At 40.6% G+C, this 141,787-nt stretch overlaps 5 protein-coding genes across 65 annotated transcripts in view; 2 read left to right on the plus strand and 3 right to left on the minus strand.

Annotated features, from left to right (window-relative positions):
• Positions 1–1,882: 1,882 nt before the first annotated feature.
• Positions 1,883–21,282, minus strand: PRKRA (protein activator of interferon induced protein kinase EIF2AK2). 4 transcript variants are annotated; one of them, XM_026492446.4, is made up of 8 exons: positions 21,025–21,282; positions 20,305–20,474; positions 17,102–17,183; positions 14,922–15,000; positions 13,777–13,894; positions 11,632–11,726; positions 5,487–5,661; positions 1,883–2,550 (listed from the first exon to the last, which is right to left on the minus strand). In XM_026492446.4, exons 1-8 carry the CDS (start codon positions 21,087–21,089, stop codon positions 2,393–2,395), a joined length of 942 nt encoding a protein of 313 aa, XP_026348231.1. In that variant the 5' UTR covers positions 21,090–21,282; the 3' UTR covers positions 1,883–2,392. The 4 variants fall into 4 exon arrangements, with proteins under 4 accessions (XP_026348231.1, XP_057174979.1, XP_057174969.1 ...); XM_057318996.1 differs by lacking the exon at positions 20,305–20,474 and adding an exon at positions 15,902–16,011 and having other exon boundaries at positions 21,025–21,240; XM_057318986.1 differs by lacking the exon at positions 20,305–20,474 and having other exon boundaries at positions 14,922–16,011; positions 21,025–21,240.
• Positions 21,283–21,378: 96 nt separating this feature from the next.
• Positions 21,379–30,880, plus strand: PJVK (pejvakin). Of its 4 annotated transcripts, none has more exons than XM_048214434.2 (8): positions 21,390–21,560; positions 23,396–23,463; positions 23,945–24,010; positions 24,713–24,908; positions 25,688–25,829; positions 26,941–27,058; positions 28,494–28,592; positions 28,807–30,880. In XM_048214434.2, exons 5-8 carry the CDS (start codon positions 25,758–25,760, stop codon positions 29,097–29,099), a joined length of 582 nt encoding a protein of 193 aa, XP_048070391.1. In that variant the 5' UTR covers positions 21,390–21,560; positions 23,396–23,463; positions 23,945–24,010; positions 24,713–24,908; positions 25,688–25,757; the 3' UTR covers positions 29,100–30,880. The 4 variants fall into 4 exon arrangements, with proteins under 4 accessions (XP_044237363.1, XP_048070391.1, XP_044237364.2 ...); XM_044381429.3 differs by having other exon boundaries at positions 21,469–21,981; XM_048214433.2 differs by having other exon boundaries at positions 21,469–21,556.
• Positions 30,881–31,829: 949 nt separating this feature from the next.
• Positions 31,830–42,597, minus strand: FKBP7 (FKBP prolyl isomerase 7). 3 transcript variants are annotated; one of them, XM_026492441.4, is made up of 4 exons: positions 42,276–42,596; positions 40,854–41,005; positions 35,842–35,972; positions 31,830–32,172 (listed from the first exon to the last, which is right to left on the minus strand). In XM_026492441.4, exons 1-4 carry the CDS (start codon positions 42,482–42,484, stop codon positions 32,011–32,013), a joined length of 654 nt encoding a protein of 217 aa, XP_026348226.1. In that variant the 5' UTR covers positions 42,485–42,596; the 3' UTR covers positions 31,830–32,010. The 3 variants fall into 3 exon arrangements, with proteins under 3 accessions (XP_026348226.1, XP_026348225.1, XP_057174996.1); XM_026492440.4 differs by having other exon boundaries at positions 35,842–35,975; positions 42,276–42,593; XM_057319013.1 differs by lacking the exon at positions 35,842–35,972 and having other exon boundaries at positions 32,030–32,172; positions 42,276–42,597.
• A 1,880-nt stretch (positions 42,598–44,477) lies between these two features.
• PLEKHA3 (pleckstrin homology domain containing A3) lies at positions 44,478–69,324 on the plus strand. Of its 4 annotated transcripts, none has more exons than XM_057319005.1 (8): positions 44,480–44,892; positions 48,745–48,861; positions 54,574–54,687; positions 56,872–57,008; positions 58,744–58,908; positions 62,127–62,170; positions 64,595–64,710; positions 67,287–69,324. In XM_057319005.1, exons 1-8 carry the CDS (start codon positions 44,853–44,855, stop codon positions 67,412–67,414), a joined length of 861 nt encoding a protein of 286 aa, XP_057174988.1. In that variant the 5' UTR covers positions 44,480–44,852; the 3' UTR covers positions 67,415–69,324. The 4 variants fall into 4 exon arrangements, with proteins under 4 accessions (XP_026348223.1, XP_057174988.1, XP_026348220.1 ...); XM_026492435.4 differs by having other exon boundaries at positions 44,482–44,892; positions 54,532–54,687; XM_057319008.1 differs by lacking the exon at positions 44,480–44,892 and adding an exon at positions 52,047–52,219 and having other exon boundaries at positions 48,798–48,861; positions 54,532–54,687.
• Positions 69,325–84,099: 14,775 nt separating this feature from the next.
• Positions 84,100–141,787, minus strand: part of TTN (titin) — a 270,562-nt gene continuing 212,874 nt past the window's right edge. For all 50 annotated transcript variants that reach the window (XM_057316425.1, XM_057316423.1, XM_057316417.1 and 47 more), the window contains 53 exons: positions 141,557–141,787; positions 141,091–141,390; positions 140,115–140,402; positions 139,454–139,750; positions 139,065–139,367; positions 138,657–138,962; positions 137,494–137,781; positions 137,115–137,405; positions 136,737–137,024; positions 135,978–136,565; positions 135,782–135,886; positions 135,149–135,346; positions 134,765–135,061; positions 134,087–134,674; positions 133,693–133,995; positions 116,475–133,580; positions 115,607–115,903; positions 114,917–115,504; positions 114,523–114,825; positions 114,109–114,405; positions 112,463–112,750; positions 112,067–112,366; positions 111,503–111,805; positions 111,101–111,406; positions 109,217–110,983; positions 108,614–108,907; positions 107,636–107,923; positions 107,219–107,518; positions 105,070–107,136; positions 104,671–104,973; positions 104,260–104,565; positions 103,869–104,159; positions 103,475–103,771; positions 103,042–103,347; positions 101,666–101,971; positions 101,303–101,584; positions 100,535–101,128; positions 100,128–100,415; positions 99,731–100,030; positions 98,982–99,284; positions 98,130–98,432; positions 97,434–98,018; positions 97,000–97,305; positions 96,585–96,884; positions 95,347–95,922; positions 94,935–95,240; positions 93,987–94,580; positions 88,202–93,852; positions 87,925–88,081; positions 86,655–87,427; positions 86,395–86,548; positions 85,560–85,862; positions 84,100–85,427 (listed from right to left, as the gene is read on the minus strand). The exon at positions 141,557–141,787 is cut by the window's right edge and continues 72 nt beyond it. In XM_057316425.1, coding sequence (XP_057172408.1) covers positions 85,129–85,427; positions 85,560–85,862; positions 86,395–86,548; positions 86,655–87,427; positions 87,925–88,081; positions 88,202–93,852; positions 93,987–94,580; positions 94,935–95,240; positions 95,347–95,922; positions 96,585–96,884; positions 97,000–97,305; positions 97,434–98,018; positions 98,130–98,432; positions 98,982–99,284; positions 99,731–100,030; positions 100,128–100,415; positions 100,535–101,128; positions 101,303–101,584; positions 101,666–101,971; positions 103,042–103,347; positions 103,475–103,771; positions 103,869–104,159; positions 104,260–104,565; positions 104,671–104,973; positions 105,070–107,136; positions 107,219–107,518; positions 107,636–107,923; positions 108,614–108,907; positions 109,217–110,983; positions 111,101–111,406; positions 111,503–111,805; positions 112,067–112,366; positions 112,463–112,750; positions 114,109–114,405; positions 114,523–114,825; positions 114,917–115,504; positions 115,607–115,903; positions 116,475–133,580; positions 133,693–133,995; positions 134,087–134,674; positions 134,765–135,061; positions 135,149–135,346; positions 135,782–135,886; positions 135,978–136,565; positions 136,737–137,024; positions 137,115–137,405; positions 137,494–137,781; positions 138,657–138,962; positions 139,065–139,367; positions 139,454–139,750; positions 140,115–140,402; positions 141,091–141,390; positions 141,557–141,787 — 43,058 coding nt within the window. In that variant the 3' untranslated portion in view covers positions 84,100–85,128. The remainder of the gene's footprint in view (positions 85,428–85,559; positions 85,863–86,394; positions 86,549–86,654; positions 87,428–87,924; positions 88,082–88,201; positions 93,853–93,986; positions 94,581–94,934; positions 95,241–95,346; positions 95,923–96,584; positions 96,885–96,999; positions 97,306–97,433; positions 98,019–98,129; positions 98,433–98,981; positions 99,285–99,730; positions 100,031–100,127; positions 100,416–100,534; positions 101,129–101,302; positions 101,585–101,665; positions 101,972–103,041; positions 103,348–103,474; positions 103,772–103,868; positions 104,160–104,259; positions 104,566–104,670; positions 104,974–105,069; positions 107,137–107,218; positions 107,519–107,635; positions 107,924–108,613; positions 108,908–109,216; positions 110,984–111,100; positions 111,407–111,502; positions 111,806–112,066; positions 112,367–112,462; positions 112,751–114,108; positions 114,406–114,522; positions 114,826–114,916; positions 115,505–115,606; positions 115,904–116,474; positions 133,581–133,692; positions 133,996–134,086; positions 134,675–134,764; positions 135,062–135,148; positions 135,347–135,781; positions 135,887–135,977; positions 136,566–136,736; positions 137,025–137,114; positions 137,406–137,493; positions 137,782–138,656; positions 138,963–139,064; positions 139,368–139,453; positions 139,751–140,114; positions 140,403–141,090; positions 141,391–141,556) is intronic.

Genomic DNA, 141,787 nt, shown 5'->3' on the forward strand with positions numbered 1-141,787 from the left:
GGGACCATTCTTTGAATGCAGGCTACTAGGAAGGGAGTGTGACACTGGGCGTGAGGGGATTCTCTGAATCAGAGATCTGACAGCTGCGGGTGGTCTGCCAGCAGCCCTCCCAGGGCAGGGGAAACAAGCCAAGTCCTGGAGGGGAACCTGCGTGGCAGATCACAGTACTCCCTGAGAGCAGGGAGGGGGGCTTTCTCACATCATGTAATGTCAGTCCACACTGTAACCCAGAAGCCTGTTATAGCGCTGGGCACACTCGTGTTCATCATTTATTGAACCCATAGTATCATCATATTGGACTATTGCTATCTTTATCATTTATTCATCACCTGGTGCCCGTCACGGGTTAGAACTGATGCCACGAGGATGTTTGTGGCAGAGCTGCTGTTCAAAGCCTATTTGGAAAATTCATCTAATGTGTTTAACGGGCAAGAATGATTTGATAGGTTGAGAGCCTTAACATAGGGGTGAGCGAGAAATGCTATTAAAGATCACCTGCTGGTGTAGCTAACACCCTAGAAGTTTCCAACAGAGGTGACATTTGAACAGTATCTTTAAAAATGCATATTTCCTCCAGAGCCAGAAGCAGGAAAAACCTAGGCAGCAGGAAGAGTAGGACTTCTGGGCGCCTTAGACTCAGAGACTCATTTCATCAGTACTGTTTAGAACTGAATTACATTGTCCTTTCCCCCACTTGGATCTCCTCTTCTTCCAATGCCTTATGAAAGCTTTCCTCAATATATCCTTTCCGAAGTCAGCATTTTACTGTGCAGAAGTCTGTCATCTCTAGAGTTCATTACGCCCTTTCTACATTCCAGAGCATTCATAAAAACCTAAGATCAATCCAATCTTAATGACCTACGAGCTTCTGTTGATGCCTAAACTTTGTTTCCAGTCTGTGTAATCCTTAACATCATCAAAAATAGCACCTAAAATTCCATGATTTAATACAGATGATAACGTGAAACTAAGTGCTCTTCAGAGTTTTAAATAAGTTACATGCATTGGTTTTCCTTTATGATGTTGTTTTATTCTTCTCAAAGGATTCCACTCAAGTATGACTTTTTTTCCAGACAGAAAAATACTTGTCATATACTTCTGCTGGATTAACACTTGAGATTGTCAAAACCTGCCTTTATCATTCAGAGCTCTCTGAAGTGTTCCGAGTTCTGAAAACAGGCCTGAGACTTCCATCTAATCTACAAAAGTAGCACTGTCGCCTGGTGCTGGCAGAGGGACCACTGGAGGGGTTCCAGGATGATAGAGGGAAACAGAAAAGCAAAAGTTAAAATTTGCTCCTGAGGCTGATCTCCTATCCTTCCAATCACCCATTGTTTTGCTTGAAACACTTGTAACTGAACTGAGTGCACTGGGAAGTTTTGTTTTTGTCATTTTACTAATGCTTTTTCACTGCTAACTCCTGTATGAGTGGTTATGTCAAAGAAAAAGACAACGTTGCATTTGCTTGGAGAAAATATGGAATGGACTCATCACATATATATTTGTACGTTTTTGCTTAGGCCATGGGTGTTTTTTTATTTTTTGAAGATTTTATTTATTTGACAGAGAGAGAGAGAGTCAGTGAGGCAGGGAACACAAGCAGGGGGAGTGGGAGAGGAAGAAGCAGGCTCCCAGCAGAGACCAGGGAGCCCGATGCAGGGCTCGATTCCAGGACTCTGGGATCATGCCCTGAACCGAAGGCAGATGCTTAAGGACTGAGCCACCCAGGCGCCCCCATGGGTGTTTTTTAAACTTTGACTTTCAGAAGTACCCTAGGGATAGGTGAGTACCAGAGCATCCATATCATGGCGCTCCCAAGAATGGCTACAAAGAAGGGGCCACGGTCAGGTCAGTAACACTTTAATAAAACGAGCAGAACCCGTTACAACAACAGCTCTTTATTACATGGATTCAAATGCACACCAGACCAATCCTGTTCCCTGAAATTCAGTAATCACATTCAATAAACGCCTGTGAGCGCGTTCTTCCAAACTCTAAGGGGCTTCCTCCGAATTCCCTGTACAAAGCCTTGCGCGAAGAAGAGGTTAAAGCACCAGTAAGAACGCCTGTTGCTAGCAGTAGTTTCGTTTTTTCGCCGTCTTCATCATCAACATACATGCAGTTTCTTCCCTGTGTGTACGTGGCGTTGTAACATGGGCGCTACACTCTGCCTATGGTACAAAGTTTATAAATTCAATATACCAGTACAAAGTTGAAGCCGTTAAAAAGAGCTTGATAGCTACCAGGAGATGATGAAATCTGGAGTGTTGATGGAATCCATGAACGGATGCAGAAACAACACACAAACGCAGACGTCGTCAACATATTCCTTGGGAAGGGACGGAAGGGGTGCTGCTTCTGTGCTCCCGAGGGCTTCCGGAGCTGCGCCCGGTCACTTCCTCTCCGCTATTATCTTTAAATACTGCAGAGCGTTGTGCGCCGCGTCGCTCTGCGCGTTGCCGCAGGAGATCCCGGAGCCGTGGCAGACCGTGATGGGGCTGGTGGAGAGCTCGGCGAGACACTGATACTGTCCGTTGGCGCTCAGTTCTTCTGTAATCATGGGTTCAAACGTGACAGTTAATGCCAAGTGTATGGAAAGCGGACCCTTTACGGCAACAAGTTTCTACGACAGTCCTCCTGGACTACAGACGAAATCTATGGTATGCTACTGCACTCCCTCACCATCTTTATCGTTCTTCTCCAATCTAAAACCAAAACACAACTGCTCAGCGCTGTGGTTCTGAAACACAGCTGCGCTTCAGAATCACCTGAGGGAACGTGAAAGAAATGCAGGTGCCTTGGCCTCACTCCAGCTCGCTCACTCAGAAACCCAGGGATGGGGTGGGAGTAGCCGGATTCTTGCCTTTTCTTTTTAAAGCTCCCAAGACCATTCTAATGAGGCTAGCTGAGCAGGCAGTGTTTGCAAATTGAACCATAGCCAACTTTTTTTTTTTTTTTTTTTTTTTTTTTTTTTAGAGGGGAAGAGACCATTTGGCTAGAGAACTGGAGAGACTGTTTTTCACTGTGAAGTCTAGGGTCACTGTCGGGAGACATCTGAACCAGGAAATACATAGCTCAGGGCAAGACCTCTCTTCTGCGTTCATGTTCTTGCGTTCTACATCTGCGCAGATAGCCTAGTTCCATACTGTATACCCAATACCTAAGCTCAGGAAACAAACGTTCTTCTCATCAACGGATGAGTCCCTGTCACTAAAGATGGCTGGATGACGTAGGGGAAAGAGGCAGAAACGGATGAGTTACAATACGTTAAAAGTGGCCATGATTCAATGTTATTTCTACCAAAGTCAATATAATAGGAAATATCCAGATACAGTGGAGGTGCTTTAATGTGTGAAGAGGCTTTCTAGTTCTATCACCGAGATTTTTTTTTCCTTTTAAATTGAGGTAAAATTCACATAACCTTAACCATATTAAAGTAATATTTAGTCCATTCACACTGTTGGGCAACTGCCACCTCTATCTACTACAAAACATTCTTATCATTTCATTTTCCCAAGAAGAAACACCATGCACGTCGAGAAGTTGCTTCTTCTCTCCCCTCCCCTGCAGCCCCCTGGCAAATACCAATCTATGGATTAAACTATTCTGGATATTCATTTAAGTGGTATCATATAATATAACCCTTTTGTGTCTCGCTTTTCACTTAGTATGTTTTTGAGGTTAATCCACGTTGTAGCGTGTATCAGAATTTCATTTTCATTTCTTTTCATGGCTGAATATTTAATTGCATGTATATATGACAACTGACTTATCCATTCATCCACTGATGGACCTCTGGGCTGTTTCCACCTTTTAGCTATTGTGAACAGTACTACTATGAACATGTGTGTATTTGTCTGAATACCAGTTTACAATTCTTTTGAGTATACATCTGGCAGGAGAGTTGCTAGGTCATACAGTAACCCATTTGAAGAGCTGCAAAACTCCTGTTTCCCACAGCAGCTGAACCATTTTACATCCCCACCAGCAGTGTGGGAGGGCTACAATTTCTCTACATCTTTGCCAACATTCGTTATCTTCTATTTTCTTCATCACAGTCATCCCAGTGGTATGAACTGGTACCTCACTGTGGTTTTGATTTGCATTTCCCTGATGACTAAGAATAGTGAGCATCTGTTTGTGTGCTTGTTGGCCATTTGTGCATCTTTTTTGGAGGATGCCTAGGTTCTTTTGAAGGTAACTGCATAGAAGTTAGCTAAATTAGCTGATTGTGGTTTTTAGACTGCTGTTCTATATTGAGAAGAACTACTTAAAATTGGTAAGATGCATTTCAAAGGCCCATCTCAAGTTTCTTTCTTTTCCCAGATTCACCCATCCATAGTCCTGTTCATGACATGGCTTATTCATCTCTCTGTCTTAAAAGCCTTAAAAAATGTGGGTACTTAATAAATATTTACTGAATGGTCTCCCCTCAGCCGCCTCTTCTGACCACGTGTCTGTATTAAATTCCCAGGTTCTACATCATTCTCAGTATATTAAGACATTGCACCTGACCCATCATTCAATCCCAAAGTAGCAGAGAAAACCAGAAATTCTTTAAGCACCTAAACACCGGAGCTGGCAGCTCCTTCAAGCTGGTCCCCACAGCCCACCGAGGATGGAACAAGGGATATCAAATTCTTCACAAATTACACTGATGTAATCAGTTAAAATCAAGACACCACACATGCGTGTGCACGTGCCAGCTTTATAAAGCAAATTAAAATCCAAAGTGACTTGCTTTCTAATCTATCCACATTTGTCTACCTAAACAATTAAGGGCTAGAGGAAATATAGAAGAGGACAGCTGGGGTGGAATAAAGCTATAAAGTACTTGTCCCACTGATCTCCTTAAATTGGCAAACAGTGACAAAGTGGAGAGAAGTGGTCTGGCCCCACAAACTTAGTGCTTGTTCCAGAAATGAGGCTCCTTTTTATTTGTCAAACTCTCCATGAGGGCTAGTTTAATAGACACTGTATCTGTAGGGACTCTTCCCCTGATCGGATTCTACCGCTAACCAGCTGCGTCCTCGCAGGCAAGTTTCTGAACCTCTCTGTGCCTTCCTTTCTTTCCTTACATGTAAGGATAATAAACCTACTTCACAAGATTACTTTGAAAATTCAGTGAGCTGAAATATGTAATATCCTTAAAACAGGGCCTGGCCTATAGTAAAACTATAACTATTAGCTACTGTTTTTTATTATTATAACTGTTTAGATGTTAACTATTAATATGTATAAGAATGGGACAGATCAGTGATATTACTGCTCTAATTTCATATATATAAATATATAAAAATATTATATATGTACATATATAATATGTGTGTGGGAGAGGGGTGTGTGTGTGTGTGTGTGTATTTATCTATCTATCTATCTATCTATCTATCCTTGGTCAATGAAATAAATTGTAATACAGGCTTTGTTTCTGAAATACATTTTAAAAAGAAACCAGTTTTGAGATAAGCCAAAGGAAAAAATCATACCTATATCCAAATACGTTATATTAAAACCTTGTTCCTTGGCGATTTCACTAAGTAGCTGGATATAATCTGTATTTGGAATACTGAGAAGGCTCCTTTTCAGTAAGTTGATCTTTTCACCAGGAGAATTCCTCAAGGAATGCCAAGTACATCCTAAAGAATGTCCTACTACATTTGTCTGAAAAACAGAGATGAAGATTAAGACTCGTAACTCAGCCTGAGTTCTAATGCTATGACATAAGTAAAAGTATTTATTAGACACTCACATTTAATCCTCTATAATGCCTCTTTAAATGGATACCATTTGGTTAACTTTCCCATTTTAAATGAGATCACGCTAATAAGCACACATTTAACAAACACCGAGACGTCAGAGAAAAAAGAAGCCCATGCAATAATATACCAGAAGTACTTAAAAATACTTCCATATAGGACAAAGGTCTCTCAGTCAAATTTTCTGATGACCACATTCAGATGTAGAAGATATTTTAAAAAAGATATAGAGGATATTTAAGAGCAGGATAAACCAACCTATAAATACGAGACGTCAGAGAAAAAAGAAGCCCATGCAATAATATACCAGAAGTACTTAAAAATACTTCCATATAGGACAAAGGTCTCTCAGTCAAATTTTCTGATGACCACATTCAGATGTAGAAGATATTTTAAAAAAGATATAGAGGATATTTAAGAGCAGGATAAACCAACCTATAAATAACTGAATCTGCCTAATGGAGCAATTTACAAATTAAAATATAAAACAATTTTATCTTTATGACTTCTTGTATTAAGTACCAATCACTCTGACAGCTCTGATGCAGAAGACAAAGAAACCATAGAAAAGGTGCAATGTACAAGTTAGGTGTGAGAAGAACAAGTCGTTCAAATGAATGGCAGGACGTCATAAAGTTCTTACCAGACTTTTCCCGGAACCCAATAGAACTTTCTCCTTTTTCTCTTTTCTTTATTCTCCCCTATACCCTTCCCTTTCTACCTCTGTTCTTAGAATGCTTTACATTCCATGTCAGTTTATTTTTCTCAAATTGCCTTCATATATTATGCCAAGAAACCCCACAAACAACAACAACAACAACAACAAAACTATGGCCCTCTGAAGTAGGGCAACCTATCCACAGTCTTATTTATTAATGAGACGGACAGAGGTTAAGGGATTTTCCAAAAAAGATCACAAGGATGGCCAATATACAGAATAATCTGCAAAATTTGCAAACCAGAATGTTGTATTCCTTGGTTGGAACTTTAAAACATTTTGTTTTTTAAAAATTGTAATTCACTGGGGCGCCTGGGTGGTGCAGTCGTTAAGCATCTGCCTTCAGCTCAGGGCGTGATCCTGGGGTTCTGGGATCGAGCCCCACATCAGGCTCCTCTGCTGGGAGCCTGCTTCTTCCCCTCCCACTCCCCCTGCTTGTGTTCCCTCTCTCGCTGGCTGTCTCTCTCTGTCAAATAAATAAATAAAATCTTTAAAAAAAAATGTAATTCATTGATAGAGTAATTGCAATAAGAACAAATAAATAATGAAGAATAGTCTCTTTTCCTTACCACTCCTTCCCAGAAGACATGTTTCACTCCCAAAAGGTACTTACTGTGAAAACTAGTTCTTCAATATCCTTCTATAATTCTAAATTCAAGCACACACACATAATCTTTTTATTTATTTTACTTCTTAACTTCCCTTTTCCTCCCTCACCCCCACCTTCTTTCTTTGTAGCTCCACACCCAACCTGGGGCTTGAACTCAGGACCCTGAGATCAAGAGTCATATGCTCTACTGACGGAGCCAGCCAGGCGCCCCCAGTCTTTTTAAACAAAAATGACAGCTTCCTCTTCTATATCTTATTTTGCTCATGTCAATGCATGTATAGGCACTATATTTATCTTAACCAGTTTTCAGTTATGGCTTTTGGGTTATTTCTGACTTCTTGCTTTTACTAACAATGTTACAATAAAAATCTTTTGCACTTGGATGACTTTATCTGTAGAATAATTTCTAAAAGTAGAACTGAGTCAAAGAACACGTATGCTTTTGATTTTGATAAATATTTCCGGACTGATTTCTAAACCAATTTATACTACCATCAACAGTCTAGGTGGGTGCTTGTTCTCTGATACCCTCACCAACACCTGGGACTATCAAACTTTGTAGGTTTTATCAGTCTAAAAGGTAAAAATAATATCTCTTTAATTTCCATGACTGAAGCTGATCGTTTTTTTTTTTTTTTAACTACTTGTATCTCTTCTACAGGGTTATCATTTTTTATTGATGTGTAAGAGCTTTTTATGGGGTACTGAAAACAGTCCATTTACAGACCTGTGTTAAAAATAATTTCTTCTTTGTTTTGATTCTTCATTTTATTTACAGATTTTTTTTTTTTTTTTGCTGTGTAATGGGTTTTATGGAGTTAAATTTATCAGTCTTTTATTACTTTACATCTTCTAGGTTTTAAGTTATACTAAAAAGGTTTCCCCTATGCTAAGAATTTTAAAAAAGAAAGTTCTTCCGCATTTTCTCATACTTGGTTTTAATTCTTATGTTCAAATTTTTGATCCATCTGAAATTTATTTTGATATAAGGAGTAAGGAAGCAACGTAAATACGTCACACACATACAGATATATACATCCTCCCCTCCCCTCCACGCCACTGCAAATGTGGCTGTAAGTTGTTTCTACATTATTTATTGAATAATCCATCCGTTTGCCCACTGATCTGAAGTCTCACTGTTGTCATATACTCTGCTTCTATGTGGATTATTGTCTATACCTGGATTCTTTGGTGTGTCTTCTATCCCTGTACCCGTACATGTTTCAAAACACTGTAGTTTTAGAATATGTTTTATTCTCTGGTAGGTATAATCAGTTTTCTTGGCTATTCTTGAGAGTTTATTTTTCCAGATAAACTTGGTAAAGCTGTATCAAGATCCAAGATGAATTCCGGTAGGTTTTGAGTGAGACTACATTACAATACATTTTCATATATTTTACAATATTGAGTCTTCCTACTGAAAATAGGTAGCTTTACATTAATTCAATTTCTGTTAAATCCCTCAGGAGAGTTCTGAAGTTTTTTTCACATGGGTCTGCACATTTTCAGTTTATTCTCCAGCACATCATCCTCTTTTCTATTATTGAAAATGAGATCTTTTTCATTCCACCTCTTAATATTTGTAAATAGAAAAACTATTGATTTTTTTCTAGTATACTTTTTTAGGACAGATTTTTATTTTGCTATAAAATGATCAGTGTTACCTAGTTTCATAAATTTTGTTAACACAACATATACCACAAAAAGTCAGAGAGTACAGAATTATAAAAGCAACAATCTTGAGCCTCCTTCCATCCCTACCTTCAGTCCCCTTTCCAGAAGCAATTTTTAACTCTCTTCTTTAATTATTCTAGTGGTTACCTTCATAATCCTAAATACAAAAAAGCTATTGATTTTATATATTAATTTTATGATCAGTTACCTTGATGAATTCTCTTATTCTAGCAGTTTTTCTTTTACAGGGACACAATCATATTATTTGTAGTTAACGATCATTTTTATCTCTTCTTTTTAAATTTTCAACCTCTTATTGTTTTCTCTTGTCTAATTATATTGATTGGTACTTCTAGAACAAGATTTAAAAAATGGTCTCAATGAATACCCTTGTCTTTCTTCTGAAATTAATGGGAAGGGATGTAATATGTAAACATGTAACTATGATTCTGATTTTTTTTTCTGAGGTATATATTTTGAATCACAGTAGGGAGATTTAAATTTAAAATTTTTTATTTAAATTCAATTTAGTTAACATATAGTGTATTATTAGTTTCAAGGGTAGAATTTAGTGATTCATCAGTTGTATATAACACGCAGTGCTATGACATCATGTGCCTTCCTTAATGCCCATCGCCCAGTTATCGCATCCTCCCCCCCACCTCCCCTCCAGCAACCCTCAGTTTGTTAACTACAGTTAAGAGTCTCTTATGGTTTTCCTCCCTATTTTTTTTTTTTTAATATTTTATTTACTCATTTATTTGTCAGAGGAAAGAGCGCACAAGCAGGGGCGGCAGCAGGCATAGGGAGAAGCAGGCTCCCTGCTGAGCAAGGAGACTGCCTTGGGACTCGATCCCAGGACCCTGGGATCATGACATGAGCTGAAAGCAGATGCTTAATTGACTGAGCCACCCAGGCATCCCCCTCTCTATTTTCATCTGATTTTACTTTTCCTTCCCTTCCCTTCCCCTATGTTCATCTGTTCTACTTCTCAAAACAACAGCGATATTTTAAAAGTGTTTACCAATGATTGCCAAATATCTTTTTGGCATCCATTGACTCTTTTTCTCCTTTGACCCATTAAGGTGATTAATTATAGTAAGAGATTTAGAGAACCTATCCTTGCATTCCTGAAATGCAACAGAAATATCCTTGCATTCCTGAAATAAGCCCAACTTGTCTATGGTGTATTATTCTTTTACTGTTCTACTAGATATTTTATTAAGGTGTTTCACTGTAAGGGAGATCCATAATTTTTTCCACTGGGATTTGCTATTGTCAGGTTTTGGTGTTAGTGTTATGTTGGTTTTGAAAAATAAATTTAGAAGCTTCCCCTATGTTATATATGCATTGCCCAGAAGAGTTTAAATAGCATTGGAAATGATTTCTTCCTTGAGGATTTAACAGAATTGACCTATAAAATCACTTATAAATCTATCTGTGCTCTGTGATTTTGGTGTCATCTCTGACCCAATGTTTTATCTTTTTCTACTAAGAAGGTAAAACCAAAATTATATTATTGTGTACAGTCTTTGACTTTTTTTCCTACAGGATGAGTCCTTATTTTATTATCATAAACCAGGACACCGCTATAGCCCTCACTTCTCATTCCCCACCTAATAAATCCTCAGATAATGTACGAGATGTACCTATCTATGAGCATCATAATCTCAAGTAATAGGTCATGTGGAGCTCAAGCTTTAAGCTCTATATTTGTTTGCCCAGCTGCCTACTCAGTATCTTAACATATTCCACAAACACTTCAGATTCAATATACCCTACTCAGTGTAGGTATTAACTCATTGTAGATATTAACTCATTATCTTCTCCCCCTCAAATCCCACTCACCTTCTGCGTTCCCCACATTATTGAATGGTACCACCATCTACTCAGGTGCCAATCTAAAAATGTTTATTTTCTCCTTTTTCCTTACTCCCCACATCCAATCAATTACCTTGCCCTATTCACTCCAGTTTTCTAAATAATTTTTAAACTAACCATGTCAACTGCCACTAGCTTAGTATAGGCCACCATCATTTCTCATCCATTTTCTGTAACCACATTCTATAGGTCTCTGAGTCTAAGACTCATTCACTCACAGTAGTCCAACCCCTTCTAATCCTGTCCTTCCCAGATTAAAATTCTTTAATGACTTTGCTCTACTCTCAGGATAAAGTTCAATCTCTTGACTATAGGAGTCCTGTCCAGATTTAATCCCTCTTTGCCTTTCTGGCCTCATTGTTTGAGACCCCCCTCCTCCAACCCTATGCTCTAGCCACCGCAAAACCATTTAGGATTTCTAGATGGCATATAATGTTTTACTCCTGGTCTTTGTAGGTGTTCTTTTTTCTCTTTGGAATTCTTTTCCTCTGTTGTCATCAAGCAGGTCTTGGCTTAGATATTACCTCATCTAAGAAGTCTTCCTGAAATTCCCAGTCTTGGTTGGATCCTTCTATGTTCCCAAGCCCTCTCTGTAAGGACCAGTCTCTCGGGTTCTTTTCTCTTTCAGTAGGCTACGAACTCTCTAGTGGCAGAGACTGTCTTACTCACAGTGTGCACAGAACCTGGCACAAGTCTGGCACACAGTGTGAGCTCACTAAATGTTTGCTTTACTGTCAAAGTGAAGGCAAAAATGGCACTACTGGCTTATCATCTTTAGATCCCATTATGTGATTCTGAATTTGTGTCTCCCAAGGCCTCTTACCTGGTCACCTTGTGATAGCTAAAATTGGGGTCATGTACATCTGAACAGCGAAGAGAGTTTTTAAAATTACAACTCTAGAGTGTCTATACGACAAGGAATCTAGGGAAGTTTCCTACAGCAAGAGATGCTTAATCACGTTGACATCATAGGTGTCTTGATCATTACTCACTAAAGAAATGTGGTTCTCTGGAGAAATATTACTGAATTTGGCAAGAAATTTCTCAGCAGCGTTTCTCTTGGCTTGTTTTTTTGATGCCCCCTTTCCTAAATAAAAAAAAAAAGAAATGGTAGGTTTAGAGAAGAGATTAGATGCATAAAGTTTTTTTTTTTTTTAAAGATTTTATTTATTTATTTGACAGAGAGCCAGCCAGCAAGAGAGGGAACACAAGCAGGGGGAGTGGGAGAGGAAGAAGCAGGCTCATAGCAGAGGAGCCTGATGTGGGGCTCGATCCCATAACGCCGGGATCACGCCCTGAGCCGAAGGCAGACGCTTAACGACTATGCCACCCAGGCGCCCCCATAAAGTATTATTTTTGATCAGAGAACAATTTCATGATTTTTATATACTATACTTTCGCTGATCTGACATCTTTGCTTATTGTGTTTCATACAACTATTAATTTTTTCTAAAGATTTATTTAGAGAGAGCGCATACATGAGTGCGGGGGGAGGGGCAGAGAGAGAGAGAGAGGGGGAGGGAGGGTCCCAAGCAGACTCCATGCTGAGTGCAGAGACTGATGCAGGGCTCGATCTTACAACCCTGAGATCACGACCCAAGCTGAAACCAAGAGTCGGGTGCTTAACCAACTGTGCTGCCCAGGTGCCCCCATACAACTATTAATTCTCACATTTTTGAAGGCATTTCTTTGACAGTTTATCTTTAATAGTTACACTTTTTGTTTTTAACAGGTATATTTCCCTGTCTAGCTTTAATGAATCATATTTGGTTTAATTCTGACCAAGTATTCAAATTTATCAAGGTACATTTGAATTACAGCTCTTATCTCTTAAAGTCTACTTCTTGCTTACAAACTTCTATAAACTGATAGCTATGAGGAATTTTTCTTTAACGTGAGTAAGACACGCAAAGGAGGTACTGCAGTTGAAAGACACTATAAGTATCATCTGCGTCCATGCTTTTTGTTTTACAGATTTAAAAACTGAGGCCTGGAGAGACTAAGTAATTTGCCTACCCCCACAAACCAAGGGTGCATCAAGAATGGATGCCAGGTGGGGTGCCTGGGTGGCTCGGTCGCTTAAGCGTCTGCCTTTGGCTCAGGTCATGATATCAGGGTCCTGGGATCGAGCTCCATGTCGGGCTCCTTGATCAGTAGGGAGCCTGCTTTTCCCTCTCCCTCTGCCCAACTGCCCCCCCAACACACACACATGCTCTCTCTCAAATAAATAAATAAAATCTTTAAAAAAAGAATGGAAGCTGGGGTTCCCACTTCCGGTCCAGTGCTTTCTGCATTGGCCCGCACTGCCTCTCAGGGCAAATGGATGCTGATTACTTGAAACAGATATCTAGCCTATTCCATTTCATGTCATTTTAAGAAAGCTAGAGAAGTTACAATAGGGACCCTCAGTTAGTACTCTATTAAGTGACTTTTTTTGCATAGTTTCTGGCCCTTACAACATGGAAGTTGCTATCATTCAAAGGGATAATTTCTACTTTATTTTTATCTCATGCTATTTTTTGCCATCTAGCCTCTTACTAATCATCTTGTTTTCAAATGTGATCTTCTAGTCCTCCAATCTTCTAGAACAGCTGTTGAAACTTCCAAGAAGAGATTTACTATTGTTTTTTAAGTCACTAACACATCAATGCAGGCTATGTAAAGTCAATTATTTACTTCTTTCTGTTAACAAGCTTTTCCATGATTTTTAAAAATATCAAATTAAGAAGCATAAGTATTCTTTTTTTTTTTTTTTCAAGATTTTATTTATTTATTTGACAGAGAGAGAGACAGCCAGCGAGAGAGGGAACACAAGCAGGGGGAGTGGGAGAGGAAGAAGCAGGCTCCCAGCAGAGGAGCCTGATGTGGGGCTCGATCCCATAACGCCAGGATCACGCCCTGAGCCGAAGGCAGACTCTTAACCGCTGTGCCACCCAGGCGCCCCAAGAAGCATAAGTATTCTTAAGCCAAATATTTATACTTATTCAACTGTAGAAAGAGACAGTAGAATAGGAGTATATCAATTTTTCCCCCCAGAAATATTTGAAAGGATATCACAACAGAACTTTCTATGTTCATTCATCATCTGAAAATATTTCAAATGTCTTCAGGTTATGAGAGTAAAAAGAAGTAATTACCAGTTTCCATAAATGACTCTAGCCTGCAAATTGTGGTATATTCTCTCTTATGTGCAGGTCCTCCCTCTTGGGAAAGGGTATATTCAGGAAGTCTCCAGCCATGATGAATAGCCAACTCCTAGAAAATTGAGATGAGGCTTTAGTAGTAACTTTTATTATGCAATGGCTTAGTCACATAAATGATACTCTTTCATGATGTTGATCCCATTTCTATTTCTATGTTTGAAAAGAATAATGATATTCTGCAATGGAAAAATGGGGGAAGACCTTATATTCCCCATAAATATTCCTGCATCTTATATCTTGCAAGCTCACAATACCAAAACTGAAGCAGTTTACTGCTAGGATGGGAATGGTGTTCTTCCATTAAGACATAGTGAGCAAATATCAAAGAGTCAAAGAGAAAGAGGAGCTACTATCGCCCTCTTGGGGAACATCTACAGGTCTCACTGTCATCAGTTCCTAATGCCTCTCCCTCCTAGTTGCAGACTTCCTGCCCACAGCCGGCTAACTACTGCACTGGAACAAGAGCAGAGAGCAAAGGCAGCAAACAAACAGACTCGGACAAAGCGAGGACAGATCAGGGGAAGAAAACTAAACAAAAAGACAGCAAGAAAGGGACCAAAGGACGGGCTGGATAATGGGGAGGGGAGTTGTTCAACAGAGCACATGGATAATCTGCAAGAAGGATACTCTGCATGCAAGATTCAAAGCCGATTTTTTTTTTCCTGTAGAATAAGCAAATAGACTACTACTTTCTTGAGGCAGGTTACCCAATTTGGGTTCTTCATAAAATCTTCTGTCTTAACAGAAGTAGAAAGAGGTTTGTCACAAGAGTGGCAAGAAATATTCTTAAAGTATAAAACACTCTACCCATGTGCACTGGGGTCCTGTTGATCTCAAATGAGAATTCCACAAACCAAAGGCAGATACTGTATATGGAAGAAAATCCAAAACGTAAATAAATAGGAAAATAATTTCAAGTTAGTGCTGTAACATCTAATGATCATAACCAGGAAAACAAAATATTATACCATCTTATCTTTAAAAAATTCAGTCCTTGTTTCAGCCTTATCATATTATCAATTTATGACCTCTTTCTTCAACAGACAAAATGTTATGTAAGGAAAAACCGTGTGACTTACCTGTAATGAACCAATAGGGTTAAGCTGGTTCTTTGGTTGCTTAGAAGGGTCAGGCATTAAGGGGTCAGGAACTGCAAAGCTAAACATTTTTTAAAATATTATGAAACAAAATAATTTCCCCAAAACCATTCAATAATGACAAGCATTTCTTATTTAATCCTCGATGCCTCTGCTGTTCTCCATGGAATGCCCTTCTCTCCCACTTCTATGAGAATATGACCTACCCACTATCCAAGGTACATCTCATATGCCACTTCCTCTAAGAAACCTATCCTGTTACGTGAATGGAACATAACTTCTCCCTCCTTTGAACCATTATTAATATTTAGGTTGACCCTTTCTTAGGCAAATTATTTTACTGTAAGTTATACACTCTTACAAATACCTGTAACTTGTCCATCCCTCACCACACCTCTCCTGTGTTCACACTGTAAAACCCTGCATCACTTACCTTCATAAGCCTTTCAGGACTGTGCATATACAATAGGTGCTTCATCAAAACGTATTTAAATAAAGCATACTACTGTTACAACTACACAAAAAGGGAAGACTAATAATTGGGAAATTTAGCCTGGTAATGTGAATGATACAGATTATAAAGTTGTTTTTTCACTCAAATAATTATGGAAGAAAAATCTGTTTGAGCTATCATCTGTTCTATGCTAGAATAATCCTCCTAAGATTTGTATGTATCCTGCATCAAATAGATGGCCTGCACGAATCTGGTTCCAGCATGTGGGGACTATGATTAGGGAAAAAGAGAACTATGTCTTCTAACTAGTCTGAAATTACTAATTAGTGAGGTGATGACTGGTTAACACTGAGTAAAGCTACATTCAAGGTCACTACCACTAGGCGACTGAAGAGTCATTTCTTCCATGACCAAAGAGGCTCAGTTATTGCCGTTTCTTCAGGTTGTTTTTCCACCTGCCAGGATTTCAAGCTTTACGTAGGCTGATGAGATATGAATATTCACTTACAATGCTGCACGCCGAAGCTACCCAAATAATTGTGATGGAGATGTGAGAAAGTCTCTGTATTAAATCAGGCCACTTTAGGCCTGATTACAGCTTAGTAATTCCCATCTTATCTGTCAAGAAGCACAAATATATAGTAAAGTTTGTTAGCCTTTTTTGCTGACAAAGTGAAGTGCTCATGTGCAGAAAGGACACTCTGTACGCTCATTTCTACAAATATACTCAACACTTCGGGTTGACCTTTGGGCTGCACAGAAATAGCATGGTCATCACCAGCAAGGGGGGAATCCAATACCTGCCAGGCCATTTGGCATGTCTACAAAGCCAGCATAAATCAACTATAATGTATGACCCCAGAGAATCAAGCATCATTTTGTGAGATCCAAAACGTGTCAACGCTTCATTCTAAACTACTCAAATGGTTTGGAAGGGCTTAGAAAGGGGGAGGAACACTGCATGAGAACCTAAGTACATGCTAGACCGAAAGTGTTGAAGCTGGAGAAAAACCCTCCTAAATTCCCACGGGCCTCTGCTGTCAGCTCTGAGCAGGTACACCAGACTGTACTCCAGGAATAACTGAGTGCATGTAAAGAGAGGAATTTAAAGGCTCAGCATGCTCCAGAATGTGTCCATTAGAAACCAAAGACGGCATTCTATGATACATGAGATGCTCCAGGACCAACATTCTCCAAAAGCACCTGAAGTGACAACAAATTTATTTTGGAAAAATACCATCAAGCGTTAACATCCCACTAAACACCACTTAACATCTTCTTGTATTTTGTATACATTCTATAATAAAAGGAAATCTCTTTGTCTCCTTCCAAATTAGAATCTTCCCAAGAATATTTTCCACTGATCTTTTTCCACTTCATAACTTATTTTATGTAGTGCAGAAATTATTACAGTCTTAACACAGTAAGCTATCTGCCAGAAAAACTGGGGTTTTCTACTGTTGCATCCCATTGAGGGGGAAAAAAAGCCTAGTTCCTGAGAGCTTTCATTTAACAGTTAATTGCCGGATTGAATTTCTTAAGGATAAAGTTGTCTTTAACAGATGACAGGTTTTCACAAGGAAATGGAATTTTAGAGCTAGATACTAACAACTATTCACTTTGTTGCTTTTGTGAGCATGTTCAAACTTTTAATCTTACCTCAGCCATGATATTTTTGAGCTGCAGAATATAAAGAAATTTAGCTCACCAAATACTTGCATTGGCTTTCAAAATGTTTATGGCAGCCTCTGCAGCTCTGTGTTTCGCCAGCTTCTTACTTGTACCTTCACCTGAATTAAGGTTAAGAAAAAAATGTCTTTATGTGCTGTGAAAATGTGAGGCTTGCAGAGACATTTGGATAATGCAAAGCAGTCACTACAGTTCTTCTATACATACACACACAAAGGTAACAAAAATATATACTATGTACTGTAACAAAATATTCACCACAGGAAATTCATACCTTAAAAACCCACAATTTTAAGTTTTATGTATCGAATTCTACATACACCTATATTAAAAAATCCTTGTGTATATTTGTTTATTACATACAATGGTAATAAAGTAGACCATGTCATACTTCCTGAAAAAACTGCAACTTAGTATTTTACTCCTCCTTATTCCTAGACAGAGAGGAACTTCTTCCGCGACAAGAAGTCTCCTTTAAGGGAGCCACTTATAGCAACACTGTTTGACAGCAAAATGTGCACAATTTTATTCTAATCGTCTATCGTATACTGCATTAAACCCCTCTGTTTGGCTGAGCAGTCCTGGCTACATGTTGGTACAGTGGCAGAAGGTCTATATACGGAACGTGAGCCATTACGTTATGTGTCTTCCATACAATCTATATCCCTTACCTAAGTAGCTAACAGGGAGGCAGGGGATAGGCCTGACTCATCACCGAAACCGCAGCCTAATTTCAGTAAGCCATCACACGTGTTAAATGGTAAATTTAATCTTTTTCCTTCTGAGTTCAAGCTAGGTGCTGAGCACCTTTCAAAAGTGGTACCAGAGTGCTGATGTCCATTTCTCTGGTGTGGAGGAAAGAAACAGGATATGGGATAAATTTCAGCCGTGACTCTCAAATGTCAGAGGACATACAAACTATACGTGTTTATCCACTAACCTAGGGACTTAGGGCTACAGAGCAGTATGAAACAGAATCCCTGCCCTTCAAGAGCACACAGCCTAGTGCGGGATTTTGTAAAGAGGCATCTGAAATACAGTCGTATGTGTTACAATCGGCCTAAGTACAGGCTGGAGGGGAAGGACACCAAAGGGGCAGCTCCCCTCCTCTTGGCAAGGATTCAGAAAGGTTTCAGGAAGGAAGAGATAACGGAACGAAGACATAAAAGAGCAGTAAAAGCTAGTAAGGTGAAGAGAGTTGGGGGTTAGGAAGAGCATTCTAGGCAGAGAAAAGAGCACCTGCTAGGGCTCAGAGGCAACACCAAGCTTGGTGTTCTCAATACCTCCAAGCAGCTGGGGAGGTAAGAGCTTAAGGAAACGAGTTTCAAGGTAAAAGGCTACAGGGTTAGCAGGGTAGGAAGAGAGGTCAAACAACAGTCTTCTAAATTTGTGCTTCTCAAACTTTACTATGCATAGGAATCGCCCGTGACTTTTGTTAAAATGCATCCTCTGATCCCACAGGTCCAGTGTGGGGCCTGCTATTCCGGAGCGTTTGCATCAAGTGCCCAGGTGACAGTGATGCTGTCGATCACATCTCAAGAAGCAAGGTCATTAAGTCATATTAAGAAATCTGTATTAATCAGAGGGTGATGGGCAAACCACCAAACGGATTTTAAGAGCAAAAAGCACATGAACAGATCTGAATGTCAGTGTCATACGGAGAATGGACAGCTGGAGACTAGAAGCTGAGAGAGCAGCAGCAACACAGCAGCTGTGGTCCAAGTGCGAGACGACGGCGGCCCAGACAGCAGCAGTGGGAAGACAAGCAGAGCAGGCAGATGCCAGAGCTGCTTAAGAAGTAAGACTTGGTGGAAGAGTGGGCAAGAGGCAGAGGAAGGAGTTACGAAAATGAAATCCAACTTTCTGTGAGCAAATGGGTGATGGTGGTGCCTTTAGTGAGCTAGGGAATGCCAGGGAATTGACTTGCGGGAAACGAGAGGGATTCAGTCTGGGACAGTGAGAAGCTGAGGTGCTTTTGGGTCATCCAAGTGAAGATAACCAGCAAGCACGGGTGGATGGACTGTTCCATAACCGGACCTGGGCTGAATGAAGACAGATTTCAGGATATTCGGCCTTTAGATAGCATGTGAAGCTGCTATCTAACCTCACGTAGGAAGTCAGGGCAGTGCAAGGACAACAGGGGACCGAAGCTGAACGCTGGTTGCCATAGGTTGTTAATCCCTGGCCTAAAACACTTTGAAGGGAAAAAGACTACTTCGTTTCCTAAATTTTCACTGAATATTTAAAACTAGACCTGCTAAAGGTGTAATGCAACGAGTCCATGGTTCATTAAACTTCCAGCTAGCACCTACAATCCACCTGCCTCCTATAGATAAAAAAGAGCCTCAAAATTTTCTTAAAGTCGTTTCAAAGAAAATAGTGGAATCCAGATTTTCAGGGACCTAAACAAACGATGCCTTTAGATTACCAGATGGTGCAACTCCAGCGTTCCTGTTGAATTGTTTTCTCCGCATTCTTCCGAATTAAATTTAGTATTCATCATTTTTTGTGTTTGCAGTTAAATAGGTACATAAGAAACAAAATGCCTACATTTACAAATGGCAACTTTAGTTATCATTTGTTCAAGCTCACAGACCATAAGGGGAGTCTGAACTCTGAAACTTCATTGCTATGTGACTTTGGACGTGTTAACTGATAATCTCTCTGAACCTGTTTCCTCATGTTAATAAAAAAGGAGATGACTTCTTACTAAAACCCGTACAGTGTTAGGAACTAGATGGTGCTATGAAATATGGTACTTGAGCCGTTGTCCTCATTTTGCCTGGATACAGAATCAAGTGTGGTACAATGGGCCCAAAGTGCCAGATGAGTCCATACAAAGAGGGGAGAGATTCAGAAAATTCTGGGCTCATGTCTCCTGGCATCTTCTATAATCTATGAAACTATGAAACTTGTCAGCACCTACTCATCCAGCTATGGTTGCTCCAAGAACCTTTCCTGATTCTCCCTAATTCTTGAAAGAACCCTAGGAGGATCCTAGGTTATGTTTCTGAGCTTCTCTTGGTATCTGGAGAAGAGAAAATTAGGGAGAGAAGCAGATGAAGTTGGAAAGTCTCCATGACCTGAGATGAGAGGTCTCAGTTTCAAGAGCCTGCTCCTCACAGCTGTCCCTGGTAAAAAGGGCACTTTTCCGAACTGAAAAGCAATACCAAGTCTTGCCGGCCAACCCACATGATCATGGGGTTAATTGTGCATACACACCTGTGCAGGTTATGTCACCAACGGTTACTCTGAAGGTGAAAGTGGGTACGTGTATTTGCACATTCGATCTTTCACATTCATAAACCGGGATGTTCTTGGTCTTCATGCCGTATTCGTGTAATACCTGAATTGGTGTTTTCCCTGGCTTAGCTGTAATCATCTTCCCCAAACTGCAAAAACCAGAAAAGTGTGCTCTGCATGCCAAAGCGGGGAGGAAAGCAGAAGCATACAGAGGCTAGTTTTGACTGTCACCAACACTGATGCGGGAGGCGCCGAATCTCCTCTGCGGCCAGCGCCTGAGATGGCAAAGCGCACCAGTCTCCCGGCCCCGCTGCGGCGGGCAACCGGCAGGGTGAAAGAGGGCTTTAGGGAGATAACTTGAAGGCGGGTAGGAGGGATACCCCGGGGTTTCGGGTGCTGCAACCTCTCAGGACCAGGTCCACATAACCCCCTTTCCGGGTGGCGGCGGCGCGCCACCTTCGCCCACCCCGCGCGCAGCCCGAGGCCGCAAGAGGGGCGGGGCCAGGCCACAGACCCCAGACCGCGCGCGGCCGAGAGGGCGGAGCCGAGTGCCCCCGGGTCCGCCCGCAGCCGCGGGGACAAGAGCTACGGGAAGGGGCGTTACCCAGAATGCCGCTGGAGAGCGGGCTCCCCCGCCCCGCCTCTCGGCCCACCACTCCCGGCCCTGCCCGGCTCTGCCCCGACTATTCGGGTGCTGACCTGAAGGTCCCGCTGTCCTCGCGCTCCAGCGGCGAGGCCGCGGCGCGATGCCTGCTCTGGGACATAGCGAGAAGGGACAGCTTGGCGGCAGGTGGAAGAGCGGTGCGGAGAGATGTCCTCACTCCCCGGGTCGGCCGGTGCCCAGGAGGAGCGCTCCAGCGCCGCCGCCGCCTCCTCGACTCCCTCTTTCCTCCCGGCTTGCGTCCCTCTTGCGAAGGGGCCGGACGGAGGCGGAGTCTCGGTGCAGTAGCGCCGTCCACGCCCCCTCGCTGCCGGGCAGCTGGCCATACTCCAAGCCGGGCCCCGCCTACCGGCCCTCGGGTCTTCTGGGCGCCGGGCCCCGCCTCTCCCTTCGAGACTCCGCCCCTTTCCCAGTTCCGGCTCTTCTCGCTCTTTCCGGTTCCCAGCCTTCGCCCCGCGGATTCCCAGCGCTTACCCCCCACCACTGCCTCGGCGTGGCCGCACTTCTGCGTCCTTAAAAGGAGGCGGTTTCCGGCCCCGAGAGGCGGCTTGTTGGGAGTCCAGCTTCACAGTGTGTGAGGCCTGAGGCTCAGTTTCTTTTTCCGTAGTGGGGCTGAGGGAGGTTAGGGATGGGGCTGCGTCACTTTAAGAAAAAGATTTCAGAATTCTAAATGCAAAATTGCTGCGGAACGTCCCTGAACCTGGCCCCGAAGCTTGGGACTCGCGGTATATCCGCTTTGGGGGCTGCAGTGGGCTCTTCTGGTCTGAGCCCTACCTTGAGCTCGCAGGAATGTCCGGGGACCCCACTCCCCCAACCCCCACTTCTCTCCCGCCGGGTGGTTTTCCATTGTCTCTAGGCTTTCGTCGCGTTCGCGAGCGGATCTGAGCAAGGCTTCGGTGTAAACGAAGGCTTTTCTGTGGGCTCCAGTTAAATGCTGTTTCTGTACACCTGTGTTGTTAGTCGTAATTGCGTTTGCCTGGGACGCACCACCTTAGGTGGGGATCAGACAGCGACGGTAGATCTGTTGCTTAGGGGTTTGCTAGCCACTTGCAGAAATGACTCCCTGTGCTTTCTCTGCGTCGTGGAAGATTGCACAGTGCTGTTCACACAAAGGGGCGTTATTAAAAACTTTTTTTGGTTTTTGGGGTTTTTTGGTTACACGAGAGCCTTGGATACTTGCAAGCAAATGAAAACAGCTGAATCTTGAATCTAGTCAAATTGATTTATGGTATTAGAGGCTTGAATTAGGCCTATTCTGTCTTCTTCCCACTATCCCTTCTGTACATGTATTGCGATTACTACCATTATGTTTTAATGAGTATGTTACTGTAAGTGCACATAACCACTTTTTCAAAATAGAACATCCACATAACTATGGCAATACAATATTTCAAGCATTCAGATTTGTTTCTAAAATTTATTTTTTGCCCTGATATCTTAAAAACAAGCCCAAACTTGATATAGCTCTCTTGAAAAGTTGAGTAACTGAGGTAATAACGATGAAACAAAATAAATGCAGCACTATTTCAAAGAGTTGTCTATGTGCCAGCTACAGAGTAAGAAACCCCTAAGTAATAGTTTATAGTTATTTATATATGTTAGTATTATATAGTTATTTCTTCATTTATATATGCAATCTGGCTTTCATTTGTTATCTCATAAAAATCTGCATACAGTTGCTTCTCTATATTCTGTGAATTTATGTTTTATATTAATCACTTGGTTTTGTAGCATATAAGAAGGAAAATGAATGAACTGTATACTACAAGGATTCAAAAGAGCACTTTACTGTTGCCACAATTGGCATGGTGAAGTTGTGAAGGAATTCCCTTTGGACTAGGTCCACTGTAGGTGGTATCCAGGGCTAATTTTAGTGTCTAAATTGCATTGTTCCCGTAGAGCTATAGGTTTCCTCAAAACTGGCAAACTACTATCAACAGTAACCCTCATCAAGGACACTGGTAGTATTTTAAAATTAGTAGTTTTCTGCATATGTTTTAGTGCTTATAGACCGCAATTCCAAATTGACTTTCTCTTAGTATATCATTTAACACCGTTGATCTATAATTCATTGCCTGAGCACCCCAGGAGAGGCAGTGTTGTGAATTGTACACTGGTAAGCTACTTGGTGAAACCATGCTTTGTATTTTTAATGTGTTCAATTATATTTAAAATCGAGCAAGTCTTAGGTTTGTGCCTGGTTTCTTTGAAAGTATGGATTGTTATCTGAGGGTTGCAGTAGATGACATTTTCATATCATATTAATATGTTTGCTGCTGCTACCAAGAGCTTTGTCAAGCAAGTTGGAGATGGAGGGAGATTAGTTCCTGTTCCAAGCCTCAGTGAGGCTGACAAATACCAACCTCTAAGTCTGGTGGTAAAAAAGAAGCGATGTTTTCTCTTTCCTAGATATAAATTTACCTCAACACCTTTTACACTGAAAGATATTCTTCTAGGAGACAGAGAAATTTCAGCTGGTAAGTTTAAATACCTGTTTGGGAGTAACTACTCATTCAGCTATATTATTGACAATCCAAACTTCGGTTGTATATACTAATATTTGTAATATTTGCACATTGATAAAAGCAACTTATGATAGTAGTAATAAGATTAATAATACCTAAATTTGTATAGTATCAAATCTCTTATTTGTTGAATGATTTTCCAACCTAGTTTGTGAAATTACTTATTGTATAATTTTATTTCAATTATGTTATAGACTGTTTTAACTGAGCCAAGTTAGAATATGACAAAATAATATATTTCTTCATCTATAAAATGGGATACTACTTAATCTTACCCATCTTACAGAGCTAAATGAGATGAAAGTAATTTACATTTATTTCTTATGACTCAGTTATTGCAATTGATAAACTGAAATGTATTTTACAGGCTAGATTAGAAAACAAATTGACATTTTGACAAATTATTTGTTATAAACACTTGTTTTTCTTTCAGCTACTCAGTGGATCTTACAGTGTACAGAGCTCTTTTGGTGGAACAAAGAGCTTGAGTTTTTTTTAGGTACTCTATTTTTTTGTTGTTAAATTAATTGAGTTGCTATTTAATTAAAATTTTTTTTAGTTAATGTTTTAGTAGTATTATATGGTGACAGATGGTAACTACATTTGTGGTAAGTATGGCATAGCACATAAATTCGTCCAATCACTATGTCGTATATCTGAAACTCATATAACATTGTATACTTCCTACACTCAAATAAAAAAATTAATTTTTAAAGAAAGAGTTCATTTTCTAGCAAGAGGGATATTTTACGTGTTTTAAGATGTTTACATGTTTTGGGGAGCCTGGGTGGCTTTGTCGGTTAAGCGTCTGCCTTTGGCTCAGGTCATGATCCCAGGGTCCTGGGATAGAGTCCCGCATGGGGCTCTCTGCTCAATGGGGAGCCTGCTTCTCCCTCTCCCTCTGCCTGCTGCTCCCTCTGCCTGCCACTCCCCCTTCTTGTGCTCTCTCTCTCTCTGTCAAATAAAATCTTAAAAAAAAAAAAAGATGTTTACATGTTTTAACAATAAAGTCATAATTCATGCAGATATATTTATTTTTTTTTAATTTAAATGAGTTGCTATTTTAAATCTTGGCTTGAAATGTCACCTTTCTCAACTTTGGTGTAATGGAGTCTTAAATAGTAAATTAATGCATTACTATATGTAATCTATACTAGATGAATTTAAGACATTTAAAAATATTGATTTCCTTTTCATAAAGGTATTTCATCTTATCAGTTACTGAATTATGAAGATAAATCAGATGTTTCACTCTATGGAAGGCGGGGCAACCATATTGTGAATGATGTTGGGATTAACGTCACTGGATCAGATTCTGTTGCAGTAAAAGCCTCATTTGGTGTGGTAACCAAACATGAAGTGGAAGTATCAACATTACTCAAGGAAATTACTACCCGGTCAGTAGAATAATACTTAATCTACTTCAGTGTTTTCATTAAATATTTTAATTGTATAAATTTCATTACAAAGAATGCTGAAAACATTCAGGTTATATATATTGTCTAACATAATTTATTTTTTTTATTTGTTTGAACTACTACAAATTAGCAATATATGCAGACTTTAGGTAAGGGTAGATATCCAAAATCAGTTGGTTTAAACAGAAATTTTAATTGTACCACAAAATTGCTTTGGCCCTGTACACATTTACTAAGTTATTAGATTAAAAGAATACACGGGGGTGCCTGGGTGGCTCAGTCAGTTAAGCGGGCAACTCTTGATTTCAGCTCAGGTCATGGTCTTAGGGTCCTGGGACTGAGCGCTGTGTCTGGCTCTGTGCTAGGTAGGGAGTCTGCTTGAGGGTTCTCTCTCTCTCTCTCTCTCTTCCTCCTTCCCTCTCCCTCTGGCCCTCCCCTTGCTTGTGCACTCGCTTTCTTTCAAATAAAAATAAATAAATCCTTAAAAAAAAAAGAATACACTAATCTGCTTGCAACAAATATACTAAGGGAGTATCTTCCAACAGACTCCTATAATAAGCATGTTTTAAGAAAAGAGAAAGGAGAGGCAGATTATTAGTGGCTATCGAGCATACTTTCTGATTCGTATTAGACCTGCCTTGATTTACTTTTTGTTAAGGTGGACCATGAATGAGTAACACATGACAGCAAAAAATGTACCCTATTATATGTAATCAGATGTGACAGATTCTTGTGAATATCTCTGTTCTTTATTCTAGAAAAATTAATTTTGACCACAGCTTGATACGTCAGACAAGGAGCAGCAGAAAGGCAGTATTGTGTGTGGTCATGGAAAGCATTCGAACCACACGACAGTGCTCACTGTCTGTGCATGCTGGAATTCGCGGGGAAGCCATGCGGGTAAACCACGCTCATTAGGTTTCTCTTACTAAAAATGTGCAATGGGAGTTTTTAACAAGTACTAAATTTCTAATGAGATGTGTGTATTTTGTCAAATGTTAAGATTAAAGTGGTACAAGTGTATATAGGATTTTGCACAGTAATGGTTTTGTTTTAGAATTTTTAAAAAATCCAAGAAAACTGTGATTCTCAATGTGTAATATGATGCAAAAAAACCCCACTAATCTTTATGAAATAATGCATCCTAGAGTCCCTCCTATGACTATTTAAATGATGTTTTATGAATAAATTTGAATGCTTATATTGAATTCTTGATTTCATTTTTCAGTGATGTACTTAATACTCGAATTTTTGAAAGTTGATTTTATAATATTTTAATTTTTACAATAATATTGTGCATAGCCAAACATGCTTCATTCAACGTTAAATTCCTTCAAAAAACAAAAAAAACAAAAAAACCCCACAAAAACCTCTTGGAAGTTATTTGTGTTTCGTTCTTAGCTTAGTATTATTTGTCTTTGTCATTCACATAGTTAATGACCCATAATCATAACTTGACTGGTTTTATTAAAATGAATTGTTAGAAAGATAGAGTTCAATGAAAAACTTTTGGAATCTTTGCAAATAAAAGTTCTGTTTAGTGGCTACCCTTAGCTGTCCACCAAGTTGTTTAACACTGGATCATTCTGGGGGCACAAAGTGAAACATTTATTTAATTGTTGGAGATTATTTTGGTAAATAAGTTGATGATTGCTTTGGAAAGCTGCTGAAAACTCTGGGGGCTTTGGAACAATAGAGTAGGCTAAAAACGACTGTAGCACTTAAACAGTTGGTTTGTGGTTGAAAGAAAAAGTTGTCCTAGAGCCTTACTGTTGTGGTAGCACTAATCTTTGGCCCCAGTACCAATGTTAGTGAGAAAGTGGTAAGTGGTATTCCCTAGATCGTGAGACCCAGTGGACCACGTGGACTTCTGGTATGAACAGTTAAATTCAATGGGATAATTCATTTGTTTTTGACTTAATAGTAAGGTTGTACGAAATGTTTTGTTTCTCCAAAAAGCTATCCTTACATGGTATGCTCCTTAATAATGTTATTTACTTATTTACTATAGTTTCATTTTATGGATGAACAGAATCCCAAGGGAAGGGACAAAGCTATTGTTTTTCCAGCACACACAACCATCGCTTTCAGTGTTTTTGAACTCTTCATTTACTTGGATGGTGCCTTTGGTAAGTGAATGATTTGCATGAAACACTGAAATAATTATACTTTTAAGAAGAATTTAATGGGAAACAAACACGTACACACTCTCTCTGTGTAATTGTGGAAGAATGATACTCTCAGTACTGTCAATCTTACACTTGGGTAAAGTAGCTGGGAAAGACCCTCTGGTTGCTACTCGTACCCACTACCTCTTCTCTGCTTCTTGGTGAAAGCTGCAGACTCCCCTCCACTGCACTTTTGATTATAGATAAGAGCTTAAGTGCAATCTACTGACAAGGTATTCCTTGACGTACGTGGGGAGATAATAAATGATCTTCTAATAGGTCATTTTTGATGATGGCAAATAGAGGAATGGGTAGATAGTTAAGACGCCTGTCGGTGTCAGGGCGTCCAAACTAAGATAAGACAAGTTTTTTTCAGTTTTACCTCTCACAGACTCAGCTTCCCCCCAACTCTCCCTAAAAAATAACTTTGACAGTATAAACGCTTGCCCTAAAATTGTCTTTATATACCTTACAGAATACCTTATATACCTTATATCTCAGTGCAGCTCACTTTAGACTTTGACATTTCACAGGTCTTTAAGATTAGGAGATCAGCCACCTCAAAGGACTAGGCAAGGGAGCCCCCTAGCCATGGTAATTTATAAACATTTTTAGACCTGTTTTTGTTTCTGTAATTCTGTGGGAGGAGAGAATAGGAAATCCAGAAACATGACAAAACATGCTAATTACAGGCCATTTGGGACACTTCAGATATAGGTTTTTACGATTATATTGATTCTTAGGAGGGGTATAAACTGATAGAACTGATATATCCATCAAAATTTAAAATGTGCATACGCTTTTGGGAATTTATCCTAGAGATATACTTACACGTATGGGAAGTGATACGGGTATAAGGATATTCGGTTTGTAATAGCGAAAGGTTGGAAATAACCTTAAGATCTATTATCAGTAACTAATTGAATAGTGGTGCATCCATAGCTACGGAATGTTATGAAGCCATTAAGAAAATGAGGTATGGACCCTGACATGGAATAATGTCTAAGAGATATTTTAAAGAAATGTGTGTAGCATATAACTATTTGAGCCTAAATAATTTTATGTACATACATACATACATATCTATTCCTTCATGCTTAAAAAATAATATGGAGTATTTCTGGAAGTACACTCAAGAAACTTGACAGTGGTTATTCCGGGGTGGAAAACTGAGGCTGGGGTGCAGGGTAGACCGGAGACTTATTACTGTGTCCCCCTTCTGTAGTCTGGATTTTGTACCATGTAAATGTTAGCTTTTCGAAAAATATATAAAATTTAACTTAAAAAATACAGTGAATGGCATGTACCAGAATTCATCAGCCACAACTAAAACTCCCAATAAAATATGAGTTGTTCAAGTTATAACATCTTCTAAAAATTATTTTTTTTTTTATAGACCTTTGTGTCACTTCAGTGTCAAAAGGAGGATTTGAGAGGGAAGAAACCGCGACGTTTGCGCTGCTGTACAGATTGAGGAATATACTATTTGAGAGAAGTATGTCCGTTGAGGAGTATTTCAAATGTTTTTTTCTTCTTGGATTAACGCTTGCGTTTATCCAGTCAGGACTCCTGTCTGTTAAGGAGGAATTTAAATCCAAAAGCCAAATCATTTCATGACTCAGGGTTTAGATTCATGTATGTCTGAATGCGGTGTGGTTATGTATTTCTTATGGGACTTCTAACACATTTCTCTGTTTTTGTGCTTTCAGATAGAAGAGTAATGGATGCCATTTCTCGTTCACAGCTTTACTTAGATGATCTTTTTTCTGACTACTATGACAAACCTCTCAGCATGACTGATATTTCTCTCAAAGAAGGGACTCATATCCGAGTTAACTTGCTTAATCACAACATTCCAAAAGGACCTTGCATACTCTGTGGGATGGGGAACTTTAAAAGGGAGACAGTTTATGGGTGTTTTCAGTGCTCTGTCGATGGGCAGAAGTATGTGCGACTTCATGCAGTTCCTTGTTTTGATGTCTGGCACAAGAGGATGAAATAAAACGGAAAGTGAACATAGTGTTTTAGGTGCAACTGTGCCACACACCTTTCCAAAATCATCTAGGTATGCTTTGCTGAATTGTGGCGAATTAAAGAGGGAGAGGCAAGAGAAATTAACCCATCAGGGCATCGATTTCTTCATCTATAAATGTGGAGATGATAATAGTATCTGCCCTATAAATTGTCATAAAGATTAATATTGTTTATGTGAAAAAAGGTTTAAATATAAAATTCAAAATATAGACGTTCCTTCATGATATCTACCAGTTACTTTAGAATTATATTTGGGATTTGGCTATAATTTTAGATAACTTTACGTAGTGATTTTTCTAAATATCAATTTTATCTTTAATTGACTTTTAATTCAACATTTAAGAATGACAAGAGGTTAAAAGTGGTGACTTTATGGTGCTTTAACCATTGCCTTAGGTCTGGTAAAATGAGAAAAATGTGTTAATAATTCAATGTAATCCTAAATGTTTAATTGTGGTATCAAATGAAAAGCACACGGAGCTCAGTGTGGGGTTTTATGGACACAGTTCACAAGGTGACTGATAGCAGTTTCCCTTTGTGTGACGTACACATGCTCACTAGTTTTGTCTTTATAAAAACTCACTACTGTCATTTGAAAGTTAAGGCAGCTAGGACACCTTTATCTTTCTCCTTTGAAAATGTTTAAAATATTTAACATATTCAGTTTGAGAGATCTTTTTCATCTACTCTATAAGACGTCTGAGATTTTTCATAAACAACCTAAATTATTAATTTATTATATACCCTTATTAAAATAATTGCAAATATAATGCAAATTCTAGAACCCAAAATGTAGGAACAGCACTCTCTACTAGGTATATGCCTGTGAAAGCATAAAGCAATCGTGTAACTACGAAATACCTGATTATGTATGTAGGATGATTAAAATTTTATTTATTTGTGATCAGAGTTTTAGAATCAATCTCCATTTTACATCATCTATAATTTTTAAAAACATAAGTTTAAAAGCACTTGGAAAACAATGGGACAGAAAGGATAGAATTATGAACAGTTCGTACTTGGAATGAGTTCCACGTGTATCTTCTTCCACTATATTTGTGTTTTGAGCAGAATATATGAGTCAAATGCAAATATGAGTATACTGATTACAAAATGCTCTAGCGACTTTTTTTAATGTAGAGAACAGGGGCAGTTTCCAAACCAAAACATAATATTGAGTCACCAATGGAGCAGGTTTTCCTGAGGGAAGTCAAGGAACGAGAATTGGCGATTGAGCAAGGGAGGAGTTACAAAATTGGGTACAGCCACGAAGCCCTCTTGGGAGGAAAGGATAGACAGCAAAGGCTTTGGTTTTATGAAGTGTCAAACTCTGTGCTATGCATACGTGATATCCGTTAATCTGGTGGTTTTTTTTTTTGTGTTACCCCTGAACTTTGAGATAATAGAATTTCTGGCAGTGTATCTAAAGAGCGTATAACAGATGAACACTGAACAATGGTTTGGAAAGAGCTTTGGTTTGAACTCACTTGTTTGGAGCAGAGCTATTTAGTGCCTGACCATACTTTTCTACATACGCAGTGGGCAAAACCTTACAGGGTCCAATAAATAACGTGCATTTTCTTTGACACCAGTGTGAGATATCTTCTACAGCACCTCTTACCTCCTATTCTCAACAAGTCGGATGTTATGATTTGACCATGACACAAAACTGCCATGGCAGTGTATTCCCTGCTTGTATCCTCATGAAATGTCCTCACCTATAAAATAAATTCTACAAATTTTCAAAAATTTGATGGGGTGCCAGTTTGCAATGCTCATTCATGATCAACAACAAGAACACTGTAAAATGAAGTGACCTAGGATAGAGGTACATAGAGAAAGGGAACCGGAAACTAAGAAATACCATGGCATTAATTTAAAACTATCAAGACAAAAAGTTAGGGATGGTAGATCCAAAGGCCTGCAAAAGGGAAGAGGAGGTAGCACGTTGGTAATGATATCTGAAGGAGTATGGACTCAGAGCAGTGTAGATTTTATTATGTCTGTTAGGTAAGAGGCACGAAGTCTTTTGTCAATTATCTTTAAACATTTCCCATTAGAATAATGACCAAAGGCCAGAGCTTGCATCAAAAAGTACAGAGACTGTGGGGCGCCTGGGTGGCACAGCGGTTAAGCGTCTGCCTTCGACTCAGGGCGTGATCCCGGCGTTGTGGGATCGAGCCCCACGTCAGGCTCTTCTGCTATGAGCCTGCTTCTTCCTCTCCCACTCCCCCTGCTTGTGTTCCCTCTCTCGCTGGCTGTCTCTATCTCTGTCAAATAAATAAATAAAATCTTTTTTTAAAAAAAAAAAAGTACAGAGACCGTGTTAAGGTGCTCTGTGGGACAGAACTGTACAACGAATATTTTCCAGTGTGCATACAAAAGGAAGATTTGTTTAGTCCTGTGATTTTATATCCTTCTACTTGTAATGCTGGGAAATGTATAAACAAATGAAATGTTAATTCTTGGGTCCTATTGAATATTTTCACTACATGGGACATTTTTACAATTAAAATGTTAAAAATTCGATATTTAAATATTTATACATGTTGTTAAGGTTAGACCTGGGAAGAACTTGTAGATTTTGACCTAGGTGTCCTATTTCCTGATGGGGGAGAACTACCCACTGGGACATGGAGGTCTATTTCGTGGTGCTGCAATTTGTGTTCACAGAATAAAGCAATAGGAAACACAATTATAGCTTTCCTGAAGGTTAAATTTGCAAAATAACACATTTATTTTGTCAAAATTACATGTATCGAGGGGATCAAAATATGTCCTCGTGGGAGGAAAACAGAAAATATAAGTTCTAGAAAAGTGACCTTGTTTTATATATAAAGTACAGTAAGTAGCTAAGAAAATTTAGAAATAAAAATATACTATAGTTCATCATGTTGATACACGTTGTATTCCTTGGAAGAAATGAAGCCATCACCATCATGGTCATTCTTCTTAAAAATATCTTCTAAAACTGCATTCTGATAGGACTTGTCATGTGGCTTCTCATCTTTTTCAAATTCCCTTTTCAGGTAGTGATTTATCTAGAAGGCCAAAATAATGTCTTTAATAAAAAGGTACCACAGTAAATTTCAGTAACTTGAAAGAAATGTTTACATAAGGAAACTCAACTCTAAGGCTACTTATCGTAAGTGATATAAAATTTTTAAAAACTGTTTGAGGTTTTATCCTTTTAACATTTGAAGCAATTTTTCTGAAAAGGAACATCTTCAAATTAGGTTCCCCTGAGGTTATAGGTGGTTAGTGGTACATACTCAAAGATTAACATCTGAATTAAATTTTGTGGAAACTAAGTGTTTTCCAATAATCTATACTGTCTATGTTATGAAAGGAAAATCAGGAAAATCATTCTTGAGGATTTCTATTAGTGAATAAAACCCAAATTGGCATTTTTATAATCTCTAAAATTACTGCATATATTGTATTATCAATAAAACTCAACCATAGGTTTTGAAATAAAATTTAATTTTCTTAATTTTCCTATGCTTCTATAACTCTCCTTCAAATCTACATAACTATGTCAATCTCTATGATAATAAGGTCAAATAAAAAACAGGTATTAAGTATTCTTTCTCTGTGTAATATGACATTTCTCCTAGCCACATGGGACTACTAAGCACTTGACATGCAGCTAGATCAAATGGAGATACGCTACTCTAAGGGTTAAATACACAACAAATTTTTAAGACAATAAAAAATACTGATAATTTTTTACATTGATTTCATGTTGAAAGGGAAATATTTTAGATATATTGAGTTAGACAAAATAGTATTAAAATCATTTCACCTGTTTCTTTTTGCTTTGTAAGATGTGGCTACTAAAAGTTTTAAATTATATCTGTGATTCAATTATATTTCCATTGGAAAGTGCTGATATATATATATAATAACTAAACAAAGCAATGTGCAATAATCTGGAGATACTGTTCAGCAAGGCTAGGTATTTTAAAGGCAAGAGTATTTTTGAAAGCTAAAGTTGAACTCTCAGAGGTTTTTAGCAGTATGTATCCAAACTCAGTCCATCATGAGTAGACTTTATTTTAGAATGATCGATGGATCTTTTTTTTTTTTAAGATTTTATTTATTTATTTAACACAGAGAGAGACAGCCAATGAGAGAGGGAACACAAGCAGGGGGAGTGGGAGAGGAAGCAGCAGGCTCCCAGCGGAGGAGCCCAATGCAGGGCTCGATCCCAGAACTCCGGGATCACGCCCTGAGCGGAAGGCAGACGCTTAATGACTGAGCCACCCAGGTGCCCCTGATCAATGGATCTTAATGAAGGATAGACCAACTGTTCTCAAGTGAGACTTCAGTCCTATTGAGGGAGATTCATTTTTTTTCTTCCAGTTGAGCCTTAGTAATCTGGTGTAGGTGAAAAGAATTTTAAAGAACCTCAAATATTCCTCAGTTTCTAAGTAAATATATTTTCATAACCAATATTACTGACTCTTCTAGTACAGCGTAGTGGAGAGGTACAAAGAGGCAGCAGGTAAGAACATAAGCTTAATTTTGCTAGCAATGAGTTCCACACTATTTCTACTTCATAATTTAATAAAAATACTGTGTTCCTCTTCTTTCCTACCTTGTACTAAAGAAATAATTGACTCAGTCTTTCTGATGATGAAGGGAGGTAGTTTCTTTTAGTTCATGTTTCAAATCTAGTCTTTGTCACGTACTCGCTGTGTGGTCTTGGACAAATAATTTAACCTCTCTGGACCTCAATTTTGTCATCTGTAAAAGGAGGGAAACAGTATCTCTATGGTAGTATTGATGTGAGGATTAGAGTAACATTTATAGATGTCAATGAAAGATAGCTATTCTTTTCAAGCATGTGAAAGTCACTCTTACCATTTAGTGATAATGCAGCTGATACCTGAGAGACATCTGGACAGACTGTTGCTAAGCAGGTCACTGTTTTGGACTTTCTCTACTTTTATTTTCCAGAAAGAACTAAAGATCCCATAAGGGCTACTGAAGAGTATTCACACTGCAGAATGTGCCTCTTCGTGTGCATTTGATAGCGAATGGTCTGTGTGCACAGGCTGAGCTCTTTGGTGCTACGTGAATTCCTCTGCTGTTGTTCACTCTGAAACTCGTAAGGAGTCAATGCAAAGTACGTACTGGGATGGATTTGCCACCCCTCTAATTGTCCTTCTTAAGGAACGGGGGATATTTTCATTCACATATCTGTCTTTCTCTGCTGAGCAACCAAGGAGCTTCAGGGGAAAGTCCTTACTAATATCCTGGAGGAGGAAGTAGAATCAGGGTGGGGGAAGGACTGGAAAGGGAGAGGAAAAAGAAACAGAGAAAGGGGGCTTACTTGTCTCTTGAAATCAATGACTCAGGTACCTTTTGTTACTTAGGTGGTAGAGTCGTATGTTAAACTGTCTCCAAGCAAGAGGGTGGCAGACAAATGGGTTACTCGATTTAAGCAAAAAGGGTCGAGTCAGTGGGACTCAGCCAGGCACCAGCCTTCAGCAGTACAAACATTAGCCCTGAAACATCCATGCTGGAAATTCCCTGAAACAGGCAGGGCAGGCCATGGTTAAGAGCAAAGTTGCAGGAGCAACTGGGTAGCACAGTTGGCTAAACAGCCAACCCTTGGTTTCAGCTCAGGTCATGAGATTGAGCCCTGGGTCAGGTTCCATACTCTGCACAGTCTGTTTGAGTTCCTCTCTCTCTTTCTCTGCCCCTTCCCTCCCTAAAATAAATAAGTAAATCTTAAAAAAAAAAAAAAAAAAAAAAGCAGCAAAGTAGTGGAACCAGACTGCTAGGTTGTAGTCTGATTTTGCCACTTGGAGTGGTATGACCTTAGGCCAGTTACTTAACCTTTCTGGGCATCATTTCCCTCTTCTATGGCATAGAGATAATGACAAACTGTCATAAAGATTAAGTGAGTTCACATGCTAATGTGCCTACAGTAGTACTTGGTACTGAGAAAGTACAAAAAAAAATTACTATTATTGTTCCGACATCTTTATTAATCCCTCAATTCATATATAAGACTAACTGGAGGGATGCCTGGGTGGTTCACAGTCAGTTAAGCATCTGCCTTCGGCTCAGGTCATGATCCCAGGGTCCTGGGATCGAGTCCCACATTGGGCTCCCTGCTCCGCTGGAGCCTGCTTCTCCCTGTGCCTCTGCCTGCCGCTCCCCAGCTTGTGCTCTTTCTCTCTCTGACAAATAAATAAATACAATCTTAAAACAACAATAACAACAACACAAAAACCTAACGAACACAGAAGCTAGTTAGTGACCTCCTGGCTCCTGCTTACAATTTTCTAATGCACACAACTCAAATTCTTGCTATCTCTTTTCATAATCTCATGTAATCCCCACAACCTTGTGAGGTAGAAATAATTTGCACTGTTACAAATTCCTACGGTGCTGCTCGAACAAGCTCTGTTCTTGTAGTCTAGAAGCTGTAGTCTAGAATGCCCTATAAGATTAGCTTGGTATTTTAATGACCCTCTGGCAGGGAGAAAGGCAACTGAACGGGATGACTCAGTTACAAGTTTTATATTGAAAAAGCACATTTTCTTCTTGGAGTTTAGAGTTTTTAGTAACCAGCTCTATAAAAGCAAAGTAATCAGCCCATGCTTGGTAGAACTAAAAAATAACAGATGTAACAGAGATGTATTTAAATTGTGATGAAAAAATTAGACTGCACATATGGAATTTGTTTGAATTACCTCAGCTTTAGAGAGTTGCCTGTCATTGTCCGTGTCTATCTGTTTAAATGTTTCAATGCTTCGTGGTCCTTTGGTCACAGCATAAAGTTCAATCTCAAAAATCAATGTTGCATCAGGTGGAATCTTGCCTTCTGCTAAAGGTATAATTTTTAACAGTTTAACTTACATGAAGATAGTGTTCAAATATTTATTCACAAATAGCCATTATAGCATTATGATTAGATTATTTCATATTTGTAAAAACCACTTACTAAACACTTTTAAGAAAATTTTTTCCACATTTTTAAACCAAATCAGTTTTAAGGACCTAGTGCGCCATTATTTCCTGATTGAATTAAAATAACGACAACTGGTGTAATTTTTATTAATATACCCCATCATTATATAGGAGAGAGCTACTGCAGAGAAGAAATGCATGGGCAGAAAAATGTCAAAGTGTTAATGTGTAATCTTTTAAAAAATGATATTCTATAGTTATTTGGAAGTATAAATAAAACATACGCTTCAATATAATCATCTTTCCAATCCTTTATAGACATTACAAAATAAGTACAATGAGAAAATAACACCGTAACAATTTTATGAAATCTCTAATAACAATAAAAAAGTTAAGTATTAAGTTGAATAGTCCTCTTGAATAAAGTTAACCTATTCACTCACTTGTGATGTCACAGATGATCTTAGCAAGCTATGGGCTATTTCAGATGACCATTTCATAAAAATAACCTACAGAAATGACGTGCTAAGAGGCAGGGGTTGGCTTGTGTCACCAGTATTGCCTAGATACTCATGATAGGCACTCAAATATTTGTTGAATGAATGCCCCTATGGTTTATTTTTAAAAAGCCTGTTTGTTCTCTGAAGGAAATAGTAATTTCTTTAATGAAACAGTGGAGAATTCTTGCTGAAGTATTTATATAACCCAAAGAGAAAAGAGCTTGAAAGTTATAGCCAAAAGGAGAACTGGATCAGTTATCTCCAAAGCCAGGACATAGAAAAATCTACTCATGCATTCTATGACTAATGAAGTTGTAAGCAATGTAACCATCTATCACCTGACTTCAGAGTAAAAAGTGGTAGAGATTAATTCAATGATAATTTTTATAAAATCCATTCTTATTCTGTCCAGTTACAATCTCCTTACAACATGGAAACAACTAATGATAATAAAGACAACCTCAAAACACAAATTCAAATTTCTTAAGAAAAAATATTACAATTACCTATGAACTTTCTGAATAATTCTGTAAATACAGAAAATATTGCCAATTAGGTTTTGTCTTACAAAGATATTAGAGCATAAAAAGGAGAAAAAAGTGAATTTGCATAGAATTACTTGTATTTAGAGAAGCAGATCAAAGACGTAGGAGTTAATGTAAGGAATCTGTACGTACCACGTGTACTGTTAATTAAAGCACTGAAAAGTCATGCATTTCAAGACATGCAGGGTGCTCTGTCACACGAAGCAAGGATATTGCACAGAGAAAGCCTTCTTCAAGTGCTACCTAAAATAAAGTTATAGCTGATGTTAGGGCTCGATAACAACTCATTTAAAAGAGCTTATTTGACAGGACTCCTAGGTGGCTCAGTCAGTTGAGTGTCTGCCTTCAGCTCAGGTCATGATCCCAGGGTCTTGGGATCGAGTCCTGCATCGGACTCCCCGCTCAGCTGCTCCCCCTGCTTGTGCTCTCTCTCTCTGACAAATAAATAAATAAAACACTTTTAAAAAAAGAGCTTATTTGACAAGAAGTGGTTTGTTAGGCAGTTACAAAAGGTCTCCACTGCAATTTTTATGTAATCTAATCTTACCTATTGTAATGCAGGTAAGCCAGCAATTAAGTATGTTCCAAAGAACATACTTTTGCTGGGCCACAGTTTCCTTAAAACAAAAGTGCTGGTGGTGTTACTAATGAGATTCATCGTTTTTAGGTTTATTGGGGACACCTCAAATTGAATGTGAACTAACTTCTTCAAAGTTAAACTTGTACCTCTCTGCAGCAAGGGTCTGGATTCTTAATAGCTTAGGCAGCCTGGGTAGTCATTCATAGCTAAGCATAACCTAGTTTACAAAAAGGAAACTAAGTGGTCATTTGCTATAGGGGAAGGGGGCCCAATAGGATGGATGAGTGCCTCTTGGTGCGGGATATGGTTACAATGAGATTGAAGAGTCTAAAAGGCAAACTTTGCCTGTCTCATCTTGGCTAGAATCGGCCTCAACATATGACAATATTTTTGGGCAAGTACTACATTCAATTAAATTTATCTTCAATTTTTTTTCTCTCCCAGATTCCTCTACAACTAAAAATAGGATATACAAATTACGTACGGTTCCATGGGAGCTATTTTGATGGGACCAAATGATTGGCCAAGAGCATTGAGAATGAAGCTGTAGTTACCTGAAACTGTCTCTTTAGGAGTTTTCAGTCTGATTGGGTTTGCCTTGTGCCACTAACCTCCCTGCAATCCAATTTGGGGCAGTGATCCTCTGCTCTTGCTGGAAAGAAAAGGTGAGGGAATCGCTACTATTAATGAGTTAATAACACAGCCTCAAAGAGATAGGTATGCCATTCAACGAAATATTTGGGAGTAATGACAAGATTTAGAAAAATAATCTTTAGTGACTTTAATTACATACTAAATATTTCAAACAGGTGGAGTTAGCAAGGATTCTAAATAGTATGAGGAGGGAATGATTATAGTCTTTACACAGCAAAAGAGAGCAAGGATCTAATTGAGAATGCAAAGTAAAAACCATCCCTCTGCCAGGCTGACCATTTTCCCCCTTTTAAAAACTTTCCCTCTTTATTCAGCTCCACTTTTAACTTTGGCAATTTAAAAAATTTTTGATTTTAGAAAAATTGATACATGCCCATGGCAAAAAAATTAAACAGTACAAAATATTAGAGAGTAAGAAGAAATCTCCTTACACTTGACCCTCAGGTTTCCTTCTCGGAGCACATAATGTCATCAGATGACTGTGTATCCTTCCACGTATAATCTGTGTAGATTCATGATGCATGAACCCCTCATAGGTAAGATCTCTGAGGAGAGGAAATTGTTTCTTCTTTGTACATTGGCTTTATGCTCGATGCCTGGAACAGGGCCTGGCATTGATGCTCAATAAATCTTCCTTGCATGAATATTCTATCCCACTTTCTTTATTTTATTTTAATTTTTTAAAAGACTTTATTTATTTATTTGAGAGAGAGAGAGCAGGAGCAGGAGCCGGGGAGGAGGGGGTGGGGAAGAGGGAGAGGCAGAAGCAGACTCCCTGATGAGCAGAGAGCCCGATGAGGGGCTTGATCTCAGGACCCCAGGATTATGACCTGAGCCGAAGGCCGAGGTTTAATCAACTGAGCCACCCAGGCACCCCATCTCACTTTATTTTTAGCATATTAATACATATGGCTCTATGGCATTCTTTTTATTGGTTGCACCATAATCCATTGTATAGATATACCATATTTAACTAATTCCCTATCGATGGATACTCAGGTGGTTTCCATTTTTTTCTACAAAATAAAAATCTGTAATGAATATTCTTTTATATATACCTCTGTGTACATTCCTGTAAATGGAACTATGGGGTCAGAGGGTATGTGCTTTTAAATCTTGATAGAAATTGCTAGAAAGGTCGAGTGACTTACATTCCCAACAATAATGCATGAGAATGCTGGTTTTCTATACCTGTGCCAACTTTCATGCCTTTGATAATCTGATGAGTGAAAATGGTGTCTCATTTTGTTTTAATATCCCTTTCTTTAAATTAATGAAACTAAGTATTCCCATAGATTTAAAGGCCATTTGTATTTTCTTTGTTAGTGGGCTGCTTGCCTATTTCTAGGGCTAGGTTCATTTTTATTATTGATTAGTAAGAGTCTTCATGGTAGCTGCAAAAATTTTCCCCATTTATCTGGTTTACCTGGGTTCTCAGATCTCACAGTAGGATTTTAAAAATAGGTAAGATATTGAAAGAAGCAGTTCATTTCTTCCACATTTCAAGGCTGCTCCTGAATTTGGGTAATAGTGACTGACAGCTTTTTATATTCAGATGCTCTTTTTACTACGTTCCAGTGCTATCCTTTTACTTTAAGATCATGTTGCAGTTTCCCGAGTTTTATGAATTTGACTTTGGTACTGCTTACCGAGGGTATTTGCTATAGACATTTATGTCATAATTAATAAAATAACATGTACTAAAGTAAAAATGACTAAGGTAGAGCTTATAGAATATACAGGATCTTTATGAGTACTGCCAATACGTGAGGGAAAGAACCTCTGGCCAGAGAGATGTCTTCCAATGATGTCTTATTTTCTTTATATGTAAAAAGTGGGGACACAAAGCTGGATTGGACTAGATACAACTAATTTATTGGACCTTATGATTCTGTAACTATTTCCTCTGTGTTTTTTTATTTTACTTGGTTTTTTTTAGTGATTCAAAAATTTTTAATTGTGGGAAATACATGTAACATAAAATTTACCACTCTAACCATTTTAACTGTATAGTTCAATACAATTAAATATATTCACATTGCTGTGCAACCAGTCTCCAGAACTATTTCATCCTGGGAGAGTTGAAATTCTATACCCATTAAACCAATTCTACCTATTCCACCCTCTCCCCAGCACCTTGGCAACCAGTTTTCTTTGAATTTGACTGTTCCACATACCTCATACAAGTGAAATCATACAGCGTTTTTGTGTGATTGGCTTATTTCACTTAGTGTAATGTACTCAAGGTTCATCCATGTTGCAGCATGTAGAATAATTTCTTTCCTTTTTAAGGCTGAACAATATTCTATTGTATGTGTACACATGTTGTTTATCCACTCATCTGTCAATGGACACTTGGGTTATTTCCACTTTTTGGCCATTATGAATGGTGCTGCTATGAACATGAGTATACAAATATCTCGTTGAGATCCTGCTCTCAATTCTTATGGATATACACCCAAAGCTGTGATTTATTTTTCAATATAACTTAGAGATATAATACTAAAACACCTTACCATAGCCTTCCTTTCCATATGCAAATGAAGGAGGTATAATCACTTTCCGCTTCTCTCCAGGGCACATATCCATCATCGCAATGTCTAGGCCTTTTATAACTTGTCCAACACCAAGAACAAACCACTTGGGGTGGCCTTCATTTTGTGTCCGGCTACAATATAAAACAACACTTAGGTAAGCTGATTTTAAGAAAAATGAAATCAAACTTTAAAATACACCTGGACACGATGCCTGGATGGCTCAGTCAGTTAAGCATTTGCCTTCGGCTCAGGTCATGATCCCACGTTACAGGAATTGAGTCTGGCATTGGACTCCTTGCTCAGCTGGGAGCCTGCTTCTTCCTCTGCCTGCTGCTCCTCCTGCTTGTGCTCTCTATCTCTCTCTATGACAAATAAATAAAAAATCTTAAAAAAAATAAAATACACCTGGACATGAGGTTATAATTTAAAATTGGAGTCCTCTCTCTTTTCCCATATTAGTATTCATTCTGAACCCCCTGGTGGGTTGTTTGGCTCAAACTTCTTTCATAATAGCCAGAAAGAAGTCTGATTTGCCTAAAGCTAGTCATTAGGAGTCATGTCATTATCTTTTTTTATTGCCATCTTGCAAAAACTATTCAATAGTTACCTTTTTAATGGGTCTCCGGCCTCTAAGTAGCTTCATGGTCTATCCAAAAACTCATTTAACCTTTCTGAGTTTGTTCTAAAAAATGATGGTGCAGGTTTAGCCTCAAAAAGTCATTTGAACAATAATTAAAATTTGTATCTTTTCTTATTAAATTTATGTATTTTCTTCCAAATGGAAAGAACTAATTTTACCCAATCCTACCTTTATAGGGTAATAGCACAGATTAAGAAAAGCCATTCTTCCTCTGAGTAATAAACGATCAATTAAATCAGAGCAGACAGTGGTGAGATGAGGGGGCAGATGGGAGAACATAGGGCCCAGAAGACGCCAGGGAAAGATACTGTTGTGGTTTTTGGATACAGTTGAAAAGTGGCCCTCAGTCTGTAAATATCATGCTTCTGGAGGCCAGATAAAATCTCTTAAACTACCCTAGCTAATCCTCTGTAAAGAGACTCCAACAAACAGAAAAAAAAAAAAAAAATGGTGAGAACATCCTTACAGACAGTACCATCACTTACCCTTGTATAGATCCCAAGAGTGGTGGCAGTGGTCCGGGTGCCTGTGTATGTAGTGTATTTCTGATAATCTCTTGTTTAATAATTTAAAAAGTAATAGTTCACCAGGGAACTACTGAATTTCAGTAGGAATTTCCCCCCCTAGGAATAAAAGGCTCAGCTCTTACTGTTAAATAACAAGAACAAACCAATCAACCAACCACTTAGTTTCTGGTTGATAGAGGGAGCCTAGATTTCATGCATCAACTGGATGCCGGAGCAGTTCATAGCATTTCCTACCTGCAGTAGAATTTCGAACCATCTTTAGCCAAGTAGCCGTCGTAATGGGCATTTAGCAGGTCTCCCTTCTTGCTCGTCTTAGAACAGTTTTCTGGACGATGCAAAACTTCGATTTTCACTTCTTCTATGCTCTCCTCTTCCTTTTGTCCCAGAGCAGTAAAAATGCCCGATACATAAAAGAAAACGATTAATCTTAATAAGAACTGCATGGTTCCTGAAGTTGGCCTCAGATGACCACGGCGTTCCTTCACGCGTGTCACTTGTGCCCCCGCGCTGCGAAAGCTGCTGAGTTCCGACGCGTGGCAGGCATTGTTCTACGTCACAAAAGGCCCGGGGCGGGGCGGCCCATGGCCCCGCCCTCTTGGGTTTCGCGCTCAGCCACAGAATTTTCGTCTCTCGTCTTGGGTTCTGCCCCTCTGGTACCCGGCGCTTTGGATGGCTGTCATCAGTGGTTAAGGCAGTACTGAACACAGCACCGCTTCTCGTTAAATCCGTACATTTTACAGAAGGTTTCCTCAGGGTTCGCTGGAAATGATCGCGTTTCCTAAAATGAAACCCGCAAAAGAAATCTCCTGGGAGTGGGATGTTGTAGTCAGAGAATACGGCTGTCATTTCTGGGCGTAAAAGGTTTCTCCTCAGACCTCTAGGGCACTGGCGGGCATCGAGGGAGGCATTCTGCTTCTGGCGTGTCCTTGAAACACCGTCTCGGGGTAGAGTCCCGCATTAAGAGGTTCCAGGCTAAGCCACACACAATCTGACGGCCACCTGGTTGCGAGTAAACAGAAGGGCTGCTGCTCCTCACCCCCTTAAAGGCGATTCCCACCAGCCAACTCGAGCGATTTGGGACCTGCTGCTGGTGTGTGTTGCTCTCTCCTCGCCCCTCGGGGCCGCTCTCGATCTGAGGGCCCATGGGAGTTGGGGGAAAACCTGACGGTGTCCCTTCTCTTACCAACTCTGCGAGACGGGGAGATTGGTAACCATCCGCTGTGCACAGATGGGAAAATGAATTTATTTGAGTATTGGGGCCTTTTGTTCCAGTCTCCCAGCCAATACGCAGCAGGGATTTGACCAAGTGTCACACAAAACCAGCCTTTGCCCCATCCAACATTTTGGGTTGAAGTTGAAAAACTTTCAAACATACAGAAAAATTGAATTTTATTTACCCCATCACCGCGGCCTTCAACCATCACTTGGATTCTATCATTAACACGTAACTATATTTGACTTATTACTCAACCACCTACCCATCTCTCTACCCATTCACCAGTTCGCCTGATTTCCAAGTGAATATCCAAAGACTTTTTACCCAAATCAGAAAAGCTTCAGCGCAGGCCTGGATTTGATTCTGGAAACAGTTCGTTCTTCCTAGTCTACCTCGGCTATGCTAAGCAAAACCGCAGCACTGAGCCTGCTTTGCTTAAAGCCTGCAGCATTTCATAAATCTGAATTATTGTCATTATGTAAGATGACCATTTCCAAACAGGATTTCTTAAAATCATAAAAGCTAGGGGAAAGCCCTTATTTCTAGAATAAAATAAATCTCAAAGTTTGGTTCCATGTTTTATATTGTAAATGAAGTAGTGGCTATCTAAGGTTGATTGTCAGCGTGGTGACTGTTCTTGGGGTCCCTCGCGGTTCCCTGCTGGAGGACTCTCAGAGGCACACTGAGAGATACCTTCCTCAGAGATAATTTCTTGCGCCCCTTGAATGTGGGGAGGGTACGAGGGAAACAGAAATGGGTAGTCTTTTACGTTCTTGAAACAACCACCGGGAGGACCTGAGGCTTAGCAATAGGAAAACCTGAGCGGCCCACGTCTCCCGCGGGACGAGTGCGCGAGCAGCTAGTCCTCGGGGCTGCGGGGGGCTGAGGGCGCCGCTGGGTCCGAGTCCGCAGGCCCGGGCTCGGAGGCTTAAACCCCACGGCGTGGTAGGTCCGGGCCTCTCCGGGGCTGGGGGAGAAGTGTGGGGAGCCCCGGGACCGCCGGCCGAGGGCCTGAAGGAGGGTGAGGAGGAGTCTGGTAGCCTGGCTGGGAGGCCAAGGGTGCGCGGCGCCCGCCAGCCCCCTCCCGCAGCCTCTAGCACCGCGGCTGGGCGGCAGGCCGCGCCCGCTCCTTCAGCCCCGCCGCCGGGGAGGGGTTTCCCGGGACGAGCCGGCCCCTTTCATCCAGGAAGTGAAAGCGACGTCGGGGTCAATGAAAACAAACGGGGAGCCCGGGGGAAAGGAAGGCGGGCGAGGAGGAGGGAGCGCCGGGACGCGGGAGGGAACAGCTGTGTGGGTGAAAGCGCGAGCCGAAGGCCGGTTGCGGTCGTGATTTTGTCGCCGCCGCCGCCGAGGCTCGCCCGGGGATGTCTGAGACCACGCCTGACGGCCCCCGAGCTCCACGCGGCGGCCGCCGCCCCGGCCTCTAAGGGCCGCCACGTCCCGGCGGCGCGCGCGCGGGCTGAGGGCGGCTAGGTGCCGGCGGGGTTGCCCGGGGAGTGCCCGGGCGGGCCGGGAGGGGCTGCCCAGGCTCCGCGCCTACCCAGCACCGCGGCCGGCGCCCGGCCAGGAGGATGCGCGACGCCGGGCTCTGAAGCATGGAGGGGGTTCTGTACAAGTGGACCAACTATCTCACAGGTCAGAGGGCTCGGGTACCCCGGGGGGCGGCGGGAAGAGGCCGGGGGCCTTGGGCGGGTTTATGTGGGGGCCTGCGGAAAAGGAGGGTCAGGGGCCCCTCCCTTTGCCTGGCTTGTAGTGACCCTCACAGAGAACGGGTTCCATTTGCTTCCCGGGCTTAATCCCTCGCTCTGTCCCCTGTTAGAACTGGCCTCTGCAGGGGACGGTTCGAGACTGCGCACCTTCCTAAGGGTGGGCAGTGCGCCTGATCACTTCTTTCCCGGTGTAATAATACTTAACTTCCTCCTGTGGCTTCCGTAACAATTTCCAGTCACTCTGCGTGTGTTGTTGCAATCTCCATCCTTACTCACACTTGATTCGGCATTTTGTTAATAACTGAGTTCTCAGGGTATAGGACTAGAATGGATCCTGTAGGATCAAGATTCAGTTTTAAGAAATCTTGTCTATATTTTTCACATTTATAGGAAATTTTAGCTCGGTTTATTTTAAAAGTTCTCTTGTTTAAGTGGTTAAATTGTCCCCAGATAACGTTCTCTTAAGAGTTGGTTGTCAGTGAGCTATCTTTATGTTTTGGAATTAAGGTAAGGGTGAGAAATAGCGGCAATACACAGAAGTGGAACAGTCAGTGTCATGTCACCCATGAAGTGGGTTGGAAGGAAAAACTCCGAAGAATTTGTGTTTCTTTAGAAATGAGAGGCCAGCCAGGAAGGGTCTTTTTCCATGAACCCAACAGCCTGGTTCATTAAAAGATCCTTAATTCAGAGTTGTAGGCCCATCTCTGCCATCAACCAACAGTAAGGACAAGTCACTTAACCCTCTTAAGATCTCAGTTTGTGAAATATAGGATGATCAGTTAGCGTATCTTGAAAGGTGTCTTCCAACTCCAGAATTCTATGATCTCACCACATTAGAGGAAAGGAAATAGGTTTAAAGTAAGATTAAGTAGCAAATAAATTTCTTGTTTCAGTATAATAGGCATCTTGACTTGCTATCCACTTACTTACTCTGCTCAAAGTATTGAACCTCTTGGTAACTGAACTGCATGGTACACTCCATTTGTGTCCACCCTGACCTTGTGCAAAATCTGCACATAAACACTTTAAGGCATAATCATTGAGCTATGGTTGCCCCTTCCTCCCTTCCTTCCTTCCTTCCTCCCTCCCTCCCTCCCTTCCTTCCTCTCCTTCCTCTCCTTTTCTTTTTCCCTCTTTCTTTCTTTCCGATTAATTGGAATGCTAAAGCCTGATTTTATAGCAGCAAATGATTTAACATTTTTGATACATGCATGTTTTATTTTGCTCACACTAAAATGTCAAACATTTTGTTTCTATAAATAACATGTTTTAGCAGGAAACTTTTAAAAAACGAGGTAAATATTTTTTCCTAAGCATTCTCGTTTGGGCCGTTGTGAGAACAGTTAAGCTGTTTAGTTGAGATACGGTATTAACTTTAAAGACAGTGGTTTCTGTGCTTTGAAATGCAAATGATCATCTCATTGCAAACTCTCATAAGCAATGGTGTCAACAGTGTCTTGGGAGGAACCACTTATGCCTAGCCTAGAGCAATGGGTAATTACTGAGATGACTCATAATTTATTCCTGTAGTGGAATGTGGTCTTGGTGGCCATCTTTCTCATCTAGGGCACTGAGCCCCAGCTGGTTGAGCTTTTAACCACATGTGCTTAAGCTTTTAGTCTTTGCAGAGCATTTAAGCAACTTGCTAGTATGCATTGTAGAAGCTTGCTGAAATGAAATCTTTTGTTTGGAAGAATTCCACTTTAAAAATATAAATTTGACTCAGTGGCATACTGATTATTAATTTTAGTTCATCTTAGGTCAGAAGAATGAGCAGCTGTTCGTACTGAATGATTTTGAAGGAATCTTTCAGTTTCATGACAGTGTTCTTTGAGACTCCTTTGTAGAGATTAAGGATTTCAGTAACATTTGGTAGTTGAAATAAAAAGGAAGTTTTGTGTTTTTTTTTTTTTTTAAACAACGCCTATGAATCTTTTTCACAAAGATCTAGTCCTCTGTTGTATAAATGTGTGAATCAATTAGATTGTTTTAAATATTTCTTCAAAAAGGTGTGTAGAGATAACAGTCTTAATTATTTTAATATATTTAACTTTGGTCACCTTTCAAATTACTACAAATTCTACATGAGTCATTTTGCTTATTATTTGTTTTAAAGAGATATTGAATCACAATAATGCAGGCTTACAAAGTCACAATTTGTCTTATAGGCACACCGGACCTGAAGTGGAGTGTACTTTTACCACCTTGCTTATAATTTGTTTGCCTCGGTGAATTAGTGTTTGGAAAGATAATGGTTTCCTCATTTCTGTGCATGCTCAATATACAATATACTCTCATGGAATATACTGCATATCTTTACTCGCATGGATAACGTGCAATATCCCACTTTTTTGGCGTTTAATCACTCATTTAATCACTTGAGAAATACATTTTTTTTTTATCACCTGTTATGTGCCAGGCACCATTCTAGATGCTGGGAATGCAGTGACAAGCAAGATAAAGTTCATGTACCAGAAGAACTTACCTTTTGATTTGTTAGGATAGGCCTCATTAAAGGTTATAGTGTTTCATAATAAGAATTTTCCAAGTGTTTGAAAAGTTTTTAATTATTTTGGATATCCATCTTTCTGAACTGTATTATGACATTCCCTCTTGTGAAATTTAACCTCTTTATGATGTCATTTCAAAAGTGTTACAGGAAAAGCTATTTGGGGGGATAAGTCCTGGGTCTTTATCAGGAGGTAAGAATGAATCTCCCTGAAAACTATTTGATACTATTCGGCCCTGGAAAAACTGAATTGATTAAGCATATAGCAGGCTATGTCTAATGTAACCAGGCTGAATTGTGATTTAATAGTTACAGAAAGAACAAGGATAGTCACACTGCCTTCAGTGAGGCACTGTGCTCATGGTCACTGTGTTATTAATCAGTGAACTGTTGTAAATTAGTAGCATGCTTGATAAGATTTTAGGGAACACTGAGTTTGGCTTGCAAGAGTGGCAGTTGAACTCTGAGGAAAGCCATCAACCTCATCCTCAGCTTTGCTGTAGAGCCAAGTCTAGGACGGTTGTGTGATCTAGTCACTGAGTAAACGCAAATGAAATGAATGATTGCAGTTTCTAGCTTTTCTGCCTGAGCTGTGCAGTAGCCGGGCAAGGAGAGAGGGAGTGTGGGGAATCCATGCTCCCACCACAGACTATGCAGCTTCTGTGGAAGAGATTAGAATTCATTTAGCACTCACTTGTGCAAGGGAGTTTGCTTAGGCAAAATGTGAAAGAGGGGAAGGTCACATTGCAGAATTAAAGGTCTGGGTGGCACCTGAGAGGTCCTCTTGTTCAATCCAATCATTATGGAGACTGAGAATTTTTTTATATATATCGAAATGAAAAGATTTGTTTCAGTTTATCTAACTAAAGAGTGAGAATAGAGCTGGGGCTAGAATCTGTGTTTCTGTTGCTTTTTCAATTGCATTGAAACCCAACTCTCTTCCCTTCAGGAAAGGGGGAAGCCATGTTTTACCTTGTGTAGGGTTATTATTGAGGATGGGTCTCATGGGTTGTTAATGAGAAGGTTGTGAGCCAGAATAAAGGTATTACTCCCTATATCTATGCTGATCGACAGATTTCTGCAGAAGGCTCTCCCAACAAGGTGGGACTGAGGCAAGAGCATTTTGGGTAAGCCTTGGCCATTAAAAATTGTATTGTCAGAATGTTACTTCAGACCCAGAAAACATGGATGGCAAATTTTGAAATCATAGTTTTCTATGTGAATTAAAGTAATTTCTTATTAATCTTTTGTTATTTATAATCTTTGTAGGTTGGCAGCCTCGTTGGTTTGTTCTAGATAATGGAATCCTGTCCTACTATGATTCACAAGATGATGTTTGCAAAGGGAGCAAAGGAAGTATAAAGATGGCAGTTTGTGAAATTAAAGGTAAGTGAATATGTGAAATTAGAGAAATTTGAAGTTAGGCAAGTAAAGCGTTCTTCACTGCAATCTAAAAAGAGGGGAAAAAAGTATTTCTAGTCCGATAGGGCTCTTCTAATATATTTCCTTAGCAATTACGAGTGGCACTTAGCATTGTTAAGCACAGTTTTTTGCATTTCTCCTTTTATACGTGTACTTTGAGTTGAAATTCAAAAATCTTATAGTGTTAGTCTTCCAATTTGGACCTGAAAAATAATCTCTTGAGGATGCTACTTCAGTGTCCACATTGAGTCCACAGGTGTTCTCTTTCATTCTCATGGTAAAGGTATTGTGAGATGAGAAGCTGAGCTTTACAAATGATGAGGCAGGGGTGCCTGGCTGGCTTAGTCAGTAGAGCGTGCAACTCTTGGTCTTGGGTTCATGAGTTCAAGCCTCACGTTGGGCATAGAGCTTATTAAAAAAAAAAAAAAGCTGAAGATAATGAGGCAAGCTCTGTAAGGTTTTTGATAAAACATGAAGTCAGAGTCATAAACTCTAGTTCTTTGCTGAATCAGAGATAAGCTCTTCTGGGTGATAGAGATATTTTCCTTTTCTCCCAAAAGAGAAGAAATAAAGCAATAGGTCATGCTGTAATTTTCATGGTGGAAAGTTTCATGGACCATTGATTCATTTGTATGTGAGGTTGGGTTGTGTGGGGTGGAGGTAGGTAGGAGAGATCAGATAAAATGATAACAAAAAGTACTGAATTCTTCAAGGTATTGAAGGAAAAACTAAAGTACTGGAGGAGTGAATATCAAACACCTACAGGCTTTTTTAATTTTTCTTCTGTAGCTTGAATACTTGTCTTTCCTGAAGGGTACTTTCTTTGACACAGTGAGCTCTTGGTCATAGCTATCAAACGCTTCAGAGTAATCTTACTGCTCTGTGCATTTTCTTATTCAGATTAAACCAAAGCACCAGCTAATGTGTTATGTTACATTTTCCAGGGCTGGATTGCTAAATTTGTGTGGTTTCATGGTGGTTCTTAGTATGATTTAGCCATGGAGACAAAGTAGAAGTTTTGCTTGCTACACATCTGATTCTTCACATTCATTTAAGACTTCTTACCACTAGGGCTCTTTCCACAGCAGTGATTCATAACTTGGGGTAGATCAGTGTCATCCAGAGAGCTTTCTCCATAATGCACGTCTGCCAAGTGATTGTAACACGCTCCCGTTAGTTGAGAATTACTACTATTCTAATGGAAGGAAGTCATAGCTATCTAAGTTACAGAAACACTTCAGTCTAGTGTATTGTTACTGCGTCTTCTCTGAAATATTTGCAGTATGATTTTGTTGTTTATTTTTAACAAACATACTGAAATGGATACCAGTAAGTGTTGGCCTTCCAGCTACTCATTTTTGATGTACTTATTTTTAATTGCACCATCATCACCTGTAACACTTTAGAACTCCTCTTTTAGAATTGCCATCTGGGGGCCCCTGGGTGGCTCAGTCGGTTAAGCTGCTGCCTTTGGCTCGGGTCGTGATCTCAGGGTCCTGGTATCGAGCCCTGCGTCAGTCTCCTGCTTGGCATGGAGTCTGCTTCCTCCTCCACTGTGCATGTGTACTCTCTCTTTCTCTCTTTCTCAGGTGAATAAATAAAATCTTCAAAAATAAAAAAGAATTGCCTTATGAACCAGTTTATAAATCGCACAAGAAAAATACATTCAAAGCATGAGTTTTTTTTTTTAAAGGATGGTTTAATCTCATTTTATTCCCCAGATTTGATTCCAAATGATACTTGGTAAAAGTCAGAAATCAAACTACCAAGTTCAAAGATTCTCCACCCTTGAGGATATTTAAAAGACTCAGTGGCAGAATCCTAAGGCAATTCTAAAATGTTTCAAGCTATAGCAGCGTTTTTACTGTTGTTGTTTGTTTGAAGGAATCATTCTGTTCAAGAATAACATACAGAAGAGGAAACAAATCTTAAATATTCAGCTTGAAAAATATTTACAAAATGCATACATTCATGTAACCACCAATCAGATTAAGAATTCGAATATTATCAGCATCCCAGATGCTGGGATATTATCCTGTCTCCTCAGCCACTAATTCCTCTAAAAAGTAAACATTAATCTTTTATTGCCATAGATAAATATTACCTACTTTTGAACATTTTATACATGGAATAAATCAGTATTTTGTGTGTGTGTTGGCTTCTTTCACTCAACATTGTGAAGTTCATCCATGTTGTTCTGTGTAATAGTTCAGTCATTCTTATTGATTTGTAGTATTTCTGCTGTATGATTATCCCACAATTTGGCTATCCATTTTAGTATTGTTGTATATATATATTTTTTCCATTTGGGATTATAATGAGTAAAGGTGCCATAAAGATCCTTATATATTTCTTTTTTTGAACATATGTGTGCATTTCTCTTCAGTATGTATCTGAAAGTAGCATTGCTGAGGCATTGGACATATTAATACATTTAGCTTTAGCAGTATTAAAGAGAAAATTGCTCTTGATACTTGCTAGTAAGACCAACTTTATTCCAGTCTCTCTTGATAAGTATAGGGAGTACGGCAGTGGGGTTTTGTAGTAGGGGAAAGAGATTGGGCTCAACTCAGAATATGATAAGGAAAAGTGGGAATTTGTAGCCAAGGGGTCGGGGGGGGGGGGTCGGTGGATGGAAAATTACTAAGATAAAACATCAGGGAGTAGGGGGCATTCTTGCTAAACTGACCTTTAGGATTCTTGCTGAAGGCAGGCTGGGTGATCAGATATTACCTGGGGGATGTTGGCGGTAGAGGAATTTTTTCAGAGATTGGGAGTAATCAGATATTGATGGTGGAGGATTCTGGCTAAACTGACTTCGCAGAATTCCTGCTAAAATTGGACCGTGTAAGGACAGAGATGGAAGCCCAAGGCAGGCCTAGTCAAGCAGAGGGCTCAGAGGAGCTTGACTGAAGTTTGACCAAGGAGAGAATCTTTGTCGTAGATTATGCCAAACTGTTTACCAAAGTGGTTGTGCCAATTTATTCTTGAACGAGCAGAGCATGAGAGTTCCAGGTGCTTTGCATTCTTGCCAAAACTTGCATTATCAGTTTTAAGATTTTGAATATTTCTAGGGTATATACTGGTATGGTAGTTTTAACTTGTATTTCTTTAATAACTAATGATGAGTTTTTTTTTTTTTCTTTCAGATATTAATTAGCCAATTGAACATCCTCTTCTTTTGGAGTCCCTTTTCAAGTCTTTGGCCTAATTTCCACGTTGGGCTATCTTTCATGTTGATTTGTAGGAGTTCTTTATATAGTCTGAATGAGTATATTGTGTCTTCTTCCACTTCGTGGGTTGCATTTTCTTTCTGTTAAAGGTATCTTTTGATAAACAGAAGTTCTTAATTTCAATAAAGTCCAATTTTTCAGTTTTTTAAATTAGAACTTTTTATGTCCTGCTTAGTAAATCTTTTTTCTTCTTGAAGTCTTACTGTTTTACCTCGTCTAGTTAAGTCCATATTAGGTCTGTGATTGACTTAAAATTTATTTTTATATATGGTATCAACAGGGGTTAAGATTCATTTTTTCTTGTAGGGATATTCAGTTGACTGAGTATCAATTATGGAAAACAGCAGCCTTTCACCTAGTGCACCATAGGAACATCTTTGTCACGAAGTGAGTGACCGTGTACATTGGGTCTTTTTCTAGACTGTCTTTTGTTCCAAGGGCCTGCTTTTCTATCCTTGTGCCAATATCACACTGTCTTAATTTCTTTAGCTTTATACTTCTTAGTATCTGATAGTCTAAGTTTTCTGACTTTGTTCTTTTTCAGGATTGTCTTGGCTATTATTGGCCCTTTGCATTTCCTTAAGACAACTTAGAATCTGCTTGTAAATTTCCACAAGAGTCTGCTGGAATTTTGACTGGAATTATATTGAATCTATGCATCAATTTAGGGAGAATTATGTTCTCCACAATATTGAGTCTTATGACCTATTAACATGGTATATTCCTGTATTTAATTAGGTTTTTAATTTCAGTAATGTTTTACAGTTTTGCATATAGAGGTCTTGTCCATTTTATGCTAAGAACTTGATGTTTTGGGAGCCTTGTTCTTAAGTTTGTTGTCTTCTCAGGTGACTGCTCTGGAGGGGACATCTTTGATTAACACACCAATTTTGGTATGCTTAAAAAGGAGTCATCCTCGAGTGCCTGGCTGGCTAAATTGGTGGAGTGCTCGACTCTTGATCTCAGGGTTGTGAGTTCAAGACTCACATTGGACATGGATCCTACTTAAAAAAAAAAAAAAAAAAAAAAAGGAGTCCTTTTATTTTCATTTGTAGCAACAATTATTAGAAATTAGAGCTTTATTTTCTTTTGAGGTAGCTATTGGTGCTTTCACTAGTATTAACAAGTAGCCAAAAAAAAGTTACTCTTGGAGCCTGGGGATTTCAGTAGTTTTATCCGAGATTGGAAATCTTTTGCACCCATCATTGATTATTGCATGTTTATATATCTCACTATGTACATCCGAGGATGGTCTTTATAAGTAGAATAATAAGCTAGCAAAGCTTTTGTGGCACTATTTGCCATAGTACATCTGGTCAATATTTTCACTAATTGATCATATAAATTAGGGCTTCTGTCAGACTTTCAGGGCCCCTGAAAATTTGGCTCAACTCAGCTTGTCCATTCATGAATATCATTACCATGTAATACAACACGAGGCTGTATTTACGCTTATCTACTCAGGATTATGTTTATTATGTTTATTTCCTCATCTAGGCCTCTTTAGTGGAGTTTTTCCCTTAACTAAATCCTACTATTGTCAAATCCTTCTTCCTGAGGCCTTATTTCCTACCTCTTCTTACTTTCTCTCATTTTAATTACACCGGATGTCTCTGTACCAAAGAGTTTATCATTTACTTGTTTCAGTTATTTTTGGTGTGTCAGTTTTTTTCCCTGGTTAAATTGTCAGCTCTGTTAGAGCAAAGACTCCTTTCTTTCTCCTCTCCTATCTTCCCCCTTTACCAGCTCTTCTGAGCTGAGTAAATGCTTGTTGATTAAGGACAGTGTACCACAAATTTAATCTTAAAGCAAAGATTGAGGATTGGCTTGGTATAATCCTTGATTAGTTCTCTTTTGTCATAGTATCAAGGCAGGGGTGGTGTAGGAGAGGAGGAGCAGGATGTGGGGGGGAGAGGAGAAGATCTCAAATACTCATGCTTTTGGTGTGCCCTTAGTTCTGGACTGCTGTGCTAATGGAAGGTGGCCATAGGTACCCTTTATTGTGCTTCTTCTGAATGTCAGGCACTGTCCTAGGCTTGGGGGATACTAAAAAACAGACTTTGCTTTCAAAGAAATCGATAAAACATGTCTGATAAGTGGGACAGTGCCTGTGTATTTAAAGTAGTACAGGCAGCCCCCAGAGAGGGAGTTTTTAGTTTTTAGTGCTGTTTTCTCTTTCTCTTGCCACCGCCACTTCGGCCCCCCAGCCAGCGTGAGTATATGTGAGCGTGCGGTTTTGAGGGGTCGCCAGGTAGCCCTTTAGGGAGAGGCAGTGCCTGCATCCTGAAGCGCGACTTCTTGTCTTCAGTGTGTCTGAAACATCTAATACTGTGTGAGAGTGATGGATTCTCCCCAAATTGCTGAAGTTCGTGACTGTATCCCCCCGTGTTTATCATCATAGTCCATTCAGCAGACAACACAAGAATGGAATTAATCATTCCAGGCGAGCAGCATTTCTACATGAAGGCGGTGAACGCGGCGGAAAGACAGAGGTGGCTGGTTGCTCTGGGGAGCTCCAAAGCCTGTTTGACTGATACGAGGACGAAAAAAGAAAAAGGTAACTATAAATTTTTCTTTTGTGATGAGAATATTTTGTTAAACATAAATGTAAAGTGTCCTTTGCACTTTTAGTAATCTATCCTAAAGACATAATCAGAAATGTAGATAATTTACATGCATAGATACTCATCATAGTAAAAAAACTGTAAACGATGCAAAGGTTGAAATTTAGGGGAATGGTTCAGTAAACTAAAGGCTGACAATAAGTTGATACGTAGCCAGTAAAATGTTTACAAGGAATTTTAATAATGTGAGAAAATGCCCAACGTTAAATGATAATTGCAAAAAAGCGGGATTCAGAATTACATATCTAGGAGTGCCTGGGTGGCTCAGTCCGGTAAGTGTCTACCTTCGGCTCAGGTTATGATCCCAGGGTCCTGGGATCGAGCCCTGTGTTGGGCTCCCTGCTCAGCCTGGGAGCCTGCTTCTCCCTCTCCCTCTGCCTGCCACTCCCCCTGCTTGTGCTCTCTCTCTGTCTCTCTCTCTCTGTCCAATAAATAAGTAAAATTAAAACAAAACAAAACAAAATTACAAATCCATTCATTGATTAGCTCAGGAAAGATATGTAAAATTGGTCAAGTTGTTCCCTTTGGAAAGGTAATTTGTGGGAAGGAGACTCACTTTTCAAGCATCAGGCTCCCTGCTCAGCGGGAAGTCTGCTTCTGCCTCTCTCTCTGTCCCTCCTCCTGCTCATGCTCTCTCTCTCAAATAAATAAATAAAATCTTTAAAAAATATATATATTTTGGTAGTGAGTTTGCAGTTGTTTGATTTTTCTTTTCTATATTTTTTGGTTTTCCAAAATTTTTCATTGAGAATATATTTCTTTTATAATTAAAAAATAGTAGAAGTTAGTTAGATTACTGAAAACACTAAATTATGGGTATTGAAAAATGAAGGCCCAGAATTGAATTTATAATAATTTAAAAATATATGAAAGAACATCATGGGTAGAGTATGGCTAAAGGTAGGATAAGAAGGAATGGAAATTCACAATAGCCGAAAGGTGGAAATAACCCAAATGTCCATAGACAAAGAGATAAACAAAATGTGTATACATACAATGGAATATTATTCAACCTTTAAAAGGAAGGAAATCCAGACACATGCTACAACATGGGTGAATCTAGAAAGGTAAGTGAAATAAGCCAGTCACAAAAGGACAAATATTCTATGTTTGCACATACTGGGGTACCTAGAGTAGTCACATTTATAGAGACAGAAGGTAGAATAATGGTTGACAGGGGCTAGGCGGCAGGGGAGATGGGGCTATATTGTTGAATTTCAGTTGGGGAAGATGAAGAAATTCTGGAGACTAATGGTTGTAGGACATTGTGAATGTACTTAATGTCACTGCGCTATATACTTAAAATGGCTAAAACGGTAAATTTCATTATATGTATTGTACTACAATTAAAAAAAAAAAAGAAGGAATGGACTTACATTTGAGTAGAAACTAATTTAGGGTAGGTCAAATGGGCAGATAGAGCTGGTTTGGCCCACTGTGGCCAGAGTGGCTTCGTGGCTAGTATCACAAAAGCTGTGCCACTGATTCAGGGAACATGGAGAAATACCAGGATTTACTACGTGTATTTTCCCCTGCTTCCTCTGCTGTTTACACTGCTAGTTGAGAAGGTGTTGGTAAGTGAATGGCTGAGATTATGGCTGGTTATTTACTGTGTCTGGACATATTAAAGAAAAGAAAGTAAGCTCTTAATTCTGAAAACAATATAATGTGAAGGCAAAATGATGAAAGGAACAGAAGAAAATAAGATGTTTATGTAGTAGTTTTAACTACATAAAAATTAAAAACTTCTATAGGTCAAAATGCACAATAAAGAAAACTGAAAGAGAACAGATAAATCTGGAAAAGTGCTTTCAGTATCTAAGACAGGGGAAAGATTGCTCTCTTTAATGTGTAAGAACTTTTATAAATTATTAATTTGTATATTATTAAGAGAAAAACCGAACATCAGAACTGGAGAAATATGTAAAGGTTAGAAAAGACAATTTACGAAAGAAAAAATATAAGTACTTTTTAAATGAAAGATGAGTAATGGAATGGGAATATCCTGTATAAAACATCCAGTGGTTGGGGCTCCTGGGTGGCTCAGTGAGTTCAGTGACCAGTTCTCAAAGGATATAAAAACAATCTAACTGAATGTTTATATATGTTCTTTTCAGAAATAAGTGAAACCAGTGAATCTCTGAAAACCAAAATGTCCGAACTTCGCCTCTACTGTGATCTCCTAATGCAGCAAGTACATACTATCCAAGAATTTGTTCACCATGATGAGAATCCTTCATCTCCCAGCATAGAGGTATATACAAAGATGATGCCTTCATGTCTGGTTATGCTTTTTTTTTTTTTTGAAAGATTTTATTTACTTATTTGACAGAGAGAGACAGCCAGGGAGAGAGGGAACACAAGCAGGGGGAGGAGAGGAAGAAGCAGGCTCCCAGCGGAGGAGCCTGATGCGGGCTCAATCCCGGAACGCTGGGATCACGCCCTGAGCCGAAGGCAGACGCTTAATGACTGAGCCACCCAGGCGCCCCTGGTTATGCTTTGTAATACCCTGGTGGGTGAGCTTCTTCCCATAGGATGGCAGAGAAGCGTTTTCAAAATGAGCTATTTTTAGCTATCCTGGGCTGTCCCTACTACAGACTCTGGATATCTGTAAGATCTTCTAGATTATATCTATGCAACCAGCGAAAGTCAAGAAGCAGCACGTTTCTCTGGGGAATCAAGGCTTATCTTTGCAGCCAATGATTTGGAGTTTGGGGTGGGGAAGAGGCATTCCAGGCTTTGTTCTCTGGGCTGGAATCACTGGGCAAAGGCTGTTCTCTTTCTTTTGGTAATAAGGTTTCAGTGACTGAGAGTTGATAATTTAGCTTTATCAAAGAACTTTTTAAAAATGTCCTAGAACAGTAATGTAGGAATCAATTTTCAGATTTGTGGGGCCTGGCTATGAAATAGGTTCACACTTTCTGATAAAGGAGAATCGGTGGGCCCTACTGTTCTCTGGGTGAAAGGCCGGTATGGTTCCCAGTCTCCTTTTACCTAACTTGGGAGAAATGGGACAAGAAATCTTCCTGCCCCTCCTGTGGCCTTCTCCTGGTAGGGAGCAGTCTTCTGTGAGGTCACCTTTAGTTGCAGGCACGTTAAACCCTAGGGGTATTTACCATTCCACCACAAGCGCTCTGGAGGTCGGTGCCCTCAAATTTGCTCCAGCAGCTCAGTGACAGTGTCAAGGACCTGGGCTTGTTCTGTCCTTCCACTCTGCCATTCTTGGTGTATTTGGTTTTTCCCCTTATGCCCAAGGCTTCAGGGTGACTGCCAAGGTCACAAAGATGCAGGAGGCAGTTGGGGTAACCAGGGTGGAGAAAGAGACCTTCTCAACTTGCTGCCCCGGGCTTTTATCTGGGAACAAAGGTCTCAGCACCTCCTCAGCGGACTTCTCTCTCTCTCTCTCTCTCTCTCTCTTTTTTTTTTTGGTCTGGGTCAAAGGAAACTAAGAAATATCAGTATTTGACAGAGGGTCATGGACTAGCCAGGACTGGTTCAGACCAGTCTGTATTCATCCCCCAGGGTCAGGCCACACTGCTGTCTTAAAAAAATATCAGGGGTTGTATTCTAGCAAGGAAGAAGTGGGAGAAGGGGTTTCAGGGCAGATATGAATTGTTTCTGCCACTAAGTAATTCTCAGGGTGTTCCACTGCTGTCACCTCCTTCGGAATTCGGATACTTAGAAAATTATTGTTTAGGTTAGGTTTATCTAAGATACATTTTTGTACATAGTTTTCAATATGGTTGGTATTTGGTTTAAAGGCAAAACTCATTTTTTCTTAGACTCTAATTTCATACATTGTTTGCTTGAACAGACATTTCTTATTCATGTATTGCTTTAATTTTCTAAGGTAGTATATTTTAAGTAGATTTGCATGTAAGCTAGTAAGGTGTCTGTTGGAGATAATGTTTAGTCACTTGATTAGAATGTGGTGCATGATTCCATATAGTTGTGTGTGAGTCTGTTCAACTCAGTGTGTAATTTTTCAGAACATGAATGAAGCCTCTTCTCTGCTTAGTGCCACATGTAATACATTCATCACAACACTTGAGGAATGTGTGAAGATAGCGAATGCCAAGTTTAAACCTGAGATGTTTCAGCTGTCCCATCCGGATCCCTTGGTTTCTCCTGTGTCACCTTCTCCTGTTCAAATGGTTGGGAATTGTTTTTCTTCCAGTGATGTTGCATGTTTGTTTTTGTTTTTGTTTTTATTTTTAAGGGAGGAAACTGGCAGTGGGAGGGAAATAGTCAACAGATTGAATTTTTTTTTTTTTAGATTGTATTCATCTTTGGTGTTGGAGGCTTTCAGCTCTTTGGGCTCAGCGTGTGCCAAGGTCCTGATTGCCTCCCCTTGGAGGGCTGTGCCATTTACCCCAGTGTGCTGGGAAAATATTATAATGCTCTGTGGGTGTTGTAACACGGAAGAGGTTGGGGGCACTGCTCTCCTTGGGATAAAATTAGGGATAAGATTAAGCAAAGGGATAAAATTAAGGAAATCTTATAGGAGTTTTATGGGGTTTGAAGCAACACAATATAGGGGAAACAGTATTTTGTAGTCCGTATTTGGAATTGAGCCCTTTGAGTAGGCAAGTTACTTAATCTTTCTGGACCTCATTTTCTTCATCTGTAAAATAAAGAGTCTCCTCCACCAGCAGGTCGTTGCAAAGGGGCTGACCTCTTTAACACGGGTACTTTGTGTTAGCTTCTTTCCTCCTGATTGCCCTGGACAACAAGTACTCTTTGCTGGGGGCGATGGACTCGTTGTCCTTCCTAAGCTAATAAACTTGCTCGGGCAAGCTGTGCAGAACTAGTAGGTGAGACAGGGTTTGATGAGACTTTACATTTCTTTCATCTAAGTGTTTTCAGGGGCCCTTTTATAGAAGGAAAAATGCCACCTGGCTACTATTTTAGCAATTACTTGAAGGCTCATTTGTTAGAAGAAAGAATAGTGTACAACTTATTTCTACAACTTATTTCTTTAATCCACCCCAGCCAAATTAGCTATATGAGGTTAAGTAAAGATGACTACCTAGATTTATTTAGATCATTGTTTTCTAATCAATGTATGATGGGCTAATAATGTCCTCTGGGATAGGTGTACTATGAAAATGCGTTTTATGGGCAAATTATTTTGGGAAGTGCTAAGTTAAATGAATTGGGTTTCTCTGTCATAGGACTTCTTAGAACCTCTTTTATGCTGACATATTATGAATCTCTTAGAAGGAGAGGTGGTGTGCATTGTTTCTGAAATTTATTTGACACCCATCTTGTCTATTTTTGAATAACATCTCATAGGACAGTAGTGTTCAGTAGAACAGTTTGACAATATTGCTTTATAAAACAATTATAGATGTATTATGAACTGTGAAATAACCTATATGGTTGAACAAGAAAAGATCTTTTGAGATGGATGTATACAGAGTGTTCTATTCCGAGATCGGGCACGTTCGGGATGGTATGGCCATAGATGTCGGTTCTAGTGCTCTGTTCCTGACATTGATATATAAGGGCTACACGTTTTTTAAGGTGTCAAGTACAGACTTCACTACAAATATGACTGTATTTGACTTTATAGAATCAAATGCAATGAAACCACCTCAAAGCTGCCTTGTTTTTGTATTGAATTTCTGAGGAGAATCCTGTTACAAATGCTCTGTAGTCCAGAAAGGTCATACGTGTATTTTCTGTCTATGAAACTATAATAACTGTCTGTTTTTAAATCAGAACCTTTTATCAGTAGTGCCATTACAGAAAGTCCAATAAGCTAATCTAAAAAATATTGGTTAGAGGCTGCTTATTTTTACTTGCTTTGCCATTTTACTTCATACATCAAGCAGAACTTGTGGCTTATGATAATTAGTTCTGGAGGCACAGTGTGGAAAAAAGTTCAGACAGTCTTTGTGGGAAAATCTTTTTTTTTTTTTTAATAGTATGAGTAAATGGAAAATAAAACTGAAGGATTTGGGAATTCTAAAACTATTTAAACTGATTTTTAAGCTACTTTATGTAGTCAATCTCATTGTGTCCCTCCTAGAATAAATTTGCTTTCAATTTTATTTCAAATCATAATCAGAAATTCAAACAATCGTCATTTTGACCCACAGATTGAGTGATAATTGTAGTGGGGATGTCCTTGGGTGAGGAATCCCAAAGGACTTGATTTCTATTAAAGGAGGTGTTAATGTCCATTTGCATCTTGATGTCCATCATATTAGTGTTCCTGGACTATAAATTGGGTTGGTCATATCTGTTGTCATTTCAGCTGGGACTTCTCAGAGCAGCTGGTGGCTCCTGTTACAAATACAGTAGGCATTTACATAACACAGATGTTAGACTTGGACTTGTAAGACCCTTGAGCCCCTGCATATAAAAGCAACTGTCCTTAGTTTGTAGCATAAACTTTGCTTTTCTAGTACTTTGCTAAACGTTGAAATAATCTGTTTTAATTGGGGACCTTCTTCTATTTTTTGGGGGGAGTAGTTGGATCTTTTAAATTAAGTTTATAGTATTTGTTGTATTTATTAATGCTTTTATTTTTTTTTTTTTTATTTTTTTTTAAAGATTTTATTTATTTATTTGACAGAGATAGAGACACCCAGTGAGAGAGGGAACACAAGCAGGGGGAGGGGGAGAGGAAGAAGCAGGCTCATAGTGGAGGAGCCTGATGTGGGGCTCGGTCCCAGAACGCCGGGATCACGCCCTGAGCCGAAGACAGACGCTTAACCGCTGTGCCACCCAGGCGCCCCTATTAATGCTTTTAATCAGGTTTTTAAAGTTTTTAAAAAATATATGTTTTAGAGACCTATTTGAGACTTAAGGTTCTTCTTCTGAGTTCTTTAAAGACTTGAATTACTAATGCCATCTTCCATGAAAACCATACTTTAGAACATCTGTGTAACAGCTACCTGAATAATGAATTATAAAGAGAAGCTTTGCTACCAGACTCTTTTTGTGGCATTTAAGAAAAGAGAGGGAGAGGTAGTTACTAGAATATTTTCTGGCTTGCTAGATATTACTTTAAATAGTATGGTTTTTTGGATTGGTTATATACGTTTTAAATATTTTATATATATGCACATATATACACACACACATATATATGATACATATAAAATATAAAATTTTTTTATTATTGAGGAAAGGATCTAGCATGTTTTTGATATGTGTTCAGAAGGATTCCAATTAATGGTTATTAGGGACAAAGCTTGACATTGTGCTGCTAGTGTTGCTCGAGTCTGTAAAAGATAAATTTCTTGGCCAGTCTTCTTTTCCTCTGAGCAGATTTGTGTTAATTATGATAATGATAATACGTTAGAGTTGTATTATTCTACTTAATGTATGGATTATGCTCATTTTCTTTTTAAATTTCTAGATGAAACGTTCTGTCAGCCATCCTGGTTCTTGCAGCTCAGAGAGGTAAAATAACCTTTTCTTTTAATCAAGTTCTTTCAGAATTATACCTACTTAGAGAAATTCTTTGGGCCTTTAACATGAAGTAGTGTGGGATGGAAACTCTTTAGAGCAGAGCCTGGTTCTGATTTGCTTAGCAAATCTAAGTATGTCTAAGTATAGGGCCTAGCCCCAGTAGGTAGTTAGTGAAGATAAAATGAATGAATAAATTAAAATTAACCAGCAAGGTAAGCACCTTGTCTGCTCTTGTACCTTTTTAAAACGTTTGAAATTGTGTCAAATGATGGTTAGTAGAAATCCATTTTTGAGGTATCAAGGGTCCAAAGTTTAGGTTCATTTTACTACATCTTTTAATAGTCATATATTCATGCTGATCTGCTGTTTCGTTAAGAATTAAAGATCTTACTGAAAAAGAGAAAAACCAATTGATATTTTAAAGTATATATTCATATCAACACATTTAAGACATTTGTCTTCTAGATAGATCTTGCCAGTATCCCAGGCTACTAAAGTGTTCTTCATCTTGGTGGGTCAGTCTTTTAAGTTGCTCTGATTGTCTTATTTAGTTCTTTGGAAAGTGACGAAATTATAATGACAGTAGCTTTTATTTCTCTACATTAAGAAAAAGTGCTAACTGAGCCCTTAATATTGTCACTCTTCCCCATCCCCTTTCATGATTATGTAACCTCTGAACTATCATGTGCTCAGACGAGCCCTGTGATGTATATATATCCAATCCTGTCAGGGAATGAAGAGTTTCACCAGCTGAGTTTCCTAGAAAAATAGAAGCTTGATCCCTTTTACAAATTTTTATTTTTATGACAGAAATTTTTCTGAACTGTATTTTATCCTTTCTTCCTTATTAGATAAAATATAATTAGAATTCTTTTAAAAAGTTATTTATTTTAGAGAGAGGGAGAGAGAAAGAACATGGGAATGTGCAGGAGAGAGGGACAGAGGGAAAGGGAGAGGGGGCAGAGGGAAAGGGAGAGAGGGACAGAGGGAAAGGGAGAGGGGGCAGAGGGAAAGGGAGAGGGGGCAGAGGGAAAGGGAGAGAGGGACAGAGGGAAAGGGAGAGAGGGACAGAGGGAAAGGGAGAGGGGGCAGAGGGAAAGGGAGAGAGGGACAGAGGGAAAGGGAGAGAGGGGCAGAGGGGAGGGGAGAGATGGTTTTAGGCAGATGTGCTGAGCGAGGAGCCTGGTGTGAGGATTGATATCACAACCCTGAGATCAGGACCCTGAGATCAGGACCTGAGGCGAAACCAGGAGTCAGACATTTAACCAACTGTGCCACCAGGTGCCCCAAATATAATTATAATTTTAAAATTATTTTTTTCTTGATAAATCAAGATTGTCATCACAAACAGTAATGCTGGGCTTTCCACACGTGGTAGCTGAAGTGCTGTTGAGTGGTGATGATTTGCTTCTGTGTTGGATATTTTAGATTGATTTTTCTAGTTTTCTGATTTTCTAGACTATTTTTTATTTATTTGTTTTTTAATACTTATTAATTTATTTGAGAGAGAGAGTGTGTGCACACGTGCATGCAAGCGGGGCGGGGTGGGGCGTGGCAGTGAGGAGCAGAGGGAGAAGGCCAAGCTGACTCAGCGCTAAGTGTGGAGCCGGACATAGGGGCTCAATCTCACCACCCTGAGATCATGACCTGAGCTGAAATCAAGAGTTGACGCTTACCTGACTGAGCCACCCAGGAGCCCCACAGACTGCTTTTTAAAATAGTTTTTGTAGCCTCCATTTGCCATGTCTGTTTTTGCTGCTGTCAGTGAGTTGACCTCTAGCATGTTCCTTACCTACTTGCCTGTCCCCTTCACTCTGCTTTTTTTGATCAGATATGGATTGACACTCGGTACATGCACTTGTGAAGTCATAACTTGTAGTTCTCAGACATTTGTTAACCCTCTGATATATCTATGGTCTCACTGGACCCTTCTCTATAAAAGAGATTGCTTTATTTTACCCTCTTTCCATTTAGTTTGGCTCAGAGGTCATATTCAGGTTACCAGCTGGATTCTACATGTTCTGACTTGCCTGTGGCCTGACCTCTGAAGGAGTCGAATGTTGCTAAAATAGAAATTTGGAAATAAAAATAGTTCCTCTTTCTTTTGAAGAAGTCATTTAAAACTCCAGTTAAGGGGCGCCTGGGTAGCTCAGTCCATTAAGCGTCCGACTCAATTTCAGCTCGGGTCATGATCTCAGGGTCATGAGATTAAGGCCCATGTCTGGTTCGTGCTGACTGTAGAGCTTGCCTAAGATTCTCTCTCCCTCTGTCCCTCCCGGCCTACCTGTACCCTCCTCACATGCATGCTCGCTCTTTCTAAAAACAAACAAAAATAAAAAAACCATGCCAGTTAAGTTGAGGGTGTTGTCATTTGTTTAAGGCCTTACAGAATAATGAGTTTTATTGAATTTGTAGGAGTAGCCACTCTGTAAAAGAACCAGTGTCTACACTTCACCGACTCTCCCAGCGACGCCGAAGAACCTACTCAGATACAGACTCTTGTAATGATATTCCTCTCGAAGACCCAGATAGTAAGTTACATGGGGCTCTGCCTCTCTCTTTGGCTTATTCTCCAGAATCGTTGTGGCACTCTTCAGGGTTGAAATAAATGAAGGATACTGATAGTTGGCACTGTGCTTTGCTCTTGGACTCATTCCTTACTTCAGAGCCAGGCGAACAGCACACAATGAACAGAAGCTCGTATTTCCTCTTACAGACATTGTTATTACGTTGTTATTACCTGAGAAGTGCTGAATACCTCTATGTAAGTGCCATATCTTTGATTTATATATATAACATCAAAATTTCTTCCCTCTACATTTTAGTAATCTCTTAGTAATGTTCTACTCCCACTATATTTACATTTCAAAAACATTTTAGAAGAAAGTGTGAATTGTGGGTAGGATTCTAGGGGAAAATAAAGGCAAGTTCTAAGATCAGAGGAAAAAAATCAGCATTGTTACTTAAATAATTTGAAATGGACAAGGAAAGTAAATTTTTCTGGTGGTGGTGCTAAATTGTAGTAGCATTTATTCCTGTACCTTTTTCTCCCTTTCTCTTTAAAGAGGCAGCATACTATGATTGAATACTTTAGGAAAGTATTTATTGTATTTTTCTCTTCATAGAGAAAGCTTTGAAAATATGTCAGAATATCTAGTTAGACAGTAGTGACCATGATTTCCAGTGAACACAAACAGGTCTTACTATTACAACTCCGTTAGTAGACTTTGGCTTTTCAGAGTCTTTACTCCTGCCCATGAAGCATGTGTGATGGAAATTATATACAGTTCCTAGTTTGGGCATAGGTCGTGTTCCAAGAATTGGTAAGTCTGTTGTTTGGAACACAGATTTTATTTCTCTTGTGGAAATGACATGATAAATGATGTTTAGATTTCTTTAGGTTGCCCGGAAAAGTCCAGCAAATCCTTGATTAAGGTAGAGCTGTTTTACTGAAACAGAAGGTTAAACAGTTTAATGAGAGGGCAAGATAAAGTTCATGAAGATTGGTGGAGTTTGGAGAGGGACTGCTGGTCATTTTCAGATTTTTAGAAGGTGATGGCCTCTTTTTTTTGTTGTTGTCCATTTTTCTTCCAGAACTGTATATTGATAGAGCACAACTCTATGCTCATTGCCATTTTTGAACTTAAGTTGGGACAGTGGGTAAAAGAAGGAAGGAAAAGGGGTGAGGGTGGAAAGGGGAAGGGAGAAAGAAACTTTCCCAGGCCAATTTAGTACAACTTAGAAGAGATAAGAGAAAGAGGGTTAGAGGTTAGGCGTGGGAAGAAAAAGCCAGAGGCAGGTAACGTAGATTCTGATTTACCTTGTTCTTTTTGCCTGGTTTACATGACCCTTTGAATCTAGAGCCCATGAAAGAATTCTGTATGCTGCCTTGTACTTCTGTCTAGATGCTGTTCCTTTTTACTTTAAGGGGATCATTTTCATTTGTGATGGCGAAAATAGTTTTTTTTTTAAAAAATCCAGCCATTTTTCTTAGCTCTCTTAAGCACCCTGGTTTTGAATTTTTGAAAACAATTTTCATAAGCTCTCAGTGTGCATGTCTGTCTCCATTTAGCATTCCCATGGTTAGCTGTTAAGGAGTATAACAAAACTAGTCACATATACCTGCACACACATGTACACACATACACACGTGTGTCCGTATTTATATACATACATATATCTCAGTTCTCTAGGACGTTTTTTAAGTTGGGAAGTGTGGCTAGGTCAGAAGTTTTATCCTTAGATTTCCTTCTGTTTATCCTAAAGTTTAGTGTCTTAGTTAGTTGACAAAGTGGAGACTGAATTAGTGCTCTTCTTTAGAAAGTACGTGTCTTCGTGGCTGCCCCACTAGGAATATTTATCTTTTCCTTGAGAGAGAGAACGCCTTCTATTTTCTGTTAACTAGATCTTAAAAAATTACAAAAGTAGTAAACATTCATGGTAAATTCAAATAATATATACATATAAAAGTGCAGTTGTTTTGAAATGGGGCCCTGCCAGTGTGTTTAGCTGTGTTCAGTTGGAGCTGCGGTGATAGTTCTGTGAGTCATATTCCAAGTGGAAATATGGGAACTTTCCGTGTGAGGTACCTTGTCAGCTTTGCTCAGAAAGTCTTAGATGAAAAGAACAAGACCTGAATTAGTCCTAGTTCTGTTACCAATTGTGGGATCTTGGGTTAGGCATGTAACCTTTTTTGGGTCTTGTTTTTCTGTTGTTGGGTCCCCCCCCCCCCTCCGAAAACAAGGAGGATACTAACAGCATTACAACAATCAGGCTGAAAAATCATTAGTTAACTAAGACGATATTCACTTCAGCATGCATTTACTGACTGCCGTTATATGCCGGCCATGGTTCTAGCAGTGAACAAAACAAATAGCTCTCCTTCTGGTAGCTTCATCATCTATTTCATTAACTGTGAAGTTTCTCCTTATGACTGCCAGTAGTGGGAAAGTGAGATTTTTCTCTGTTAAGCAAACAATCAAAAAATTAATAGGAAACTGAAGGAATTTCACGTTCCTAAATAGGAAATTAAAAAAAATTTTTTTTCCACGGAGAACTGGAGTTAATATTGATAGGATGTTTAACCTTTTAATTAATTTCTTAATAGGACCTGTTCACTGTTCAAGAAATACGCTTAATGGAGATTTGGCATCAGCAACCATTCCTGAAGAAAGCAGACTTATGGCCAAAAAAAAATCTGAATTGGAAGATCCTCTTCCATCCTTCTCCTCCTGAGGAAATGGAAGTGTCCAACTTCCTCTAAGTATTGCTATGCAAAAGCTGCTGTAATTAAACTATGTTATAGGGAGTAGTTTTTCCCTTAGGATTTCTCTGCACTTTATAGAATACTGTAAAACAAACAAACAAACAAAAAAACAACCCACATACCTTTGAAGTGTATTTTATCTTTATATAGTTTATTTGCAAGAGTATTTTCCTAATAACTTCACAGTATGAATGTGCATCTTTTTTTTTTTTTTAAACAAATGATGGTGTAACATTTTGACCTCCATAAGGACAAATGTAGATATTTTTCTAAAAAACTGTGAGGGACTGACAGATTAGTCAGTGTGTATTGTAGCTTATAAACATGAAATCTTATAAACATAAGGTTTCTGTTTGACAGAAGTGTGATATATGTAACTTGTGCCATGGACCAGATGGTCACTTTACCCCAGCTAAAAATGAGTTACGATAGCAGCTTGATGGTGACTCTATTGTATTCCTTTAAGCAAAAGGAAACATTTAATATTCTAAATATTTTTAGCCCAAATACCGTGACATATTGAGGATTTTTTAAAAACCAGACTGTGCTGTCCTTCATATGTGAAGTTGACACTACTGATTTGTCAATACCAAATGTTGGGTTAAAGTATTTAACTTTTATTTATTTATTTTTCAGTTGCATCAAAAAATGATTGCATCCTAACTTTTATGACCTACCAAATTTAAGAGGTGTATACATTGTTATTTACATTGTTCTAGAAGAGAGGTTAATGTTGTAGTGACCTTGCTCACTTACACCAGAGAAATAAACGCCTTTCAATGGAAGAGGATTTTAGTGCTTTTTTCCTAAAATAGACATTAAGCTGCTGTTGTAAGGTATTATGTTTGCAGCTCTTTAGACTATCTAGAGACATTTTTTTAATTTATGACTATTTATACAAAAAAGGAATTCTGTCAAGGTGACTGCCCTACATCATTTGAGAATGGCATTATTTAAAGAACAAATAGCGTTTTTTGGTAGTGCCTGTCCATACCTATTGTCAGTGTTTGCCTTGTAAACTGTTTTTTTTTTTTTTAAATTCACTTTGGAGTGATGGTTTTGTCCAAGGTCTTGGATGAGGAGCACTTTAAAACAAACTGGTTTGGTGTTTTTAAGTTAATCACATGTTTAATAAATACATGGTTTTTGCATTCAAATGCATCATATAATACATTGTATTTTTTACATTGTTGATACTCTGTCTAATCTTTATCAAGTGCTATTAGTGTTCTTTATTGCTTTGATTTTGTTTATATATTTGGACCTCCCAGTGAATGCACAAATGGGGCATATTTTTAGGTTTGTTGCCTATGAGCTTAGAATAGTGTGGCCTATTTCACTTTAAATTTCTCTCGTAGGTTTATGTGGGACATTTTTTTAAAGAGTTAATATTTGGTATTTACTTCACTAAAATAAATCTGTAATTGTAAGTTTAAAGTGGACGTAAACAATCTAAATACATTAATACGCATTTAGATAAACTGTATGCTCCTTAAAAGTATTTGTGGTTTTAAATAGCATACAGGTCATTAGACTATATTAAGTGGAATTTTTCTTCTGCTCCTATGTTGTATTTCATATGTTTAATTTGAGAAAAGTTTAATAATGTAATAAGTTTCATGTTGAGTAATCAGAGTTTTTGCTTTTTTTTGTGGTAGTAAGAATTTGCATAGTGCTGAGATCATGAAAGTCAAGGTGCTACTGATAGGGAGTTTTTCAGGTCGGTATTTTTTTTTGAACCAATAGGTTTATAATGAAAACACTATAACAGGCTTTTGAACTCATAGGAAATAAATCCATTTTTTATTGCTTTATCCAAAAAGATGAGTTCCTGAACCGTTTTCTGTAAATATTTTTTAAAATAAAATACTATCATTTCTGGGTCGTATCATTTTTTCCCCCTTGAAACAGGTGCTTTGAATAGGTGTTGCCATATTCCTCAGTATGGCTTTTATTGTTACTGGGACCTGCTTTTTCACCTTAGGAACCAACACATTTGTGAAATCCTCTTTTGGGGGGAGTCTAAATATACCCTGAATGACATCTAGGTTTGGATTAGTGGATTGATAACATGAAGCAACCTATAAAGCTTCAGTGAACCTTGTGTTTTGAGGAGCCCTGTGTTCAAGTATGGCCTGACTTTTCTGAATTTTAAGAAAAAGGTAAACCAAGTAAGAACAATTCTGTAAGAATTTTAGCTTGTCAGAATTTTCTATAACGTATAGATATTGGTTATTCCCTTGTTGCTTTGTCTAGGCCTTCGGGTTATGGAGGAGTTTGGAGACTTTTGGTAAATCATTGATCTTCTAAGCAAAGTCTGTGCTTGCTTTTCTAAGTGCCTGGTTTCTGTTGTGTGGGAACCCAGGCCTCCGTGGTTAAAGTGACTTTGATGCGAATTCTTTTCTAACTGGACTAAATTTGAATTCTGTTATGTTACATTGAATTATCGTGTTATCTTCAATCAGGACAAGTTGAGAAATGGATGCTGTCGCTTGAATTTAAGTTCTAAAGCGGGGGATGAAGTATCTTCATTTCCACAGTCACCAGGGAACCTTTGACCCTGAAGTGTAGGATTGCAGTGTGCATTATTACACTTAGTATTTAGAAATCATCACGACAATCTCAGGAAATATATCTTTGTATTATATTACTATTAAACTGCTGTTAATACTAATTCCACATACATTACTATATCATTAATTTGGACTCTACCAGTTTTTCCCTTTTTTTATTAAATGAAGTGCCTCCAGGTCTGTCCTTTGGCCACTCGGTGTAGAGGGTGTGTGCTGGCCTGAAAGAAAGCCCAGTGAGGCTGCTGGAGCTCCTTCCAGGAGGTCTCTCTTTCAGTAGCCCAGGTGGGGTAAGCAGGTTGTAGCTGGTAGAGAGGGTTTCCTTTTCTTGACTTCCCAGTTCCCCCGTTCTCCTTTCTTTGAATTCATACCAAATTTGTTGATGAAAAACATTTAAAAAAATTGAGCTTTCTTTTTATTAAAAATAACTCATGCACATAGTTTATAATGAAAAAAAAAAAGTTCCTCCTGGCCCCAGCTTAGTGCCCCAGAGGTAAGCACTTTCAACTCTTAGTGGTTTGTTCCTATTTGAAGATATATTGTGTTCCTTTTTCTTGATTTATCAATTGCAGAAATCGTTTCTTGAGTTCCTTTCAGGGCAGGCAGAATTTGCTTTTCTTACATCTCTACCTCCGCCCTATTTCTTCCCCATCTCTCCCAGTCTCCCAATACAGGTTAGCTGCAGATTTTCATAAAATTATTAGCTATACAGTTGTTCCCCCTTAACTACTGTTTTGCCTTCTGTGGCTTCACTTACTTTGGCTTCAGTTACCCGCAGTCAGTGCCGGTCTGGAAGCAGGCGATCTCAGGTCAGTAGTAGCCTAACGCATCGTCGTCACAGCACCTGCGTCATTCACCTCCCTTCGTCTCATCACGCAGGCATGTTATCATCTCATGTCATCACGAGGAGAAGGGTGAGTACAGTACAATATTAGAGAGACCACATTCGCTGAACTTTTATTGCAGTATATTGTCATAATTGTTCTATTTTATTGTTAATCTGTTACTGTGCCTAATTTATAAGTTAAACTTTATCAGAGGTGTATATGCATAGGGAAAAACATAGTATATATTGGGTTCAGTGCTCTGCAGTTTTGGACATCCACTGGGGGTCTTGGAATGGGTCCCCCAGGGTTAAGCGGAGGGGGGGGTACTACTGTAACTGTTGGTCACTCATGAACCCCATGGTGATCTATCATTGTTTCTTCTCTACTAGAACCTTATTTTCCCCAGAATTAATAACTGCCTGATTTTAAAATTTTGCTTGGTCTTTTATGTACCTATCACAAAGATTATCCGAAGGCTTTAGTGTTCAAAAACATATAATCTATCAGTTCTTTTTTTTTTTTTTTTTTGGACCTTTGGAGACCTTTCTTCCACAATCCTTTGTCTTCTGCCATCTGGACTGTTGCTTTCCAGGCTGGTGCATGGCTCAGCAGTCATTCTGGGACCTCTTTCGTTTTTTAGGCTTAGGTTGGATTTTCTGTTTATTGGATCCTATGACTTCCTCTTTCTTGATTCACTGCCCCCTTTTGTTTTTTTTTTTTAAAGATTATTTATTTATTCGACAGAGATAGAGACAGCCAGCGAGAGAAGGAACACAAGCAGGGGGAGTGGGAGAGGAAGAAGCAGGCTCATAGCGGAGGAGCCTGATGTGGGGCTCGATCCCACAACGCCGGGATCACACCCTGAGCTGAAGGCAGACGCTCAACCACTGTGCCACCCAGGTGCCTCCACTGCCCCTTTTTTGCTAAAGTGTATCCACCCCTGAAAACTTCCTAGGAGAAGGTGTGTGAGAGGTAAAGATTTTGAGCCTTTACAGGTCTGAAAATATCTCTACTCTTAATTTATTGGTAGTTTGGAGTATATGTTGAAAATAATTTTTTCTCAGAATTTTAAAGGCAGTGAGGCATTGTCTTATTGTATGCGTTATTTTTATGAGGATTCTGATACTAATTTTTACATAGACCAGCTTTTATACTCTAGAAGCTTTTAGGAGCTTCTCCTTACCCCTGACATTTCATGACGTGTGGGTCTTTATTGATTCATGTTGATGAGTACTCTACTTGGTGGAGTCTTTCAATTTGTAGACTTGTCTACCTCAATTCTGGGAATATTTTTGTCTTATCTTCTGATAATTTTCTCTCCTCCATTTTCTCCATCCTATCTTTCTAGAATTTCTGTTTTTTTGAATGTTGGATCTTTCAGATTGATCCTCTAATTTTAAAAATCTTTCTGGTTGCTCGTTGAGTTGTATTTTCTGGTTGCTCGTTGAGTTGTATTATATATTATCTTCCAGCTCTCTTGAATTTTTTTTAGCTATGTGTTTTAATTTCTTTTTTTTTTTTTAAGATTTATTTACTTTAGAGAGAGAGAGAGAATAAGAGGGGGTGGTGAGGGGCCAGAGGGAGAGGGAAAGATAGAATCTCAAGCAGACTCCCTGCTGAGTCCGACATGGGCTTAATCTCATACCCTTGAGATCATGACCTGAGCCCAAATCAAGAGCCAGATGCTTAACTGACTGAGCCACCCAGGCGCCCCTGTATTTTAATTTCTAAGATTTTTTTTTCCCTCTTCCTTCCTTTTTTTTTTTTTTTTTTAAATATATAATATCCTGTTGCATTTCAGTGGAGATCTTTTCTTTGGATCCATTCGGTTTCTCTAGAAACCTGGGTTTTGGTAGCAGGGTAGAAAAAGAGGGCTGAGGACCCCACATTTTATGTGGTGACTTTTACTTAATCTCCTACTTTCAGCCTCTCCATGCACTATCTCCCCCCCCTCCCCCGGGTTCTTCTATGAATGGTGACCCTTAGGTCACCTGTGGATGGAGGTTGGGCGTAGATGGGTTGTCTGGCTAGGGAGAGGACCTGGGGTCCTGTTACTTTTTATGCAGACTTCTAGTCCTATGTTGAGCCCTATACTTCCAAGTCCTGAATTTGTTAGGTGTTTGGTAGAATGTATATGTGGCTTCTCTCTTCTGAGTGGTAAGGCTTTAACTTCCTCCCTTCTGCTAGGTTAGTTACCACGCCTCCTTCTGGTTTTTATTTTTACAAACTCTGTTAAAATCTCATGGCTCTGTAGTCTGTTCTCTTTGTCTTTATGGATTAATACCATTTATATTCCTTTAATGTCTTTTTGATGGGGTTTGGAGGTAGAGAAAATAAATACAAGTGGTCATTCTACCATATTTAACTAGAAGTCTAGATTTGAATTCAAATAGTAGAAGATAAAATTTCCTGAGTACTCTATAATTTATTGTTTCCCACTCTCTAATGATTTTTGATTAATACGATTGATTCTACTGCACTACCAACCTCATAGGGTATTGTGAGGATTAGAAGAGTCAATGCATATGAAGTGTTCAGAACAGTGCCTGCCTGGTACACGGTATGTGTTAAGTCAGTGTTAGCTATTGTTAATATTGTTGGTACCATTATTATTTTTACAACTATCATGCTTAATTCAGTAATCCATTTAGACTTGGATTAAGATGTTTTCATCATAGGAAGAATTATTGACATATGGGAAAATCTAGTGTTTAATAATATTGACCCTATGTTTAACTAGACTTTATATGAAATGTTCAGGTATTAAGGGTTATCTTTCTAAGACACATTAAAGCCTTAAAAGTCCAATCTGTAATTATTACTGTGTAAGTTTTTTAAGTCTATAATAACAATTTTGATGTGTTTTTAAGCTTTATTGGTATTGCATTTGGTCATCTAAATATGAGGCATAGAAAATAAACTTATGGAGATAATTGTTTATTATGCCTTATCTACAGCCAGTAGATGTAATACTCTTTGAATATATAGGGTATAGAAATAGCGAAATGGTGGACTCCAATCCCAGGATTTATGACCTTGTGAATGGTTGTAAGTTTTCAGAAAATGTTGTGAATTTATACATCAGAATGTCTGCATTTGCTCAATTTTAAGTATCTCCTTTGTATCTACATTGACTGTGTGCTATTACTGAATTCTAATTCTTAGAGGTGAAATGGGATTAGGTGCTCACAATCCTGTTTTTATGGATAGTGAGCTGCATACTTTGGAGAAGGGTTTTTCTTTTTTTGAAGGATTTTTATTTATAAGGAGATTTGAATTCTCTCTCACTAAAATAGAGTTCCATGGTTGTGACAAATGGCTGTAAATATTAATACCACTAGAGATGAGGAATTTTTCTACAAAAGGAATGGCTAGTTTCTTAGTGTGAATAAACCTCTTTGCAAATTATCAGGTTAACTCTGGTAGTACAGATGAAACAGGGAGACATGGCCAGGGTGAAGACCGTGCCTGCTCTTAGCTTGACGCAGGCATTTCCCCCTTCCCTAGATGTGAATGTAATTGTGCCCCCTGACTATTTGCTTTGATATTTCCTCTCTAAAGCTTTGATGTCTACGGCTTTGGAGCCCTTATGCTGCCTTTTCTCCAAATGCAGTAACTAATCTAGTATATTTTTATAGGATAGAATTTTTCCTTTCTGTCCCAGAATGTGCTTTCCCCAAAAAAGTCTTTTGTTGGTCTCTCTGATAATAAAACATTTGTAATACTTAACTACAGGCCGGTTGCTTACCTCTTATACCCTTTTAACAAAGAGAGTAAAGTACGGCATACAGAACACCGAAAATATGCAGAACCAGGATTAACTCGTACAGGACTGATCAGCATGATGAACATTTTGTTACTAGATCCTGACATTCTAAGTGTTTATATTATCCGTTTATTTTATTTAGTATTTTTAGTTCCTATGCTTCTGGACTAGTGTTATTTGCTGAATAAATAACCCACAAAAGCCAGAATTTATAGATAGCAGGGTGGATTAGATTTTTATTAATTGTGATGGACAAAACAAATGAATTAATGTACAGGGATATTAACAAATTAAGCAATTCCTTTGACATCAGTGAAGGACTCGTTTTGTATGGGTGATGTATTCAGAATATCAGTGATGATTAAAATGTATGACTATAACGAATTCTTTCTTAGTTTTAGTCTGTCACAGTGAGAGGAGGATGCTGTTGATATTCTTTGTGCTTTTGAAAATTTGTTACAAAGACTGTTTCACCTGCTTAACTCTCAATAGAAAGTATATTACCAGATTTGGTAGTACAGGGACAGTTAGGAACAAAGGAGAGAGAATAGTGTCATGAAGGGAGCCACAGCCACCATGAGCTGTACCCACACACTCTTTTCTTTCCCAGCCTCTCTTGGCATTAGCAGGCAGCGGTGTCATTTTGGGTGAGATTAGCAGTTTGGGAATAAAGACTAACGAGTTATGTGCAATGAAGGGGAGGCATTCTAGGGAAACTTGTCAGCCCCACTCCGTGCCATCATCTTCTCCCAGGACTCTGGACTTAATTTCTGAGAGAGCTGGGTTATTTTCCACCCTTCCTCTTATTTTTTTTTTTTAAGTTTTTTTTTAAGCAGTACCTGAATATATTCTCTTTATTAAATTATCATTTAGACAATACAAAGAAAGTGAAATTTCACCTTGACACCCCCATTTCTCCTGAGATAACCACTCTTTTTTTGGGTGTGTACCCTTAGAGACCTTTCCCGATGCACTAACTTGTCTTTTAGGTGGGTGTATGCAGTTGTTCACATGAGCTCTTCAGTAGCAAGGTGGCATGTCTCTGTGATACAGCTGGTAATAAAGAAGGAGGTAACTCTATGTTTCTGCACAAGTATTTTTGGTGTGTGATGGTAGAATAATTCTGGCCTCTGCCATTGTTGACCTGACCAGCATTTTAGCTCTTTTATTTTCTTTTTAATCCCCCTGTGCAAGGAGCTATGAATTGACTGCTTTTTTCTGGATAGTTAGAATGAGCCCATTTTCTTTTGAAAGGCAGTCATAGAATTTCTAGTGCATTTCTTTAATTGCGTGTGCACAAACGTGTGCATGTATGTCTGGGCGTATGGTTTCTTGGTTGTGGACAATGGAACCTGGAATTGTTTTGTTTTGAGATATGGCTTTACACTGAGTTTCACAATTGATTTTACAAGTTGAGCTACAAAGAATAAAACCAGTCTGCTGGAGAAATTACCATGACTCAGTCAAAACAGAGTTGTGTTTTTTGTTTGTTTGGCAGCAATCAAAAGCGTGGCCCAGAGACAGTAAGTGTGAAGCATCCAGATTTCTGTCTTGGAATGTATACATGTCCATGTGGTTAATTGACAAATTTACATGGTAAACGAACATACAATAAATATCTTTTAAGTCTTATCACCCGACTGTACTTGAATTAAATAGGAGATTTCTATACTGCACCCTTTTCTGTGGTATTTGTGGTTGCTAGGAGTTGCTAGGTTCCGAGTGTGTCAGCACGCCTTCAGGGGTAGCATGCCCAGAAGATTGTGTGGAGTCCCTTGCTATGATGCCTCATGCTGGGTGAGGCCTTACAGTATATGCAACTGGTATTTGGCTTACTCTTGTTTGTTTGTTTTCTTGTTTTGCAGTGGTTGGCTGGAGAGAAGTGTGCGGCAGTAAATAATAACCTGTCGTTCATAGCATTGTGACCATGGATGGCAGACTGTCTTTTTTCCTTCGTTCCCACTCTGACCAGTTAGCTGTAGCTTCCAGGGGTTCTGAGTTTGAGGCTGGGACCAGCAGAGAGAAACCCACCTACTTGATTAATGATGTCTGCCATGGGCTTGGTGGGAGGGCGTGGGGAATGGTGGCAAGGGTATTCTGTCATCCAGAAGATAGGGCAATGATTGTGGCTCGACTTTGCATAACTTTGCTAGATTACATTTTTTAAGCACTCAAAATAAACAAAGTTGAACAACTCATCATTGATCCTTGTTTTCAGTTTACACCATCACACGAGGAGGAATTTAACCATATGTATATATTTTAAATGGGAACAAAACTAGCCCATCACCTATTCAGGCCAAGTGTGTACGAGTGCCTAAGTAACACACGCCGTTGACTTACTAGCAGTGCCTTTGTGAATGCGAAGCCCTTTGCAACCTTGACGTGGTGCTCAATCAGGAAAAAGACCCAAAACAGTGCCATACTTTTAAAAAACTTGAAAAAGTCTGAGATTGGCACGTGAAATTCAATAGCCTACCAGTGCTTTATGTAAGTCACCTTTTGTGTCAGTCGCCCTTGGTCATCACTTGAGAGAAGAGTTCTAGTTCATCTGCAGTTTTGTGTAAGTAGCAACCCTCTTTAGAGTTGTCCCTTCTCCTTGCTGTTTTTTGTTTTGTTTTGTTTTTTTAAATAGAAGCCATGGTTTTTGGCGGTAGGCGAGGAGAGGGGGCATTTGTAGATTGAAACTTCTTTCTTGCTTTTGTGAATCAGGCCACATTGGCCACACAGTGTCCTTGAATATGGCTTGAGTAATGAAGCCTAGCAAAATGTACCAGTGACCTACTGTTTTTTGGCCTCCGAACAGTGTATTTCGAGGACACGTGGCTTCCTTTACCATAATGTTTGTCACTTTCCAACTCCTGTAGGTGTTTTTTCTTTCTTTTGCGAGAGTATGAAGGAAAGAAGTGAGTGGGTACAGTTTTAGATGAGGTTTTTAATAGTTCAGATTCATTACTAGCTTGATCTAGAGAAAATAAGACAAATGATCTTTTTTTTGCCCTCTGGTTTTCAAATTCTGTATTTTATCTCAGCCTTTCCTTTTGCCTGCTCTGAAGAAATCATGGTTGTATGTTATGTTATAAAAATCATGGTTGAATGTTAATAAGTTTCTAAGAGCTTTACAATATTATCTAGCCAAAGAGAAAGTCATAGGAACTTTTCCCATTCTGCTTTTCCTTTTTAAATATTCTTATTCCCTTTATCTTTTTCTCCATTTTTAATGGCTCAAACAAGATAGAAGTATTTTTTTAATTGAGATATAATTGACATATAACATTATATTAGTTTCAGATGTTTAAGATAATGATTCAATATTTGTAACTTTTTCTCCATATTTGATTAAGAGTACAGAGTCCCCCAAAAGAGCCTCCTCAGTATCTCTGTATTTGGTGGACTGTTTTGGAAAACAAAAGAATCACTTGAGAAAGGTGGTGAGTTCAAGAGGGCACTTAAATTTAGGATAGCTTATATATTTATTCAATTTAAAAAATTTGTTCAGTCAATATTCATCGACTACGAAGTACTGTTTTGTTAGCATTCCATCTTTGCTTTGTAATTTTTTAAAAAAAATATTTTATTTTTTAGAGAGAGAGAGCACAATCAGGGGGAGAGGCAGGTAGAGGGAGAAGCAAGGAGCTAAGCAAGGAGCCTGATGCAGGACTCGATCCCAGTACACTGGGATCATGACCTGAGCAAGGCAGACACTTAACCGACTGAGCCACCCAGGTGTCCCTTTGCTTTGTAATTCTTGAGTGCGCTTAAAACTCAGTGCTTTATTTTTAATAGTTTAGATAAATTGCCTTAAATATAACTGGCTGTCCTAAATTTTCACCTTTTTTTAGTTAATTAAATAGTATTTATTATTCACATTTGCACACCAGCTGTTGTTTTACCTCAATGCAAATAAGCAAGCATTGGAAAATATTATGGTTGCTTGAAAATAGCTTTTTCTTCATGTGTATAAATGTTATTAAAAACATAAGCACATGATTTTTTCTTTTTTGGCCTTTGAAATGTTTTTATTTTGGGTTAGTCATAACTAGTGCACATAATGGTTCTTGCAGCAAGAGATTGTGGGTATTTAATGAACAGTTTGTAACTTAAGAAGTTAAATCAATCGGAAATATTGAAACTGATAGAAAAACTAGTCTCTATATAAAGCTTAATGACCTAATAGCAAATATGGCTTTAGATTGATATAACTAAGCACTTTAATCTTGAAACATTCTTAGAATAGGATTTTGTTCTCAGGGGAAAAATAAACTTCATTTTAAAGTATATGTATACTTACTTTGCGAGTATTCTTTTTTCTCTTTCAAATGCCAAAAGGTGTACTCTCTATTTTTGTTATGAAAATTCTGCTTGTTTAAAGTATTGTAGCAATTTTATAAATCAATAAAACTGAGCCATGTCAACAGCGTGGGGGAAGCTTTAATAAATTTGCTACATCACTAAGAAAAACTTAAGAACAGCATGTATTGAAAGTTTAGGAAGGGTAATCCTTTGCTTTTAAAATAATGTGACAACTGGTTTGCTGCACACTTAAATGTAAAATCTGATTGGCTAAATTAAAGTTAGTGCTGTGACTTGAGAAAAGATAGTAGTAGAAGTAATAGTTAACATTTAAATGAAAACATTTAATGGGTCACCTGATTTGGCCAGATCAGGGGTTCTCCCCCTCAGCTGTACATTAGAAACGCCCAGGAGCATTTAAACTTGCTGATGGTTGACGAGACCAATTACAGCAGGATCCTTAGGCGTGGGACCCAGTTATCGATATTTTTAAAGCTCCCCTGAGATTCCAATGAGTAGCGAAGGCTGAGAACCACTGAGTTAAGTGGAAGCTCCCTCTCCTGATTGTTACATTTAAGAGATACATTAGAGAGCATTAAAGTTTGGGGCCATCATGTAACAGCCAGAGAGCCAACCATTTTTCTAGGTCCTTAGTAGTGTGGCCTGAAGATCAGCAGCATCGGCTTCACTTAGGAGCTTATTGGAAATGTCGAATGTCGGGCCCCTACCTCAGATCTGCTGACCTCAGGTTCAGCTGTAAAAAGGTGCTGAAAGCTTGAGAGATGCACTGTTACAGGTGGTATTAGGGTAAATGTAGCTCTTGATACATCCTGCCTTCTGCTGCTTTCTCTGGCTTTCTGTCTTAAGTAAGTCGTGATCTTTCCATACAGGGTTGGAAAATGAAATAGTACTGTGTGCTCACGTCAGCAGGTTACGAGCCAGAGATGATTTTTCTAATCTGGAGCACATGTGAAGGAAATGGGGCCCACTGTCACATCACCACCGAGCTCCACGCTCCCCAAGGTAGGGAAAGAAAAAGGCCCTGAAAGAACGGTCGCGGGCTGCAGGCTACGCTCTCTCAGTCCCCGCACACAGCTTTCTTATGTGTTAAGGAAAAATAAGTTGTAGTCTCTGCAGGGATATAACCTTATGCACATCTTTACTTTGATAATTCTTTGGAAAGAGAAAGAAATTTCCCTTTAAGTAAGAAATTTACTCATCCCAGTGGAAATGAAGAAAACCAAATCTTCCAAGTGCTCTGGAATAATGTCTGTCTAGTGCCCAGCTCTCAAAACCCCCCTTACCATGGCTGGGGTCCCCTACCTTAAACATTCCAGGAACTCTCCGTTGGCTTCCCTCCGTCTAAGGCATCCACAGAGACCAGGCAGATTGCCTCCTTCCTTGAAGGTGGGAAAGGTTCTTTTCTGTTACTTCCTTAGAGCCCATAACGTGGTGTCCAGAGAGCTGTTGGCTCTCTTACCCGCTGTCTGTTCACATGACATCTTGTTGGATCAAATAAGCACCCTATTTCCTGGCTATACTGCAGATGCCAGTGAAGAGGAATTTTCTACACTGGCACTGAGGAGCCTTTTTATGGGGAGTGACCTGAGGGCATCTTGCTGTCTACCCTGTCCTGGAACCATAATGACCCTGAAAGGTGGAACAGAATCCTCTTCTCCCTCTCTCCTGCCCTCTCTCTCCTGCTCTCTCACTCTCCTGCAGGTTTGAATTTTGGTGTTGTGAAGGGGTGGCAAGACCATGCTGGGAAATGGGGAGCTGGCCTCTCATTCCAGTTCTGCTACTATGTGGCTTTGGACATGTTATTCAAAAACCCTAGATGTCAGTGTTCTCCCCTTGTAGCTTTCTTTCTGTTGGATCTCTCCACTTGGGGCTCCATTTTCTTCTCCTTAGTGGTCCTTCCTTTTAGTAGATAGGGGATCTCAGCCTCCCATCTGGTCTTGGCCTGATGGACCTGGTGGTGTCCCTTCTCTGCATCTTCTTCAGGTTGTTCTAGGCAGGGACATAAGATTAGAGGAGGACGTGGGCACAGTTCTCAGCAGATCGGGGCTGGGGGGAGTGCCCGTGTGCCTCACTTGACCACAGTGCTCTAGACAAAACTGGCAGCTGATTTCAAAGAGCTGATTAACAAAGAGCCGATTTCATTCGTGCAGTTACAACTGCAGGGAAGACTTCCGCTCTCGTGTTCCTCTCTAAGGCTGAGACTGGGGTCAGATAGGATTTCCTCAACAACCCTAGAAACCTCCCCTACAACTCAGGAGATGTGTGCGTTCCATCCTTAGCAAGGAGCACTTGTCGTCGAGGCTCTACTGGTTTAGGAGCATCTGGTTTGGGGGGGCCCTCCAAGAAGTACTCATCCACACCAGGCTCATCCTCAGCCCCCCTTCTGGCTGCAGAAGGAAAGGAATCCTGAGCACTAGAGCCCTGGATGGGTTTCCAAAATGGGGCTCACCACTGCCTCTTTCTGTGGGAGCTATGTGTGGGTATTTCTCAGATGCCTTGGCATCTATCTGCCCTCTGAAACATGTAGGGCAGTATTTCTTAAGCTTTTTGAATCACTGACATCTTTAAAAATGAAATGAAAACTAGGAGTCATAATCCCTAAAAAAATATACATAGGCATAATCTCAGTATGTTCACAGACCCCTAAAGATTCGTTGATAAGCATGAATTTCAGGTTTGAAGTACTGACTTTCAGGACATGCTGTCTTTTCCACAGGATTCCTGACACACTAGAAAGCACTGCATGCTCTCTGCCCTTAACTTGCTTCCTACCTTTTCTTAAAATGGGGTAGGAGTGAATGGCGGTCATCCCCACAAGCCACATTCCCACACTGCATCCTCAAGGGAGCTCAGCTTGCTGGGCTGGAGTCTTCTACCTCCCCACTGGCAGCTCCGTGGCAGCAGTCATTGTCACTGAGAAGGCTGTGGGCAGTGAGGTGTCCTATCATCTCCACAGGGTCCTTCTTTCCCCCACCTCTTGTGTACCCACAGAGGCTACCAGCCTGACTTTATCATTGTATTCCTAAGACCCCAACCTTAAGAAAGACCTTTCCAGGTATGGTTATAAAGCCCCAGAGGTATAATTACAGGGCCATTATGGGCTAGAAATTTGGTGGTAGGTAAATGTCTTCCTGTGAATGGTTCCCCAGGAGGAAACAGGCTCTTTGATGTAGAATGGCAAATAGACATCATAGCTATCTCAGACTAGCTAAAGACTTTGTAAGATTTGATCAAGTAACTACTTTGCTTAAATTTCCTTCATGTTTCTCTTTACCTCTTAGGGAAAAGCCCAAACTCTGTAATGTGGTTTATGAGGCCTATTGCAATGCTACCCTGCCTCTTGCCCCCAGCCCTCCTCCAGAGGAGGACGAGCCTTACTCTTTTTTCTACCTTTTTGAAAGCAGGGTGCTCTCCCTTGCCCCCAGGCCTCTGCAAGTGCAAAGGTCCTCTGCCTACAAAGCCCCACCCTGCTTCTCCTTATCTCCTCCCTACTTCCGGGGGAAGCTTTGACAAGGAACTCCCTCGCCCCAGCAGTGTGCTTTCAAACACTCTGGATTTTTTTTTTTCTTAACCGTAGCACTGAATTTCATTTCTTAGGTGATACTCAGTTCCTCTTGTGAAGACATAGTCCTGTTTACACCTTCCATGTTTCCACCTGCCGTAGCCTGGCTCAGCCTGCATGCAGCATGATGAAAAGTGTTTGTTCCGTCATCAGTTAGCCTAGCTCTGTATCACCTCTTGGAGAATCACAACACGTTTAGCCTCAAGAAATATGATAGCCCAAGTCCTAAGTTTATTTGGTTGAGGAACACTTTTTTCACAGCACCTACCAACATCCTGAGGAAAAAAGTTTGGGAAATACTGATACAGAGATACCAAAATGCATAAAGTTAAGCTGTAAGCTTTCACTTTTTGTAACCTTAGACTAAAAATTGATGGGCCAAACTATTTTTAAAAATTCTTCTATTTATCTAGCAGACACTGTTTTCTCCTATTACAGGGAAACTGGACTTTCTCTGAATTTTTCAAAGGTATATTTGGGGCAGAGTAAACAAATACAAATTTCTCTTTTTGGAGCACAAGCATAAATCATTGTTCTTGAATCAGTCTCCATAGAGGCTGTCAATTGAATTTGTTACTTTACCAGCTGTTTGCGATTTACGTCCCTTTCCCCCCCCCCCCCCACCTGCGTCATCTATATAATGAGCTACTATTGAACGCAGGTAACTCGTTCACGTGGCCGCCCCACGCTGCCTGCCTAGGCCACGGGCTTCTGCTAAGGTATAAATAGAGGTCAGACCTTGCCTCTGGCGTGGCTGCCCCTGGCTGGATAGGCCGTTGCACTCACACTCTCTCCCAGGCCCAGCCTGGCTCTCAAGGCCTGGGAGCTGCAACTACAGAAGTGTGAAATGCTTTCGACTTTAGGGTTCTCATGAGTATGGACTGTATCTCAGCCACGGATGGGACATGTGAGAATATTGGCACGTTGGAGCTGAGCATCCTCCCCAGGAATCACCCAGCAAGTTCTGCCTCTCATTTTAAGGTAAGAATAGGCATTTAAAATGGTTACGTGATGTTGCAGATGCTGTTGGTACCGCCCAGGCCCCCAGGGTAAGTGTACCAGACCAGGTTTCTTGAGTGGTGGCTCTTTAGCTGCCCTGGTCTGCAGAGACTGCTCTGGCCAACAGGTGTTCCTCTTTGGGAGGTTATTTCCCTCCCCTCCCTCGGCCCCTCAAACTCACAGCCTGCGGCCACTGACTGTCCTTGTCTCTTCACTACATTCTTCAGGGATAGGGTCTACGTTATCTTACTCATCTGTGTTGTTTCCAAGGGTGTCTAACACAAAATATTGTGAATTGTAGATGTTCAGTATTTTTGATGGATTTAGTTGAATTGGTCCCCATAAAAATATTTTTCTTGATAATCTAAAAAGATTTAAGCTGTTATTTTGGGGGATTTTTGTTAAGTTTTGAGAATAAATTTATCCATGAGAATCAAATCTGTGCTTTAAAAATTGTTGACTATAGTTAACACAATAATTCAAATATTTGCTTTAGAGAACCTATTGACATGGGCCATTTTGAATTCGATTTACTCTATCTTATCTGTGGTCATTTCTGTGATTTGTGAAGTCATACTCCCCAACCCTAGAATTTCACAAAAAAACCAACCACACATTTTGAGGTGCAGATAGCTTGCTTTATTTTGTTGTTACTATTTCTCAAGGAGGTCCAACAATTGTAACTAACAATTGAATTTATACCTGCATGAAAGGAACTACATCAAATTGACATTTTGGGCAGTTAGTGATGGTGTAGTTGTTTATAATTTAACGACAGCCTTATTTTGTTGTTGTTGTTTTGTTTTGCTGTGGCTCATTGCTTAGTTGCCCCAGTTTCTCAGGTTTAAATTTAAATTTAGAGCTACCACACGAAGGCGTTGGCTGCACCCCAGAACCTCCAAGAGTTGACACTGCCCTGGCATAGGAATACTTGAATAGCTTGGTGAAATGGAGGGATGGCCAGGCGATGTTACTTTTCCAAGCTATCCCCGCACTCTCTATGGTCAGAAACAGTGTAGAGGAGCGAACAGAGTGTTGGCCGTTACACTCTGCTCTGGTAGTATTTAAGTCATGATAATTTAGAGTGTGACATCATCAGAGAAAATGTAAGACGTTAAAGTGTTGCTTACAGGAGGGTAAATGCAAACATCACCAATGCCTTACATTTCTGATTCAATAGGTATTGGTGCACATGTCCGGTTACGTGCATGGCATCATCTTTTAGGTGGATAGGACTTCTTCAGTGGGGAATTTCTCAACCCATTGAGGCATACTTAGACATCAACATTATGTTGAGGCACAAAGATTGATTAAGTGTTGAGCAGGGTATTCGTTCCATAAGAAACTTTCTCCTACCAACAGTTAGTTTCAAAAGTTACATTGTAAAATGTCATAAAATAAATGGTACAAAACTTTATAACCGTTAATCCGGCTATGTACAGTATGTACATGTCACTAGAAAATGTATAATATTCTTAGGTCAACAATTATGAAAGATTGAAATGTCTAATTTTGAACTTTGACTCATTTAGGTTGATACAAAACTACTTTTTCTTTTGAATATTTACAGATCAGAAAGAATAGTCCATGTGAATCATTTGTGAAAGGTTAAGAATGAGTATGAATATGAGGAGCACAGGCCCTCTTACATGGATCGAATATTTATATTCACAGTGGCAGAGTCAGATCCAAATTCATTCCCTAAGCTCAGGGTATAAAGTCCACCATCTTGTTTCTGTACGTCCATGATGATGAGAGTTGTCAGGTCATCTGTGTTTTCAATGTGGAATCGCCCGTGTTGTTCTTGGTTTTGAATTTTTCTTCCGCCACGGGACCATATTATTTCCGGGGTAGGCTCACCCGTAAAAGCACAGGCTACTGTTAAAACTTTGCCCTCATCAATGCTGATGTCAGAGGGAAGCGCTTCAATTTTAGGTGGAATTCCTTTATGGAACAACAACAAAAATGTTTTAGGATCATTGAAAACATGATTTGCTTTCTACTAAATTATATGAACTAAAGACTATACCGTGCTACTAGGCTTATCTACCTCTACCAGTAATTTTTATTGCTCACCTCTTACGCCTGCTTTAAGCATTCTACTAGTTGAGCTTTCCAGTTGTGTCATACTAGATTTTCCCATAAAACTGCTGGAACTCATTTCTACAAAGGACTCTTGCATGGAGGACATGCTTTGGGCAGACATGCTTGCAAATTTCATTTCAGTCATGCTGCTAGCACTGCTGCTGCTGAAACTGCTGAAGGACGCCTCCTGCTTGGAGGCAGACATTTGGACTGACTGAGACGAGAAGCTTCCTTGCAAGCTTGTGTCACCACTTGTCCTCAATACTACCTCTCTGGGAGGTTCTTCAACTAGAGCTGTGGAGCATAGCAGATACACAGTGAACATCAATGACATCTGGTTAATTGGTGACATCTGACATTGACTTGCAGAAATGGAAAACTTACACACACACACACACACACACACACAAACATAACCCAAACAGTGTGCTGTGAAAGCATAAGCGAATACATACATTTGTCAAGAGCTAGCTCAATGTCTCCAAGAAACGAATCTTTAGATTTCTATAATTACAATATTACATGCAGGTGCTAGAATAACTAGGAGAAAAATGATTAGTCATATAGAAAATCACAGAAATACTGTGCATTCTGAAAATAAAGCTAATAGGGCACTTGGTGGCTTGACTTTGAAAGTTAATTTATCCACATATCTGTTTAGCTGCAGAGAAAATTTGACCATAAGGATGAATTCACACGGGAGGCCTGTGCCTCTTACACATGGGATTTAATGAGGCTCCTCAGAGTTGGCTCTGCTCAGAAGACAAAGGGGGAAAAATAGATAAAGGCCTTAAGCAAGTGAGAAAAATGGGAAAGGGATACTTACGAAGGACCGTTAAGGAAGCAGTAGCTGAACACTGGCCACGGAAATTTTTGGCCTTAACTGTGTACTTTCCACTGTCGCTTACTGATGCATTTCGGATTTCAAGAGAATATACATTTCTGGAGCGACTTACACTGATATTTGAAGAAACAGAAATCTAAAATGTAAGGGGGGAGGTAAACAAGAAGTGTTTCTTTGAGCTCTTCAGGAATAGATGTGGCATTTTAAATTTTCTTTGATGATCTATTCATAATTAAACTTACCGGCAAGTTGTTTTTAAACCATTCGATTTCCGGGGATGGCTCACCACTGATTTCACAAGAAAAGACAACATTTTGTCCCTCGTTAATATTTTGAGATCTGGGCTGGGAGATGAAGGCTGGAGCATCTGAGAGTTCTTTGCTCAGCATCAGATCATACTGACATTTAATGATCCCTTGGCTGGTTTTGCCTATGCAGGTGAGGATCCCTTCGTCTTTGTGACTGGCCTGCTTGATGGTCAGGGTCTGATCGCTGCCCGAGACACCATATCTGTACTCCTCAGAGTTAGCGAGCTCTACGCCATTCAGTACCCATTTCACATCAGTGGCACCAGCAATGTTGGCTTTTAAGGTCACTTTCTGACCATCAGTTATGCTCATCTGAGTAGAAAATGCTTTAATCTCTGCATGCGTTCTGATTTCTTCCGATGCCTGTGATGTTTTAGTGATTTCCTCATGGACAATGGATTTTTCCAGAGAGGTTGCTTCTGATTTCTTGACTTTTTCAGAAATCCGAACCTTCGAGGCTTCCTCCTTGAGGGCTAACTGTTCTTGAGATTTCATCTCTGATTTTTTCATTTCTTCAGAAATTAGAGCTTTCTGGGAAATTTCCTCTTGGACAACCGCCTTCTCTTGAGATTTTACCTCTGCTAGTTTCATTTCTTCAGAAATTAGGGCTTTTTGGGAAATTTCCTCTTGGACAGCCGCCTTCTTTTGTGACGTAATTTCAGAGGTCTTTTGTGTAGACACTTGCTGTGCCTCAGTATCTTTTACAGCTGAAAAAGAAACCTCTGTAAGGCAAACTTAATTGGAAAGAGGCCCCACCCTTTACTCTTTTTTAGATTCTCCAAGCGAATAAATAAGACACAAAGAAAGGAATGTTGCCTCTTGTATGCAGTATAGGTAATATTTAATTCTTTCTCAGTCCTAGTCTTGGAAAGTTGTCATGCATGACTTTGAGATCAGTATAATGATTCTTTAAACTAAATTGAAGATGATTCTTATGACTTGGAAAAAAAAAAGTCTTGAAAAGAATAGTCAAATATTTAGGATAGGTGTGGATTTAGGAAATTTTGATTAAAAATTGAATTATTATGCTTTCTTTAAAGATGTGTATTTCTACCTTTGTGTTCAAACGGTATTCTGGAATTTGTAAAACAGTTTAATACTTTGTGTGTGTGTCCGTGGTATGTGTGTTTAAGGGAGAATGTTTAGAAAACTTTCGTTAATATCATTTTCTAAAAACTATTGGGAAGAATGAAAGCCAACCTACCTTTTATAGTTAATTTGCAGCTAGAGGACACAGATCCAGCTGAGTTTGTTACTGTGCAGGTATAAAGCCCACTGTCAGAAGTATCAGTCTTATGAACTTCTAAGAAGTAAGCTCCTTTGTCTTCAGAGAGTTTGTATTTACTTCCTTGTGTAACAGCCTATAGAATGCAAGTGATTTGAGTTTTAAAAAGTAAGTTAAGTTTAAACATTTTTTGGGAGACGGAGAGGAAGGAAGGGGTTAGACTTTTAGAATTGAGAGACATTTAAGAACTGGTTACCTTTCCATCCTTTGTCCAGATGACGGTCGGCCGGGGTTCTCCAGTGGCTTTCACCGCAAACTTAGCGACGCTGTCTGAAGAAACAGTTGTATCCTGCAGCCCAGTGACGATTATTGGTTTTGAGGAAATTGGCTCTGGAGCTTTTGGTTCAGTCTTCTTGGTTTCTGTTGACTCCACGGTTTTCTGAGCTGCCTTCTTAGTTTCTGGTATCCTTGACACCTGCTCATGGATACTCTTAAAGGCTTGTCCCATAAAGTGTAAGTTCGTTTTAGAAGTTCCACCTTCGCTAGATATCTCACAAATGTATTCTCCACTATCGGATTCCGTGAGGTTATGGATTTTGAGCTCATAGGTACCATCTGCTGAAAAATGAAACTGGAAATGCCCATTTTCCTTCAGTTTCTTGCCATCTTTATACCAGGTGACCTCTTTTGCGCTTAATACACTACTTTCGACTGCGCAGGTCAGCTTCACAATATCTTTAGATGCTTCTGCTTTCAGGGACTGAGTTATCTTGGGTGGGACAGACACTGGTAGCTGCTGAACTTTCTCTGTTGGTGTGGGTTTTGTCTCTGTGGGTGATACGGCTTTTGGGTGAGTAGTGACTGGTTCCGGGGACTTCACTCGTTTTGGAGACTTAACGGCTTCTGGAGATTTCACTCGAGGCTCTGGGGATTTGACGCTTGGTGGTGACGTCACAGCCTTTTCAGTAACCCTGGCCTTCTGAACAGTCAGAGTGAACTGAGCTTCTTGCCTGCCTTCGCTGTTTTCTACCACCACGCTGTAGTTGCCCTCATCGGAAGCCTGCACCGAAGAGATCTCAAAGGTTGATTTGTACTTTGTGGTGGTCACTTGGTGGCGGGCAGAAGAGCTTATCGCTTGGCGTCCACGCAGCCAGGTTACAGTGGGTACCGGCTCACCGTCTGTGTCGCAAGAAAACCTCGCGGACTCGCCTTCATACACAGTTATGGACCTTGGCTTCGTCAGAATTCTTGCTCCCACCAAAGTCGTCTTGATCTTTCTGTGTGTGGATTTTTCTTCCAGTGACTTCTGTTCTACGGCAGCACTTCTCTTTTCTGCAGATGCGTGGTGTTCATAGGCCAAGAGACTTTCCCTTGTCTCTGTCATCTGTGACTTCATTTCCCTGACGGAAGAAGAAGCTTCCATCTCAGAAGTTTTCTTAAACGACGAAACTGCGTATTCCTCTGTTCTTGTCAGCTCAGGGAAAACTGACGGAGGCACTTGTTCGTCTCTGCGCCGGGAAGCGTAGGTAGTGTAATCCCCGCCTGTGACATCCAAGGTCGCGTAGTCCGAGGCCTCACCTTTGTAGTTGGTGCACACGGCACGGTATGTTCCGCTGTCCTCAGCTTGGCAGTCCAGAATTTCTAGGGTCAATACCCCGCTCATGTTGGTGTAACGAATCTTACTGCTTTCCTGGAGTTCGACGCCATTGTGGTACCATTTAACCTCAGCGGTTGGCTTAGACTGAACATTTAAGATAAAACGCGTATTTTGGCCACATGGTGCCCTGTGGGAGCGCATTCTCAGTGTGATTCGAGGGGCATGGTCCAGCGTAAAAGGCTGCTGACTCAAAACTTCATACATCCTTTCTGATGTCTTCTGAGTCTTTAAAGCAGCTTTCATGGACTCATACCTGGAAAAGATATCAAATCTTGCAGACCTCTCAAATCTTGAGAGTGATCTCTCACTAGACACAGGGCTGGGGGAACGTGGGCGAGTTCTCTCTGGAGTAGGGGACCTTCTTTCTGTGTCATCTTCATATTCCTCCTCTGGCGGCCGACGTGGCCGGATTAGCTCGGACACAGGCCTCATTAATTCGATATAGGTTGGAGACAGGGAACGTCGCCGCCGCAGTAGCCTGGACACTGAGGAGGAGGACTCGGACTCCCTTTGAGCATGTTTTGAGGAGGCCTCCCTTTGAGCGTGTTTTGAGATTTCATATTCTTCCTCAATTTCTGTTATTTCTGTCACTTCTCTCTGTCGCCCTGATTTCTTTCTGGACTTTTCCTCCTTTGACATGTGGTCAAGCTCGCTTCTGTATTCTGAGAGTCGCTGAGTGGTAGTAACTGGGCGAAGCAACTCTTCCTCCTCTTTCTCAGCCATGATCCTCTGCCGTTGTTTCGGCTGCCTGTAGGAGGCCCGGGCGTGCCGTTCCCGCAGTTCCGCATAGCTCGTGCTAGTCTCAGCCCTGGTGGGGATGTGATAGGTTGAATATCTGAAGTCTTTTCTTGTTTCCTCCACCTTGACGTGAGCTTGTGGTGAAGAGTAACGCAGACTAGAAAGCTCAAAACGTGGAGGGCTTCGGCTTGGCGGTGAAGCTGAGAAACCCAGCTCAAGCTCTTCTTCAAGACGCAGCCTCTCTTCCTCTGTTCTTTTCATTGCCAAGTAGTCATCAATGGGAAGGAGTAATTCTTCGTCTGACATGTCGCCAAGAGAACGTCTTCTTGGTCTGTAATAAAAGTCATAATCAGGAGAAGGTGTGCGGCGGCGGGCTGGTCTCACCATTTCAAGATCATCTTGGGAGAGTTTGGGAATACGCCATTTAGGTCTGTATTGATCTGTAATGCGTGGAAGAGGCATCACATAGAACTGTTCCCATCTTGAAAGGCGAATGCGCTTGGGTCTTTTCTGTACAACTCTGTCAATTTTCCCAGGCATTTCAAATTGATCACGTATCTTTTTGTACCATTTCATGTCGGACATAGGCACAAATTGCTTAATGCGTTGGTCTTCTTCTATGGTAGTCTGTTTGTACTTGCGTGGTTCCGGTACCTCATAAGGCATACGGAGTTTTCTCTCTTCCTTCTTTTCTTCCGTCTCAAGTCGGAATTCCCCTTTTACAGTCTTGGTGCTTACAGCCGGTTTGTAGAGAATGGCAGCTTCTCTCAGAGCCTCTTGGGCTACCTGTGTCAGTGGCACCGTTTCAGTTCCAGAAAGAATTTCAGCCATTCTTAGTGTCTTGTCAATTTGCTTTTGGACATGTCGTTCACGCTCCTCCTTAGTCTTAAATTCTTGCTTGACGTACCTTAAGCGTTCCACTTGGAGGTGAGCCTGGCAGCTGGTGGATCCAGCTGTGTTCGTGGCTGTGACCCTATAATAACCTGTGTCTTCAGGCAAAGTGTCCCTGATGTGCAAGGCATAATAATCCAGGCCTTCGTGGATAATTTCAATGTTAGGCCCAAGGGACAGTGGCTGGCCATCTTTCTCCCATTTTAATTTTGGTGGGGGGATGCCAGACACTCTGATCTCAAAGCAGACGCTTTGGCCTTCTTGGCATTCTGCGTTTGCCAGCAGCCGTTTGAACATGGGTCTTAAGGTTGTATCTGTTGGCGGTGGGTGTGGGGTTACTGTCAGTTTCGCCCTGCAGCTGTCCTCACCATATTTGTTCCTTGCCACAACCGTATATTCAGCATCATCATCTATAGTTACACTGCTGATTGTTAACTGGTAAAGACCCTTGTCAGATTCGAATGTGTACTTCGCATCATCATCACCTGGTTTGATTTTCTGACCTGATTTATACCATGTTACACGAGGCTCTGGGTGGACAGTTATAGTTACTCCAAATCGGACATTTTCACCCACATAAGCTGTCTTGTTATAGAGAGGCAAGGTAAATTCTGGTGGCCTTTCCAGGAGTCTCATTGTGTCAGTTCTGCGCTTAATTTTCTTCATGGTTCTACGGCAGTAATAGTCGTAAGTCTCTCTCACACCTTTAACAAATAGTTCTGCATAAGAACTATCTTCACCGTAGTCATTGACTACTTTGCATCTGTAGGTGCCGTCGTCAAATTTGGTAATGTCTTTGATGTACATGGTGGCTACTCCATCTTCATAGGTGATTTCATATTTCTCACTGTTCTCCAGCTGTCTGACTCCAAAGTACCAGGTCACTTGGGTAGACTGATCATAATTTTCAATTTTGCATACATATTTGGCATATCCTCCTTCTTCACCAACTGCATGCATTATCTGTCCAGAAACCGGGCCAATTTCAATGGATGCTACTTTAACTTTAGCAACACTCACTCCCTTCTGAGATCGAATTGCACCACCACAAGAGATTCGGGCTGCCGACACAACCATGTTGAGGTCTTTCTTGATCAGAGTGTGGTAGTAACGCCGGTGTTTTAATGTTCTGATAACTTTAGTACTGACTCTTTCTATCTTCTGCTTCAGCCATGGATGCCGGAGTGCCTCGGATGCTGTCATGCGAGATTTTTTCTCTTTCACTAACAGCCGGTCAACAAAATCCATGGCCTCAAGGCTAATCTCTTTGAATGCTTCTTCGTCGAAAGTATATTCAGCATTCATGATGTTCTCAATCATCTGTTGGTTAGTTTCAGCCATGAATGGATTGGTACCACTTAACAGCACATACACCAGTGTTCCAAGTGACCACATGTCTGTGGCGGTACTGACAACGTCATGCTGGTGGACTTCAGGTGCATAGTATTCGGGGGCAGTGAACAGAAGCCTGAAGTTGTCCCCTGGCTTCAGCTGACGGGCTTGACCAAATTCTATGATTTTAATGGTGGAGCTCCTTCTTGTTTGGTAAATGATATTTTCTGGTCTAATGTCGAAGTGTCCGATATTATGACTATGTAAGAACTCTAGTGCTTCGCAGACCTGGCGAACATAACTTACAATTTCTCTTTCATTAAGTTCAAAAGCACTTGTGTTAATGCGTTCAAATATGTCAAGTCCTGATATGAACTCAAAGATCATAACTAATTCTTCCATGCTCTCAAATGATTCATGGAGGTATAAGATATTTCTATGCCTGGCAATGTTTAGAATGGAAATCTCCTTCTTTACCAAAACCTGATCAGTTCCCTTAACTTTAACAAATTTGGCCATGTAAGTCTTCTTTGAGGATGTTTCAACACAACGGTGGACAATTCCGAACTGACCACGCCCAAGATCTTCAGCAATCATATATTTCTCATACAGTTCCTTAGTTGAAGAGTGAGATGCTTTAGTCATGGAAACTTCCCTTGTTTCGTCTACCTCTTCATCATAATTCATGGCTCTGGTCTTGTCTTCTTTGGTTATGGTTGGTTCTGAAGGCTCAGAAGGCTTGCTCAGGCCAAATTTATTTTCAGCTATTACACGGAACTGGTAGCTTGTTTTTCCAAATAAGTTGACCACGGTATAACGTGTTTCTCGGGCCTGTCCTACACGGAGCCATCTTTCTGCAGTAGTTGCACATTTTTCAACAATGTAGTTGGTGATTTTGCTGCCACCATCAGAAGCTGGCTCAGTCCATGTTAAGTTGACAGAATCTCGTGAGACGTCACTAACTTTGACTCCTCTGGGTGGGTCGGGAACATCCGCCACATCCAGTTCGACGGTCTTCTGATCAATTCCAAATCTGTTTTTAGCACAGACCACATAGAAACCAGCATCTTTTCTCTCTACTCCATTGGGGAAAACAAGTGATGTGAAAGATCTTGTGACAATAACTTGGTAGTGGCCATTATTGTCGATGAGATCTTGTCCTTTCTGCCAGGTGATCACAGGATCTGGTTTGCCACTGAAAGGGATCTTAATGCTGACCACCTCACCTCGGAGAGCATGAACTGCTCCCATGCCTTCAAGAGTTTTAGGCAAGTGTATCTTAGCTGGAACTGTAGCAGAATAAAAGAAGAAAGAATGTAATTTAGCAACACCCAACACTATTTAAGTGCAGCAACCCCCCCCCCGCCAATTAGCAATGTGTCATCTAGCACTAAACTGATTTTTATTGATTTGAGGAATTTACCTTCTACTTCCAAGGAGGCAGTGCCAGACACAGATCCCCCTTGGTTGGTAGCTCTGACTTGGTAAACTGTGGCATCATCGTCTGTGACACTTGCAATGATGAGCTGGTGGTAGCCACCCTTGAACTCTTGAATCCTGTACTTCAGTCCATCTGCAATGATTTCTTTGCCTTGTCTGTACCATTTCACAATAGGTTTTGGATGACCAGTTACTTTGCAGACCAAAGTAGCGTTGCTCTGATATCTGACATTTAGATTTCTCAGTTCCTCTTTAAAGTGTGGTGCCTGAATTGGGACATCAGATTTGGGAGTGGCAGGTTCTGATATTTCACTCCATTCACTTTCCCCACCTAGATTTTCACATTTCACACGGAACTCATATTCAAGACCTTCAATAAGGTTTTGCACTGAAAAGACAGTTTCTCGAATTTCTTCTGTTGTCACAGCAATCCATTTATTCTGCTTCTTCTCACGTTTCTCAAGGTAGTAATTTCTAATCTTTGCACCTCCATCACTGGCAGGTGGCTTCCAAGCCACAACACAAGAATCTTTTGTGAGAGCAGTGATAGTTGGTTTGCCAGGAGCACCTGGCTTTTCTGTTACAAAGAAGAAAGATTTGAGTCACGAGGTGAAACAAGCAGCTTTATTAAAAGCTTAGTTTTTAAAAAGAAAATCTTATGAACCCAAAGGTCTAAGAATAGCTATTCCAGAAAAATGAAATGGGTCACTTGATGCTAAGAAACTTACAAAACACAAAGCTCTTTTTTAAAGAAGAAGTAGGGTTTGTATTTGCCCTTGTAGATGTGCAGAAGTTCAATTTAACTGAGATAAAAGGCACTTTTACTTTATCTGAATCTTGGCTATTTCCTTTCAAAGGTTATTTCTGTTAATAAGAGTTTTATGTAAGCATGGAATTTTGCCGTAGGAAGATTTGTAGAGGTTGTACTCACCAAAAGGACTCTTAATGATCACAACTGAGGCAACCTCTAGAGGCTCACTGATGCCAAAAGTGTTCTGGGCTGAAACCCTGAAGTAATAGCCAGCATTTTCTGTGAGGTTTACAATTCTGCAGGTTGTCACCGAGATGGCTGAAGACACCAATTGCCATTCAGCCCCTTCCTTGGCCTCACATTTCTCCACCACATAGTTGGTGATCCAGGAGCCTCCATCATCTGCGGGTGGTTTCCAGCTGATCACTGCAGAGTTCTTCAACAGAGCTTCTATCACAATTGGTCCTGTAGGTTTGTCTGGTTTATCTGTTGGGAGAAAATACAATCATAGTGGTTTTTTATAATATGTCACCTGAGACCTCTTTTTTCTTGAAAAATTAAAAAAAAAACACTAAAAACTAAAATAAAATACCTTGTATGTCCACATCAAGGATGGCATCAACTGTTCCAAGAACATTGCTGAGCTGGACTTTGTATTTCCCAGCGTGAGTCTTACGTTGGACATTCTTCATGACAAGATGAGTATAGTGCTCGGTGTTTTCAATAGTAATGTTTTCTGAGTTTTGCAAAAGTTTCTGGCCATAGAACCAAGTGATGGAAGGTACCGGACGACCAATGTACATAACATGAAGTCGAAGTGTCGAACCCACAGCACCATAATATTTCTCTTTCAGTGGGTAACCGGGATGGAACTGTGGTGTTGCTTGCAGGAGAAGCTTACTACTGGTTTCTACTTCTCCAACCTCATTAGTAGCTATGCAGGTATAAACACCTTCATCTTCTTGTTCCTCTGTCATTACTGTTAGCGTATGTGTGCGTCCGTCTGAAGACATTTTGTACTTCCGGCTTTGTACCAGCTCCTTACCAAATCGGTACCATTTAATGTCAGGAAGAGGCCTTCCAACAATCTGGCATGAGAGTTGAGCAGCTTCGCCCAACTTGGTGGTAACATCCTTCATTTCTTTGCGCACTCCTGGAGCCTCTCCAGCTGAAGGATAGGAAAGATAGTATTAATGCATTGTTATTACCACTGAATCTGTAATCCTCTGTCCCTGTATATCAGGAATGAATTTATCCTTTTGACTAACACTCTATTAGATGCCATGATTTACACATGAGTCTAGTTCTTAAAAATTTCATAGCGCTTTTCCTGGGGTCCTATGGAAAATAGGGATTCAGTGAACACATCATCACATTATTAGGTAGAGTGACTTTTCTCCTTATCATTGGGAGACGTCAACAATGATAGGGGTTTAAGTAAATATGAATTCTCTCTATAAATCTATAGAGAGAATCTTTGCCTTACTTCTTAGGTTTACTGAAATGCGATACATTTGTTGACCCTTCTGGTCTTATTAGGAAGCATAAAAAAAAAAAAAAACCAACACAAACTACTGCATTTGAAGGACAAATTGCTCTAAGATTGTGCTCAGGTCACTGCATCTAACATCTGAGGTTACGGGCTTGGAATGACTTCCTGTAGAACACAGCAGCTATTCCCTGTGTGCGTATATGCCAAAGTGAGTGATTCTTTCCAAACACTTGCTGCCCAGTAAGGTTTTCTGTACATCTACTTAATATCAAGGAAGAATTAGCCTTAACACGTTGCTTAGGTTATAGGTCATAAGCAGAGAACTAATGGCTACTTACATGTTAGTTTAGTCTTTATAGACATAGCAGTTCTTCGAGGTCTGCTAAGCCCGGTCTCATTCTCAGCAAAAACCCTGAATTCATATTCAGTGGCTTCCAGCAAACCCCCTATTGTGAATTGCCTGTCCTTGATGCGCTCCTTGTTGCTCTTCTTCCAGGCACTGTCTCCAGACTGCCTGTATTCAACCCAATATCCAAGGATTTCTTTGCCACCATCACATTCAGGTTTCTCCCACTGTAAAGTGACACTATCTTTGGATATTGAAAGAATCTCAAGTTCTCCAGGTTGGCTTGGCTTATCTGAAATATTTTAAAACAATTGAAAAGGGAATAAGCTTTACTGCTGAGGTAAAAGAAAAAGACCAAAGATGGCTTGCCTCTTTAGTTTGAACCCCTTTAGAAACTCTCTCCTTACCAAATGGATCTTTGCAAACAACTGGTTCAGAAGCAGGGCTGGTCTCACTTAGGCCAACATCATTCTGTGCGATGATGCGGAACTGATACTCTGCATCAGGAACAAGCCCGGTGACAGTGTACATTGTGGTGGTTATCTGAGTCTTGTTGTGCCTGACCCACTTGTCAGTCGAAGTCTCCTTGCGTTCAATGTAGTAGCCTGTGACTCGAGAACCACCATCGTCTTTGGGCCGGGACCAAGACAGGCTGACAGAACTCTTGGTCACATCGAGTACTTCTGGAGGATTGCTTGGAGGCTCTGGAGGATCTATGGATATAAAGTAGAAAACATGTGTTAAGAGTATGGTCCCATATCTTGTAAGCTGATGGCTTTCATTTCAAAATGAAAGAGGACTGAGAGAATTTTTACAGTGTTGTGGTCGGAAGAATACTTACTCAGTGGTGTTTTTGGTATGACTGGTTCTTCAGATTTCAAGGGTTTGCTTATGCCAAACTGGTTTTCAGCTGAAACACGGAAATGGTATTCCACATTCTCTTTGAGGCCTTTTACCACCAGAGATGTGCCTCGGACTCTGGAATCAATTGTATACCAGGCGGCTTTAGACACTTCTCGTCTCTCAAGAATATAGCCTAAGATGTCGGCACCACCATCATCGGCAGGGGGTCTCCAACTGACCCTTACAGAGCGAGCTTGTATGTCGTCATATTCAAGGGGCCCTTCAGGAGGGTTGGGGTTTCCTATCACCCTGACTTTGATGTAGACAGCCTTCTTGCCACACTTGTTTTCCAGAACCAGGTCGTAAGTGCCAGAATCATCCCTGTCTGCTTCTTTGATTACAAGCTCAGTGTGTGTCTCAGAGGTTGCAATCATGGCGCGCTTACTAACATCTTGGCCTTCCTTAGTCCATTTACATATTGGGAATGGTTTTCCTTTGATTGGTATGGTAAGTCTGATGACTCCACCTTGTCTTACAAAGATACCTTCTTGGTATCTTTCATCAAGTTCATAATCAGGATATTCTGGGGAAAAGAAGATCCAGTCACAATTAGCATTTTTTGGGCGGTGGGGAGGATGGTGAGAAATAAATCTTAAGGCAATTATAGCAGAAAGTAAGTGATCATATGTCTTACCAAGCATTTCCGTGACTTTGACTGTTCCTGGTACCTCAGCGGGCTCCCCAGGTCCACCAGCATTACAGGCTAGGACACGGAATCTGTATTCAGCACCCTGAGGTAGATGTGTTAGGGTATACTCCCGAATCTTGGTTGGGGTGGTGTTACATTTGGTCCATTCGTGTTGATCTACTTTCTGCATTTCAATCAAGTAGCCTGTGACTTTAGATCCTCCTTCATCTTCTGGAACACTCCAGGCCAGAGAGACTGATGTCCTTGTTGTATCAGTAACTCTTGGGTTTTGTGGCTTTCCTGGAGGCGCTGGGGTTAAGAATAAGACAAGATATTGTTAAAGTTGCTGCAAAGCTGAAACTTGGCTGTGCCACCTAACATGCAATGAATTGTGTAAACATGGACTGTTAGCATTAGAATATGGTTGTTAAAATTTTATTCATTTTTATCAGTTAAAAATACTTAAAGCTCTAGCTTTTTCCTTTATCTTAAATGTGCTTTATTTATGATCACTATTACCATCTTACATTATCATCAGCTTTTAAAGTGCTTTCAGAAATATTAGCTTATTCAAAGAATTAAACACTGGTATAGGGCATGTATTGTAAGTCCCACTTTAAAGAATGGGTAATAGATTCAAGAGGAGAATATGAAAAGTTACTTTCTCAAAGCTGCTAGGGGCTGGAGTGGGGAGGGGATCCACAAGTGAACTTTTTGGGCTGATGGAAGAATTCTATATTTTGACTGTGGTGGAGGTTATACAACAGGACCTCTTCAAAACTCAGATATTTCAGAAGGATAAATTTTACTACATTTAAATTATACCTCAAAAAATTGACCTATACACAATGTATTTACCAATTGGATCCATGGCAACGATGGGTTTGGAAGGACGACTTGGTTTCCCAGTCCCTCTCACATTAATGGCTGTGACACGGTGTTCATATTCTAAGCCTTCAATAAGGCCAGTGGAACGGTACCGTGTCATCGTCACTGGTACTTTATTTACACGGACCCATCGATCTGCTCTCACTTCTTTGCGCTCTATAATATATCCAGTCACTTGGGAGCCACCATCGTTTTCTGGTGGATACCAAGTCAGTGTCATGCCATCACGGGAGACATCAAATATTTGTAATGTTTCTGGAGGTCCAGGAATACCTGCAGTAAGACAGAGGTAAACACATTATCGCAATGTGAATAAATTGAAATAAAGACTCACACATTTCTGTAAGTACGTCATAGCTTTTTAAATAGCATGTAAGACTTGTGACAGTTTTTCCAATTTTTTTTTGTACTTTTCTTGAGGTTACTCATTTTCTTCAATTTTATAAACATTTATTAAGCACATTCTGTATTTTTTTTCCTCACTATAACCTAGCCAGTTTCTCCTGTCTCCCTCCCTCCTTTACTCCTTCCTCTTTTTCATTAAAAAAAAAAAAATTAACCATTTTGAAAACCTCCAGGAAAATTTAGAAAACTTAGAAAGACCCTGGGGTTAATTTTGGGACCTCTTTTTCCTTAGGACATGATAAAAACAAATTCCCTTCTGCTAACATTCAGAATCAGGTGGGGAGAATGGTGGCCTTAACGGTCCAAGGACTTACTGATGCTGCTGCGACATTCTATGACCTCAGACTGCAAGTAAGAGCCAATGCCGAAGCGGTTTGTCGCAGCCACGCGGAAGACATACTCATTTCCTTCAGTGAGTCTGGTAAACTTAAATGTCTGTCTAGTCACTGATTCAGACACTGGCAGCCATCCTGGACGATGGGCATCACGCTGTTCTACCACATAACCGCTCAATGGAGCGCCACCATCCAATTCAGGTGGTTCCCAGGAAATGGTAATTGAAGTAGCATCAATTTCATCAATCTTAATAGGCCCAGTTGGAGGACCAGGCTTGTCTATGAAAGAGAAAGAAATCCAGAAAATTAATTTTCACTTCACATCACCACTGGGTGACATCAACAACGCACATGTGTCTTTGTCACACATCCTTACCAAGAATGATAACTTTAATGGTCTCTGAAGTAGTTCCAGTTACATTCTTCAATTCAAGTGTATATTCTCCAGTGTCTCTGATAGTGGTTTCACGGATGGTTAATTTAGCTACTTTAGTATGCGTTTCAACTGTGACACGCTCTGATTCTCTTAGTTTAGAACCAGCAAAGAACCAGGAAGCAGCAGGAGGTGGGCGACCAGCGATTGGTATCACGAGCTCCACTGGTCTGCCGGCTGGGACATGAATGGTCTTCTGAGGCATTGTAGAAAGATCGATTGTTGGCAACACTAGGAGAAAGAAAGTAGGCCTTAATTCTTAAGCGTTATTTCTATTGACGAAGTACCGTGAATTATGACTGTTTTCTTTACTTCACTATTATTGATGTTTTTGGTAATTTGGTACATACCTCTGAGGTCTTGTACAGTCACGGCTGTGATGATCTCTCTTGGTTCTGACACGCCTTTCTCATTTTGCGCCCTTACTCTAAACAGGTACTGTTCACCTTCATTTAAGGAAATGACAGTGTGCTCTAGGACGGTGGGTTTTAAGGTGACGACCTTCATCCATCTCTCAGTGCCAGCTTTGCAGGCCTCAAGAACATATCCAGTGAGTCGGCTACCACCATCGTAGAGTGGTTTTTCCCAGGCCAGAGTGACAGTTGATTTGGTGACATCGACCACTTCTAGCTTTGTAGGCACCAGAGGTACTTCTGAGACCAGAACCGCATCAGATGTTTCACAGGGTTCCCCGATGCCGTAAATGTTTTCTGGCAACACTCTGAAATAGTACATGGTTCCTTCTACAAGTCCGGAAATTCGGTACAGTGTCTTGCTGCATTTGGTAGTTACTGTTTTGAATGCTCTCATGGCAGCCTCACGTTTCTCAATAATGTAATTGTTGACAGGAGCGCCACCATCAATTGTGGGAACTTCCCATGTAATGGTCACAGAATCTCTCGATACTTCTTTAACTCTCACTGAAGGACAGGGACCAGGAGTATCTAAAAAAATAGAAAGTAAGATTCATACTTATTTGCCTGATTGGTGGATAGCTTTTTGTTTTGTGTTTTTCAGGAACATGGTTTCTCTCTAGAGAGGTGATCAATCCTAGGTCAAGGGGTGTTTTTTCTAAGAAATATACTCACAGCATAGTCAATTTTAAGACAAATACTTACCGTATACTTTAACAAGGACTGTTGCTGATTTCTTGCCAGATTGATTTTCGGCTTCAATGGTGTATTTTCCAGCATCGTACCGGTTAACTTTGTCCACAATAAGTAAAGAGTAGCTGTCAGTGGTGTCAATAATTGCCCGGTTTGCAAGGTCAATGCCCTTCTTGCTCCATGTGATGACAGGAGGTGGTCTTCCAGATACAGACACCATCAGGCGCAATGAGGCCCCAGCTCTGATGGTCACAGTCTTCTTTAAATCATCTGCAAGCTCTAGGTCTGGTATTTCTGGAAAGTAAATGTCAAAACTTAATTCATGAACAGGTGTGACGAGAAAATAATTAACTTACAAGCTTATATTATAAATACCTAGTCTTTCCACGGGCTCAATTTCAGCAGTTGACTCGCTGTATTCACTCATACCCTTCGCATTCACAGCAGCAACCCTGAAGGAGTATTTCTGGCCCATTTTAAGGTCTGGCACAGTGAATTCATTATTTCTTATTGTGGCATTGGTGTGCACTCGGTACCAGTGATCAGTATCCTTCTCTTGCATTTCAAGAACATATCCTAGGATGTCAATGCCACCATCATACATGGGCTTGGTCCATGCCAAACTAATGCTGAACTTGGTGGTATCCACAACTCTTGGAGCAGAAGGTGGTCCAGGGGTATCTATGGAATTTAAAAAGGGGGATTCAGACATTATACAAATAAGGAAGCTTTGAGGTTTATATTTTTGGTTTTCAAGACTCACAAAGGCATTATTGTTCTCCCCCCCACCCCCCAGTATTTCAAAAGGTCTTTTAATAAGGTTTAGGGGGGAAAAAGCCCTGTGATTGATTAAACTCAATATTGTAAAAGGTCTTTTTATAGTGTAGTAAAGGATTAAAATTTTTTAAAAAGAATTCATTGAAGATGTATCCTTATTGGCTATAAGAAATACAAGTTACCTTATGATCTCTGCATCTTAACCCACAAGTATGTAGTCGCCTTCCCTTTCTTCTGATTCTCCCACCCCCAGAAGAGTAAGGCATTTTTGTTCTTTGTCCACACTCACCAAGATAAGCTGTGTAACTGAGCTCCTCTGATATTATAGGACAACACTTTATGCTATATCATTATTAACATCATTATTATTTTATTTAAAAAATTACATTTCTTTAGAAAGGTAGATGGTTTTTTTCCTGCTACTTTGGCTAGCTATGTTGGGTTCTTCTAGCTCAATTCATTGCTTAAAATACCTATTCTCAGGGACTTTTCCTTAGTTGCTCAGCTTTCACAGGGTTAATGTCACTTGTCACCTCTATGTTTCTAATGAATACAGGAAGTGGTTTCTTCTTCCCTTGTTCAGTCACAATGGTTTATTCTTTTTAGTCGGGCTCAAACTCTGTACAAGGATTTGCCACTTAACTTTTGAAGCTCTTTCAACAATAATTTTGTTAGGTACTTATTAGGCACTTAGGGATATTTATAAAATACATCTCTTTCATATTGGTAGTAAAATTATTTTTTTCATAGACTGGAAAATACTGTGATGATTTGTAGCAATGTAACTGCTAACTTATCAACAGAAGTAGTGGTTAAAATGTTCTGGCTTGACTATATTTAAGATCCCTCTAATAAGCATATGCTTTTCTAGATCATTCATAAATTCTAGAGGTTCTTGGAAATGGCATATTGGAAAATTATTTGTAACATGGTTTTGATGGGCATTAGGTTTATGTGTGATTCTTGGAACTCACATGATGGTTCTCTGCATGAGATAAAGTTGGAAGCTTCGCTGGGTTCACTGTTACCAGCAGCATTCACCGCGGTCACTCGGAACTGGTAATCACAACCTTCCATGAGGCCAGTCACCTTCAGCCTTGTATCATATACCACATAGTCTTTGTTGACACGTGTCCAGCGCAAGCTCTTTTTCTCACGTTTGTCTACTAGGTAGTTGTTGATCTCATTGCCACCATCAGATTCAGGTTTTGTCCACTGAATGATGATATGCTCTTTGCCGGCCCCAACTTCTTCAGGTATGCCCGGTTGTGATGGAATAGCTGTTTATATTTTTGTGAAAATGAGGATGGTCAGAATTACACAAAATCACTATTGATAGGATTGCCCCCCTCTCCTTTGAGCCCATTATATTTAACTACCAAGTTGTTTCAAAGTGTTAATACTCACTGAAAGAGTTTCTGGCTACAATTGGCTCTGATTCAACAGGCACACCAGGGCCATATTTGTTCACTGCCCGCACTCGGAATATGTATTCATTGTTCTTGATGAGTCTGGTAACTACATGGGACAGGGTTGGGCATTCGCCTTCAACGATCACCCAGTTGAGCCTGCTAGTCTCTCGTCTTTCCACAATGTAGTGAGTTATTTCTGCTCCTCCATCTTCCTGAGGAAGGCTCCAGGCTAAAGTGCACTTTTCCTCTGTTACTCTGCTGACGGTGAGGTTTCCACATGGGCCAGGGGAATCTGAAACAGGTGTCAATGGCAAGCAATGATTCAGATCTTTTTTCTTCTACCCACACTTGAAAATGCTGTAAAAAATAAAAGAATTTGACATGCTTACCAAGAACTTTGACCATGACAGACACGGCCTTGGTCCCACTGGCATTCTTCACTGTTAACGTGTATTTTCCGCTGTCACTTCTGTCACAGAACTTGATCACAGCAGTTGCTCGTTTGCCTGTATACTGCAAAGAGACTTTTTCACAGAGATCTAGTTCCTTGTCCCCTTTGGTCCAGATAATTTTGGGTTCAGGTTTGCCACCAACTGCAGCATCAAGGACAAGATCCGAGCCTGCTCTGATGGTAACCAGATCACCCTGTAATCTGGCATCCAGTTCAGCTTTGGGTGGAGCTGTCATAGGCAAAATGGATATGAATAAATATGACAGTTTATTTTCACAAAAATTGTGATCATTTAAAAGGAGTACCTTATTATTATTATTATTATTTACCGTATTCATCTCTGCAAGTGACAGGGCCTGTAGATTCTGATCCTTTGCTAATTACTCCCGCTGCATTCTTAGCCAACACACGGAATTCATAAGTGTCTCCTTCACTGAGAGCAGTCACAGTGAAGAAATTGTCGGATACAATGGTATAGTTGCACTTTAGCCAGCGACCATCTCCAACCTCACTGACCGGCTTACGCTCTACGATATAGCCCACAACCTTGCTGCCACCATCATACACTGGGGCAGACCAAATCAGTGACACTGTTGATCTTGTGACATCTGTCACCTCTGGTCTTCCTGGTGGATCTGGAAGGGATGCAAAAGTCAAGTTTAAAAAAAAATACAACTCTGAATTCTAGTGTAGATGATGATGGTGATAAACAAATGTACCCATTCAATTTGGATACATACCAACTGGGTTTTGAGCCATCATAGGTCTTGAAGCTTCACTGGCTTTGCTAACACCTGCAGCATTGAGTGCATATGTTCTGAACTGGTATTCTAGTCCTTCCACCAAACCACTCACTTTGTAGTTGCACTCTAAGCATGGCACTTTGTTTTCTTTCACCCAAAGAATGGTATTCCGTTCTTTCTTCTCAACCCAGTAGCCAATGATTTTACTGCCACCATCATGGTAAGGTTCTTCCCAACGAATAGACATGGCATTGGCAGACACATGGTAGACTTCAGGTCTGGTAGGAGCACTTGGTGGGACTAAATATAAACAAAGATATCAAATATGAATACAATTTTATAAAATTCAGGGGAAATACTTAATAATGGAGTTTGAAATATTTTTATTTTTCTTACCGAATGGATGCTCAGCAATTATTGGTGCTGATTCTAGAGGCTTGCTGACACCAAATCTGTTCTCCGAACTGACACGGAAAGAATATTCCATGTATTTTGTGAGATGAGTGACTTTAATCTGAGTGCGCTTGACACTGGAATTGACAAGCTGCCAAGCTGTTGTACCCGATTCACGCTTTTCAACTATGTAATTAGTAATGTCAGTGCCTCCATCATCTTTAGGTTCAGCCCATGACAGGACACATGATTCAGCTGAGACAGATGAGACCTCAATGGGGCCAGTTACAGGACCTGGCCTTCCAATGACCACAACGGTGATGGTAAATGTTTTAACACCAGCTGTGTTTTCCAGGGTCAAGAAGTATCTTCCAGAGTCACCTCTCATGCTATCCTTTACAGACAGGGTGGTTCTGTCTTTTGTTGTTATGATACTCACTCGATCTGTATCCTTAAGTCTCATTTCTTCAAGCTTCCATGTTACTTTGGGAGCGGGACGACCAGTGATTGGGACATCAATGGTAAATGTGCTACCTGCTTTGCAAGTTATGAGCTGATTAGTAATTCCAGTGAGATCAGCAGTGGGCTCAATTTGAGGTTCCTTGATGATGACGGAAGAAAAGGCTTCCCTGGGTTCACTATAGCCAGCATCATTCTTGGCCTTCACACGGAATTCATATTCAGTGTTCTCAACCAGGCGCTCCACTGTGAAAGTCATCTGTTTGGTGCGACCAGCCTCAACCCAGAAGTCAGATCCTTTTTGTCTCATTTCGAGAAGGTAGCCAGTGATCCGGCTGCCTCCATCATGGTCAGGTTTAAGCCAAGCTAAGACTGCAGAGGAGTTGCTTGTGTCAATGATATCAAGTCTCTTAGGTGGAGCAGGCTGTTCTGTGGCTACGATTGGTTCTGGCATTTCATAGGGTTCACCCACACCGTACTCATTTTCTGCAGAAACACGGAAATAGTATGGAACACCTTCTGCCAGGTCACTGACCTTGAGGATCTGACGAGTGCATTTTTCACTGATAGCCTGCCAGCTACGACGACTTGCTTCTCGTTTTTCTACCACATAATGATGGATTCGGGCACCACCATCAAGGATAGGAGCGTCCCACATCAGTGTAACAGATCCACGGGTCACATCCTTGAAAGTGATTGGGCCAGGTGGGCCTGGAGTGTCTAGCACCTTTACAGTGAATGTGATTGACTTACTGCCACTGTTGTTTTCTACGGTAAGGGTGTATTTCCCTGCATCATTTCTGTTGCAGTTTTCCACAGTGAGGGTGCTGAAGGAGTCTGTTGTGTGGATATCAGCCCGAATGCTGAGGTTGGAGTCAGGTTTGGTCCACACAGCCGTAGGAGTAGGTCTACCCTGGTAGGCAATGAAGAGGCGAATACTGGCCCCAGCTCTAACAACATGGGTCTGCTTGAAGTTTGCATCGATATCTAACTCAGGAGCTGCTAATCGGTCAACTGCTTTAATGGCGCCAGTCACTTCACTGCTCTCTCCTTTTCCAGCACCATTGATAGCACTAACCCGGAATTTGTATTCTTCACCTGCTTGTAGATCAGTGACTGTATATCTTGTTTTCACACATGCTTCTGCATTTACCTTGTGCCAGTCTCCTAAGTCAGCTTTGCACATTTCAATAATATAGCCAATTATTTCCATGCCGCCATCAAACACTGGCTTAGACCATTCTAAGCTCACAGTTGTCTTGGATGTGTCTGTCACTTTGACCACAGTGGGAGCACTTGGTGGGCTAACTGGCTCTCTACATTTGATTAGTCTTGAGATACCACTTGCAGGTCCTATTCCTGCAGCATTTTCAGCCATGACGTGGAATTCATACTCATTCCCCTCTATCAGACCAGTGACTTTGAATCTTGTCTCAGAGATTGGTCGTTTGCTGATCACTTTTACCCATCGTGTGCTTTTCTTTTCTCTCCTTTCAAGGATATATTGTTGAATTTCATTGCCACCATCTGACTCTGGCCTTGCCCATGTCAGGGTAATGCTATTGCCTGTTACATTGCTAGGTTCTGGAGTGCCAGGGGCATCGGGAACAGCTGTAAAATGAAAACAGATTAGACATGTTGATTGGAAGTTAATCTTACGACACAGTACCACTCGGGAAAAACAGATACTTACTGTATTGTATTTGAGCAACCACTGGGTCAGAGTCAAGTGGCCTCCCGACACCAAACTTGTTAACTGCAGAAACACGGAACTGGTATTCATTGCCATTTATTAGTTTAGTGGCAGTATAGCTGTGGGCTTGGCAGTTATCCTCAATCAGTGCCCAAGCAAGTCTGCTGGTTTCCCGTTTTTCAATGATGTAGTGAGTGACGGGAGCACAGCCATCATTGAGAGGAGCATCCCACCACAGGGTCATCTTCTCGCCAGTAATATTGGTGAATCTTATTGGCCCAACTACTTTTCCTGGTGTATCTATAAGAAAAGGGTTGCAGAGTTCGTTTATTTTCCCTTGCCCCTTAGAATGCAATCAGGCATGTCTCTAACCCAAGTCCTGTAAATTGTAAGATTAAGAAGTTATTGCAGAAGTACCTTGTACTTTCACTGTGATTTCTGCTTTTGCGGAGCCAGATGCATTTTTGGCTTCCACGCTATATACACCACGATGGTCCCGGGTAGCATCTCTAACGAAAAGGCTGGTGGATCCTAGGACATCAGTTATTTCCATATTCATCTTCTTTTCAATTTCTACTCCATCTCTGAACCAAGTTACTCGAGGTACTGGCCGTCCCTGCACCAAAGCTTTAATTCTAAGGCTCTCTCCAGACTTAATAATGAGACCATCAAAGTACTCAGGGCCAAACTCAACAGTTGGTGGAACTATAAAAGAAATAGAAATAATATGCATTAGTTTGGCTAACTAAAAACATAAGCATGTTTTTCATTAGCACCATATCCTAAAGCCTGGAAGGGTAATGTTTATCCTGTGTTACCAAAGGCTATTGTGAAAGCAGGATCGATAATTGAGAATTTAGATTATGCGGCTGAACATCTGCATGCTATTAGGTTATCCCCCTTTTATGTCTGTCATGTTATTAATCTTGCATTGCCATTTGTAAGAAGAAAACACTTACAGATCATTTACTTCCTAATGCTGCTGTATAGTCAAACAAGTTCCTGTAAGAGGTCATCAGCTGCACTCAGGCAAGGTGATGACAGCACCACTGGGTGTATGTATTTTAGTAACTTCAGTAAAGCTGGACAGTTATTCTTGAGAGTGTTTTTCTTTATTATAAATGACTGCAATTACAAAACTAAAAACTCATTTCCATTTGCATGCTATTTATATGGGAACAGTGAAACAATAGTCATGGTAAAAAAAAATCGATGCCAATTAGCTTTTTTTTTTCTTTTTATGTGAAAGGTAGAAAATCTAATTCATCCACATAACAACCCATAATCTGTATGAAATGATGTTCTTGTTCCCCTTTTACAGACCAGGGGCCAAAAGTATCTTTAAAAAATGTGATTGCTTTTAAGCATATTTGGAGATCAGTTGTAAATGCTTACCGTTTTCGTCTCTTGTCATGATAACGCCAGAAGACTGTGAGGGTGGACTTATAGTACCGACGGCATTTCTTGCAATTATTCTGAACTCATATCGGTCCCCGGGACTAAGTCCCGTGACTGTGTACTGACATTCACTGACATCGGTAAAGTTGCATCTGACCCAACGATCGCTCCCTTGCCGTTTCTCAATGCTGTAGGCCACGATCTTACTGCCTCCATCACGCAGTGGTGGGTTCCATTTAAGTGTGATGGTTTCCCGGGTGACATCAATGTAGTCAGGAGTGCCAGGTGGGTCTAAAAAATTATGTGGAAATTAACTATCATTTCTGTAATCCATTTCTGAAATTAATTCATTCACAATGGAAGAAAAAAATGCTCATTTTAATTTCAATTTTTGTCAATAGCTAAGCTTTTAAGAAGAACTTGAAATTACTTTATTAGACTGACTTAAAATCCTCCCCCTTGCTTTACTTGACCAGCTCTCCAGTGGACAAAAGATAGGTGAGAAGGTGATATGTGGAAGAAAAGCAGGGTTTGATTTACTTGTTAGTAGGAGATTCAGTTGCTGAACTAAATATATTCGATTAATACTCAGTTACTTACCTACTGGAGAAACAGCTAAAGTAAATTTGCTTGGGTCACTGGGCGCGCTTAGGCCAGCAGAATTTTCAGCATATACACGGAACTGGTAATCTAGGCCTTCCATTAGTCCGGTAGCTCGGTATTCTCTACCAGATATTGGCGATGTGTTAACTCTTTGCCAGAGGATGCTATTTCTTTCTTTCTTTTCAACATGGAATCCAGTAACTTCTGAACCACCGTCATAAACTGGAGCATCCCAAGTTAGTGACATGCCATCGGAAGTCACATTGTATACAACTGGCTTTCCTGGGGGGCCAGGAATCCTGAACTGGTGTTTTGCCACAATAATGTTTGAGACAAGTGGCTGGCTGACTCCGTATCTGTTTTCCGCCCTAACCCTAAACTGGTACTCAGCATCTTTGACTAGATTAGGAACTTTGAAAGTTGTCCTGGCAACACTTGAACACACCATCTTCCAATTAGCTTGTGAAGCTTCCCGCTTCTCAATGCTGTAACACGTAATTTCTCCTCCTCCATCATCTTCGGGCGCGTCCCATGACATGATGACACTGTCAGCCTTGATTTCATCAAATCGAATGGGCCCTTTGGGCTTTGACGGTGGGCCAAGTGTGATGATTGTAATGGGATATGAGTTTCTGCAGACTGCATTATCAAGAATAAGGGTGTATTTCCCTCCGTTCTCCTTCTTGACATTCTTAATACTCAAAGTAATTTTGTTTTCGGTTTTACTGAAACGAACATACTCGGTTTCTTTCAATGGCAAACCATCTTTCAGCCAACTGATAGATGGTTTGGGTTTTCCTTTATAAGGTAATTCGAGGTGCACATTATGCCCAATTCTCACAGCGACTTGTGCCCCAGGGATATCTGACAGGTCAACTTCAGGTGTAATCACAAGTTCTTTCACTGTAATTGGCCCAATAGTGACAGCATCACTCAGTCCTTTGTCATTTTTGGCAAACACTCTGAATTCCAGGACTGACTGTTCCTTAAGTTGGCTAACTTCAATTTCACAGGTCTTACTTACACCAGCACGTGACCATGTTTGTTCACCTTTACCTTTCCTTTCCACAACGTATTCTGTGATGACGCTACCACCATCAAAATCAGGCTTGGTCCAGCTCAGGGTAACAGATGTTTTTGTTGAGTCTTTCACTGACAGATCACGTATGGGAGCTGGGACTTCAGCAGCCTTCACTGGCTCTGTAGTTTCACAGGGTTCCCCAATTCCAATCTCATTTTCTGCAAGAACTCTGAAGAAGAATGGAGTTTTCTCTGACAAATCTGTTATCTTAAAGGATGTACTGGTACATTTGTGTGATACTGAAGACCATGTTCTCTTGGTGGCATCTCTCTTTTCAATGACATAATTAATTATGGGAGATCCTCCATCAATGAGAGGAGGATCCCAGAACAAAGTGACTGTGCCTTGAGAAACATGTTTCACCTGTAGTTTCTGGCAGGCGGCTGGCGTATCAAGCACTTTAACACTCACAGTTGAAGACTTTGGTTGACCAACGCCATTTTCTATTGTGAGAATATATTTTCCTGTGTCATTGCGAGTGACTTGAGGAATTGTGAGTAATGAAGATGAATCGGTGTTTTGAATGTTATATCTGGCATCACTGCTGAGATTCTTCTCATCTTTTCTCCATATGACAGTAGGTGGAGGTCTGCCTTTGAAGGGAATCAACACTTGTACATCTTCACCAGCTTTAGCTATAACAGAGGTTCTGAGAGCCACATCTAGGTCGATCTCTGGTTCCTCTGTAGACATAAAATGGACAGATATTTTGAATTTAAAAGCAAGAAAATGAATGATTTCCTAGAAGCACTGTCATAAAAATAAATAAATAAAACACAACCCTTCCAGTAGGTACATACCAAGTATATCTTTAGCTTGTACAGCTTCAGTCATTTCTATAGGTTCTCCTTGTCCGGCACAGTTTACAGCAGATACCCGGAAGTAGTAGTTGATTCCGGGTGTCAGGTTGGATACCACATATTCTGTAGTTCTGACCTCTCCCTTGGTAGAGACAACAGTCCATTCCTCTTCCTCTCCTTGCCTCATGGCGACAACATATCCAGTAACAGCACTGCCTCCGTCATAGACGGGTTTACTCCAGCCAAGAGTGATGGAGGATTTGGTTGAATCTGCGATTCTTATCTTAGCTGGTGGGCCTGGAGGGTCTGGAATGACCATTCAGAATACAGTGATTACACGATCAGGTATAATTTAGGGACATGAAAGACACGGGTGAAGATGCTGCATTTATGAGCGCTTACCAATGGGATCAGCAGCTTTGTAGAAGTCAGATGGTTCAGAGAATGGACCCTGACCAGCAGCATTTACAGCGCAGACTCGGTATTGGTAGTCACTGTTTTCTGTTAGTCCAGTCACTTTCTCTCTGGTGTCACGGATAGTCTTCTTTGAGACCTTAAACCATCCTAGACTCTTCTTGTCTCTTTTCTCAAGGAAATAGCCGCTTACTTCACTACCACCATCGACAACTGGCCTGCTCCAGACAACAGTCATTGAATTCTTGGTAATCTTGGTCACCTCCGGTACGCCTGGAGGCCCAGGAGTAACTATTTGGAAAGGAAAAGGAAAATGAGTTTGAAGGATCGACATCATTGATAAATTCTACCATTCAATCTTCAAATCCTATGCAAGAATATTAGTTTCACTGACTACCCTTTCCCTGTGACAAAGATGACAGTGAGGGGAGATGTGAGACAAAAGAAACATTCTAAAAAAATCATTCTAAGAAAACATACAAGCTAGCACAGTAGTTCATTTGAAAAACTTCAAGCATTTGATTTCAGTTTCCTAATGAACCCATGTCTCACCAAAGGCATTCTTTGCTACCACTGGATCGGATTCCAGCGGATCACCAATTCCGTATTTGTTCACGGCTCGAACCCGGAAGATGTATTCATTTCCTTTGATAATTTTGGTGGTGGTTATGATGCATTCTTCCAAATTTTCAGACACAATAGACCATACAACACGGCTTGTCTCACGTTTTTCCACGATGTAGTGAGTGATTTTTGCACCACCATCATCCGCGGGAGGGCGCCAGAGAAGGGTTATTTTTTCAGCAGTGACCGTCTTAAATTCAATGGGACCACCTGGAGGTCCTGGTTTGTCTGTGAATGAAAGAAGAAAACAATAGGTCAGTACTTTTTTAAAATTGCTAAGTTTTAGGCAAAGAAAATATGACGTTGGCTATACTCAGCACCTACCCAGGATCTGTACTCTGATGGTGGCTGAGGCTGAACCCATGGCATTCCTTAGTTTTAGTTCATAGCTTCCACTATTAAGGCGACTTGCATCTTTGATGAGTATAGACGCAAGGTCGGTGGTATTTTCGACACATACCAGTGCGTTGGTTTGTAACTCTTTATCATCTTTATACCACTCAATCGTAGGCTCGGGTTTGCCAGAAATGCCAGCTCTGAGCTTCACAGATGTGCCTGCTCTGTATTTGACAACTTCTGTATATTCTAGAGGCAAATCAATTACGGGTCCACCTGTAGGAAAGACAGATGAGAAATATTTAAAAGATCACAAGGATGGAAAAAAATAATTGCAACTTCAAAGTAAGGTCATTGGCTTTTATTAAGTAATTATATGTATGTAGTAGTTCTAATTTGATTTACCTATTATTTTAAACATTTAAATTTTAGAAGCTGCGCTTCTATCCAGATGGGGAAGAGAGGTTGTGAGGAAGCTCTGTCCTCCAGTGATGCTGCACTAATCACACAGGACTTCACCGCCTTTGAAATGTATTTTAAAGTCTATCAGGTGTTTAATTCCAGGGACAAAGTGGGATACGGTAGTGAGAACATCCCTGAATAAGCTGCGGATTACATTTTCTCTCATTCTAGGTTTCTCCTTTCTTTTCCTCTGACTCCCCCCTATTTTTGCTATTTTCCCTTCCCAGTTCACTGACATCCAACTGTGGGCCATTCACGTCTGACTCTTAAAGTCTGAATTCTTTATATATTTCACTGGACAGATTTTCTGCCAGGCTGCTTAGAACTTTTGAGAAACAGAACTAAATTTGACTTGCTTCACAGTCTCACAATAGTGTCCCAAAAGCCTGATTCATAAAGAGCAGCCCTGGGATTCCGAGCATGAGGACGGGAGTGGATACTTTTCCCAGATACCAGAGAGACTCCTTGAACAAGGGGAACTTTTAGAGAAAGTGTCACAGAGTACCTAACCCTCATGAAATTTTAATTTTGAAGCCATTGTTGAGTTGAATGTGTTCCTGATTTTCCAGAATGGACAAGTATGAGTATTTTGGAATGACAGCAATGTAGAGAGAGTTCTGAAGGCTCTTTGAATTCCCACTCTACACTAATGAGCTGGTCCATGTTAGGGAAGTTACATAAGCACTCTAAACCTCAGTTTCTGTTCTGTAAAATGGACTCATGTTAGGGTTGTTAGAATTAAGGGAGAGAATTCATGGAAAATACCCAGTAAATGTTATCTGCTGCTGATACAATCATCATTAATGCCTCTGTTTAGTCTTTTACTTATTTAAGAGGAATAGTCTCTGGGCATTCAACCATGGTTTTAACTATTGACTCTGATAGTTTAAAATAGAAAAGGGAAAGCACCAACTCATACAATCAAAGAATTCCGAAGGGCTGAATTTGGAAGGGACTTGAGATATCCTGTAGTCCAAATCTCACATTTTGGAGTATTAAAATGTGGAGAGATTAAGGAATTCTCCTGAGACGCCCAGTTAGTTCACATACTTTCTTCTAAATATCTAATTAAGGTGCTTAGCAAACGATATTCCATAGATTAGGACCAGAAAAAGTATGGAAAAATACTGGGTTAAATTGCTATTGGGATTCGAAGTTCTAAAAATGCTTACCATAAGAATCAATGCATGTAATGGGGCCTACAACCTCGGATGGATTGCTGACTGAACCAACGGCATTCCTAGCAAAGACACGGAATTCATACTGGGAATTCTGAGTCAAGCCAGAGACGATGAATTGAGTCTCAATAACATTGGTGAAGCTGGCCTTGGTCCATCTGCCATCCGGAAGGTCTCGTCTCTCAACAATGTAGCCTGTAATCTTGCTTCCTCCATCGAAAGCTGGTTGTTGCCATGAGAGGCTGACAGAGTTCTTTGAAATATCAGTGATACGGACATTTCTTGGAGGCTCTGTGGTAATAAGAGAATGCAGATCAGTGGAACTTGTGTCAACATTATTTTGCTTTGCAGAAATAAGATTTGCATTTTTAAGTAGCCGGAATCCTCTTCCTCATGAAAAATACATACCACAGGCATCAATGGCTAGGACTGGTTCAGAAGGATGGCTCGGTTTTCCAATACCAGCAGCATTTTCTGCGTATACCCTGAATTCATAAATAAGTCCAGCACTGATTGTGGTGACTTTGAAGTGAGTTGTACGGATGACCAATTTGTTGGCTTTTTGCCACAAAACACTGTTTCTGTCTTTCATTTCCAGGTGATAGCCTATAACTGGACTGCCTCCATTGGACACTGGTTCATGCCAGCCCACGGTGATGCTTTCTCGAGTAACATTAGTGACCCATGGTGTAGATGGTGGTCCAGGTGTTGCTACAAAAGAGAGAAATCCCTTAGGTTAACACAGACACTTAAAACATTTATGTAAATGAAAACCTGGGATCTTAAAACTTTTGCAACTTACTGTATGGTAGTTTGACAACCACACACGCTGAATCTATGTGATCACTGATGCCAAAGCGGTTTTCTGCCTTGATGCGGAACTGGTATTCTTCTCCTGTGGTCAGTTTCATGATTTTAATCGTGGTTCTTGCAACTGTTGTAGATACTTCAGTCCACACTGCAGTACTCGTCTCTCTCTTGAGTACAATGTAGTTAGTAACTTGACTTCCGCCATCATACTTCGGCGGCTCCCATTTGAGAGTCACACTTTCTTCTGTTATATCGCTAATAACAACAGGGCCAGTTGGGGGACCAGGCCTGTCCAGTACAATGATGTTAATGAAAGCTTTGGTTGTTCCACTGGAGTTGGCAGCAGTGATCTCGTATCTTCCAGCATCAGTGGTAACGCTTTCTTTGAGATTGATGGTCAGGTTCTCAGCAGTAACTTCAGTATTAAATCTCATGGTTGCCTTCAGGGGGACACCGTCTCTTGATAAGGTCACTTTGGGCAGTGGTTTTCCAGAAATTGGAATGTCAACTTTAAGGTTTGAACCAGCTCTCACATACACAGTATGACTTGGGAAATTCTTCATATCAATTTCAGGTGGTTCTGAAAAATAAGAGTATGGCAGATGAAGGCGAAAAAGAGTCCCTAAAAATTATATCAATAGAAACCATCTCAAATTTTGCTTCTACATAAAATTAGACATACCTAGTTGTTCTTTAATAAGAACAGGAAGCAGGAGCTCTCTTGGGTCGCTGAGACCAGCTTGATTTTCAGCAAACACCCGGAAAAAGTATTCAGAATTCTCCCTCAGACCAGAAACAATGTGGTGGGTTGACTTTACCACTGCACATCTAACCCAATTTTTCTGCCCCTTTTCTAATGCTTCAACGACATAATGTACAATTCTGCTTCCACCATCGTGTTCTGGCTTCAACCAGGTCAGGGAAACACTATCTCTGGATACACCTGTTACTCCAAGTTTTTCGGGTGGGCTTGGTTTTTCTGAGAAAGTAAAACATCAGAAGAAAGGGATTATTACAACATTTTCCCCCCATGTGTTCTTTCTGCATTATCAAAGAAAACTTTAGGAAGGCCACATACTTCCTTTGAGTCTCTCTTACTTTTTAACTAATTTGGCTTCTAAGCCAAGTGAATTTCCCCAAGCTTTGGCAGTACATGTCATAGTATGTCGTAGCATCCAAATTCAAATTAAGTGTCAAGTGACTACATTAAATGGTAAAATTTATCTCAAATTTATCATGGGTATAAAAGTGAGGAATAAGATGAACAATCTTAAAAGAAACTTCTGCACACACATGCTATATATACGTGCAGTCAAATTCAGTTATATTTAAATTCAACATACATGATCTAATGCCAGCTATGTAAATTTCCGCATTTGTTTAATCAACAAAGAACTTTCTCTGCAGAGATTTCATGTTGTGCTATTGTATGAATTATTTGAGGTGTGAACCAAAAGCCTTTAAAATTAAGTGAGACGAATTAGAATGATTCATAGTATTCTAGGAAAATTACTATGGATATATAGATGTTCTTTGTTCTTAAAACATACCTGTTATTTTTACGCCTTCCTTTGTTTCAGCTGGTACACCAACACCAAACTCATTCTCTCCAGAGACTCGGAAGTAGTAAATTGCCCCTTCTTGTAAGTTGGTGATTTTGTAGGAGAGGCGGTTACAGTTGTTGGTCACAGAGACCCATGCTTTCTTACTGGCCTCACGTTTTTCTATGTGGTAATTCTTCACTGGTGCTCCACCATCGTTTTCAGGAACATCCCAGGATAACACTGCAGACTCTTTGGTTATGTCATGTACAGTGATATTGGTTGGAGGACCAGGAGAATCTAAAACTTTGACAACTAAGGTCAGTGAAGCAGCATTCACAGTATTCTGAATTGTTACTGTGTATTTTCCGGAATCATTTCTGTTGGCATTTTCAATAGTAAGTGACGTACGAGAGTCTGTGGAATCAATATAAGCTCTAGTGCGGAGGTCACTGTCTGGCTTACTCCACAAGACACTAGGTGCTGGTCTTCCCCGGAAAGGTACGGTCATGGTAAATGAGGCACCGGCCTTGACAATCAAGGTCTTCTTCATTTCACTGTCAAGATCAAATACAGGTTCTTCTTCTCTTTCTTTTGCTACTTGGGGATCGGAGCTATCACTGGGATCACTAGCACCAACCTTATTGATAGATCTTACTCTAAACACATACTCGGCTCCTGTTGTTAGTCCGCCTGTGGTATATTCTGTGCCTCTTAAGTTCTGAATGGCAGTCTCCCACTCAGTTTCATCAGATTTCTTATATTCTACAGTGTATCCAGTTACTGGGGCCCCGCCATCAAACAAGGGCTTAACCCAGCTAATAGTTATATTTGTCTTGCCTGAGTCCACAATTTTGGGTTTGGATGGAGGAGATGGCAAGAATACTGGATCTTCTGCCCGAATTAAGGGAGAGGTTTCACTTGGAAGGCTCAGGCCAGCAGCATTTTCTGCATAAACTCGGTACTCATATTCACATCCTTCCCGAAGTCCGGTTGATTTCACTCTCAGGTCATAAACTGGTTTTTTGTTTACACGCACCCATCGTAGGCTGTTTTTCTCTCGCCTTTCAATTATATATCCAGAGATTTCACTGCCTCCATCACTCTCCGGTCTTGACCAGCAAAGGGTCATGGACTCTTTGGTCACAGATGTAATTTCCAGAGATGTGGGTGGACTTGGAACTGTAAATGGGTCTAGTGCCTTTACTGCCACGCTCTCTAGGGGCTCACCAACACCGTATTTATTAACACCTGTTACTCTAAAGATGTATTCGTTGCCTTTGAGTAACTTGGTTACTTTACAGGATGTTGTCCTTAATTCTCCTTCACATATTGTCCATGCGAGGTGGCTTGTTTCACGTTTTTCTACAATGTAATAGTCGATATCTGCACCACCATTTTCTTGGGGCGGTCCCCAGGAAAGTGAGCATTTCTCAGCTGTGAGGCCATTTATTTCAAGTGGTCCTGCTGGTGGGCCAGGCTTATCAAGTACCTTGCAGTTAACTGCCATAGACCGAGTTCCTGCAACATTCTTTAGTGTTAGTACATACTGGCCAGTGTCTCGTCGGATACAGTCTTTCACTGTTAACGAAGTATTATAGTCTGTCGAGACAATTTCTGTTCTTGCTCTTTCTTCAATTTCTACCCCATCCTTGGCCCAGGAAATTACCGGCAGAGGTCGCCCTGCGATGTCTGCATTTATCTTAAGGACCTCTCCAGCTTTGACAACAATAACATCTCGGAACTTGACATCCATCATAATTCTTGGAGCCTCAACATCGTCTTTAACTGTAATAGGCCCAGTGGATTCAGATGGTTCACTAACTGAGTCAGCTGCATTCTTTGCAAAAACCCGGAATTCATAACGCTGATCTTCAGTAAGTTCAGTTACTTCAAAGTATGTTTCTTGTACGTTAGTAAAATTGCACTTCAGCCATCGGCCATCTGGTAGTTCTCTACGTTCGATAATGTATCCTGTGATCTTAGCTCCACCGTCGTAATGTGGTTTAGACCATTTAAGCGACACTGATTTTCTTGTGATATTTGTGACTTCAGGTTGTCCAGGAGGATCACAGGGATCTCTTGCAGGGACTGGTTCACAAGATTTACTGCATTTACCAATTCCAGCAATGTTCTCAGCATATACACGATACTCATACATCAGTCCTTCATCAAGGCCGGAGACTTTCATTTGTGTATCAGCGATGAGGATTTTATTTGCTTTTGACCAAAGAATGCTGCTTCTCTCTTTATATTCAAGGTGATAGCCAATTACTCGACTTCCTCCATCATTAACTGGCACTTGCCAGCTTACAATCATGGTAGATTTTGTGGCATGCACAACTTTAGGAGTGCCGGGAGGACCTGGAGGGCTGAATGGATACTCTGCAACAACAGGTTTAGATTCACTGTAGGAGCTCTTGCCATAGCGGTTTTCTGCACAAACACGGAACTGATACTCACTTCCTGTTGTCAGACGAACTATTTTAATGGATGTTCTCGCAACTGCCTGTGAAACTACATGCCATGTGGTAGAAGTGGTTTCTCTCTTTTCGACGATGTAATTGCTAATTTGGCAGCCACCGTCATATTCTGGAGGACTCCAGGAAATTGTTACATTGTCACAGCTAACTTCATCAATGAGAACAGGTCCTGGAGGCCCTGGTTTGTCGAGGACAATTACAGTTATAGGAACTGTTATGGATCCAGCACTGTTCGAAACACATAATTCGTAAGTTCCAACATCTTCCCTGGAAGCTTCCTTAATAGATAGTGATGTTACAGTCTTTGAAGAAGAAACATTGACCCTTGTGGTTTCTTTAAGAATCTGACCATCCTTTTTCCAGCTTACAGTAGCTTGAGGTCTTCCTTTAAATGGAACATCAATCTTAAGTTGGTCCCTAGCCTTTACATTGAAAGTATTGAAAGGAAGCTCGACGGAGGGCTTTATTTCAATATCCCTTGCAACTACTGGCACTCCAAGTTGTCTCGGATCACTCCTTCCCTTTTCATTGACTGCAGCTACCCTGAAGGTATACTCTTCTCCCGCAGTTAGGCCAGATATAGTCGCTTCTAGAGTCTTAACTTGTGTGCAAGTGCTCCATTTTTCACTCCCTTTAGTCTGCATTTCAACTACATAACCAGTAATTTTGCTGCCACCATCACTTTCTGGCTTCTCCCACTTGATTGTAGCTGTGTTACGGGTCACATCAACAAGAGTCACTCTTCCGGGTGGGAGGGGTGGTTCAGAAGCTTTAACGGGTTCAGTCGTTTCAGCTGGCAAACCAATCCCGTATTCATTGGAAGCCAAGACTCGGAAGTAGTAAGAACATCCCTCCTGTAGATTTTCAATTTTAAAAGTATTCTTCGTGCAATTGTTTGTAACAGTAGCGTATGCTTTTCTTGTAGTTTCTCGTTTTTCAACAATGTAGTTTGTAATCTTAGCTCCGCCATCAATAAGTGGTGGCTCCCAAGACAATGTCACCGAATCTTTCTTTATTTCTCTTACATTTAAATTCACAGGGGCGCTTGGCGAGTCAAGAACTCTGACGTTAACAAAAGCTGTTTTGGAGCCGCTGTTATTTTCTAGTGTCAGATTATACCGACCGCTATCAAATCTGGTAACATTATCAATTACCAACATTGTGTAGGAGCTGGTCACCTCGATCTGGGCCCTCTCTGTGAGAGTGCCTTCGGCCTTTTCCCATTTAACTTCAGGTTCTGGTCGACCTTTGATTGTGACAAATAAGCGTAAAGTAGCACTTGCCCGCAGAATGACCACCTTTCTGAGATCAGCATCAAGTTCTATTTCTGGCGGCTCTAGCCTCTCTTTAGCAACAACTGAGCCAGGTATAGTTGCAGGTTCACCTACACCTTCAGAATTGATGGCACAAATACGGAAGTTATACTCAGTATTTTCTTTTAGCTTGGTCACTGTGAACTGCTTTCCTTGTAATCCTGTCGGTGGAGTGCAGGTTGTCCATTCATCAGCAGCGGCTTCTTTGACCTCCACCATATAGCCCTTAACAGGTGCACCACCATCATAAATTGGCTTACTCCATGCCAGGGAGACAGAAGATCTGGAAGTGTCTGTCACTTTTGGATTACTTGGTGGACCTGGTGGATATAAGGTATCACATGCACGATAGAAAACAGATGGCTCGCTGGGTTCACCCACACCAGCTGCATTTTCAGCAGCGACTCTGAACTCATAGGAATGACCTTCGGTAAGGCCAGTTACTCTGAATCGGAGATCTGTTAGAGTTTTCTTGTTGCACTTGGTCCATCTAATGCCTTCCTTATCTCGTTTTTCAAGAATGTAGCCCTCAATTTCGGCACCTCCATCATCCACTGGGCGTGCCCATGTTACTACCATAGAATCTTTGGTGATTGCTGAGGCTTCAGGGGGTGAAGGAGGACCTGGTGGCTTATACGGATTACAGGCTATAACAGGCTCAGATTCCAAGGGCTCTCCAATTCCATATTTATTCACAGCCATGACACGGAAAATGTACTCATTACCAGGAAGAAGTTTAGTGACTTTGTAGTTAAGGGCCTGTACCTCAGTTGAAACCTGGGTCCAGGAGAGTCTACTTGTTTCTCTCTTTTCAATGATGTAATGTGAAATATTAGCACCACCGTCCTGTAAAGGTGGGTTCCATGCCAGGTAACATTTCTCAGCAGTAACTCCAGAAACTTTCAGAGGTCCTTCAGGGGGCCCTGGCCTGTCAAGTACCTTTACAGTGATTGGTATGGACTTTGTACCGCCAACGTTGCTGAGTTTCAGAATATACTGTCCTCCATCAGTACGTATACAGTCTTTGACAACAAGAGTGGTTTTCTGAATAGTAGATTTAATTTCCATCCTAGCAGTCGTCTCTTCAAGCTCTTTTCCATCTTTTGACCAAACAATATCAGGTATAGGCTTGCCGCGGATATCAGCTTCAAGGACAAAAGTCTCTCCTGCACGAACAACGATTACGTCTTTATATTTTGGATCCAGGGAGGCGTTTGGTGCATCAATTTCATCTCTGGCAGTAATGGCACCAGTGCTTTCAGATGGTTCACTTAAGTTGCCAGCTGCATTTCTTGCAATTACTCTAAATTCATATCTTTGGTCTTCCACAAGTCCACTCACTGTAAATTCAGTTTCTAATACATTGGTAAAGCTGGCTTTCATCCAGCGTCCATCAGGTAGATCTTTCTTTTCTACAATATAACCTGTTATCTTGCTACCACCATCGTAGGCAGGTTTCTTCCATTTCAGTGTAACATTGTTTCTTGTGATGACAATGGCTTCAGGGCGACCAGGTGGGTCACATGGATCACGAGCAACAAAGCATTCTGATACTTTGCTAGGCTTGCCAATGCCAACAATATTTTCAGCAGAAACTTTGAACTCATACTCAAGGCCTTCATCGAGCCCAGTTGTTTTGAATTTGGTGTCTTGAATGGGAGTCTTATTCAATTTGACCCATAAAATGCTGTTCTTTTCTTTCTGTTCAAGATGGTAGCCAATAATTTTGCTTCCTCCATCATGAACTGGCTCATGCCACTGCACAATCATCTGATCTTTTGAAATGGATGTCACAAAAGGAGTTCCAGGTGGTCCAGGTTCTTTAAATGGATATTGTACAATAACTGGTTTGGAATCCAGAGGGGCACTCTTTCCATACCTGTTTTCTGCAAAAATTCTAAACTGGTACTCAGTGCCTGTTTTCAGTTTGGTTACTTTAATTGTTGTTCTCGCAACTGTTGCTGAGACCATGTGCCAAGTGGTGGTAGTTGTATCTCGCTTCTCTACAATGTAGTTGCTTATCTGGCAGCCGCCAGTATAGGCAGGAGGTTCCCAAGAGATGACCACAAAGTCTGCACTAACTTCGTCAAACCGAACTGGTCCAATTGGAGGTCCAGGCTTTTCCAAAACAATGATGGTGAGATTTTCTGTTGCCGTACCTGCACTATTTGTTGCTGTTATAGTGTATTTTCCAAAGTCATCTTTGTTACTTTCTTTAATGTGCAGAATCGTTGAAGTAGCTGTTTCATCAACATTTACTCTTGTTGTCTGTTTAAGAGGCTCACCATCTTTGACCCATGAAATGTTAGGTCTTGGTCGGCCAATTACTGGAATTTCAATTTTAAGATCTTCTCCAGCTTGGACAGTATATGTGTTAAATGGTAACTTAAAACTAGGCTGTATGGTCAAGTCCTTGGCTATGACAGGAACACCAAGCACTCTTGGATCGCTTTTTCCTTTCTCATTGTAAGCCTTGACACGGAACTGATATTCTTGTCCAGAACTCAAACCAGTAACCACTGCATTGCAGACTTTGGATTCGGCCACAACACTCCATTTTTCTGTTCCTTTGGGCTGCATTTCAACAACATAACCCAAGACTCTGCTGCCACCGTCATGTTCAGGTTTCTCCCACATCAGCGATGCACTGGTCTGGGACACATCAGTGAGTGTCACTTTTCCTGGTGGGGAAGGAGGTTCAGCGGCTTTCACAGCATCAGCGGTTTCCACTGGAACACCAACTCCAAATTCATTTTCCGCCATAACTCTAAAGTAATAAATGGCTCCTTCTGTAAGATTCTCAACTTTAAAGCTGGTTTTGCTGCATTTGCTACTCACGTTAGCATATGCTTTTCTGGTTGACTCACGTTTGTCAATAACATAGTTCTTCACCTTTGAACCCCCATCAATGATGGGTGGTTCCCATACCAGCAGGACAGAATCTTTTTTCACTTCTTTGACTGCCAAATTTTGTGGTGGTCCTGGGGTGTCAAGAACTTTCACAGTTACGAAAGCAGATTTAGACCCGCTGCTGTTTTCCAGCTTGAGAATGTATTTTCCAGCGTCATTTCTATCACAGTTATCTATTGATAGTTGGGTATAGTTTACCCCCTTTTCAATTTGGACCTTATCTGTGAATTCACCTTCCTCTCGAGACCAGGTGATCTCAGGTGTTGGGCGACCTTTGAATGGAATGTGAATTCTGGCAGATCCACCAGCTCTTACAACTATTCCTTTCCTTAATTCAGAGTCAAGATCAAGTTCAGGTGCTTCAAGTTTATCTTCTGGTTTCACAGTACCAGGAACTGATGTAGCCTCACCTAAGCCAACTTTATTGAGGGCAGAGACTCGTATTTTATACTCTTGGTGCTCAGTGAGTTTTGCAATTTCAAATCGAGTGGCTCTCAGGCCAGTCTGTGGAGTAACTATTTGCCATTCTTCTTCATCTGCTTTACAGATTTCTACTACATATCCAAGGATCTCACTGCCACCATCATAGATGGGCTTACCCCAGGCAAGTGTGATTGAATTTTTAGTGGTGTCTACAATGTGTGCATTGGTGGGTGGTCCAGGTTTGAATACAGGATCACAAGCTTTATAATAAACTGTAGCTGGACTTGGTTCTCCAACCCCAGCAGCATTTTCTGCAGAGACTCTGAATTCATACTCATGATCTTCTGTTAATCCTGTTACTCTTAGACGCAAATCTGTAATGCGGCGTTTATTACATTTTATCCACCTAATGCCACTTCTATCTCTTTTCTCCACAATGTAACCGATAATCTCACTTCCACCATCACTATCTGGACGGTTCCAACAGACAGTCATGGAGTCCTTGGCAATGTTGGTGACTTCCAGGCTTTTTGGTGGTCCAGGAAGCACAAATGGATTTTTCATTAGTACTGGTGCAGATTCCAAAGGCTCTCCAACTCCATACTTGTTGACAGCCATTATGCGGAAAACATATTCATTCCCTTCTAAGAGTTTAGTAACTTTCAGAGAATTGGTCACAACTTCTGAAGCAACAACAGTCCAGGCAAGTCGACTTGTTTCTCTCTTTTCAACGACATAGTGAGAAATATCACTGCCACCATCTTGAAGTGGTGGAGACCATGTTAAAGTGCATTTTTCAGAAGTGACTCCGGTAACCTGGACTGGACCTTCTGGAGGTCCTGGTCTGTCCAATACTTTTACATTTACTGGGAATGACTTAGAACCTGCAACATTGGAAGCTCTTAAAATATACTGTCCACCATCAATTCTAATGGCATCTTTTACAATAAGTAAAGCCTTGAAATCTGTGTTTTTTATTTCACATCTGGCAGATTCTTCAATTTCCTTATCTCCTCGTAACCACTCAATGGTCGGTAGGGGCTTTCCATGGACATCAGCCTCAAGCCTGAACGTTTCTCCAGCATTTACCACAATTGTGTCTCTGAATTTTGGATCCATTGAAATTCTTGGAAGTTCAACCTCATCCCTGGCAGTTATTGGTCCAGTACTGTCAGAGGGTTTACTTATTGTACCAGCTGCATTCTTTGCAATGACTCTGAACTCATATCTTTGATCTTCAGTAAGACCGGACACAGTAAATTGAGTTTCAATGACATTTGTGAAGCTGGCCTTCATCCAGCGACCCTCAGGCAAATCACGTTTCTCTACAATGTAACCTGTAATCACACTTCCACCATCATAAGCAGGTTTGGTCCACTGTAAAGTGATTTCATTTCTTTTAACCATTATTGCTTCTGGGGTTCCTGGTGGGTCACAAGGATCTCTGGCTACGTAGCATTCGGAATTCTTGCTTGCTTTACCTACACCAACAATATTTTCAGCATAAACTCTGAATTCATATTCAATGCCCTCTTCAAGATTGACTGCTTTAAACTGAGTGTCATGAATAATAGTTTTGTTGACTTTTGTCCACAAAATACTATTTCTTTCCTTTCTCTCAAGGTGGTAACCTATGACTGGGCTTCCACCGTTATTGATTGGTTCATGCCACTGAACGACCATGGAGTCTTTGGAAATGGCTGTGACAAATGGTGTGCCTGGAGGGCCTGGTTCTTTGTAGGGATATTGAGCTACAATTGGATCAGACTCCAAGGCAAAGCTTTGTCCGTATCTGTTTTCAGCAAATATTCTGAATTGGTATTCTGTACCAGTTTTCAGTTTGGTCACTTTGAGCGTGGTTCTGGCAACAGTAGCAGAAACAGTATCCCATACTGTGGTGGTTGTATCTCTTTTCTGAACAATGTAGTTGGTGATCTGGCAGCCCCCTGTATATAATGGGGGATTCCAAGATAAAGTAATACTTTCAGCACTGACTTCATCAAATTTAACAGGTCCTTTTGGAGGATCAGGTTTATCTAGAGTTATAATTTCAATGGATGCTGTTTTCTGACCTACAACATTAGTCACTGTGATTCCATAATGTCCACCATCATCCTTATGAGTTTCTTTAATGCTGAGTACAGTGAGGTCAAGTGAATCAGTAACATTGACTCTTGTGGTCTGCTTCAGTGGAAGACCATCTTTAGTCCAGGTAACGGTTGGCTTAGGACGTCCAGAAATTGGCACCTCTATTTTCAAATCTTGGCCGACCTGTACACTGTAATTGTTGAATGCAGGTCTTACATCTGGCTCAATGACCAGATCTTTGGCAACTATTGGAACTGCAAGGGACCTAGGATCACTTCTTCCCTTTTCATTCACAGCAACAACTCTAAAGAGATACTCTTCTCCCTGAGTTAGGTTAGTAATTACTGCTTCAAGGGACTTGACTCGAGCACATTCTGACCATTTCTCGCTGTGTTTAGCTTGCATTTCCACAATATACTGAATGATTTTACTGCCACCATCATGTTCAGGCTTTGTCCAACTCAAGGAAACACTGTTTCTGGTAACATCATCCACAGTTATTTTTCCTGGAGGTTGTGGGACTTCTGCAACCTTAATAGGATCAGCAGTGTGGGCGGGAAGGCCAATACCGTACTCGTTCTCAGCTGTGACTCTAAAGTAATAACTGCAGCCTTCTTGGAGTTGCTCAATCTTCCAAGAATTCTTATGGCAGTTTGTTACCACTGCAGCATATGATTTTCTTGTGGCTTCACGTTTCTCAACAATGTAATTTTTTATTTTGGATCCCCCATCCAACAGAGGAGGTTCCCATGTAATTGATACTGAGTCTTTTGTGATTTCTGTGACTTTCAGGTTAACAGGCGGACTTGGTGTGTCCAGGACTCTCACAGTAACAAAGGCAGACTTCGTTCCACTGCTGTTTTCTAATGTGAGTGTATATTTTCCACTATCGTAGCGGTTGACATTGTCAAGAACAAGAGAGGTGAAACTGCTAGTGACATCAATTATAGCTGCATCTCGGATTTCACCATCCATCTTCCCCCATTTAACTTCTGGTGTAGGACGACCTTTAATAGGGACAAAGAGCCTTAAGGAGCCACCTGCCCTTATATTTATAATTTTTCTTAGTTCTAGGTCAAGTTCAATGTCCGGTGCTTCTAATTTTTCTTCAACTATAACAGGTCCAGGGACATCAGCATGTTCTCCAACTCCAGCTTTATTAACAGCACAGATACGGAAATTGTATTCATGCTTTTCCAACAGCTTTTCTACTTCTATATTTGTTTTATTGATTCCAGTTGGTGGAGTGCACATGGTCCATTCACCAACACTCACGTCACATTTTTCAACAATGTAGCCTTGAATTTCACAGCCACCATCATATATTGGTTTGCTCCAAGAAAGGAAGACAGAAGATCTGGTAATATCTATGACTTTGGGATTGTTTGGAGGTCCTGGTTTATAAATAGGATCACAAGCCTTTTGGTAACCAGAAGGCAGGCTTGGTTCACTAAGTCCAGCAGCATTCTCGGCTGAGACTCTGAATTCATAATTGTGATTTTCTAGGAGTCCAGTTACTCTCAAGCGCAATTCCCCAATCAGGCGTTTGTGGCATCTTGTCCATCTAACGCCCTCCTTATCGCGTTTTTCAAGAACATATCCAAGAATTTCACTGCCACCATCAGATTCTGGTCTTTCCCATACAACGATCATTGAGTCCTTGGTCACTGTTGTGATTTCTGGGGCCTTTGGTGCATCTGGCACTACAAATGGATTCTTGGCAATCACTGGCTCAGATTCTAGTGGTTCACCAACACCATATTTGTTTACAGCCATTATACGGAAAATATATTCATTGCCTTCGAGAAGCTTAGTAACCTTGCAGCTGAGAGTTTGCACGTTGGCATCAACCAGAGTCCAAACTAAGCGGCTGGTTTCTCTCCTCTCCACAATATAATTTATGATGTCACTCCCACCATCCTGTAGTGGGGGTTTCCAAGCTAGTGTGCATTTTTCTGCTGTCACTCCTGATACTAGAACAGGTCCCTCAGGTGGTCCTGGTCTATCAAGAACTTTGACATTTACAGTAACTGACCTCTCCCCTGCAACATTTTTGGCCTTCAGTATGTAATTTCCACTGTCATTGCGTATTGCTTCCTTTACACTGAGACTCGTGGCAAAGTCAGTGCTCTTTATTTCTAATCGAGCTGTATTTGAAAGCTCCTGATCACCTTTTACCCACTGAATGGTCGGTATTGGTTTGCCATGAACATCTGCATCAATCTTGAACGACTCACCAGCATGAACTACAATTGTGTCTTTGTATTTTGGATCCATACTTATTCGTGGTGGCTCTACCTCGTCTCTTGCTGTTATTGCTCCTGTGCTTTCTGAAGGCTCACTAAACACTCCTGCAGCATTTCGAGCTATTACCCGGAACTCATATCTGTGATCTTCAACTAGGCCAGTTACTTCAAACTGAGTGTCAATGACATTTGTAAAACTGGCTTTCATCCAGCGCCCCTCAGGCAATTCTTTCTTCTCTACAATATAGCCGGTGATCTTGCTTCCACCATCATAAGTAGGTTTCTTCCACTGGAGAGTCACGGAATTTCGTGTGACAATAATTGCTTCTGGCCGCCCTGGTGGATCACATGGGTCACGAGCCATATAGCATTCTGACACCTTACTTGGCTTGCCGATGCCCACGATGTTCTCTGCAGAGACTCTAAATTCATATTCAATGCCTTCATCGAGGCCAGTCGTTTTAAACTTGGTTTGAGGAATGGGTGTTTTATTCAACTTCACCCAGAGGATACTGTTTCTTTCCTTGCGTTCCAGATGATAGCCAATGACTTTGCTACCCCCATCACTAACTGGCTCATTCCAGTGTACCTCCATGCTGTCCTTGGAGGAGAGCATTACAAATGGTGTGCCAGGAGGACCAGGAACTTTGAATGGATACTGGGCTATGATAGGCTCCGAATTGAGGTAAGTGCTCTTTCCATATCTGTTTTCAGCTGCAATCCTAAACTGATACTCACATCCAGTCTTTAATCTGCAAGCCTTTATTGTTGTCCTTGCAACAGTCGCTGACACAATTTGCCAGGTGGTTGTGGAAGTGTCCCGTTTTTCTACAATGTAATTATTGATAGAACTCCCACCATCATACTTAGGTGGGCCCCAGGAAAGAGTAATACTATCAGCTGTCACTTCCTCCATTTTAACTGGTCCAGTTGGAGGCCCTGGTTTGTCAAGAACAATAATGTTAAGGGTTTCAGTAGCTTCACCAGCCGAGTTAGTCAGTTTAACTGTGTAATGTCCAACATCTTCTCGGCAGGCTTCCTTTATTGTCAATAGTGAATTATTTTCTGTGCTCTCTGCATTTACTCTAGTTGTCTGCTTCAGTGGTACGTCATCTTTATGCCAGGTTACAGCAGGTGTAGGGCGTCCAATGAATGGAACATCAACTTTTAGGTCTTCACCTGCCAGTACAGTGAAAGTATTGAACAGGAGTTTGAAGGCTGGTGGAATGACAAGATCTTTGGCAATTACTGGAACACTCAGTTGTCTAGGATCACTGATGCCCTTTTCATTCTGAGCCGAAACACGGAAAGAGTATTCTTCACCCTGAATTAATCCGGTTATAGTGGCTTCAGTGACTTTGACTGTGGCACATGTGGCCCATTTGTCACTACCTTTGCTCTGCATCTCAACAATGTAGCCTAGAATTCGGCTGCCTCCATCATGTTCTGGTTTTTCCCAAGACAGTGACACACTATTTCTGGTGACATCCACCAAAGTTATTTTTCCTGGAGGAAGGGGTCGTTCTGATGCTTTCACAGACTCTGCAGTTTCAGCGGGCAACCCAATGCCATATTCATTTTCAGCGAGAACCCTGAAGTAGTAACTACACCCTTCTTGAAGCTGGTCTACCTTCCAGGACGTCTTATGGCAGTTTGTTGCAACAGTTGAATATGCTTTTCTTGTTGATTCCCTCTTTTCAACAATATAGTTCTTTATTTTTGAGCCTCCGTCAAGGAGAGGAGGCTCCCATGTCAATGTGACAGATGACTTAGTGACCTCCTTTACCTTGAGATCCTGTGGAGGGCCTGGTGTGTCTAGTACTCTAACATTGACAAACGCAGACTTGCTACCTGAGCTGTTTTCAATAGTTAGTATGTATTTGCCACTGTCGAATCTGTTTACATTTCCAACAATAAGCAAGGTGTAAGAGCTTGTGGATTCAATGCTAGCTTTATCTAAGGATTCTCCATGTTCCCGGGTCCACTTCACCTCAGGTGCAGGCCTTCCTTTGATTGGAACAAAAAGTCTCAGGGTACAGCAAGCTCTTATAGTAACAACTTTACGCAGGTCAGCATCCAGTTCAATCTCGGGAGGCAGCATCCTCTCTTCAGCCTTTGGAGTTCCAGGAACAAGTGCAGGTTCTCCCATTCCTTCAGAATTCATGGCATAGATGCGGATTTTATATTCCTGATTCTCTACGAGGTTGGTGATGGTGTAAGAGGTTGCCTTGAGTCCAGCTGGTGGAGTGACAATCTTCCATTCATCCTCCTCTGGCAGGGCAATCTCAACAATATACCCAGTGATTTCTGAACCGCCATCGTAGATAGGCTTATTCCAAGCAATTGAAATGGATGATCTGCTCGAATCTAGAACACGTGGGTTACCTGGTGGGCCGGGCTTAAACACAGCATCACAAGCTTTATAAAATGGACTGGTAGAACTTGGTGCACTAATTCCAGCAGCATTTTCAGCCATAATCCTGAACTCATATTCATGTCCTTCTGTCAGTCCAGACACTTTATATCTTAGATCAGTAAGAGTTTTCTTGTTGCATTTCACCCAGCGTTGCCCAGCTTTATCACGCCGTTCTACAATATAATTGATGATTTCACTTCCACCATCAGAGTCAGGATGTCCCCAGCAGACAACCATCGAATCTTTAGTAATAGCTGTAACTTCAGGGTTTTTGGGTGGATCGGGGGGTCCATAAGGATTTACTGCAAGCACAGGCTCTGATTCCAGTGGCTCTCCAACTCCATATTTATTTACAGCCATGACGCGGAATATGTATTCATTGCCTTTCAGAAGTTTAGTGACCTTCAGTTTTGTCACTTGGACTTCTGAGGCTACATTTGTCCATGCCAATCTGCTGGTTTCACGTTTCTGAACTATATAGTAATCAATTTTGGCACCTCCATCATCCAGTGGAGGCAACCATGACAACACACATTTTTCTGATGTCACTTCAGATACAGCTAAAGGTCCTTCAGGTGGGCCTGGTCTATCAAGAACTTTGACATTGAAAATGTGTTTAGCAAACCCACCAGGATTCGTTGCTGTAAGGATATAGGCACCACTGTCCCTTCTTGATGAATCCTTGTTTATCAGGTAAGTAGAGAAATCTGCAATTCTTATTTCTAACTTTGCTGTGCCTTCAAGCTCCTTTCCATCTTTGGTCCATTCCATTGTTGGTGGTGGGCGACCTGAAACATCAGCTTCTAGCTTGAATGCTTCACCTGCTTTTAGTATTACTGTGTCTTTAAATTTCACATCCACCATTATCCTTGGTGCTTCAACGTCATCCCTGCACGTGATAGCATCTGATGGCTCAGATGGTGGACTAATAGCACCAGCAGCATTTTTGGCAATCACACGGAATTCGTAGGCAGCATCTTCTGTTAGGCCGCTGACCGTAAATTCATTCTCCAGAATGTTGCTAAAGTTGGCCTTCAGCCACCGCCCATTGGGAAGGTCTCTCTTTTCAACTATATAACTGGTAATTTTAAAGCCTCCAGTGTATTCAGGCTTAGCCCATTTAAGTGTCACTGTGTGTCTAGTAATATTTAGAGGAATTGGTTTCCCAGGTGGGTCAATGGGATCTAAAGCAAGCATAGGTTCAGATGGCTTGCTCGGCTTGCTTTTCCCTGCCATGTTTTCTGCAATCACTCGGAATTCATAAGCAATACCATCTGTAAGTCCACTTGATTTGAAAATGTTGCCTGGTACTAATGCTTTGCTCACAGTCTGCCAGAGAATACCATTTCGTTCTTTTCTTTCAACGTGGTATCCTAAAATGGGGCTTCCACCATCAGTAAGAGGCTCATGCCAGCTAATTGTCATTGAATCCTTGGTAACTGCAGTCACCTGAGGGGTCCCAGGAGGCCCAGGAACCTTAAATGGATAGTTGGCAACTATAGATGCAGATGTGATGCCTGGTCCCACTCCATATCTATTTTGAGCTTTTACCCGGAATTGATACTCCACTCCGGTAGTAAGGCGAGTGGCTTTATAGGTAGTGCGTATGACAGTGGTTGCTAATTCAACCCATGTAGTACTGTCTGTCTGTCGCATTTCTACTACATAGTTGCTTATTGGTACACCTCCATCGTTCTCAGGTGGGTCCCAAGAGAAGGTTACAAAATCAGATGAAACTTCATCGAATTTGATTGGTCCAGTAGGTGGCCCTGGGATATCGTGGACTTGAATGGTGATGACATCACCAACCTCTCCTACAATGTTCCTTGCTGTTAATGGATAGGGCCCGCTATCGCTTCTTACACACTCGTTGATATTTAAGATGGTTGAAGTGGCTGTATTTTCAAAATTAACTCTCTGTGTCTGTTTAAGAATCTGGTCTCCTTTTTTCCACGTAACCGTGGGCTTTGGCCGACCAAGCACTGGAATTTCCACTTTGATGTTCTCACCAGCTCTGGCGATGACTAGTTTCTGATAAATGCCACGAAGATCCAGTTCTGGAAGCGTGGTCTGCTCCTTGACAATGACGGGTCTGCTTTCTCTAGGGGCACTTCTTCCTGCACTGTTCACTGCCATCACCTGGAAGGTGTATTCTTCCCCTTCGGTTAGATTCTTCACGACACATTCTAACCCCTTCACGGTGCTGACATGGGTCCATTGGTCAGAGCCTTTTCTTTGGGCTTCGATCACATAGCCAGTGATCTTACTGCCACCATCGTGCTTTGGTTTAGGCCATGCCAGGCTGACTGTGCTCCTAGTTATGTCCATAATGTTCAGACTGTCTGGTGGGGACGGTGCTTCTGAGGCCTTCACAGGTTCTGTTGTTTCTGCTGGCTCACCAATTCCATATTCGTTTTCTGCCATCACTCTGAAGAAGTATTCACATCCTTCTGACAGGCCAGTAACTTTATATGTGCATTTATGGCACTTCGTGGTGACTGTGGAATAAGATTTCCGTGTTGCTTCTCGTTTCTCCACAATGTAGTTTGTTATACGGGAGCCCCCATCTATCAGAGGGAGGTCCCAGTGCAGGGTGACGCTGTCCTTTGTGATGTCTGTAGGCCTCAGGTTAAGGACGGGTCCTGGGGTATCCAGGACTCTGACATTAACAAAGCCACTTTTCTTCCCAGCAGGGTTTTCAATGGTCATGACAAATTTACCAGTGTCATATCTGTTACATTCTGGTATAATCAGAAGAGTAAATGATTCCGTGTTTTCAATGTTAGCTCGGTTTTTAAGGTTGATGTCATCTTTGGTCCATGTCACTTCAGGAGCAGGACGACCTTTAATGGGCACGAATATTCTAATACTGAGTCCCGCTCTAACAACAAGTGTTCTTCGAAGCTCGGCATCTAGTTCAAAATCAGGAGCCATTTCCCGTTCTACAATTTCAACATCTGTAATTATTGCTGGCTCCCCGATACCTGCATCGTTGATGGCTCTGATTCTAAAATTGTATTTTTCTTTAGTCTGAAGATCAGGGACAACAAATTGAGTGATTCGGACACCAGTTCCTGTTGTATCTTTTATCCAGGCCTCCTCTCCTACTTTTTGATGCTCTACGATATAGCCAGTGATTTCAAGTCCTCCATCATAATGAGGCTTGCCCCATGCTAAAGAAGCAGACTTTTTGGTAGTATCAGTGACACGTGCATTTGAAGGTGGGCCTGGGGGATCTGAAACAGAAGGAAAGACACAAAAGTGTATGTTAGGAGTTTGGCTTTTGGATAACTTCTCTGAAATATTGGCACTCCCAAGTGAGTGGTGTTGAAAAAAAAAAATACTAACATGCTACATCTTTCATCAGAACAGGATTTGAGGCATCACTAGGTGGACCAATTCCTGCTTTGTTTTCTGCACTGACACGGAATTCATAGGTGTTTCCTTCTTGCAGTCCTGTTACTTTGCATCTGAGATCTGAAACTGGCGTCTTGGTTGCTCTCACCCATCGCAAGCTTTTCTTTTCTCTCCTTTCAATATGATATCCTGTGATTTCACTACCGCCGTCATCAACTGGTCTTTTCCAACTGACAGTGGCAGTGTTTTTAGTGACATTTGATACTTCTGGTTTTCCAGGAGGGCCAGGGGGACCTGAAAAGGAGGCAAATTTATGAGAACTCCATGCTTTCGTAAACCGTGCTGCAAATGCTAACGTGTCAGTTCCCTTATGTGTTCTACATACCAAATCTGTCCACCATTTTGACAGGTTCAGACTGTACAGGTTCTCCTTTCCCATACTGGTTTACAGCTGAGACCCGGAAGAGGTACTCATTTCCTTGGATAAGTTTGGTGGCCACATGCCTGCAAGTCTGAATATCTTCAGCAACCACTGTCCACAAGAGCCGACTGGTTTCTCTCTTTTCAAGAACATAGGACTTAATTGGTGAGCCACCATCCTCCAATGGAGGTGTCCATGTGAGTGTTGCTTTTTCAGCAGAAACATTACTGATTTCAATGGGACCTGGAGGACCAGGTACGTCGAGGACTGTTACCTTCACATGTTCCTCCTTTGTGCCAAAAGGATTGGTAGCAGTAATGGTATATTCACCAGCATCTTTTCTAGTGGCATACTTGACAGTAAGCATGGAAGATGTTGGGGTTGAAGATATCTGAACAATATCTGATGGTCTAATGTCTTTTCCTGCTCTAGACCAACTCGACTTTGGAAGGGGCTTGCCAAGAATGCTAATGGCACTCAAAACAATGTTATCTCCTGCTTTAATTGTCAGCCCATCTTTTATTGTGGGATCGAGGACAATGGTTGGTGCCTCTGCAAAGAAAAAAAATACGTTTTAATCAGCAAAGAAAGGAGGCTTAATTTGCTATATTTTTGTGTGCATAAAAAGTAAAATAGACCCACCATATTCATCCTTGCAGATAATGGTTCCTGTACTTTCTGATGGAGCACTGATAGCACCTGCTGTATTCTTCGCTCTAACTCGGAATTCATATTTTCCACCTTCAACAAGGTCAGTTACAGTAAAGGCACAATCTGGGACATTAACATGGTTGGCTTTCATCCAAGTCTTAGAGGGTAGGTCCCGCATCTCCACTATATATCCAGTCAACTTATGACCACCATCATATTTGGGTTCAGTCCAAATGAGGGTCACTGAATTCCTTGTTACATTAATAACTTCAGGTTTGCCAGGAGGATCTAAAACAAAGCAGAAAAGCCAGTCAAATACCAATGTTTTTTTCATATAGAAAACACACCTAGGCTTTTCTTTGTGTAATGACTTACCAATCGGATCAAGTGCCACAACTGGCTCTGATGGCAGGCTTGGCTTGCCTACTCCTGCTAAATTGATTGCCATGACTCGGAATTCATACTCAAGACCTTCAGTTAATCCTGTCACTTTGAAGTCTTTCATCCTAATAGGTGTCTTGTTAGCTCTCTTCCACAAAAGGCTGTTTCTTTCCTTGAACTCAATATGATACCCTACAAAAAAAAGACCCAGTGAATTTGTCAATTCAGGTAGAAAATACAAATGCCAACCTGATTTTTAAGTACATATTTTTGCCCAAATGGTTTATATGTGGACATAATATGGAATAAATAGTCATTCTTGCTAGTATCTACACTTTTATTTCCTAGGCACTATTTTTTTTCTCTTGGAATATGTGTATTTATTGTACCTTCTGTTGAAGGTACTTACAAAAATAGATATCACTATGAAAGCCTTTATTAGGAGATTTTCATTGAAATCAATTATTAGCTTAACTAATGCTTAATGTACTGAAAGGAAAAAAACCCCATTACTGTGTGTACAGGTAGTGCTATAAGTAAGAAGCACACATTCAGCGTGGTTTTCAGGGAGGACAATTTAGAAGAAGCATTAATGTAAAAGCTATGGGAGAAGAGCAAACGAAATACCTGTAATTGGAGAGCCACCAGTTCTCCTGGGGTCAGTCCAAGTTAGAGATACTGAGTCATGTCTGACATCCACGATGTTGGGAGGTGGGGGGGCATCTGGCACATCTAGGAAAAAGTAGATGATACAAGATTTATAATAGGGAACTTTTCTCAAAAACATGTTTTTCTTTGTGTTTTCTGCCTCTGAGACACTCACCAAATGGATGTTTAGCAACAACTGGCTCTGATTTCAAGCCTTCTCCTACACCATATTTATTTTCGGCACTGACCCTGAAAGTGTATTCCATGCCCTCATGAAGTCTGGTTACTCTAAAGGTGGTTTTCTGGACAGCTGAGGCACACGTCACCCACTTGTTGTTCACAGAATCTCTCTTCTCTAGGATATAGTTGGTGATTTCAGAACCTCCGTCATCCTTTGGAGGGCCCCACTTTAAGGTCATGGCTTCTGCTGTGACTTCTTCAAATTTGATTGGCCCTGTGGGGATGCCAGGCTTGCCAACAACTTTTATAGAGAGAGTTCCTTCCTTGGTGCCGGCAACATTCTTCAGTGTGATAGTGTATTTTCCAGCATCAGATTTTTGGCAATCATGTACCACCAGAGTAGTGTTAACTGCAGTTGACTCAACACTGACTCTGGTGTCAGTTGGTAGAGGATCTTCCCCTTTCTTCCAGGTTACTGATGGAGCTGGCTTGCCTTTTATGGGGATCTTAAGACGGAAGTTGCTATTTTCTTTAGCCAAGTAGCACAGATCAGGTATGTCCTTTAAGTCAAGGTCAGGAGCCACTGTAAAATAAAATAGCAGAGAGAAATTATCGTCATTTTTCAGAGCAGGCAATTAATTTCTTCTGATCATTATAATTTTTAAAGGATTTTTCTATAAGCCAGTGAGTAGGGCTCAAGAGTACGCTTTTGATGACAATAAAGGGACATGAAGATGCATGGCTAAAGGCTTACCAATATCATCCTTTGCCACTGCAGTGATTTCACTGGGGGTTCCTTCTCCATTTTCATTCTCAGCACTCACTCTGAAGGTATATTCCTTGCCTTCAGTCAAATCTTTTGCAGAGTACTGTAAGCTTAATGATTTCATAACACGTTGCCACTTATTGTCTTCAGTCAGGAAATCTACTACATATCCGGTAACTCGACTGCCACCATCACTGCGAGGCTTTTTCCAGCCTATGCTACAAGATGACTTAGTTACAGATAACACTTTCAGGTCCACAACTGGTCCAGGGGTTTCTAAAGCAAAGGAGAAATGAGAAGTCAAAGCCTCAGATAACTAAGGTAAGAGGTCACTCAAAATGATGTGGTAGTAGCTCATTTGCTTACCGGAAGCTTTGACGGCATCACGTGTTTCACCAGGATCGCCAATGCCATACTCATTTTCAGCAAACACCCTGAAGAAGTAGGATTTTCCCTCCTCCAAGTTAGACACTCTGAAGCTTGTTTTTGAGCACTCAGTTGTCACCGTAGACCAGGACTTCCTCTCTGCATCACGTTTTTCCACCACATAGTTTATGATGGGACTTCCGCCATCAATAATGGGAGGATCCCAGGTAATATAAGCAGAATCTTTGGATATTTCCTTAACAGTGACATTGACAGGTGGCCCAGGAGTATCTGGACAAATTGTGGGTAAGAAATGAATATGTAAAAAATACACAGACTACATTTTTAACATATGATTGTTTTTTTCAAATAGACTTACCAAGCACTTTCACTACGATGGTATATTCCTTTTTACCACAGCTGTTCTCCAGAGTCAAGATATATTTTCCTGCATCATATTTGTTCACATTTTCACAGCGCAAGAAAGTGTCAAAATCTGTTGATTTTATGTCAAGTCCGATCCTTTCTCTTAGATTGACGTTTGGTTTAGACCAAGTTATCTTTGGAGGTGGACGTCCTTTTACTGGTACATACAGTCTCATTGTAACTCCAGCACGTAATATGAGTGTTTTCCTCAAATCAGCATCGAGTTCTCCCTCAGGTGGAACTGTTTAAAGTAATAATTTGATGGTCAAATGTATTTCCAAGGACTAGGCTTATCACTCCTAAAATAAGTTTCTGTTTCAGAACTGATTTCTAGGTCTTCAAAAAATTCTCAGTATGATCCTCAAAACTTCTGTCAACTATTTCAGTACTCTGTAGTGATTGTTGATCTTTCTATATTCTAATATCCTGTGGGCTAAACCAGGTTTTCCCTGAAGTATCTGTACTTCCTCTCCTCCTCTTCTCATGAACCTCCCATACTCTCGAACTCTCTATATTAAATGGAGATAATTGATTCTTGGCTCTCTTCCATTCTTTTTTTCTTTTCTATATTCAGTGAAGGCTCTCTGATGTATACTCTGGCTCTCTTTATTTCATCATGGGAAGAAAAATGCATCGGGGGGGGTGTGAAGTATTATACCAAGTAATTCAAAATAAAGGGAGAAATGGTTATGGGAAGTAAGCAAATAGAAAAAAAATGGTGAGAAGGGAAATTAGGATGGAGAGCCTACAATTACATACTTATGAAGTGGGGTGAATTAGAAGATGAAAAAAAAAACCCATTAGAATGACAAATAGCTCACTACTTAGGTAAAAAAAAACCCTCTATTTTTGGAATAAAATTCCTATATTCCATATTCTTTTGAAGACGTGAATTCCCATGTGAGTATGAAAAGCTTTTCAAAGCCACAGATCAGCTTGCATTCCATTTGGTCTGTGCAGGATACCATCAAGTACCAGCCCAGCTCTCCATTACAATGTACTCCTACAGCTACCACTCCAATGCTCATAAATAAACAAATCTACATAAGGGAGTTCTAGACTGCCTTTTATAATATGACTGATGAAAAAAACTTTATTTCTCCTGGTTATCCTTACTTAAGATGTCCTTGGGACGATGTTTGTCTGGCACATCACTGGGGTCACTGTATCCGATCTTATTAACGGCATACACGCGGAACTGATACTCTGTGTCTTCCATTAGGCCAGTAACCTCAAAGCGGGTTTTCTGTAGCTTCTCTGGTAAATTGCACCTCACCCAGTTATCAGAGTCAGCTCGTTTTACTTCAACAAGGTAGCCAATGATAGGGCTACCACCGTCGTAGGCTGGCTTGCCCCAAGATAGACTCACAGAGCTACGGGTTGTATCATATACTTTAGGAAAAGCTGGTGGGCCAGGAGGATCTGAAGATAAATAACAAACAGAAAAGTTTCATTAAAATCTCAGTCCTGGTTGTTCAGGGTTGATTACAACATAAGATACGGGACTCATTCATGAAAACTTACACAGAGGGTCCCGGGCATAAGCAGCTTTGGATGCATCACTGGGTTTCCCTGGTCCAGCCTTATTTATAGCTGTAACTCGGAACTCGTATTCGGTGCCTTCTTGGAGACCTGTTGCTTTTATTGTTCTTTCTATAACAGGTTTTCTGTTGACTTTAGTCCAGTTAACTGCCTGGGTCTCTCGCTTTTCAACCAAATAGCCAGTGATGGGTGAGCCGCCATCATCTGCTGGTGGTTTCCAGCTTACCGTCATGTGATCTTTGGTTATGTTGCTAATAACAGGAGGATCACAGCGCCCGGGTGGGTCTGCAGAGATTGATTGAAAAGTTAATATGCCAGTCTAAAAGGTAACCTGTAACAAGCCAGTGAAAACTCAAGGACAATGTTCCTACCAAATGGGTTTTTAGCAATTGCTGGTTCAGTGAAGATTGGATCGCCCACTCCATATTTATTCTCTGCACAAATTCGGAACTGATATTCATGGCCCTCTATGAGTTTCTCCACAGTGCAGCTGGTGATGGGCACTGTAGCCGAGACTTGTGCCCAGTTGGGTCTGCTTGTTTCACGTTTGTCAACAATATAGTTGGTGATTTCTGAGCCTCCATCTTCAAGAGGAGGTTCCCAAGAAAGCATTGCACGATCTGCATACATTTTGTTGATTTTAACAGATGCTGGAGGACCCGGCTTATCTGAAAGAATAAGAAAGACAAGTGAAGTCTTTCACTAACACATGTGAAATGGGGGATGAGTAGACTGGAGGTCTGGAGATCTGACTGCAGTCTTTATATTGTCATTAATGTCCTGTAGGACCTTGGGAAGTACATAATTTTTCAGAATCTTAAGTTTGTTGTATGTAAAATACATAACTAGAATATATGACTTCTAAGGGTCTTTTCAGCTCTAAAATGCCATTGCCCTGTGATGAAAATAATTTCTCTGATAACAAATGATACATCAGGATATGTATCTTTTCTCACATAGGATTTTGTAAATTCTATTACATCACATCAACCAAAGTAAAATACGAGATTCTAAATAAGTGCTTTAGGTTACCTAATACTTTAAGCTTAATGGTGGCTGATTTGGAACCACTCGCATTTTCGGCAGTAATGGTATAGTCGCCTGAGTCCTTTCGGTTCACACTGAACAGCTCCAGGGTGCATAAGTTCCGCTTCATGGCCATCTTTATGCCTTCCGCTGGTTTCAGTAGTGTGCCCTCCTTCTTCCAAGAGACGGTTGGCATTGGTTTACCAAAAACAGTAGCATCCAGGCAAACATTAGTTCCAGCTTTCACAGTAAGCAAAGATTTCATAGCCACACTCAGTTCTATCCTGGGGGGAACTGGAAAGAAAGAAAGATAAGGATTTAATGTAAGCAAAGCTATATTACATCATTCTTGTTAGTAAAAGTAGGAAATTCATATGCTCGGTCTCTTTCGAGATGGGATTTTTACAAGTACCATTTATTATAAAAAAATAAAGGTTTAGGGACACGTGGGTGGCTTAGTCAGTTAAGCATCTGACTCTTGATTTCAGCTCAGATTGTGATCTTGGGGTTGTGAGATCAAGCCCCGCATCAGGCTCTGCACTCAGAGAGGAGTCTGCTTGAGATTCTCTCTCTTCTTCTGCCCCTCCCCCTGCTTGCACTCTTTCTCTAAATAAATAAATAAATAAAATCTTAAAAAAAAGAATATAGGTTTAATACAGAAGTTTGATAATGCTGAAAGTATAAAGAAAAAAATAAATATCTTCCATAATTCCAACATCCTTCAATTTTCACTATTATCATTCGGTACATTTCTTTGTCATCTTTCAATGCCTGCATATGGTGGAAATTACATGGTCTTATATCTGGCTTTTCAGTTTAACATGTTGTTAAGATTCTCTGTAATCATAATTTTTGTTGTCTGTTTACAAATTACCTATCATTTCACTTGTCGCCCCCATTATATACATTTAGTTTTTAATTAGGAAAAATATACATGATGAGTACTTTCTGTTGAGTATTATAGGCAAAGGTGAAATCTTACCATTTTCTGCCTGGATGGTCACTGGATCAGAAGGTTCAGAGGGCAGGCTAATGTTTACTGCAGTCTTGGCAATTGCTCTAAATTGATACTGAGCATTCTCTTCTAAGCCAGTGACTGTGTACTCTTCCTGGGGAATCTGGTGAGGTGAGGTATTGCACCGCACCCACTTATCACCAGGAAGTTTGCAAGCTTCTACAAAGTAGCCAATGATTTTGCTGCCTCCATCATGTTTTGGACGAGCCCAGATGAGGGATACAGTACTCTTGGAAACATCAATAACTTCAGGCTTTCCAGGAGGATCTGAAACCAAGAGGTATTCTCAGCATTTATTTTAACAACGGCAGTTATAACCTTCCCTATTTCACACAGTCACCCGGAAATATTCAGAATATCTCTGAATAGAAGTCGTAATCCTCAGAGACTGAGATTTAAATATGCTCCCGTAATACTAACAAAAATTACTCACCAACTGGCATTCTTGCGGTTACGTATTCTGTTGGTTTGCTGGGTGGGCTGGATCCAGCTTTGTTTAGTGCATAGATTCTGAATGAATACTCAAGACCTTCTACAAGGCCAGCACAAGGATATTCGGTTGACCGGACAGGAGTATCATTAGCTTTCACCCAGAGCAAACTGTTTCTTTCTTTGCGTTCAATCAGATAACCAGTAATGGGACTCCCTCCATCACTGTCTGGTC

The sequence above is a fragment of the Ursus arctos genome, unplaced genomic scaffold, assembly GCF_023065955.2.
Source record: "Ursus arctos isolate Adak ecotype North America unplaced genomic scaffold, UrsArc2.0 scaffold_1, whole genome shotgun sequence".
NCBI classification, from domain to species: Eukaryota; Metazoa; Chordata; class Mammalia; order Carnivora; family Ursidae; genus Ursus; species Ursus arctos.

Coding starts and splice junctions, on each gene's coding strand:
- PRKRA (XM_026492446.4), bottom strand. CDS start 21,089: ATGTCCCAGAGCAGGCATCGCGCCGCGGCCTCGCCGCTGGAGCGCGAG. Junction 13,895..14,921: donor ACCCTATTGGTTCATTACAG/GTAAGTCACACG, acceptor TCAATTTTCTAG/GAGTTGGCTATTCATCATGG. Junction 2,551..5,486: donor TATAACGTATTTGGATATAG/GTATGATTTTTT, acceptor CCATGATTACAG/AAGAACTGAGCGCCAACGGA.
- PJVK (XM_044381428.3), top strand. CDS start 23,229: ATGACATTTTCATATCATATTAATATGTTTGCTGCTGCTACCAAGAGC. Junction 24,909..25,687: donor CTCAAGGAAATTACTACCCG/GTCAGTAGAATA, acceptor TCTTTATTCTAG/AAAAATTAATTTTGACCACA. Junction 27,059..28,493: donor TTACTTGGATGGTGCCTTTG/GTAAGTGAATGA, acceptor TTTTTTTTATAG/ACCTTTGTGTCACTTCAGTG.
- FKBP7 (XM_026492440.4), bottom strand. CDS start 42,484: ATGCAGTTCTTATTAAGATTAATCGTTTTCTTTTATGTATCGGGCATT. Junction 35,976..40,853: donor ATATGGAAAGGAAGGCTATG/GTAAGGTGTTTT, acceptor TTATACCTTTAG/CAGAAGGCAAGATTCCACCT. Junction 32,173..35,841: donor GGCAACTCTCTAAAGCTGAG/GTAATTCAAACA, acceptor TTGGCCTTCTAG/ATAAATCACTACCTGAAAAG.
- PLEKHA3 (XM_026492435.4), top strand. CDS start 44,853: ATGGAGGGGGTTCTGTACAAGTGGACCAACTATCTCACAG. Junction 48,862..54,531: donor GGCAGTTTGTGAAATTAAAG/GTAAGTGAATAT, acceptor TTATCATCATAG/TCCATTCAGCAGACAACACA. Junction 54,688..56,871: donor GAGGACGAAAAAAGAAAAAG/GTAACTATAAAT, acceptor TGTTCTTTTCAG/AAATAAGTGAAACCAGTGAA.